General features: G+C 33.7%; 14 protein-coding genes and 2 long non-coding RNA genes across 29 annotated transcripts; 8 read left to right on the top strand and 8 right to left on the bottom strand.

The window, feature by feature from the left end:
* Window positions 1–5605: 5605 nt before the first annotated feature.
* On the top strand, window positions 5606–10428 carry LOC133308790 (uncharacterized). Of its 2 annotated transcripts, XM_061509492.1 has the most exons (11): window positions 5606–5765; window positions 6197–6419; window positions 7032–7157; window positions 7242–7394; window positions 8035–8161; window positions 8348–8389; window positions 8833–8886; window positions 9031–9147; window positions 9252–9294; window positions 9516–9593; window positions 10082–10428. In XM_061509492.1, exons 1-11 carry the CDS (start codon window positions 5689–5691, stop codon window positions 10146–10148), a joined length of 1107 nt encoding a protein of 368 aa, XP_061365476.1. In that variant the 5' UTR covers window positions 5606–5688; the 3' UTR covers window positions 10149–10428. The 2 variants fall into 2 exon arrangements, with proteins under 2 accessions (XP_061365476.1, XP_061365475.1); XM_061509491.1 differs by having other exon boundaries at window positions 5610–5765; window positions 8833–9147.
* A 2016-nt stretch (window positions 10429–12444) lies between these two features.
* On the bottom strand, window positions 12445–14867 carry LOC133308778 (serine/arginine-rich splicing factor SC35-like). The gene is made up of 5 exons (XM_061509479.1): window positions 14513–14867; window positions 14329–14403; window positions 14144–14248; window positions 13925–14051; window positions 12445–13797 (listed from the first exon to the last, which is right to left on the bottom strand). Exons 1-5 carry the CDS (start codon window positions 14812–14814, stop codon window positions 13792–13794), a joined length of 615 nt encoding a protein of 204 aa, XP_061365463.1. The 5' UTR covers window positions 14815–14867; the 3' UTR covers window positions 12445–13791.
* A 1464-nt stretch (window positions 14868–16331) lies between these two features.
* LOC133308761 (potassium transporter 7) lies at window positions 16332–23976 on the top strand. Its single transcript, XM_061509452.1, has 10 exons — window positions 16332–16727; window positions 17627–17855; window positions 17976–18224; window positions 19679–19729; window positions 20048–20308; window positions 20687–20739; window positions 20854–20968; window positions 21053–21307; window positions 22043–22565; window positions 22827–23976. Exons 1-10 carry the CDS (start codon window positions 16464–16466, stop codon window positions 23359–23361), a joined length of 2535 nt encoding a protein of 844 aa, XP_061365436.1. The 5' UTR covers window positions 16332–16463; the 3' UTR covers window positions 23362–23976.
* Window positions 23977–24741: 765 nt separating this feature from the next.
* On the bottom strand, window positions 24742–27603 carry LOC133308796 (uncharacterized). 2 transcript variants are annotated; one of them, XM_061509501.1, is made up of 5 exons: window positions 27353–27603; window positions 27183–27236; window positions 26745–26898; window positions 25305–25379; window positions 24742–24978 (listed from the first exon to the last, which is right to left on the bottom strand). In XM_061509501.1, the coding sequence occupies exons 1-4, from the start codon at window positions 27587–27589 to the stop codon at window positions 25360–25362; spliced, it is 465 nt and encodes a 154-aa protein (XP_061365485.1). In that variant the 5' UTR covers window positions 27590–27603; the 3' UTR covers window positions 24742–24978; window positions 25305–25359. The 2 variants fall into 2 exon arrangements, with proteins under 2 accessions (XP_061365485.1, XP_061365484.1); XM_061509500.1 differs by having other exon boundaries at window positions 24745–25152.
* A 1886-nt stretch (window positions 27604–29489) lies between these two features.
* On the top strand, window positions 29490–39635 carry LOC133308767 (calmodulin-binding transcription activator 2-like). 3 transcript variants are annotated; one of them, XM_061509464.1, is made up of 14 exons: window positions 29490–29654; window positions 31075–31194; window positions 31793–31908; window positions 32074–32162; window positions 32737–32779; window positions 34090–34267; window positions 34436–34564; window positions 34702–35015; window positions 35465–35983; window positions 36504–37195; window positions 37691–38273; window positions 38623–38946; window positions 39035–39180; window positions 39351–39635. In XM_061509464.1, exons 1-13 carry the CDS (start codon window positions 29615–29617, stop codon window positions 39146–39148), a joined length of 3261 nt encoding a protein of 1086 aa, XP_061365448.1. In that variant the 5' UTR covers window positions 29490–29614; the 3' UTR covers window positions 39149–39180; window positions 39351–39635. The 3 variants fall into 3 exon arrangements, with proteins under 3 accessions (XP_061365448.1, XP_061365447.1, XP_061365449.1); XM_061509463.1 differs by having other exon boundaries at window positions 39035–39634; XM_061509465.1 differs by lacking the exons at window positions 29490–29654; window positions 31075–31194 and having other exon boundaries at window positions 31858–31908; window positions 32065–32162; window positions 39035–39634.
* Window positions 39636–43331: 3696 nt separating this feature from the next.
* On the top strand, window positions 43332–48033 carry LOC133308751 (probable protein phosphatase 2C 10). Of its 5 annotated transcripts, none has more exons than XM_061509437.1 (7): window positions 43332–43600; window positions 43864–43965; window positions 44240–44398; window positions 44905–45126; window positions 45461–45737; window positions 47251–47405; window positions 47491–48033. In XM_061509437.1, the coding sequence occupies exons 4-7, from the start codon at window positions 44935–44937 to the stop codon at window positions 47629–47631; spliced, it is 765 nt and encodes a 254-aa protein (XP_061365421.1). In that variant the 5' UTR covers window positions 43332–43600; window positions 43864–43965; window positions 44240–44398; window positions 44905–44934; the 3' UTR covers window positions 47632–48033. The 5 variants fall into 5 exon arrangements, with proteins under 5 accessions (XP_061365421.1, XP_061365424.1, XP_061365420.1 ...); XM_061509440.1 differs by having other exon boundaries at window positions 43332–43583; XM_061509436.1 differs by lacking the exon at window positions 44240–44398 and having other exon boundaries at window positions 43332–43684.
* A 5838-nt stretch (window positions 48034–53871) lies between these two features.
* LOC133308773 (outer envelope protein 64, mitochondrial) lies at window positions 53872–60905 on the top strand. The gene is made up of 13 exons (XM_061509472.1): window positions 53872–54219; window positions 54319–54471; window positions 54570–54694; window positions 55564–55689; window positions 56103–56285; window positions 56470–56614; window positions 56841–57009; window positions 57424–57558; window positions 57667–57867; window positions 58954–59081; window positions 59163–59214; window positions 59599–59668; window positions 60303–60905. Exons 1-13 carry the CDS (start codon window positions 53969–53971, stop codon window positions 60383–60385), a joined length of 1821 nt encoding a protein of 606 aa, XP_061365456.1. The 5' UTR covers window positions 53872–53968; the 3' UTR covers window positions 60386–60905.
* Window positions 60906–70020: 9115 nt separating this feature from the next.
* LOC133308782 (uncharacterized) lies at window positions 70021–71628 on the top strand. The gene is made up of 4 exons (XM_061509482.1): window positions 70021–70656; window positions 70985–71077; window positions 71257–71324; window positions 71439–71628. Exons 1-4 carry the CDS (start codon window positions 70021–70023, stop codon window positions 71626–71628), a joined length of 987 nt encoding a protein of 328 aa, XP_061365466.1.
* A 1931-nt stretch (window positions 71629–73559) lies between these two features.
* Window positions 73560–76407, top strand: LOC133308787 (uncharacterized). Of its 2 annotated transcripts, none has more exons than XM_061509487.1 (2): window positions 73560–74393; window positions 75671–76407. In XM_061509487.1, the coding sequence occupies exons 1-2, from the start codon at window positions 73637–73639 to the stop codon at window positions 76015–76017; spliced, it is 1104 nt and encodes a 367-aa protein (XP_061365471.1). In that variant the 5' UTR covers window positions 73560–73636; the 3' UTR covers window positions 76018–76407. The 2 variants fall into 2 exon arrangements, with proteins under 2 accessions (XP_061365471.1, XP_061365472.1); XM_061509488.1 differs by having other exon boundaries at window positions 75674–76354.
* Window positions 76408–76970: 563 nt separating this feature from the next.
* LOC133308789 (metacaspase-1-like) lies at window positions 76971–79013 on the bottom strand. The gene is made up of 5 exons (XM_061509490.1): window positions 78599–79013; window positions 77864–78200; window positions 77633–77753; window positions 77349–77540; window positions 76971–77243 (listed from the first exon to the last, which is right to left on the bottom strand). Exons 1-5 carry the CDS (start codon window positions 78987–78989, stop codon window positions 77184–77186), a joined length of 1101 nt encoding a protein of 366 aa, XP_061365474.1. The 5' UTR covers window positions 78990–79013; the 3' UTR covers window positions 76971–77183.
* A 4956-nt stretch (window positions 79014–83969) lies between these two features.
* On the bottom strand, window positions 83970–89341 carry LOC133308766 (uncharacterized). Of its 4 annotated transcripts, none has more exons than XM_061509460.1 (5): window positions 88480–89341; window positions 88252–88390; window positions 87011–88177; window positions 85910–85988; window positions 83970–85828 (listed from the first exon to the last, which is right to left on the bottom strand). In XM_061509460.1, exons 1-5 carry the CDS (start codon window positions 89277–89279, stop codon window positions 85587–85589), a joined length of 2427 nt encoding a protein of 808 aa, XP_061365444.1. In that variant the 5' UTR covers window positions 89280–89341; the 3' UTR covers window positions 83970–85586. The 4 variants fall into 4 exon arrangements, with proteins under 4 accessions (XP_061365444.1, XP_061365443.1, XP_061365442.1 ...); XM_061509459.1 differs by having other exon boundaries at window positions 83970–85040; window positions 85583–85988; XM_061509458.1 differs by having other exon boundaries at window positions 83970–85988.
* A 1221-nt stretch (window positions 89342–90562) lies between these two features.
* LOC133308797 (serine carboxypeptidase-like 18) lies at window positions 90563–94871 on the bottom strand. Its single transcript, XM_061509502.1, has 14 exons — window positions 94701–94871; window positions 94388–94524; window positions 93737–93813; window positions 93520–93642; window positions 93325–93427; window positions 92940–92977; window positions 92741–92842; window positions 91824–91910; window positions 91587–91742; window positions 91436–91505; window positions 91223–91307; window positions 90979–91092; window positions 90736–90790; window positions 90563–90646 (listed from the first exon to the last, which is right to left on the bottom strand). The coding sequence occupies exons 1-14, from the start codon at window positions 94850–94852 to the stop codon at window positions 90563–90565; spliced, it is 1383 nt and encodes a 460-aa protein (XP_061365486.1). The 5' UTR covers window positions 94853–94871.
* A 12023-nt stretch (window positions 94872–106894) lies between these two features.
* Window positions 106895–110432, top strand: LOC133308774 (7-deoxyloganetin glucosyltransferase-like). The gene is made up of 3 exons (XM_061509473.1): window positions 106895–106910; window positions 108878–109387; window positions 109504–110432. The coding sequence occupies exons 1-3, from the start codon at window positions 106895–106897 to the stop codon at window positions 110430–110432; spliced, it is 1455 nt and encodes a 484-aa protein (XP_061365457.1).
* Window positions 110433–113354: 2922 nt separating this feature from the next.
* LOC133308759 (uncharacterized) lies at window positions 113355–114633 on the bottom strand. The gene is made up of 3 exons (XR_009751220.1): window positions 114605–114633; window positions 114247–114320; window positions 113355–113527 (listed from the first exon to the last, which is right to left on the bottom strand). It is a non-coding gene; the product is annotated as an uncharacterized LOC133308759 (long non-coding RNA).
* Window positions 114634–118442: 3809 nt separating this feature from the next.
* LOC133308754 (uncharacterized) lies at window positions 118443–119968 on the bottom strand. Its single transcript, XR_009751219.1, has 3 exons — window positions 119694–119968; window positions 119336–119409; window positions 118443–118615 (listed from the first exon to the last, which is right to left on the bottom strand). It is a non-coding gene; the product is annotated as an uncharacterized LOC133308754 (long non-coding RNA).
* Window positions 119969–123272: 3304 nt separating this feature from the next.
* On the bottom strand, window positions 123273–127258 carry LOC133308771 (uncharacterized). 2 transcript variants are annotated; one of them, XM_061509470.1, is made up of 6 exons: window positions 126898–127258; window positions 126448–126657; window positions 125842–125937; window positions 124633–124778; window positions 123679–123898; window positions 123273–123571 (listed from the first exon to the last, which is right to left on the bottom strand). In XM_061509470.1, exons 1-6 carry the CDS (start codon window positions 127030–127032, stop codon window positions 123389–123391), a joined length of 990 nt encoding a protein of 329 aa, XP_061365454.1. In that variant the 5' UTR covers window positions 127033–127258; the 3' UTR covers window positions 123273–123388. The 2 variants fall into 2 exon arrangements, with proteins under 2 accessions (XP_061365454.1, XP_061365453.1); XM_061509469.1 differs by having other exon boundaries at window positions 123275–123571; window positions 126448–126660; window positions 126898–127254.
* Window positions 127259–141340: the final 14082 nt, after the last annotated feature.

Consider the following 141340-nt stretch of genomic DNA (forward strand, 5'->3'; position numbering starts at 1 on the left):
ATTTGTGAAGAAAATTTTCAAGTAATAATACCTTTTTATATATAGTATTATGAAAAACCTATACAGTGGAAAAATATTTTCAAGTTTTTTCGACAAAAATACCCCTTCCCCCTCTCTCTCTGCTATAGTTCCCAAATCGCTTCTCCCGGAACACTGACCAAAATGTCACTTTTCACCAACTTTTTTACCTAAATGTCACGCGAACAATGTTATTTCCCAATCTGCCACGGGGGCAAGTTCGCTACAGCGGGTAGCAAACTCGGTTTGCTGACGTGTCACATATCTAGTGGTTAACAAGTACCAAGTAAAAAAAAAAGATATGAAGTTCGCTACTCCGTGTAGCGAACTTGGTGTCCACTAAAAACGTGACACGTCAGCAAACCGAGTTCGCTACACCGGGTAGCGAACTTGCTCCGGTGGCAGATTGGGAAATAACATTATTCGCGTGACATTTAGATAAAAAAGTTGGTGAACAGTGGCATTTTGGTCACTGTTCCCGCTTCCCCCTCCCTCCCTCTCTCTCTCTCTGCTAGTTCCCAAGACGCTTCACCTTCATCCTCCCTCTCTGGCCAAAGCTGTAAAATCGATTGTAGACAAGTTCAATTTGAAGTAAAAGAGGTGAATTTGGAGTTTTAGGAAGGAAAAAAAATAAAAAATGGTGTATGCTGGTACAGGTCCTGTTGGTGGTTCGATTTGGCATCAGCAATAAAAATGGTTCCTGTTAATAGTTTTTTAATAAAGTTTCCATCCGCACAATGTGGTTTTTGGTTGCCTGTTGCCGGCGTTTTCTGGACTGTGAGCGAGAGACAGTTGGAAGTGATAAAGGTTATTTTTGTAAAATCAACTCACAATCCCAGTAATATTTGACAATTAACCAAAAATCAGTAATTCGGGGCCAATATTTTCGGTAATATTTTGATCTACCAAACAACTTTTGGTCACATTCCTTGAAAACTCACTTTCCTATCATATTCCTGAGAATTATGATTTCCAGACATAAAAAAATTTCTCCTTTACCAAACATCCCCTAAATGTAAACGGGACAAGATATACTTACTATCAAAAAAGTTTACCACTTTTACGACCAACCTAATCACCGTTGATTTCCGTTAATCTAACGGTTATAATTTATTGAATTTATTGGGAATTAATAATTAATTAATAAATGCGATTCCATAATTTTTAATAAATTATAACCGTTAGATTGACGGAAATCAACGGTGATTAGTTAAGTTGTAAATGTGATAATTTTTTTTTGATAGTAAGTGTATCTTTCCCCATAGCATCATGCTTTATAAATTTTTACAAAATAACGCTGCTAAGAGGATATGGGATATATAGGATAAATCTTGCAAACATGACACGTCAAAATAAACAAAAAGGACATTCTACCATAGCAATAAATAAATAAAGAAGAGGCTAAAGAGCAATGGGCAGTTACTTATCGCTAGAGTCAGGAATTATAATTGACATATTAGTTTTTTTTTTTTTTTTTGTATAAAGACATATTAGTTATTTAACACAAGAAGATTTGCTAACATATGCAAAATAAAATACTAATAATCAAGCAGAGAGTGTGTATTGGAAAAGTATTGTAATTTGTCTTTACGAATTGAAACAGTCAAATATTATGTATCAAAAACAAAAAAAGTGAAATATTTTGTGTTGGGATTCGGCTGCCATTTGAATGAAGAAAAGAAGAAGAATGTACTAAAAAACAAGAAAGAAGAAGAGATTTTAGCATCGTTAGCAATTAGTACTGTGGACAGTCGTGGTTTAGTAGACTTGAATATTATTCTCCCAAAATTTTTTTTTTTTGAAGGCAAAAGTATTTATTCTTTTATCGCATAAATATTTTGTCCGCCACAAAACATATATTTAGTTGGATCTGGAATCTTACAAAAAAAAATTCAATGTGCAAATAGGAATTCACAATTAGACTAAATTAAGAGTTTAGTCAGTACGATAATTAGACTAAATTATTTTATTATCTAAATTAATTGAAATAAATATAATAACATGGTATTCACATATTTAATTTTTTTAATTTATTAGTTTTTTTTCAAATTAAATAATTGCACAAACTAATTACTGGCATACACTGGCAAGCCACAACACAATTTTTCCTTTTAAATTTTTGGACAAACTACATAATATCACCTTATACTCATATGCTTTTTCAAAAAGTCACCATGTACTTTTAATTAAAATAATTACCCACCTTATACTATAATATTTAAACATTGAATCAAATAGATCAGAATCAAATAGATCAGTTATGGGTTAAAGACATAATTCTAAATAAAAATAGGTTCTAAGTATAATCTTACTCTTAAATTTTAAGTCAAATTGAAAATTTCCTACACTTTCGAAGATGCTCCATCGTTCCCTTTTTGTCTTTCTGATGGTGATCACCATTTTTTTTCATTTAACAAGGGATGGATGGGCATTTAAAAATGATGGTTGGTGAGGGAGGCTTAGAGTCAGAGTTATAGGTGAGATGATTGAGCATATGATTAATTTTATCTTAAAATTAATAAATATGTTTAATTGATTAAATATTATAGTAAGGTGTATTGGGCATGAGTCGCATGACTCATATTTCTCATTCACATAGAAATTCTTGTTGGCGGGGTCAGCAGGAAGTCAATTGGGGTTCACTCTGACTCTGAGTCATTGTATTTATCCTTTTTTCAGTAGTTTGAGCTTGGACTTATAAATAACTGCTGTTAGGATTTTTTAAATTCTATTTATATTCTCTTGTAAACTTAGTGACTAGTAACAAGTAGAGCCGGCAAAACGGACTCGGCTCGGCGGGCCAACCCGCCAAATGAGGTGCGGCGGACTGAGTTTTTCAACCCATCCCAAAAGCGGGGCGGACTCATTTTTTGGCGGGCATAAACGGGTCAGTGTAAAATAGGCTCGGACTGACGGGCCAACCCGCCAAACGGGGCGAGGCGGATAGAGTTTTTCAACCCACTTTCAAAAGCGGAGCGTGACAGACTGACTCATTTTTTGACAGGTCGATGGCGGGGTGGGGCGGGCCGCCCACTTTGTCGCCTCTAGTAACAAGTGTCAATGAGATGAATAGATTACAAAGAAATTGAACATAATTTGTGTTGAATGAATCACAGTAAACTATTGTATCGATTTTCTCTTCCCTTTTTCTTTTCTGGTTTTTTTGATTTATGTGTTGTGTTGTATGAAACAATTGATTATGGGTAATTGTTTTAACTGAAAGTTCATGGTGGATTTTTGAAAAACACCTAAATACAAGCTGGTGGTATTATGTAATCTGTCTTAAATTTTTAGGTTGCGCAGAAATTATGTGCATTCCTTATATCCATATACACATAATTAGTGATATTATCTATTTTTTTACAGAAATATTAATGCAATTTTTTGGGAACCAAAACTTATTTACTCCATTTTGTATTTTTTTAAATCTTAATGTAACTTATGCTTTGGTTAAAAAATAAAAATGACGTTACAATTTTATTATCCTTCAGTTAATATTGATATACGAAATTGTTATTATTAATCATATTAATCTTTAAGAAAATTTACCGGAATATATATATAAATATAGGTGGTATAAATTAAGGGAAAAAAGTATCTAATGTTACTTTAGATAACTTTGTCTAATGTTCATTAAAACGACGTCGTTTTAGAGTTTAAAAATAAAAAAATTAGAATGATAAAGACTATTATAACCCTGAAATAAATTAAAATTACAAAAATACCATGATTTCTGCCCCAAAATGACGTCGTTTCGGTGAACATTAGATAAAATTATCTGAAGTAACTTTAGAAAAAACAAACCCATAAATTAATGGGGTGTATTTGATGGAGATTTCAAATGATTTTAATGGATTGTTTTTGGACAAAAAAATCCGTTGGTATTCGATTAAGATTTTAATGGATTGAAAAAAAGTCACGTGATATTCAATTAGAATTTTAAAGGATTATTTTAGAATCTGTCCAAATCCGTAGGTATTCAATCAGGATTTTAAAAATGGAATCACAAATTTCGTGGTATTCAAAAATTTGACGATTTTAATGAATTTTCTATTGGTATGGATTTCGTGCGACTTTTTAATGAAAAATATAAATACGATGTCTTTCTCACAATCTCACCCTAACCCTAGGATTTCTTGAGATTCTCCTATTACAGTATTTTCTTCTTCCTTTGACAGGTTGACGGCTCGAAATTGGGTTCTGTCATTCGTCAAAACTAAAAAAAACAAACATATTTTTGAGCGATTTTTATCACAAAACAACTCAGAAATAACAAACCAACGAGATTTTAATATAATCTATCTCAAAAATAACATATTTTTGAGCCATTTTTTGAGAAATTTTAGAAGTTTAAAAAAATTATTTTTCAAACTATAGGTTGTGGTTTTTCTTGGCACAAAAACGTGAGGTTTTTTATAAAACAGTGAAAAAATAATAGGGAAACTAAAACCCTAAAACCAATTTTCATTTTACATCAATGAAACAATATCAAATTAAAGTAAGATTGAAACTTTCATAATATGAACCCTATATTTCGTAACAATACATTCATAAACGAAATTCCTTTACTATAGGAAACAATTTTAAACAATTTTTGTGTCAATAGATAACTAAAAACTTGTTTCTCAAAAGCCCCAAAGCAATTTATGGTTTCAATGTATCGTTTGAAAAAAATTTGAGAAATTTTCTAAGCTTTCATGTAATTAAACCCATAATTTTAGATTCGAAATTTTTTTAGAATATTCAATGAAAATATGCATATGATATATAGTTAGAAAACTCTCATCACGTAAAATAAAACCCCAAGATTTTCAAGATCAATTGCAAAAAATTTCAAACGAAATTTTATCATGAACTTTGATACTAAATGAAGAAGATAATTTTCAACCCATTTCATATGTGAATAGCTGTTGTTTAGTAGTTTTGAATGTTTGTTAGAAATTATATTATGTTTTACTGATTGAGAAAATTATATTAGGTTTTACTTTTTCTTTATTAATTTCATTGCATTTCTTTGTTATTTTTTTACGGGGAAGATTATATTCACAACCTATTTTTGTTTATAACATTTTACAACCATATCTTAATCATTGATTTCCGTCAATCAACGGTTATTATTTTCGCAAATCAAATTCATAATTAATATTTAATTTGCAATGAATGATAACCGTTGATTGACGGAAATTAACAATTAAGATATGATTATAAAATATTGTAAACAAAAATAGGTTGTAAGTATAATCTTTTTCTTTTTTATTAACTCTTATAATTTTGAATGTTTATTAAAAATTCATATGATTTTTTAACATCTTATAAATTCATATTGTCCTTTGAAATATTATAAGTTCTTTTAAAATACAATTTTACGAAATCTCGTTAATTCTTGATTGTAAATTTTTTTTTTAAAAAAAAGTCTTTACATTTTCTCCTAATTTTAATAGTCTTTTAAAATATATAAGATTTTTTAATTCTAAAAATCTTTTAAAATCTTAATCCAATAAATCAGTGAATTGAACGATCTAAATCCGATTTTGTAGGAATTAATTATATGAAAATAAAGAGAAGAACAGATATAAAGAGAAAGAGAACAGTTTCCCCCCTTCTCTCTCTGTTTCTCTTTATCTGTGTTGAAGCTGATACTGTTGAACTGCTTCTTCTTAGGCAGCATCAATGGTGGGAGAATCATCTCGCGGTACCGCTAAACGCCCCTTTGTGGAAGACGATGACGAATCCAACAAAAAGCCACCGTAATTTCTCTTCCCTATCATGCTGACTCCCAAACCCTAATCTGATTTATTACTATTGAGAAAATTGCATTAATCGGTATAATTGATTTTCAGACCCTAAGCTTTTAGATATTGATTGCTTTGTTCTTTTGATTCGGGGAATATTAGCCACTTGGTTGCCTCCGACTTCCATCAAGTTCAAGTATTTGGCCCCAAAACTTTGTATTGTTTGAAGAGAGTTTACTTTAATCACATAATGCTTGTTTTGTATGTGATAAATTTTATATTTTGTATTACAGTTGCAGGACCTATGCTGCTTTTTCACCATTCCCACTAGTTGTGATGTATTGTGTGTGTCCCCCCTTGTGCGGGTTTTTGCTTTTGAGATTGTTATAATGAGTTTGTGGAGCTGAGTTTTATGATACTTGCTTTAAACTTATGAATTTATGCAGAGCAAAAAGGGTTAGGTTTCCAAAGGGTAAGAAAGTGAAGCCAGAAGATGAAGTAGTGGCGAAAGCAAATGTTGTTGGGGAGGAGAATGCAATCGACTTGACGAATCCCCATGTTGCTGCCAAAGAGCGGGAAAAATACAGGAATCAATTTACTGCTGAACTCTTTAGTGAGGGCACTGGAGGTGTCTCAAATGAGTTATCGGCTGCTGAAGCGACATACGAGGTTTCTTTTCCCTTTTTTAGTTTCTTCTTGACTTTTTTTTTTGGTGGACAGTTTCTTCTTGATTTATTATGTTGACTGGTTACACTGTTTTTCAGCAAAAATGGGCATTAAAGAAGTTAAACTAACATGATCTAGAGTGACTACTACTTTTATCCAATAAAATAAAAGATAAAAATTAGAGTGACTAATAAATTAACCAATGCTTGGCCTGTTTTTGGTCTATGGAATTAAAAATGATCAAAGTTGGATGTTTGTTGATTGATTACAGCTTATGATGTATGAATGTTGATGAAATTTTTTTTTTGCATTTCTGCTCTCTGCTGATACTTTAAAATTTGAATTTAACCTATTGTATACAGCATGTTGATAAATTCCAATTTTCAACACTTTAGTTTTATTAGTTTGCAATATTCAGGATAAATTTTTTTCTGAAATAATCTTTATTCGTTCTATGGAGTTTTTTTTTTTTTTTTTTCTTTTCATGGACTCGAGTTGAGCATAAATTATATGCCTGTGAAGTTTGTTGAATGTAGGCTGTTGTTCGTATGTATTTTTATAGAGTGATTTTTTCCTGAATTGGCAGCAATTTTTATAGTTGATATGTTTTGGCAGGACAATGAGAATTTTGTTGATGATGGGATTCAAATTGAGCCTTTCAACCTAAATAAAGAAAGAGAAGAAGGTTATTTTGATGAAGCAGGAAATTTCGTTGAATATGTAAGAGATAATGAGATCAAGGTGAGACATTTATGCTGTTTTTCATTTGTGATTTGTGACTATTTCATTTTGATTCTATCAATAAATTATTAAGGACTTTTGCAGGATGCATGGCTTGATAATATTGAAGTTGATCCAAGATATTCTGCATTAAGCTCTGTAGCAACAAATGATGAGGAGGAGGTTGAAGACCTTTCTTCTAAAGATGTTGGAATCATGAAGAGGCGCATTGCAAATGTTCTCGAACCAGGGGAAACGGTAATTTTGATGTCTTTTGTTCTACTGAAGTATCATTGTAAAATTCAACATATTTATTTGCCAACTCACTCAGTGTAGAGCATCTATTTATTTAGGCAAACATTAATTTGCTTTATGGCCATGGAGTTGTGAAATTTCTCAAGTTTGAGTCCTTTAAATACATAGTAATTTAAAATTTTATCCTCTAAATGTGTAAAGAATGTGCAATTTTGACCATATAATTTTAAAGTTGACACAAAGAAATGTAGAAAACAAGAAAAGTTGAGTATGCTGCTAACTCCGCAGTAGGTTATGCAGCTTTACTTTTAACTTGACTTGTTACTGTTTTACCTCTCTCTCCTTCATTGTTGGCAGCGAAAAACTAGATAATTCCCAATTTACCACAAAAAAGGGTTATTATTGTTTGTAAGAATAAAAGAAGTCAAGGTATTGTTACAGTACAGAAAGTTATATCTACCTGGTAACTAACTGCCACTATTAATTTTGTATCCTGTTCAATTACTTATTCTCTTTAAATCTTGCAATTGTAAATCGTTATACTTGAGCAGGATAGAATTTATATACAATATATTTATTGTGTTATGGGGTGGTGTTTGAGTGTCATTTGATGGGTTCTATTAACTGATACTTCTTCCATTAGGTTTTACAAGCCTTGAGAAGGTTGAAAGGTAACAGTGACAGAAAGGCAAAAATGTCTGCTGAGACTAAAATTGTATTTGACCAGCTAACTGAGGATGCTATGAAGCTGATGGAGAATGGTGAATTCAGTTAAGTTATTGTCATTGGGCCATTGTAGATATTAGGCATGGTTGAAACATTTCCTCATTATGATGGTCTGATGAGACTCTTTATGTTGTGCAACTTTTCTTGCTTCATTGTTTTTTTTAAAGGGATGTGTTTTTCTGCGTGATGCTTAATTTTGATTCCTTTATTATTATTAATTTTTTTTACAGATGTTTATCATGAAAAGAAAGAGGTTTTTGAGCGTGAAGCAGGTCAGTGTTATAATGTCTTTATTCTATTGCTATTATGTTCTATTATTGTGTTGACACCTTTACTTTAAGTTTTATCATAGGAGTTACATGATTAATAACACGAGGGAATATGATGCTTGATTTGCTAATTTAATTGGATTTAATTATTGATTGTTCTTCTATGCTCATGACTAATATAATGCTTTCCAACTTACATTTTTATTATGGTTAGTTATGTTTTTATTATTAACAACATTTTTTGAACCTCCATATTAAGCTTTATATTTTGGGAAATTGGTCCTCAACAGTATTTAATCTCAACATTTTCCTTGTCCCTTCTCCATTCCTTCAATGGTGATATTGACATTTGACATATAGGTTTATGAGGAGCAAGGAAGGGTATCTGTTTCCATAGTAGCACTAACTGGCTAATGCTTATGCCTTTTATGATCTCCTTATTTCAGAAGGATATGAAAAGTTAGCCCTGGCAAAAGGAGAAGGCACATCTCTGCACTCAGGTGAAGGGAATTCTTATCTAAATGGGGACGAAAAGTTACTCTCTGATGAACTGGATTCTGGTGTGGCCTCTGCAATGTTCCACGGCACAGCCATTGGCACTTCAAATCCACATTTGGCTAGTGCAGAAGTTTCTAATGGTGCAGATGAGTTCGATATGTTTGCAGATGATGATGAGCATGCTACTACCACCAAGTCCTCTACTGATGAAAATAATGCAGTTAGTCAACCATTATCAGATGCCATAAATTCTGGTACAGAGGGTAAATACATTGCCTCAATAAGTTTGGCATCTGAAATGGAAATTCTTGCTGCTGATTTTATCTTATAAGTTTTTTACTTGACATGGTTCTACCTATCTTACCAGGTGGAGCAGTGCAAAATGATTATGTGTATGACGAATCTTCTGGGTAAGACTATTCTCTTCCCTCTACATTTTGGGAATTAATCAGACAAATACGGCATTAGTCACCTCTGTTGCAATGCCATAAAAATTCATTTAGAATAGCATAAAGAATGTGGCAAAATAAGTTGATATTTGTACCATTTTCTACATTCTCTTAATGGATTTTTTTTTAATCAAAAAATTCTGTTAAAACTTGATCTGATATCAATTTACTTGATGGTCCAGATACTATTACAGCAGCAGTTTGGGCTATTATTATGATCCAAATACAGGGCTTTATTACTCTGCAGCGTCGGGACAATGGTATTGCACATTTATAATTCATCCTAGTGTGTGTTGCGTGCCAGTTTTTATTTTGATATCTGTAGCCTCTTTGTTTACTAGTGAGGGTCCTAAACATGGCTTTCCATATGGCTTCTTTGCCTTTTTGTTTAAATTCTATTCTCGTTTGATAGATATTTCTTATTGTAAAATATATTATGATACTCGTACTTTTAATCTTCATCTTGGGTTAAAAAAAGCACATATTCTTGGTGATGGGTAGACACTAGACACTTTTATCATTCAAGAAACAAAAGAACCCAAGGAAAGAGAGAGGAGGGTGGGGGGCGGTTTGGATTTAATAATATCTATCTATAATTTAGACTTCTTACAATTTGTGGGATGCCATGTTGGATGGACCTTGCAGAAGTAGCTGCATTGTGTACTGCAGCCAATGCAGTGACCCATTGTTGGTCTTACTGCCAAGTATGTTTCTAGCTCACTGGGAATGTTTTTTTGTTTACACACAGGTACTCATTTAATGAGGAGAGTAACACTTACGATGAAGTTCACGAGGTTGCATCTGATGTGAGTTGAGGGACCCGTTCCAGGGGAGTATACACTATAACAATCCACAATCATTGTCTATCAGTGGCATATGTACAGACAGAAGCACTCATACTTTTTTGCGAGACTTTCTTCTTACTTAGTTGCTACTGCTAGTTGCTAAGTTATACAGTCGTTTCTCCTTGTTAATGCAAATTTTCGTGTAAATTTTACACAGGATAAGGGCGTGTATTTGTTTTTGCGAAAAAAACAAAACATTGTTCTAATGTTATGCAACCCATTTCACCCAAAGGTCCACACTAGGTTTTTCTGGAATTATTTTGCTTAATACGATAATTTAGTAATTGTGTGATCGATTACTAGGATTTGGCTTAAAGTTTTTTCATCCTTATGCAAGTGTAAATTGATTTTATATCAATGTAATAAAAAAATTATATTCATTCTTGGTTCATAATTTAAATATTATATTGACCTAAATAGTATAGGGTAATACTTTTTTCATTTAACATGAGAGAAGTTTTTTTTTCTTACAATAACAAAAAATATGAAGGCCACAAGTTAAAGAAACAAAAGAGAAAAAATTGCAAACATCTATTTATATTTCTATGACATAAGATAATTCTTTGCTACAGTTGAAGAAAACAATTTTCCAATAATATAACAATTGTTACTGATATCATCATAACTTAGATCATAACATAATAGATTAATAAAAAATTGAAAAATAGCCGTGCTTATCGTACTCAACCTACCAAATGTCATCCTTATGAGAATTAATGCTGCTATTTCGTACAAATCACCTAACCCAGAAAAAAAACTACCATGTTCTAATAATTTTAGAATTTAATTTCGATGCACCTAAAAATAAAATATTTCCTTCTAAAATATTTATGAGAGAAATTCAACCTCCTTAACTATTGATATTCTTCTCCTAAACTCAATTAGCAATCGTTCAAGATTGTATGAGATTATAGGTTATTATTAAAAAAAATACTCTTCAGTAAAATCAATGATTAAACCTACATTAAACAGATAGATATGCTGAATTTCATATAGAGCTATTCATCACATCATGCAAAAGGCATCCCTAAAGTAAGATCGTTACGAAAAACTTCTAAAATATCTTAGGTAAGCGTTTATATCTACAGTGGGTAAATGAATACGCATTCATCCACTCAATTAAGTATATCGTTATCTTTATCTCCAAAAAAAAAAGAAGGTATATCGTAATCTTTAGCACACTAAAATTTAAGGGTAGACACGCCTTTACTTGCCTATTTACTATACAGAAAAACTTAATTTTCAAGAGCTTTTTCACAAAAGATCAATCCCTAAAATTACTTGGCTCCAGCAAGGGTATAGGACTAATGCTACAATATAATTTCATGATAAGATTAAGCCTTGTTTCTCAATTATGCTAGGCATAGTACTATAGTAGCATTCTTTTTAAACAGTTTTTTGACAAATAACAAACTGCTCTCAAACAAGACATGGCCAATAAAGCAACAGGGATAAAAAATCTGGCTTCAAACACAACAGTCAAAATACAGGTGTGCCTTTCCTGATGAACAGCACTGTCATGATCGCAAAAGTTAAAACAATATAACTTTCAAATGCAAATCAGTTCTGACATCAGAAGATCTGTATTGCAACAGTAGATCTCCCATCCTTTAGACAACAAAACAATCAATGAACACAGATTTATGAGGCAATACAAAATCAGCTATATATAAAATCATAACAGACATTTTGAATCTAATCCTTAAGCTTATCTTAATGCAAGCATAGATTCAACTAATTTACGCATAAGGGGGAATTGCTATGGTAACTTGATGGGTAAGGTGCGCAAGATAAATTATCAAGCATTTATTGAGTGCGAATTTCATGATAAACGTTTATAATTATGTTATATATAACCACCAGCCAATGAAATAATTGATGAGTACCATACCCTAGCAAAAAAAAATAAGAGTATCAGCGTAATGCCCATAAGAAAAAAAACTTCTGCAAGGACTTCCGACAAGGACAACAAATTGTAATGGTTCATGAACTATACTAGGAAACTTCAAGTTTAGAAGAAAAACATCTCTAAAAAATAAATTGATCATTATCCAGTTGCAGAACAGTGATCATGCTCACAATATCTGAAGGAACAATTGACTAAGTATATATATATATATATATATATATATATATATATATATATATATATATATATATATGGGGCTGGATATTCTTACACTAGTGTAAGAGTTAGAAGTCTTACACTCAATCTTGGTCATTGATCCACTTATATCTAATGGCTCACATTACTAAAAAAATTAGAGCCCTTAGATATAAGTAAGATCAATGGTCAAGATTAAGAGTGTAACTTACACTGGTGTAAAATGATCCTGACCCTATATATATATATCTTCTAAGTCAATGAAAATTTTAAAAATGAATTGAGACAAATGAGATAGAAGCTACATAAACTAACGGCTGCTTTATAGTGAAAATTTGTGTGTCAAGCAGTTTTGGATTCAACAGAATTCGGCAGGACAGCTAGACAGCCATAATCAGTGCCAGCCGCTAATAACATTGCCAACCTGACCCCAGCATAAAGGACAGCAACAGAGCTACATGCAGTTATTGGTTAGTTCTCCAAATTATTCCCTAACACAAGCTAATCACACAAAAGAAGATGCATAAATCATAATCTCAAAAAGTCAATGTTAAATGAGGCAGTATCCAGAAAAATACCCTAAAAATTTAATCATGAATGTGTTACCATATCATCCCCGCATCATTGTGATTGGAAATACCACACCAGCAAATTAGCATTCATATTTAGGCCACAGTTTAGGTTTAGTATATGCATCTGAATTTACATATGAACAGGTTCAACTCCTATGAGGCATCAGCTACATGTCAAACTACGTTCAACTTGTGTCCATCTCCGCACCAAGAAACCCTTTCAGAACATTTTATTTATTTCAGTGAAAGACCAGACACAGATTTTCAGATCAAAATCAGAATTCTCAGTTGTTGAGGTTTTTCAGAAGAAATAACAAAGTAAACCAAATATCTTACCAATAATCACAACATTCAGAAAAAAGAAAAGAAAAGTCAACTAAGTCCACCAAACCAGCATACCGGTAAATCAATCATACTTCTAAAACCAGCATACTCTTGCAACCAGCACCAAAATCACGACCATGACATAGAAACAGCATCAATAGCAACGATGTCAACATGCACCTATCAGGGCCCATCACTTTTCCCTTTCATAACTATAAAGACCAATAAGTTGTTCATCATAAATTAGGAAGTCTATGAACTGAGCTTTAACTCAATCACGACCATGCCTTCGTAGGAAGTAGGAAAAATAACGAGAAAAATAAAAAAACCTAAATGAAACAATAATGACAATCCATCATAGACTGAGATATTAATCAATCGACCACAAGGTGCAATAGTTACCAAATTCCCAAGTAGAAGACACATTAGCTCAAAATACAGTAGCATCAAAACATCAAGGAAGTCAGATCCTACCAAACCAGCACATAGTTCATAAAATCCTCCATTGAATCCTATAAGACCATTCACAATGATTTAAAGATCCAACATTAGCAAAAATCGCCACAGGAATACTACTCAATACGTCTCCAGAATTTTACAAGGAAAACAGAGCTCATTCCTGCAAATAAATAAATTTGAAAAAAAAAAACACAAGTCAGAATTGATATAAAAAAAACAACTCGTTGAAAACAAATATGGTAATTTTTTCACCGTAAAGTTTTAAGATGAATGTATATGTTACTCACATCACCACCAGAATTTGGAGGGGATATCCTCGGGGAAGCATCATCAGGTCGAGGGCGTGGAGAGACACTGGCAGGTGTAGGTGACCGTCCATGACGGCTCTTCTTCCTCGGAGAAGTACTTTTTCGACTACAATATCAACAATAGAAAAAAGCGAATAAAATAAAGCACACGATTCAATATCAGCAAAAATCACAGACAGTGAATGAGAGAAGACCTACCTATCCGGTGAGTGACTCCGGCTTCGACGACGATAATCTCTGTCGTTTCTTGAACGGTACCTGTCACGTTCATGACTCCTATTATCCCTGTGATCATCGCGATACCTGCACAGAATCGAAACTTGTAGAATAGAATAAACAACGGTAGCTTAGTTTCAAAGCAAAGTGAGTAAGTAACAGCTTACCTTCTCCTTGGAGGACTGCGGCTCCTTGACCTGTTACTAGATCTCGGCAATGGTTCAACAACCCTTCCTTTTGAACTGCAAAAAAGAGAGTAAACCTAGGTCAGTCATTCGATTCGATTCGATTCGATTCAATAGAATAAATGAATGAATGAATGAAAAATTGTTATGTTAAACGGTTACAAACATTCTCTCAGCATTAGGGCCATATTTAGCGAACTGGACAGTTATTTCCCGGCCATCGACGACTCTGCCGTCGAGCCTGTCGACGGCTTTCTGAGCCTCGTCGGCGTACTTGTAACGGACGAAAGCGAAGCCCCTGGAATCGCCGGTCCTTCGATCTCTGGGGATGAAGATATCGACGACCTTACCATACTTATCAAAGAGAGGGAAAAGGTCGTCGGCGGTTGTACGAAAGGCGATGTTGAGAACCAGCAGAGAGTATGTGTCGCTGATATCCGGTGGACCCCACCTTCCGAAGTGAGACATCCTATCCTATCCTCTCACTCTCACGCTAATGCTTATGTGTTAGTGTTACCATTAAATCATCATTCATATATGAAATGAATATCTTCAGTAAAGTATAAAAGTTGAGTATTACATCCATTTGTTTTTTAACCCACCCAGCACGCGGATTAATTATTAAGAAATTATTTCAGTTTAATCAATAAACTAATAGAATAATTGATAAATCAATGAATTATATTTAAAAAAAATTAAATATTACGTAAATTTAAAATTAAGAATACAATGTTTAAAATTACAACTATTAATATTAATAATAGAGAAAAGTTATACTTACAACTTTTTTTTACAACCATATTTTAATGCCGTTGATTTTCGGCAATCAACGATCATCATTTATTGTGAATTAATAATTAATTAATGAGTTTAATTTGAAAAAATCATAACTGTTGATTGACGAAAATCAACGATATTAAGATATGGTTGTAAGAGGTTGTAAAAAAAAATTATAAGTATAACATTTCTTTTAATAATATTATAAATAATTAATTCAACATAAAAGCACGAATGGTTAAATAAAAATATATTTATATTATATTTTTTTAATATATCTTATCACACGAGAATTCATTAAATTTATGATGAATAATGTAAAGGTTTATTGTTAATATTTTTATAATATTTAATTATTTATTCATAAATTAAGATAGAAAAAAAAATCTAGATTATTTGATTATTTTTTTTGGTAAGCAGATTATTTGATTATTAAATTTCTAATACATAATAAAATTAAAAAAAAATTATTAGATAAAGATACATTAGTAATTTTAGGGTCTCTAACTTTTCATGGAAAAGAGTTTTTTTGCATCAATCAAAAATAATTATGTTTTATTTGTAAGACATAATTATAATATTAAAGTAATTTTTGTCTTTCCGCCATATCAGTCCACAACTTTATGAGAAAAAAGGAAAAAATTACTTTTAAAATTGTAATTATATTTTACTTATTTTTTATTGTTGTAAAAAATTTCTTCTCCTTTAAAAGGAAGAAGTGCATTTCCCATAATTTTATATCGTATTTTTTAAATTGATGTTAAAAGTTGTAAGAAAATAAAAATGTCACCAAAAAGTTCGCATATAAATGTTTATTACAGTTAAAAGCTTTATTTGCATTCAAATAGTGCCTGGGGCCTGCGAGCCACCCTTTCATGAAGAAGGGTTATCGCAAAGATACAACTCTTTTTCAAAGACGGGCTACGTACTAAAGACGATTGGAACGAATAAAACCGAAGCAATTATTTTATTTGTCCAAGGAAGGGCTAATTATTTCTCGCATTGTTGTTTAGATAATTAGAAATAAAAATAAAATAAAATAAAATAAAATAAAAATTTTATTCAGTAATTTGAGAATTGATTCGATAGAATGATAAAGATTAACAATTTTATTAAAGCAATTTTATTTTATATTTTAAATTTAAAGAAAAAAAGTTAGAATATTAATTCCTTCTGGTTTTAAAAAATTCAAACAATTAAGGCTGTGATGTGAGGTGAGGCACGCTTGAAGTTGAAAGAGCAGAGATGGCGTTTTCCTTCTGAAATGGAAGCTTCGATTGCTTGCTACTGTGTGTAAGCCAAACACAGTTCGTGAAACTCAACACTAAGGTTTGGATTTGATGGCGGAGGAGAGAGGGGAGATCAATGGCGGATTCTCGATGGAATCCACCGAATCGAGGTGGGTTATACAGGAGGACGATGAGGATGCGTCCGATATAGAGGAGGATTTCGACGCTGATTTGAGATTGAGACGCCACCCTAGTATGCTTGATTCCGATGATGAGGATAATGCCGAGCAGAGACTCATTCGTACTGGTCCTCGAATCGATTCCTTCGATGTCGATGCTCTTGATGTCCCCGGTGCTACCAGAAATCACTATGAGGTCTTCCCTTTCTCTCTCTCTCTTTTCTCTATTATCTCTCCTAAAATGGATTGGAATGGAATTTAATACTTCAATACCTTGATTTCCTTTTTAGCTTCTCTCTTTCCACATTGGCTTTTTTTACAAGGAGGGAAATATAGTGTATAGCTTGTATTACTAGTATTTTGCTACTCCAGGGGAATTGTTGTGTTGTAGAGTTTTGACGTAGCAAGTTATGTTCGTTTAGTTGTAGTGGCCACTGGCCACGTTAGTTCTCAATTGTGTGGTTTTAGAATCTCATGAGCTTCAATTTTGTGAATTTTGTTATCATAGTTTGAATTTAAACTAGGAAAACATTTAAGTTAACCTGAAAGTTTCGTGTTTATTCTCTCTCTATATATACATGTGTGTGTGTGTGGGACCTCATGAATTATGATGATTTATTGAGTGATATATAACCTGGTGCACAAATGGAAACTAATAGACATGGAATTTAACATGGTTCAACTCACATCCTACATTCATGAGCAAGACAGAGAGACAATTTTCTATGATCAGTGAAGATTAAAAGAAGTAGCTACTCAATGCTCTAAACCGTAATCCTAGTACACTCAAATTCTCATACATTTTACGACCTAACTGTTGATTTTGCAATCCAAGCCATTTTATAAATACTGTCCAGGGATGCTATTTTTATTGTTGCTTTGTTTTTGTTCTTCTTCTTCTATGGCTTTTGGGTGTTGCTCCTTTTGTAGAGTTTATGGGTTCTGTGAATTTTTGTCTGTAATTCACTTGTGTAATTCTATTTATATAGGGCTTGTGCTCTGTCCATCCCTTATGTAGCTGTAAACTTTAGGGAACATCAACAATCTATATATTAATATTTTTTTGCTTGTTGTCTTCCTTATATTTTATTGCAGGATATCAGTGTGGGAAAGCAAATTGTGTTGGCTTTTCAGACTCTTGGTGTTGTCTTTGGCGATGTTGGAACGAGTCCATTATATACCTTCAGTGTTATGTTTAGAAAGGCCCCTATTAATGGAAATGAAGACATTCTTGGAGCATTATCACTTGTCTTGTACACTTTAATTTTGATTCCTTTAGTGAAGTATGTGCTGGTTGTTCTGTGGGCCAATGATGATGGTGAAGGTAAATTAAGTTAGATATTCTAAAATAAACCTTCAGTACTCTTTGCTTTTCTCTTTCTGTTAATCATAATGTTCAGACAGTTTTTTCCTCAAAATCATAGTTCTTTTCAATCCACTGCAGGTGGTACTTTTGCCTTGTACTCCTTGATCTGTCGTCATGCTAAGGTGAGTCTTCTCCCTAATCAGTTACCATCAGATGCCCGTATATCAAGCTTTAGGCTAAAGGTGCCATCCCCTGAGCTGGAAAGGTCATTAAAAATCAAGGAAAGACTTGAGACTTCTTTGACTCTGAAGAAGATTTTACTTATATTAGTGCTTGCTGGTACTTCTATGGTGATTGCTAACGGTGTTGTTACACCAGCAATGTCAGGTTATTAACTGCTGTTACTTCATGTATTTTTGTAATTTCATTAGACTTGCTTTGGTCATAATGTGTTCGGGATGATACCAATACCGTACCTTTAATCATGGTAGTTGAAATAAAGATCCTACACAGGATTGGAAGAGGGAGGGGAATGCATAAATCTTGTGATTGTAACACGGATTGTAAGATCCTATTTGGAATACAAAATTATATTCAAACACACATATATATATATATATATAGGGGCAGAATATTCTTACACCGGTGTAAGAGTTAGAAGTCTTACACTCAATCTTGACCATTGATCCACGTGTATCCAATGGCTCACATTACTAAAAAATTAGAGCCCTTATATATAAGTGGGATCAAAGGACGAGATTGAGAGTGTAACTTACACTGGTGTAAAATGATCCTGAACCATATATATATATATATATATATATACAAAGTTATCAAATGTGGATTCGCTACAAGTCGCGGCCAACCCCGAGAAACGCTATAGCGTTATAGCGGGTTGCGGTTGCGAAAATAGCGGAATAGATATGACAGAAATAATGACAAAAAGAAACATTTTTTAAAGGTAGAGATAGCATAAGTGACAGAGAGAGACGAAGATAGACTAAAAAACCCTTAAAATTTTTCTATTACACATTTAAATTTAGGACAACATTGACATTTTTCCTTATGACAACAATATGGCCGCGATTTGGCCGCAAATGCGATCACAATGGCCGCTATTGCGTTCAAGTGCGACGCGGCGCGGTTTCTTGCCGCGAGGCACTGCAACGCCCATACGACGCGGCTCGCGGTGCTATTGCGGCGCTATTAACTACTATGTGTATATATATATATATATATATATATATATATATATATATATATAAGAAAAAATAACCTTTAAATCACTCCTAAAATTTAATTGAACTTAAATTGAACCAGCAATACTGCAGTAGAGCCCAACCCAGCTGAACCAGAGTAGTGGCCCGAACCAGCCTAAACAGCTGCTGCAGAAGAGAAGAGGGATTCAAACACTCTTCTGAAGAGAAGAAGGCAGCATCAGTAGCACAATGGAGCAGTTTGGGTTAGGGCTTCAAAACAGAAAAAAAAAGAAAGGGGGGGGGGGGGGTGGTTCACAACTGGTCTTAAAATGGGATGGGTGTTGGGTCTTCAGATTCAGATTTTTGCTGCATGGTGGGATCATACAATGCCTCCAATCCCATGCTCTCACTCAACCATCCCTCGTGATCTCACCAAAACAAGTTTCTGAGTGTGAATAGGATTGCTGGTGGGGAAAAGAATGTAGGGTTGTATGATTTCACTGGAAAGATTGCAAATTTGACTACCATGCCTGTAATGATATCTTGTTGCTTGTGTTCATGGCCAACTGCTGTTTTCATCAACTATTTCTACTGTCTAATTCTTTATAATATTTCTCACTTTCTATCTATGTCTTGTTGCAGTACTGTCATCTGTTGGTGGATTAAAAGTTGGGGTAGATGCAATCAAGCAAGGTATTATGTTAATCTATTAATGAACTCTATTATCTGTAATAGTTACTGATACCTATATTTGATGTTGTTATCCAAGGATACATCCAGAGAATTCAGTTTAGACTTTTATCTTTTCCTTCTTCTTTAGCTAAATGTTGTAATTTTAATATCGCTACTACAATCTACTGACTTGGTCTGAAAGAATAGAAAACCTTTCTGTTTTTGGTTTTGTTTCTGAGGGGGGTAGGGAGGTGGGCATATTAATAAGCTGAGTTGTATCCTTATGTTGTGGTTGTTTGTATAGTTCTAATAATCTTTTCTTCATTTTCGACTATGCAGATGAAGTGGTGATGATTTCGGTTGCCTGCCTTGTCATTTTGTTCAGTGTACAGAAGTATGGAACAAGTAAAGTGGGACTTGCAGTAGGACCTGCTTTGTTCATATGGTTTTGTTCTCTTGCTGGTATCGGGGTATACAATCTTCTCAAATATGACAGTAGTGTCTTGAGGGCATTTAATCCAATTCACATCTACTATTTCTTCAAGAGGAACTCAACTAAAGCATGGTATTCTCTTGGGGGTTGTCTTCTGTGTGCGACTGGTAAACACATATGCATGATCTTGACACTGAGGATGCAATAATACTATATATGTTTTGCCTTGTCATTTATGTAGATTTAGTTCTATTGATGAGTCTGTTTTTACTTGTTTTAAAGACAATGCATTCCTAGCAATCATGATGGTCAATGTCTGAGTTTTAATCGTCTTTGCCTCTATCTGAGGTAGAATAGTCAGAATTGAGGTTCATTGATAATGGGAATTCAAATGTTGAATGTTCTATCACTGCAATTGCCCTGCCCACCCAGCCCACAATAACGATATTATAATGCGGTGAATGATAAATATAAATGTGACTATTGCTGGCATGTATACAACTTCTTCAACCATTGATTAACAATGTTACTGGATCATGTTGCAGGTTCGGAGGCCATGTTTGCAGACCTTTGCTACTTTCCTGTACGATCAGTTCAGGTAATAAATTATGTCTTTGTTATATTTATTAAACTATCATGCTTCTTTCATTTCTTTTATTTCCTTTGTCATGTTGTTAACTAATATGTTGATAAAAGTGGTGTTAATTTGCAGCTTTCATTTGTCTTTCTTGTTTTGCCATGCCTACTACTGGGTTATTTGGGTCAAGCGGCATACCTTATGGAAAACCATGATGATGCTGGTCAAGCCTTTTTTTCTTCTGTTCCAAGTAAGTCTTGATTATATCATTCTTTACAATGGGCTGTCTTTGCAATTTACCGCATATTCAAGTAATACTATTCTCTGTCTACAGGTGGAGCATTCTGGCCAACTTTCCTCATTGCCAACATTGCTGCACTGATTGCAAGTCGGGCTATGACAACAGCAACATTTTCATGTATTAAACAATCGACTGCACTTGGTTGTTTTCCTCGTCTGAAAATCATTCACACCTCTCGGAAATTTATGGGCCAGATCTATATCCCTGTCATAAACTGGTTTCTGTTGGCTGTTTCTTTGGTGTTTGTCTGCTCTATATCCAGCATTGATGAGATTGGAAATGCTTATGGTAATGATTGTGTTTACGTTTCTTTATTTTAATATCTGTAGATGGTTTGTAAAATTTATCAGCCACATTTACATAGCTTTGTCAAATTTTAACTTGGTAATAATGTTAATTTTTGATGGGGTCAACTTTCACAATATAATTGGTTGCATCAGAAGCTTATGTTACTGTAATTATTTGGAAAAGCATTGAACTCCTCTCCTAATATTTCTTTCGCATGTCCTCAACTATTTGAGAAATGATAATACAACTGGAGCCTTGTCTAAGAAGACCCAATTTGCTTAGAGAAAGTAGTTCATACTGAGACCCTAAACCCTATCATTTCCCTGCTCTTTAAACACTGGCTGTAAGTGTATATATGTTTCCATCAGCAAGAATTCTAAGAGGTAGTGGTTATCATTTCATTACAAATGGATGTGATCACATGTGTTGAATTTCAGGAAATAGCTTTCATCTTGAAGTTTGAATTTATAAAATGAATAGATCCTGATCGATACTAATTTGATTTGGGAAGCTAGATCCACGGGGGTATTCATCTTGAAGTTTGAATTTATAAAATGAATAGATCCTGATCGATAATAATTTGATTTGGGAAGCTAGATCCCGGGGGGGGGGGGGGACTTGATAGTTTAGCTTTCTTTAGCTATTCTGCTCTGCACTGAACTCAGTTCATTATTACTATATTATTATATAATATTATAACATTTGTATTCAGCTTGTTCCTTTGTCCTCTTTCAGGCATTGCTGAGGTGGGGGTGATGATGATGACCACTATTTTAGTAACCCTTGTTATGCTTCTTATATGGCAGATACACATCATCATAGTACTGTGTTTCATGGTAGTCTTCTTGGGATTGGAATTGACTTTCTTTTCATCTGTTTTGTGGAGTGTGGCGGATGGAAGTTGGATTATATTGGTCTTTGCCGCTATAATGTTTCTTATAATGTATGTATGGAATTATGGAAGCAATCTCAAGTATGAAACTGAAGTCAAGCAAAAACTTTCAATGGATTTGATGCGAGAATTAGGTAGTAATCTTGGGACAATACGAGCTCCTGGGATTGGTCTACTCTATAATGAGTTGGTCAAAGGAATACCGGCAATTTTTGGCCATTTTCTGACAACACTTCCTGCAATCCATTCCATGATTATATTTGTGAGTATTAAATATGTTCCGGTTCCTATGGTACCTCAAAGTGAAAGGTTCCTTTTCCGACGAGTCTGCCCAAAAAGTTATCATATATTTCGTTGTATTGCCAGGTAACTAGGTCCATTTTTTCACAATTAGGGATGTGTGTAGTATTAGATCAGTGGAGATGTGAATTTTTACACCCAGGCTAAGTGGTACAACCTTGGAAAAATTGAGTGGATTGTGAAAACGAGGTCTTATATATTACTTTTAGAAACAACATGAGCAATAGCTTCATGTGAACTTCTCTTTAAGGGGTTAATTAGTGAAATAATATATCCTATCCTCATAATAAAAATGTCTTTTTGTCTGAACTTTTATATGTTAAACAGGTATGGTTACAAAGATGTTCGTAAAGAAAATCATCAGACTTTTGAGCAGCTGTTGATTGAGAGCCTAGAGAAGTTTATACGTCGAGAGACCCAGGAGAGGTCATTGGAGAGTGATGGGGATGATGATATGGATTTAGAGGATGATTACTCTGGTTCTAGGGTTCTCATAGCTCCCAACGGGAGTGTTTACTCACTTAATGTTCCTCTTCTCGCTGATTTTAAGGATACAAGCAATCCCGTTTTAGAAGCAAGCACATCAGAGGTGGTAAGCCCAACATCCTCTATTCCCCCGGTGTTTGATGCTGAGCAGAGTCTTGAGAGGGAGTTATCTTTTATTCGCAAGGCTAGAGAATCTGGAGTTGTTTATCTTCTTGGTCATGGGAATATAAGGGCAAGGAAGGACTCATGGTTTATCAAAAAGCTAGTTATAAATTATTTTTATGCCTTTTTGAGAAAGAATTGCAGGAGGGGGATCACGAATTTAAGCGTACCCCACTCACATCTGATGCAAGTTGGCATGACTTACATGGTTTGAAAATAATTTTGCAGCCCAAATAAAACACATGACAATTTACTTGGAAGCTGCAGTTTGATAACAGTGAGCAGGGCCCTGGAAAGCTCTTCTTTTGGAATGCACAGTTCCAAATGTTTGCTCGATCGCATCTAGTTGTTTGGATACCCAAATTATATAATATCTTTCCAACTCATCATCCAGAAGTTGTACTAATGTTCGTTGTGGTTTTGGGCTTGCCATCTGCATACATGGAATTGGAATAGGCTGATAACAAAAAGAAAAAGATATGCTAAAACACTATACATCATTGCATAGACATATATGTAAATGAGTCAAGTTCCACTTCAATGTAAAAAAAAGGGTGTACGCAGGGTATTGTATAGTGGCATGTGATTGCCCTTAATTTTATTCTTCTATCTGCTTTAGTTCGCATAAATTTGTTGTCTGCCTTATTATCTCTTAGAAACATTTTCTTGATTGAAACTCAAAAGAGATTGAACTGGTCTAGGAGCCGAACTAGCCGTATGGTCTTGTCTGAGCATCGGAGTCTTCTGTGAACGGTGGTTACTGTGGCGAAAAACGGTGATTACTGAGGATCGGGGTACACCATATTTATCTTTTATTAGAAATATTTTCATGTTGTGCCTTACGCTTTTTGGTTTTTAATTTACTAAATCTACCAGTTGGAATCTAAACACTTCTTAGCAGTTCTAAAAGTGTTACTGATTCAGAAATTCTGTTTGTCCCCCGCTCCCCCTTGCTATCAACCTTCTATTCTTAATTAAAAGCCTTTTAAGCATAGAATGCCTTAAACAAATTCGTTATCACTAAAATCTTGTAAAAGAAAACAGTTGGCTGACACCGAAGTCATCATATGCTCATGTTGCTCCGAATTTTGAACCTTTTTTTTTTAAGAAAAAAAAAAAAACTTTTCTTAAATATGTTTTATTTACAATTAATAATTTTCTTCTGCTTTTGATTCCTAAAAATTATATTAATTTTTTTTAATAACCGATTCTCTACTTGCATCTACTGTCAATTAAAGTATTTTTATATTTACTTTAAATTTAAAAATAAAAAAATTAAATCACTTTAATTAGTCTTATAAAACCCTGACAAACAATCAATTCAAGATGCCTCTGTTAATTATCTTAACTTTTATAAGGGAAAAGCACCTGAAAATTAATTTTGCAATTAAGCGACCACTTTTCTCTTACAAACAATGGAACCTAAATTGTATTTATGTTGCTAAAATTAATATTATTAACTAGCAAAATAACCTTAGTCCATAACCTAGTTATTTATTATAAATTTTGATTATTTTTATCAAATTTTGAAATAAATATTTTGTTATAACACTTTTACTTAAGGACAGTAAAGCTCTGTTCAGATCATCATCCTAACTAAATTAAGAGAGCCAAAAGATAGAGGCAACACAAATTGTTCTATCAATCATTCTTCATCCACAACTCTGGTACTTTGATTTTTGGATCCAAGTTGGTTTAATCCAATTCGAGCGACCCATATTGGCTGATAATTTGATTTTAATTCTCAAGTATGCTATGAACATCTTCATATTGGCATGTTTATTATCAACATTTTGAAGCAACCAGCTGGTACGGAAATCACCAAGATGTCCTGTGTATCATACACACAAAACCCAACCAACTTCACATGAATGAGTTCACAAAATTCTTGATAGCTACATGTTTGCTAATTTTAGATTGAACATCAGCAAATTCTACAACATGCAGGGCCACCTGAGCACAACATGACTCTCCAATAAACACCAGAAGCGGCGCAGAGACTTACCTATTGAAGAGAATAGAAAAAATATAATATCAATAGTTGATTGTAAACCTATCCTATAAATCTAAGAATGGAGGATATAAAATTTGAGATCAGTTTAGTCATTTAAATGGTGTCGTTTTTCAAACTTAGAACTTCGTGAAATGAGGACATACCATTGACTCCAGATGACCACTCTTTTGTATTTTATATGCTGAGATAGTAATTCCTTCAGTCGCTATCTTCCTGACCTGCCACTCAACCCACCAAGCTTCATGTAAATCAAATAAACTCTACAACATACATATACTTTCTTAGAGGTAATGGCTGTTAAGTGAACAACAAGAAGACTTAGCAGAGTAAATCTTCACCATCATATTTTAGTATTTTAAGCACGTGTATTCAACAATTCAAAGGTATAACTATAGACAACAATCGAGCAATTAGTTAACAATTCTAAGAGTAACATAAAGTTGAGTTTTACGACATCGATATATACAGACTCAAACTGTCCTCTAACATTTTAATTATTTCTTATATTGAGAGGTAAGAGACATGGCAAGGATGCTACTAAGAAGGGATGGTCAGAGGTATATATGAATAAACTTTTAAAAAAACAAAATTAGAAAGAAGAATAACCAACCAAGCCTACAATTTCATGAAAAATAGACCAGTAATAATTTAATAAAGGTAAAAGCCACTAAATATAGAAGGACTTTCACATTTTCATATATAAACCATGAGAAAAGTTTTATCATTTTAAATGACATAAAGTTATGTCATTTTAAGAGAGAGATAGACACAAGAAAATATTTTTTTATTTAAAATTTAAATTAAAAAAAAAACCATCCACTTTCTCTCTCATGATTTTCATTCCTTGTGTCTATCTTTCATTTAAAATGACATAACTTATGTCATTTAAAATGACAAACACCAAACCCATAAACCATATATGATACCACTTATTTTGTAAATATCAATAAAGGAGGTCTATCGAGGGTATATTAAGGAGAAGAGAATGCAAGCATTATACATGAAAAAGGAATCAAATGACTAGAAAACTAAAAAAGGTTCTTTATTGGCAAATACTTCTTCCGTGCCACAAATTGTCCCCACAATATTGGAAAATTCTTTAGTGCTACGGGACTATGGGAGTACCGAACTCGGTACTCCATTTTACTAAAAAGGGAAGAAAAATTCCATCTTTAACCATGCTTTCTTTTATAATTCCTTTTAAGTCCAAAAAACTTTCCTCTTTTAGCATGGATGTACCTAACTACCTATGGCTGTTGCACCGAAAGTTTTCTCCACAATATTCAGGCAGCTCCCCCACGCCTTCCCAACAATCTTTATTAGTTTTGTGGAGGAGAGAGCAGGGAGTTCATATTCATTCTATTGGATTGCATGCGGTTGTATGGGACAATTTTAGTATAACTCCGAGGAATGTGTCAAAAAAGTATTATTATGACATGCTTCGTGATCTCTATATAGTAGTATATACTCCATTTCTTTTCTTCTATATTACATAATAAAGTAGCATTTACAACAGGGATCAGATGAATGCCGTATGAAAAATTAATGAAATAATAAACGTGATGATGATGTTAAAACAATACCTCGAAGGCTAGAACTGAAACCACAGCTAGTTAAATGCTGTGCAAGTGCCTCCCCTAATCGGTTCTGCCAATTTGGTGCAGTTTTTTCTTCAGATACAGGCGAAACTATTGCTATCTCGGATGTTAGATTCACAGTAGCAGATGACACTTGTGGCTGTCCATTAATAATTGAACATAAACATAAAAGAACACAAATTTATATTGCAATAAGAGTGTAGTTTAAAAAAAGATAGAGCATTTATTTGTTACATACCTTAATATGATCAAGGATATAAATATACATCTTTGAATACCAATTTTACCCTTTCACCCAACACCAAAATAGGTTTAAGAGAGAGTGACTAGGAAATTATAAATTGGTGCTTAATCCTCAGTTGAACTAGCCCTACCCCTATTGAAAAAAAAAAAATTGAAATTTAGAACAACATATATACTTACTCGACTTTCTAGAATTCTTTTGACGTTAGCTGCACATCCCTCGCACATCATTCCCTGGCACACACACACACACACACAGAGAGAGAGAGAGAGAGATGGATTTTTATTCCGTTTCTTTCAAAATTGACATAAAGGGTTGAAATTGAAAAAGAGGAGTAGGTCAAAGATACCCCAACATGGAGAATAATAATGGAATCGTCGCCGCCGCCGCCGGAAGAAGCAGCTGAGCACCGCAAAGGCATAATAGAAGGGCAGGAGTTAAGGCGGCGACGGAGCTGGAGGAGTGGCCTGGTTCTGACTATGGCGTAATGGTTGTTGAGAGGTTTGAAAAGCGCCATCGTCGCTGTGACAGAAAAAGCAGAATCCATTGCAATTCCAATCGGAACTGGAATTGGAGAAGAAGACATAACTACAAAGCTCACAAACTCGCTACAAAGCAAAACCGAGAGTTTTGGCCAGTGTTGTTAAACCCCACGTCCGCATCGACCCGGTCAGGGTACTGGGTCACTGGTCAGACCGGTTGACCCAGATATATAAAAATATGAACATATAAATTTAATTATATCTTTCATATCTAAAATAAATTAAACAAGATTCACTAAATAAGTTAAAAAAATGAAGCATAAATAAATAAAAGCGCATGCTATTACTATGTCAATTTAAATGGCAACTCATAATCCCCATAAACATACCTTTCAATGACATTGAACTTATATTTTTCAAATTCAACTACATTAAAATGACATATGTAACATTCTCTAATTTATTATTTTACAAATTGCTTTAGTATTGGAAACTAAGACGTCATTGTAGAAGAGTATACTTGCAAATAAAATTATAAAAAGTTGTTAAAATGAGTTTTACATTTTTTTATAAGATGAAACAATTTTGGTTTTTTTTTTTTAAATGCATGACCCGACCGGGTCACCGGGTTTGGCCGGGTTTGTCCGGGTTTTGACCGGGTTTGACCGGGTCGATGCATGACCGGTCCAATGCTTAACCCGAACCAGTCTAATAACCGGTTCACCGGGTTCCGGGTCAACCCGGCCGGGTCGGGCCGGGTTTGACAACACTGTTTTAGCACAAATTAATAATTGACCTTTTTTTTTGGGATTTTTATTTTATCCTTTAACATAACACAATAAATTTTTCTACACTCACAACATTTTGTGGGGCTCACACTTTTTAAAACAAAAAAATAAATAAAAAATTAAGGCACGCAAAACGAATCTCTATAACATTATACAATCACTTCTCCTATAACATAACTCTTATAAAACCCTTTTTTTTCTCATGTCATATATGATTTAGTATCTCTCATGTCATTATACAGACACAATAAATGAAGCCCATCATTTGTTAAAAAACAAAAAGAATAACACAAATTTTAATATCTCAACAACATGAGAAAGCTATTTTCTATTACAGAAAAAAATGATTTTGCTTAATAATTATGGAAGAATATATTAAAATAAAGGATAAAAAAACAACTATTGATTTATATTTTAAAATATAAAAATGAGATGATCCATATTCTTGTGCATAATAAAACTATGTGATGTTTATGATAACGTTGTTATTTTAAGATTAAAAAATTAAAAAATAAAGATTATTATAATTTTAAATAAATTAAAATTATAAATATATTATGATTTTTGTGTCAAAATGATATCATTTCAATTAACGTTAGACAATATTATTTAAAGAAATTTTAAAAAAAATAGAACCCATGAAATAATATAATCTGCCATCAAAATTTTAGAAGGGTTCAGTAATCACTTTTAGGTATTAAATTAAAATTGTTTTCAATCAACAAAACTAGAACGAACTAGTTAGTAGCTCTTAAATTTTTCCGCAAGTGAAATTTGTCAAGTAATCGATAGAGTGTATATTACCTTAATAAAATTATCTTTTCAGTTATAATAATGATTTATGAATGTGTAAAAATCATTTTTATCCACTTAAGTAAGAGAGAGATTCACATGGATTCCAAGATGGACCCGTCCGTGAAATTGGATATTCATCTACATAACCTCAACGTGTCACAAATATATTGGTCTCATTCTCATTTTGCAAAACAAAAAGATTGATGATGTTACGGGTACATTCTTTTTAGTTTTTACTATATTTTTTTATTAATGACAAGTAAGTTTAAATTATTTAATAAATCTTATACTAAAAGTGTGTCATAAAAATGCGTTTTGAGCGTTTTTCACGACAAAATATTAAAAAGTTTCTCGTAAACTTATATAAATTCCAAAAATACAGCATCAGTTTTTCACTTTGTCACGTCACTTGAGAGTTGAGGGAAAAAAGAAAAAAAAACAAACAAAAACAAACAAAAAGTCTCTCTCTCTCTCTCTCTCTCTCTCTCTCTCTGTGTGTGTGTCTCGTCGTTCGCCGTTCCGTTGATCTCAGATTCAGTCTTCACCATGGCGGAGCGTGCTTCTTACGAATTGGGTCCTCGATTAGGTTAGTTTTCTAATTGCTTTTTTTTTTTTCATTTCTTAATTTTTAATTGGTCGTGGAATGCTTGGATCCTGTAATTTAATTTGTTTTTTGGGAGCGATTTCGTGTGATGGAGCTTCGTAGAACTTCAATTCTCAGCTCTGGAATTCTGTTTTCTTTGTTGAATGGGTTCCTGTTGTTGGGACCAAGTGTCAGTCTCTGAAAATGGTTTCGCTAAGGGACCTAAGGCTTGGTTTTTCTGAGGTTGAGAAAAACTGAGAGCAATCGATTCGGGGTTCGAAACTATTTCGTAAATAATCATTTTGAGTTTTTTTCAATATGAGATTTTGATGACGCTTTTAGTCCAAGGTAGACTTTTTATTAAGTGATTCTCCGACTACCATTTCATTTGCAGTGAGAGGAACTGGATCAGGTGCATATATCAAAAACATTTTTGTTTTAGGTATGGAGAAAGGGTTGATTAGATTCACCTTTACAAATAGGACAATGAAGTTCTGATGGCTGAGGTGTCATATTTTTATGGTTGAATGCCTTGGTGAAATTGTTGGATTTTCTTGAATTTACATGGAAAGTTGCTTGGTTGCTACGGGTTACCCAATCACAAGAAAGTTAGCTAGTTTGCAAGATGCCCTGCTAGGACATCTGATGACGTGGTCTGCAGGGTTATTTAAAAGAAAGGGGTTAGGAACACTGACTGAACATGGGTATGAGGATATGTTACGACACTATATGCAGATATGACATTCAAAAAATATAGGATAATAACATGGTTAAAATAAAACATACCAAATTAACATAAAGATATAAATCCTAACAGGAGCAGTTGTAACCATTATTACATAGTCATTCCTAGTAGAAAATCTAAGTCGAAATTAATAGGCATCAATTTTTCAAAAGTCAGCATTTGTTAATATAGACAAAATAAAAGATTATTATTTATCAAATTCTTATGACATCCCACCCTTATCGGTACAAAAAATCAAAAGTAAAAATCATGACTCAGACCAGCAGAATTTGATAATATCTTACCAAAAACAGTTTATCAGCTAAAAACTATCTCTACAGCGTTTCCATTTTAAACTGTTCTGATCTGAATACAAAATAAGCTCATCCAAACACTCACTTAAAAGGGATCAAATCAAACAGATTAGGTAGAAAAGAATATATTTGGTAGATGGAGTGTTTTTTGGGGACAAATAGCATGCTAAAGTTGTGTACTGGACACTTTGACCCCAATAATCAGCTCTTGGCTGACAGCATCAGTGTTCTTTTCATTTGTCAGTAACAACCAATTTTCTTATTGATGTCTGTGATTTTGTGGCCATAGTTTGATTCTTTAAACTTGCATGAATAATTGTATTTGTGTATGTGAAAAAATACAGAAATCAAGTATTTGACTGAATGGGATAATATCAATATGCAGATTTTCAGCAGTTACAAGTTGAAGCCCAGCATCGGTGGTTGCGACCTGCAGAAATTTGTGAAATTCTTCGTAATTATCGGATGTTTCATATCGCAACAGAACCTCATAACAGGCCACCAAGTATGTGTTACTACTGCAGCATATGTTACTGATAAATTAATTGGCACCTGTATATACTTACTATATAATGCTTACATATGTGGGTAGTAGAATAAATTACCCTAGAAGCTTAAACTTAGAAGCTCTAATCTTCCATGAATTTGTTTGTTGCGTCTGGATGTTAACCATTGTTTGGAGGAATTAATAACAGCCTTCTGGGCGCCAAATGTTGTGGTTGGAGTTGGACATGGCAGTATTGCCCTCCGTAGGTCCATTTAGCTGAATTGAGCTCCTTTTAATGCTGTATAGAGTTTTTTAATTGTTCATTATCTGAACTTAAGGTGTTCCGGTTCCAATAGATCCTTTATAGTTTAGTTCAAGGAATACAGGCACATCGGGTAATATGGTAAATAATTTTTTCATGAAATTTGATAGCAATAGATCTCCTTATATGCTTATTACATAATCTTTATATTTCAGTAATTTTAAGGATATTATTAGTAGTATTTTGTTGTTCCGGCTAAAATCATGCTTTGTAGTTAACTTCGATCCATCCTTTAACTCCTATTGTTACTTCTTGCTCATAAAGACGCCACTTAATAACTTGTATTGATTGCAGGTGGTTCACTTTTTCTTTTTGATCGGAAGGTGTTGAGATACTTTAGAAAAGATGGGCATAATTGGAGAAAGAAAAAAGATGGAAAAACTGTGAAAGAAGCTCATGAAAAGTTGAAGGTAAGCTTAAAATTTTCTTGAGTTTTGAGTTTGTAGCTAATCTAGTCTTTGTAAGACTGGCATATATGTAAGGCGATTCAAATAGTCTTCTCTAACTGGAAAACAAGTCTTTCTACTGGTAAATAATTAATTGCTAAGGTTGTAACATCCTTCAAGCATATTTAGGTGGGAAGTGTTGATGTGTTACACTGCTACTATGCACATGGAGAAGAAAATGAAAATTTTCAGAGGCGAAGCTATTGGATGCTTGAACCGTGAGTATGAACTGATTTACTTCAAGATTTTGTGTAGTGATATATCTTGGAAATTCAAGTAAGGTCATATTTCCCATGTTTGTTGACTTGTAAGCTTCTTAGTAAGTACTGCATCAGTGCATTTGCAATCATATCTCATGTGAATTTGTAGATAAAAGTTTTTTAGGATGTTTCTTTGTCCCCAAACTTAGTGGAGAGCTACATTTTTTACTTTTCTCTGGTGTTTTACTTGTGGATGCTTTGAAGGAGTTGCTAACTTAGATATGCTGATTTTTGGCAGCTTTACTGCATTCTCAGGCTTCCCTGTTGTCCTTTATTTTTACATTTTCTGTTTTTGAGGATTTCTTATCCTCCCTTTGGTTGTAATTCACTAATCCACCTATTTCTCCCTAATAAAGTTTCTTTTTCTATCTAAGAAAATTGCAGATAATAGTTTTTAATGCTATTGGGGTTGTAACTATTTGTTTCCATGTTAGCTAATTTTTAAGTTTTCAATATACATCTACCAAAATATTTTATTTCTTCTTATACTTAATCATGATATGTTTTTCTTGTTAATTTTTTTTTACTGCAGGGATATGATGCACATAGTTTTTGTTCACTACTTGGAAGTTAAGGTATTTTGATCGTTTTTATTTTTTTTTTCTGTTATTCTTTTTGTTATTACCAGTGGTTGTTTTTATTCTCTTTTGTTATTATCTGTGGTTGTTTTGATCCATTTTCACTGTAAAATTTTAACACTATCACCTAATGACGTGTTGAGCGTTGACACATCATTAAAAGAGTTTGTGTTCCTCTGTAGTTGTTGTGATTGTTAAACTTTTTTAATGATTTGGCAATATATGATTTGATGATAGCATAAAGAAGTTTTACATTGACAAATAATTGAAAGTAAGTCCATCCAGATTATGGTCAGTAAATCCATCTGGATTATGGTCAAGTATTTAAATTAGGATGTTGTATGTAAGTATGTGTAATGTATAAGTTGTACCTTTTGTAGGACTACTTGCTAATCATAATTTGCAAGTAGTTTTATTGTTGAGGGGTGAGGGTGGGGGAATTTCATTCTGTCATACTCATGGAATGATATGGTGGTTGTGTCAGTTTGCGATTAGACAAAAACATATAGTTATGTTCTAGCATATTAATTTATCTTTATGAAATAGGAAATCTTATCTGGGCTCACTTTACGATGAGTGAGTGCAGGAAAGTCTAAAAGGTTAGCATTGCTAAATAGGAAGGATAAGTTTTATGGCATCTAATGGCTCAAGCGAGAATTGTTCTGATCTGTTTCATATTTAAGTGTCCATGTAAACTAGAAGGAGGGAACACAAATGCTCATTTTTTTCTTATCCAACCGTCAACTATAATGCGGAGGCTAATCCAGCTGCTATTTTAGTTCCTTCTGAATTTCTTGCCATGAGGATTGTGGAATATGGTTTCTTAGTATTGTTGATAAATGAGTGCAGCTAAGTGTTGTAAATATTTGTAATTATTGCATTTTCTTTATTAGCTAGATTAGTGTATCCTTGCTATAAGATTTAGGTTTATTCCTCTCGCCCCATCAGTCTCTATATTATAATGTAATAATATTTCAGTTTTCTCCTTTCAAGTCTAAGCTTAAGCATTTTACCAACTATTAAATGTTGAAATGTAATAGTTGCTCTTTAGCTGATATGCTATTTTTTTTTAACTGCCATGGGCAGGCCCCTATCAATAAAAAATCTCAATTGATGATACTAAAGAAGATGCATAATCCTTTTTGAAAAGATCCTGAAATCTATTTCTGTCATATTATTTCTTGTAATCAGGCAGAAAAAATTGAAGCTGTTCGATATAAAAGTATCCTTGTCTTGTAGTTCTGGTCTTGATACTTGTGTGCTCGGTGACTTATTAATGGATGTTTTGTGGATTCTTCATCACTCAGGGTAACAAGACAAATATTGGAGGAGTTACCGATAGTGATGAGGTCACATCAGATTCCCAAAAGGTTACCTCTCCATCGTATGGCTTTCCCTCAAATTATAGCAGTGTACCTTCACCGAGTACCGATTCCATGAGCCCAACTAGCAGTTTGACATCTTTACGTGAAGATGCTGATTCTGGTATTTCTGCCTAAATTTATTTCATGGGTTTCAAAATTTTATGTAATCCTTGTGAGCCGAATTATGCTAAGGCTTTAAATATCTTGGTGTACTGTTACAACACATATTTGTTTACGAGTTTGTCCCATTTGGTCACACTTAAGATGGTTTTATCAAACTTCTTTCCAGAGGATATTCACCAAACAAGTTCTGGATTACGCCCATTACTTGAGTCGCAACAAATGGGGAATGGTCGTCCTCTGGCGGAAAAGGTTGATTCTGGTCCAAACAGTTCATATCTTATGCATCCCTTTTCAGGTTACCTTGCCTTCTTTTGTTTCTTTTTTGTTGCCTTACATGATTATTTTTGTAACTTATATTAGGCAACCTCTCAACTCAAGCTTTTCTGAGAATTGGCCTTTTTCTCCCCCTTGTACTTCTTAAAATATTTTCAGGTAATCATGGACATTCATCAATTTCTGGAACGGATTATATCCCACCTGTTCACAGGGATAAATTTAGAGGAAATGATGCTACTTATATTGATCGCCAGAAAGCACATGGCATGACATCCTGGGACACTGTCTTGGAGCAATGCTCTGCAGAATTGCATAGCGATCCTTCTGTTGTATCATTTCCTTCCATGCCATCTAGTTCAATGAGAAATATCCTTGAACAAGAGCATACCATTTTGGGTGGTCTTTTAGAGAGCAAAAGTGGTCTCACTGAGGAAGCAGGGAGCTCTCAGTCTCTCCAATCAAATTGGCAGGTACTTAGTGTTACTGCATGCTATGTCTACCAGTAGCATCATCTGGGACTATTATTTTTTAGGATGGAACAGTTATCATCTGAGAGTCTTAGAGACTAAGGCCGGTGCCAGAGCCACTTGAACTACAATCTTCATTAGTAATTTTTGTTAAACTCAAGGAAGAACTGTGTTTTAAACTGTCTGGTATTGAGCTGCATGTGTACATTTAATGGTTTTTAATTGTTTCTGAAATTTTAAAAATATGATACACGATTGGGTTTCTTTTCTTTTCTTTTATATTACAATTTTTTTGTTGACTTGAGCCTTCTTCAGATGTATCCGTATCCAACCTTTTGCTAAGATTAGTATTTATTAGGTTGAACTCTTCCTAAATACCTTATTGGGAAGCCATGGCTTTGTATTGAAACTCTATATCTTTAACCTTGAGTTTGTTTGTTTGATTGATGCAGATTCCTTTTGAAGACAATTCAGGACATATGCTGACCTTAACCCAATCATTGGGTTTGGAATTTGGATCTGATTATGTCCCTAGTTTACTGGGGAATGAAACTCATAATGCCAGTTCTGAAATTGCTCCTGTCCTATTTAGTTTTTCTGGTGAGCCAAAAGAGCAGCTTGTGCAGCAAAACTATCCAGAACAGCATGCTGATGGACATTCTCAGGATGCACTATCTGCAAATAAAGTTCCTGGTGAAGAAAGTATCAGCTATGCCTTAACTATGAAGCGCACATTATTGGATAGAGATGGTAGCTTGAAGAAGGTTGATAGCTTCTCTCGGTGGATTACTAAAGAACTCGGAGATGTGGATGATTTGAATATGCAGTCCTCATCTGGTATTTCGTGGAGTACAGATGAATGTGGACATGTGATAGATGATACCTCATTGAGCCCATCTCTCTCTCAGGACCAACTGTTTAGCATTATTGATTTTTCGCCTAAATGGGCTTTTGCTGAATCGGAAATTGAGGTACTGATCTCATGGATAATACTTTCAATAATAAAGAAAGACAACAATGGTGAAAAGAAAAGAGAGAAAATTTAGACTTATACTTTGATGTCTGACTCCATTACAATTAAAACATAATTTTTTTCAGCTAACCATGTACTGGTTGTGTGGTTTCCTTCTTTTCCCCTATCCTATACTGGGAATAAGCGATTAGATATGTATTACACATGGTGTTTTCATTGATCATATAAGAGCTTTTTATTTTTAACCTCAGACATCCAATGCTCATCCTGGTAAGATGCATCAGTTTTTGCTCTCTTAATTTTAAATGTTTTCCATTTTGTATTTTATTTGTGTTATTTTTACATCTTGGTATTTCATAATGCACCTTGACAATTTTCCTTCTTCCCTCCCCCCTTTAGTATGCCATATATGATTATTGGTTTTACTCCTTTTTCTATTTGGGTCTCTGTTGCAAGATGAAATGAGAAAGAACTAGGGGTAGTTTGATTGACATCTTTTCCTGTTTAAAACTATACAGGTGTTAATTATTGGATCATTTTTGAAGAGTGAACCGGAGGTGACAACCTGTAACTGGTCCTGTATGTTTGGGGAATTGGAGGTTCCTGCTGAGGTTTTAGCTAATGGAATTCTGTGCTGTCAAGCTCCGCCTCATAAGGTTGGACGGGTCCCTTTCTATGTAACATGTTCCAATAGGTTAGCTTGTAGTGAAGTGCGGGAATTCGATTACAGAGAGGGCTTTTCTGGAAATGTAGATTTTGCAGATTTTTGTAACAGTTCAACTGAAATGCTGCTTCATTCTCGGCTGGAGGAGTTGCTTTCTTTAAAACCAGTGAACCCTTCAAATCAAAACTTTGAGGGTTATATGGAGAAAGGAAAGTTAATTTTTAAGCTTATTTCCCTGAGGGAGGAAGAAGAATATACGAGTAAGGAAGGAGAGCTTATAGAGATGGATATATCGCAACAAAAGGTGAAGGAGCATCTGTTTCACAGGCAGGTTAAGGAGAGGCTGTACTCATGGCTTCTTCACAAAATAACTGAGAGTGATAAAGGGCCAAATGTATTAGATAAGAATGGGCAAGGTGTCCTACATTTAGCAGCTGTTCTTGGTTATGATTGGGCCATAAAACCAATTTTATCCGCTGGAGTTAATATCAACTTCCGTGATGTGAATGGATGGACAGCTCTACATTGGGCGGCATCCTGTGGCAGGTAATAATCCTTGAGATTTTTTTCTCTCTTTATTGCATTTAGTTGATTGAGCATAAATTATGTCTACTAATCTGGTTGAACCTTCCTTCACTATCCTGATATTCTTGATATTTTTAGACTTTCTGAAATAGGGATTTGTTTATGAATTTAGTTTGTCCTAGAATATGAAGCTTATTTAAGTTTCTTCCTGCAAAGGGTAGTAAGAAAATACCAGCGTTTTGCATTACTGGAGTTTTTTTTATTCCCCTTTTTATATTTAAACTGTTTTTTGGTTCAACATCACAGCAATTTTTTTCCTTATGCATGTAAATTAGCTCACTTATCATTAAAGCAATTGCTTTGGTCAGTTAAAGGCAGATCACTGAAGGGTCTATATAATTTATTCTGCTTTCAGCATTAGTTAAAATTGTTATTTTTTGAACTGTTCTCCAATATATTATCATCAGCATAACATAAAGTGTATCCTTATGCTATTCATTGTCCTCCTTTGCTCAGGGAGCGGACAGTTGCTGTCCTTGTCTCCATGGGTGCAGATTCTGGAGCATTGACGGATCCATCTCCAGCATTTCCTTCAGGTAGAACACCTGCAGATCTTGCCTCTAACAATGGGCACAAAGGAATCTCTGGTTTTCTTGCTGAGTCTTCATTAACTAGCCACCTCGAATTCCTCACAATGGATGATCAACATAACGGTGGTAGGGAAGAAATTTCAGGAATAAAAGCAGTGCAGACAGTTTCAGAACGAACTGCAACACCTGTACTCTATGGTGATATGCCAGATGCCCTCTGCCTTAAGGATTCTCTTACTGCTGTCCGCAATGCTACACAAGCTGCTGATCGTATACATCAAGTATTCAGAATGCAGTCATTTCAGAGGAAGCAGTTAACTCAATATGAAGATGATGAGTTTGGATTGTCAGATCAGCTAGCTCTTTCCCTTCTAGCTTCTAAGGCGCATAAATCTGGACAAGGAGACGGTTTAGCCAATGCTGCAGCTGTACAAATACAGAAAAAGTTTCGTGGTTGGAAGAAGAGAAAAGAATTCTTGATCATTCGTCAAAGAATTGTTAAAATCCAGGTTCAATGATCTTCTGTATTTACTTGTGTTTTCATATTTAATATTATGGACCTGGATTGCTGTTAGATGTTCTTAATTTCTCAGCATATCATCCTTTCAAATATTCTGCTACTTTTGAAATTTTGATGGTGCAAAATTGATTATATTGTAGAGTTTGATTGATAAAAACTCAGGGTATGAATGCAAAAATGATTCTGTAAATACATGAGCGTGTACGTGTGGATCACACATTGGATCAGAGACCTTCCCTTTTTCCTGCTTGTTTCTTTGCTCTCTCATTTTTTCTTATCTTATGTCCATGTGCATTTGACAAATGCTTCTACTGACTGTTGAATTTTGTGGTGTTAAGGCCCATGTAAGAGGTCACCAGGTAAGGAAGCAGTATAAAACGATAATCTGGTCTGTGGGAATCCTGGAGAAGGTAATATTACGCTGGAGACGTAAGGGTAGTGGTTTACGTGGATTTCGACCAGAAGCCCTTAATAAGGTCCCCAGTCAAGAAAATGATCCTCCGAAAGAGGATGACTATGATTATCTTAAGGAAGGACGGAAACAAAGTGAGGAAAAGATCCAAAAGGCCCTTTCAAGGGTGAAGTCCATGGTTCAGTATCCAGAGGCACGGGCTCAGTACCGGCGGCTGCTAAATGTTGTCGAGGACTTCCGTCAAACCAAGGTATGGTATTTTCCTAGCATCTGGCAGATGTCTAAACTCATTAATATTTGGCTTAATGATATGCTCATAGTCATTTGTTTTCTGGCAGGCATGTAATATGGGTTTGATTAGTTCTGAAGAGACAGTTGATGGCGTGGAGGATTTGATTGATATTGATATGCTTTTAGATGATGATAATTTCATTCCTATAGCATTTGATTGATTCTCTGCGGGGTTGGCTTTATGTGGCACTGGGTAAGTCCTAACATCGCCTTGATGTATATATTTCTAATCAAAATTACTTGGATCTAAGGCTGATTATAAATAGATTATGATAGCTAGCATGCATTCTGGTTTGACAGTTAAGATATTGTAATCTAATGAGACATGGTTCCATTTTATTTATGGTGATTTTTATATGCCAGGATGATTCTGTTTATAATTGGTTAGGGGTTATAGCATAATGGTGTACTGTGTAACTGCAATTTGTACAAAAGTCGACTCTGGCGAGAGGAATTATAAACAAGTGCAAATTATGATATCGAGCTTTTTGTACCGCTTACATTTGATTTCTTTTTTTTTCTTTTTTTAGTTCTTCTGCAACTTTGTATGTCAGCTTAGTCATAGCTTCCCCATTTATCTTGAAGTTCTCCATTTTAGATTCTGTACTATTGCGTTGTAGAGGATGCTACCGTATGTTTATCATGAATTTCCTTCTACCCATCATGTATGTATATTCATTATTCACATTGTCTCGGACTATCTCCTTTGCTCTTTCTCCTGCACGGTTGCAACGTACTAGGTTTTGTTCGTGATCATCGCATAACTTGTGAGAATTTAACAGTTTCAATTAGAAAGACTTTATAATACAGTCCACTTGGGAAATTTCTCAGTAATACTAATTATGGAACTTATTATTGTTTCATTCTTTTGTATATCCAACACTTGTCTTTGGCCTGTTGGTCAAGAGTGCGTTAAATGATCATAAACCTACCAAATGAAAGATGTTGATGTATACGAACTACGTAGGATGGTGCCATCGTGAAATAAATTCATAAATAAGAAATTTGTTCGTACTTAGGATTGACAAAATATTAAACAAAAATCTATATTTATCACGATAATTACCATACAAAAATTATCACGATAATTTACATAAAAATTAAAGACATATCATATCAATATAATGAACATGCAAAAAAGAAAATAAACAATTAAATAATACATGTACGATATTTATCACATATATGTTATTAAACACAAATACGATAATTCTAAATTACAAAATTCTAAATTTTCTTAAATATAAATTATAATATATATATATATATATAGGGATAGGATTAGGATCATCCGTTGATTTTCGTCAATCAACAGTTATCATTTATTGGGAATTACACTTATTAATTAATTATTAATTTCAATAAATGATAACCGTTGATTGACGGAAATCAACGATTGGAATTTAGTGTCAAATTTCAAAATTTGACACCGGTGTCAAATGATCCTGCCCCATATATATATATATATATATATATATATATATATATATATATATATATATAACAACATAATTTGCAGCAAAGTAAACTACTGAAATATAAATTGTTGTTTCTAAAGCACCGAATATCATGCCTGACCAAATTAGAAATTGAGGACTGTCATGAATTTTACGGACAGATAAAAAGGAACACTTCATTACTAGTTTGAGCAAATTAAACTAGTTTTACCACACAATCCATTTTGCTAGCTATTCCTTCCACCAAACACTGCATAGATAATTAATCCATATATATATATATATATATATAGTGCCAAGGGGAGTTGACCCCTTTCATGTTTATAATAATACACACATGCCAAGGGGAGTTGACCCCTTTCATGTTTATAATAATACACACATCAACTATAATATATTTATGTCTTAGTTGCTTCTTCTTTTTTGAATTGGAAGTCTTATTCATTATCCATTTTCTAATGTTTATTGTAAAAAATCATCAACTAAGTTAAGTGTATAACATTATATGTCATATACTCATGCGAGGTGATGTTATCCAACATGTAACGTGCCGGTCGGTGCCGTTTTATTATGAAAATGGAACCTGTTACAGTCGGTGCGTTTTATTATGACAATAGTTATCCTACATACATGTAAATTTCACTGGTTATTTAAATTAACGTATATTTTTTATTGTACCAAAAAGAAAAAAAAGAAAATTTGGTTGAGCTGCATTTGATTGTCTTTTTGTTCATCTTTGATCTTTCTTCTGGCTTAAAAGTTTAAACTTAAACTGAAATTCCATAACTTTGGGTGAGATGCTTGTTGGGGGACCAAGGTCCAAGGGTGAGTGCTGCAGGGCCACATGGTTGATCAAATACCTCTACTATTGTCTATTGTTAATTTGACCATTCAGCTTTTACTGTTGTATACACTTACTGGTGGACCTGTCTTAGAATTTAGAACAAAAAACAAAACAAAAATAAATAATTTCTGACTTTGTCAGATATTGTCAGCAGTGTCTATTATCTATTCCTTACAATTTAACTTCATCCTCCAAAGATTCCTTGTACTGTTATTGAAATCGATCACACTAGCCACTCAAACTGGTTTCACTGAGAACTACATTAGTAATCTGAAAACTGTTAATTTGGTTCTAAACTAACTTAAATCGGCAGTAAATTGACATCAGTTCTATGGGTTAAACTAATTGTTGAATTTGTCAAAATTTTGAGAGACAATTTAATATGTAGCATTGAAACATTTTCTATTATTATTATTATTATTATTAAATTTAACTTACATAACTATTAAATTATTAGTTAAGTCAATTATCATTGATTCAATATCAAATTATTATGTTTTATGTTTTACTATTTTATTTTATTTTTAAATTGAAAATTATTAAAAATATAGAATACAAATATGAATATTTATAATATTTCATTTAAATTAGTAATAATAATTTGGCTATTTGTTTAATTCTCACTTTTATACTATCTATTAATTAATATTAATTGTTCAGAACAATTTTACCTACCTCTACAAGTGATTTGATGTAGTTTTAATCTATAAATATTCACTGGAACAAGATAAAAAGTGTACTTGCAAAATATTCCGATATTTAAGTCAATTTTTTTATAAATAAGTTTATTTGTATTGAAGTTTTAGCACAATTATATATAGTTAAAGGATGATCAGCTTTGAAGAATATACCTTATTGTTGCCAACAAGTGATGAAGCAGCAAAGTCATTCAATTGTTTGTAGTATAGGTGCCTTGAGATAGCTTTTGTAGAAGAGTTGAAAAAGTAATATGGCAAAGATATAGTGCAACTTTTGTTGACTAAAACCCTTCTTGAATATGCTTTCTTCACGGTGAAATCTTTAAATATGGGTTTTAATATAGGGTTTTATAAGAGTTATGTTGTAGGAAAAATGATTGTGTTATGTTATAGAGATTCGTTTTGCGTGCCGAAGTTTTTTTTCTTTTTTTTGCTGCGGGCCCCACAAAATGTTGTGTGTGTAGGAAAATTTTTGTGGTCATGTTAAATGATAGATGATAAACCCTTTAATATATTATTCCAAATCATTAATATAAATATTTATTAATTTATGATGCGTACATAACTATTAATTATAAATATTAATATGTAAAACTATATATAAAAAAAAAAGAATCAAATAACATAATACCCGAATCAAACATAGGGGAATTTAATAACATTTATTCCATGCCTTCAAAGTTGCAGACTTTTGTATTCTTCGTTCTGGCAATTGGCATTTAATGTCTTGTTTGAAGAAAATAAAATAAATAAAAATTTAAAGATTAAACCCATGACACTTTTTTGTCATCAGTCTCTATGCTCAGAGATGCCAAGACAGTTAATGTCCTGTCTGAGAATTCTAACCTGCACGTTGACTTATTTAATGGATATCCAATTGTCTCTTACTATCCTAAAGACAAAAAAAACTATTTAAGTTTAAGCACAAAGCAAAAGTTTTTAATTTTATGGGTTCGATTTTTGTCATGTCATATGACAAGATTATTTTTCTGCACACACAAATTAAGTGTGGGTCCCACGCTTAAAAAAAAAATCAAACCAAAATCAGGATACACGTTGCCAGATCCTTGTTGCAGAAATATAATACTTATATTTCCCTAATTTTATACACTGGCTTAAGCAAGTAAACAGAGCAAAGGTTTTTGTAAATAAACTTGTTTTATTTATTACCTTTTGGTTGAGGAGAGGAGAGGAGAGAATTATAGTAGCAAGCAAGAGAGTTTGTGAGGCTTGAAAGTTATGCTGACTTTTGAAGTCTCACCAATCCATAAGTCCCCACCCATTGGCTGTTTATAGGAACTATGAAACCTCAGAACAGCTGGAATAATCAAAACAAAAGTGTGTCAGCATAGCAAATAAAAAACAAACATAAAACTGCAAAGTCAATAAGGGCAAGCTATGCCTTTTGGCAGCCATTGCATTGCAAACAAGACTTTCTCAACAAACACCAGACGGTTACATTACACCCCATCATCAATTTTATTCTTTCCTTTTAATAACCTCTTTCTATCATAAGAGGCTCTTTTGCTATAAGCTTTCTCTGTTCTCAGTCTCTCTCTTCTTCTTTTTTCATCTCCCACAGAGGACGGCAGAATCGGTGACTACCCACTTCCTGTATTAATCTCTCGTCTCATTTTCTTGGGAAAAGTTGAAATTTTTGGATTGATTAGTGAATTTCTTTGTCAGTTGATCATCTTGGTATTGAAAAAAAATTTCCCTTTCCTTTTTTTTTCGCCCTTTCCTTTTTGGGGAGGGTTGTTCTGGATGTCAGAATTGCTTGCTTGAGTGATCAGAAAATTTTATTGATAATTCACAAATCTTGGAAAGTTGTGGAGTTTCTCTGACGTCAAGTTTTTGTGAAATTTTCGGTTTTGAAGATTAGCAGAAGAGTTAGATGTTGAGTGATATGCGGAAAAGGTAAGGCGGGGTTGAATTATATGGATCGTCTCTGTTGCTTCAAACCTGCCAGTGCCACTCAGGTGAGGATTTCTGGCCTCTTTTATTAAAAAAATTTCTTTGATTTTTGGAATAATCAATCTCCATGCGTATACAATTCCATAATGATTTAGGAGATTTTTGTGTATATTGGAATGGCCTAGGAGGAATATGACCTAGTTAGATGCAGCGGTTATCTATTTAAGTATTGAGTTCTGGTGGTGCAGTGAATGGCTCAGTACTGTCCCAAATTTTAATTTTCTAAGCTTGCTTGATGAAGAAAATTGAAACATAAGGATTATTTTTGTGCTTGTATAGCCAGCAGTAACCTCTGAACAGTGGCAGATACTGACTGAGGGCAACACGGATATGAGTAGAGACTTGGATAATAACTAAACTTGAGCTTGTGCTCTTCCTTTGGTGCTTTAAGGCGGCTTCATTGATGTGATTATCTATGAGATGCCAAGCTAAATACTGGTATTGTTTCTTGACGTGAGTTTGGTACTTTAATATGCTGAAGGTAGTTTGAGCATTCAGCATTGGTCTTTCTGCAGCAAGCTAGTTTTGTGAGATAAGGCTCATATCAAATGGTTGCTTTTAAATACCAAAGCTGTCTAATTATCTGCTTTTGACCCTTGGATGTTTGATGAGTGGGTTTCAGTCTACTTTTATCTCCGTTTGGTGCCCTTTATTTTATTGTGGTTGTTGGTGCTGATAGATAATATTCTAGTGTGGTGCCATTTTAAGTTTTTGACTCCTTAACTAGATGGAATTATCTAGTTGGGAGTGCGTTTCTCTGTTTTATTTCTGTATGTGACTTTTATTTAGACAACTTCATATTTCCTTGCATTACGTTTATGTTATGTGCCCTTTGGTAATCAACCATGTACCTCCCCCTCCCCCCACAACATTTGATATTTCTTTTACTAATATGTTAAACAATAGATTCTTTTGTTATTGTATTTTAACATGCATAATTTTAGGTATCTAACTCTGGCAACGGCAAGAGCCATATGGGCCCAGTTAAGTATGGCTTTAGCCTCGTTAAAGGGAAAGCAAACCACCCGATGGAGGACTATCATGTAGCAAAATTTGTCCAGTTCAGAGGGCAAGAGTTAGGACTTTTTGCTATATATGATGGACACTTGGGAGACACTGTGCCAACCTATTTACAAAGGCATCTCTTTTCTAATATCTTGAAGGAAGTGAGTTGTTGAGCCAAACTAAAGATATCATCTACTGATTCTTACCTTAATCACATTTGATTCCTCAGGAAAAGATTTTCCGTTCTTTTTTGTTATATATTGCATATAGTATGAAAATTTTCTTTTGTTCCCAGCTTCCCATGCTTTATTTTGATCAATATCAACTGAATGTAATGTAATCCAGTTTAACTTTTTGATGTCTTGATAAACTTTGTAAAGCCTCTTTCTTGTCAGAAAAACTTATACTGTGGTCTATTTTGCATTTTTAATCTTTGTGATGCCTTTTGCATAATAATTGGAAATTGCACTCTTAAATTACTGTTGATTATTCCAGGATGACTTCTGGACTGATCCAAACAGTTGCATCGTTAGAGCTTATGAGACAACAGATCAGGCCATTCTTTCTCACAGTCCTGATTTGGGGCGAGGAGGATCGACTGCAGTGACTGCAATTCTTATAAATAATCAGAAGTTATGGATAGCAAATGTTGGAGATTCACGAGCAGTTCTGTCAAGGAGAGGGGTGGCTATACAGATGACTGTTGATCATGAGCCCAATACTGAAAGGGGTATCATAGAGAACAAAGGCGGCTTTGTCTCAAACATGCCAGGTTCTTTTATAAACCTTAATGAGTTAATGTCTATAAGATATTTTTACATGTTCAATGCCAGATGTATCGTTTCATTGTATGAGATTTCAATAATGTCATGAGCTCGGTAAGGGTATTTATGCATCATGAGTCTCATTTGCATTTTCGAAGAGGAATGAAAACGGAGGAGAGACGACACATCTTTCTTTGTTTATAGAAACAATTTTGCTAACATCAGGTTGAAGGCTTATGCTACAATGGAGATTAACTTTCCTTTGTTGATCAAAATTTGTGGATATATTTGTTGAAATTCATTCTTTGTATCTCTTTATGGTCCATGAGGCTTGTATATGATAACTACCAATTATATAACAATCTTGTAAGTAAAATTACCACTTGTGCGCGTGACTTACATTTATTAGAAAAGTGAAGGATAGGTTCAATAAAAGTTGAAAAACCATCCTCTTTGTGTTGTTAAGATTTGCCGGTTATACACTTATAATAGTTAAATAGAAGAGTATTTCTTGCCTTCCCCTTTTGTATCCAAAATATGTAGGAATTGTACATATTTAGTGTCCAATCCTAAGAAAGCTGAAGTTTATTCAAATCAATTATCTATTTTAGTTGTCATAGTGCCACTGCTACCATTTTGATTTAAAATATGATTGAACCCTGTTTTATAGCAAAAGAATATACTGTCCATTAGGTCGCTAAGGGTTTTGCATGTTTGCGTCACTACAATTTCTAGACTTGTGCGTGAGTTAAAAGTTTCAGCAATAAAACCTTTTTAAATGTAAAAAAAGAGATAAAGTGAAGGGGATTAACATGATTTTGGCAAGGTACTTCCCTGACGCCTTTAAGCAAAGCTATAAGCATTGCTTTTTGTGCTTTTCCAAAAACAACTTTTGCTTGTCCTATGCAAAAACAAGCGATGTAGGACAATACAAGAGTACTCTTCTTGGTAGGTTACTCCCATGCTAAATAGAATACTCTTGTAAGTCACAATGTTCCTCTAACTCAAGTTTCAGATACTCTTTAAATGAAAGGAATTCATGGACCAAATAGGAATCCATGTTTGGTTCTAATTTGTAAAATGCTATCAATGGGACATGCTACTCATTTTTACTATAATCACTTTGTGCAATACCTCCGAGCTTCACTTGTATAGAGTATAGTTCTCCAGTGAGTATCTGTTGCATTACCAACCCTAATAAGCAATTACTATATGCTATCACCTACGTTAACATAGGTGTCATTCTGCTTCCTTTTTTTATTTTATTTTATTTAGAGAGTAAAGAAAGAGTTGAATGAATCGTTTTAGAAATTTAAGTAACAATATAATATAACTAACCACAACTTCCTACACTACTTAGGATAAGGTTTACATAGCTGGGATAATAAACCCAACACCAAACCCAAGTTTTGGCATGTTAATATAGAGGTATATTTCCAACATTAATGTGGGTCCTTTTTGTTTTGTTGAGTGTTGTGTATTTTGTAATTAGTTTCTTCACTTGTGCGGATGTTATATCAGGTGATGTAGCAAGAGTGAATGGTCAGCTTGCAGTTGCACGAGCATTCGGAGACAAGAACCTAAAATCACACTTGAGATCTGATCCTGACGTACAACATGATGATATTGACCCTGAGACTGAACTTTTAATACTTGCTAGTGATGGTCTATGGAAGGTTATCCATGAACCTCTCTTTATGTCAATTATTCCTTCAAAACATGTATATTTTTTGCACTTAAATTTCATTGATTCTGTTCCAGGTAATGGCAAACCAAGAGGCTGTTGATATTGCAATAAGGATAAAAGACCCACAAAAAGCAGCCAAACAACTAGCTGCTGAGGCATTGGACAGAGAGAGTAAGGATGATATTTCCTGCATTGTTGTTCGTTTCAAGGGATGAATAAGGGAACATAAGTAACCCCTGAATTTTCTGGATATTCATTCTCTATCATCACTTTGACTATTTTTGGGATGCATGCAAGTCCCTACTACCCTCCCTGCCTTTTGTTTTGATGTCTCATGATATCCATTTTCTGTTTGGAATTTTCTACAACATAGGTTTTGTCCCTTTCCCTCTAAAAATGGAAGCTCTTTAAATTAGGTGTTGCCATTTAGTATTTCTTGATTTCTTTGTGTAGGTCTATACCATCATTTTTCTTTGTAATTTGCATTATGAAAACGGAGCAGTGTGAAGATGAACATAGATTTTACATTCAACATTGGAATTATGCGTTTGTTATAAACACAATGTATGGTTTACTTGAAATGGCCCTAGCTTCAGCGCCTTAATCTCCGGCTATAATTCAACAGATTATAGTAATTGTTCAAGACTTTTTTCTTTTCTTTTTTGTTACTGATGTATATTTGATAGTTATTTTAACTTGATTTCTGTTTATATCATTCAGTTACTTGAACTAAATATACATGACATTTGAACATACTTTCTTTTATTTAGAATTTCACATTTAAAATCTCTTTGAAAATTTAAACTGAATATAATTATTAATTTGTCAACTTTACTTGATTTATTTTATTTTTGATTAGAGACAAATCGAATAACTATCTCACTGTTTGTAACTTACGAAACACAAAATCAAGTTTTTGACTTTGAGATATAATATTCTGAATAGTAGTTATTTCATTGGGGAATGTAAAAAAAATAAAACTGCACGTCTATTTTCATTTTCGGTTTTTCTTGCTGATCTACATGCCTGTCCATTATCATCAAAATATGAAGAAGAAGAAGAAAAAAATGAGCCTTGATAATATGATTTTCTGGGTAACAGTTAAAACATGATATTCTTAGTAACAGTTAATAACATTTTGCTTGTCTGTATTTTGGATGCTTTGAAAGCCTTTTTTAAGTTTAATGAAAAAAAGAAGAAGCTATATTTAATGATTGAGTGCATGCTGAGAATACATTTTTTTCATATGAAAATTTTAGGTAACTTTATCTTTTGTGTGCATCTTTTCATTCAAAATTTGTAAATATAAAAAGGATAAAAAGAAAATTTTATTTTTGACCTCACACATACTAAATAACACTTCTTGTCCCCTTCTTAATTATTTCATTTTGTTCTCACTCTATTATTAATAAAAATAAATTTCATTAATAACTCAATAATATAAATTTTTAATGAAATTTCATTGAAGTTTCGAGTCCGAATCCATCTTTATACTTTTATCTTTTTTAGCTTAATTTATTCTAATTTTTCCTCTAAAAGAGATTAATCTATTATTTGATAGGTTTTATATATGTCATGTTGTAAGATACTTGTAGTGTCATGTTACTCTAATATATTTGTTGTGGGTTTCACTCAAAAAGAAAGAAGAAAAAATAAAACAACGTGGGGCCATCACTTTTTGTGAGAGTAACATGGCACTACAAGTTTCCTACAACATGATATACATAAAACCCTTATTTGATTGGACTCTAATCCTCTACACCCCTTTTAAAGAAATTCAAATCCACCAATTGAGCACAAAAAGTCAAAATCTGATACATATTTTCGCAATTAAAAATTTAGCCAATTATCAATCAATGTGAGACTTATTATACTTGAATATCTCAACAATCTACTTGAATATCTCAACAATCTGCCCCTCAAGTATGAAACTCAACATCGATATACTCTCCTTCAACCGAGTACCCCAAGTCCAAAATACTCAACCCGCCTCCTGGGCGCCAATCTCCAGGAACAGTGACCAAAATGTCATTGTTCATCAAGTTTTTTACCCAAATGTCACGCGAACAGTGGTATTTTCTAATATGCCACATGGGCAAATTCGCTGGGCATTGTAGCGAACTCGGTTTGCTAACGTGTCACGTTTCTAGTGGAGACAAGTACCAAGTTCGCTACTGGGGGTAGCGAACTTGGTTGGAATGTCATGTTTCCCAATTATGCATTCTAACCAAGTTCGCTACCCCTAGTAGCGAACTTGGTACTTGTGTCCACTAAAAACGTGACATGTCAGCAAATTGAGTTCGCTACAGTACCCAACGAACTTGCCCACGTGGCATATTGGGAAATAACACTTTTCGCGTGACATTTGGGAAAAAAGACTTAGTGAACAATGGCATTTTGGTCGGTGTTCCCCAATCTCCATGCTACCTCGAGTCTAACCCGACTTTGATACCACTATCAGGCAGGTCCAAGGAGGAGCTCGTGGCAAGAGACAACCACCAATGGGCTAAGCTAGGCTAACCACACTAAATGGATTCAATACCATGTCACAACCCAAAACCGTAAGGCATTGAGTTCATGGATCCTCCCACTTATATACATTTCAATTAGCCCATTACCAGTCAATGTGAGACTCATCTTACTTGAATATATCAATAATCTCCCCCTCAAGTATGAACCCAACATTGGTATACTCCCCTTCAACCGAGTATCCCAAATCCAAAGTACTCAATCATCCTCCTTAGCGTCAATCACTAGGCTAGCTCGAGCCCAACCCAACTCTGATACCACTATAAGGTGGGTCTAAGAGGAGATCGTGGCGGGGGACAACCACCAATGGGCTAAGTTATGCCAACCACACCAAGTGGGTTCGACACCATGTCACAACCAAAAACCTTAAGGTATTGGTCATGGGTCCTCTCACTTATATTCACTTCACTTAGCCCATTACCAATCAATGTGAAACTCGTCATACTTGAATATCTCAACAATCTCCCCCTCAAGTGTGAAACCCAATATTGATATACTCCCCTTCAACAGAGTACCTCAGGCCCAAAGTACTCAACCCACCTTATAAGTGCCAATCACAAAGCTAGCTCGAGCCCAACTCGACTTTGATACCATTGTCAGGCGGGTCTAGGGAGAAGCCCATGGCGAGGAACCACCACCAATAGGCTACGCTAGACCAACCATACTAAGTGGGTTCGACACCATGCCACAACCTAAAATCTTAAGGCATTGGATTCATAGATCCTCTCACTTATATACACTTGACTTAACCTATTACCAACCAATGTATGATTCATAATACTTGAATATCTCAACAATTTTCCCCTCAAGTGTGAAACCCAATATTGGTATACTTCCCTTCGATCGAGTACCTCAGGCCCAAAGTACTCGACCCGCATCACAAGCGTCAATCACCAAGCTAGCTCGAGCCCAACTCGACTTTGATACCACTCTCAGGCGAGTCTAGGGAGAAGCCATGGTCGGAAACCACCACCAATGGGTTAAGCTAGACCAACCATACCAAGTGGGTTCGACACCATGTCACAACCCAAAACCTTAAGGTATTGGGTTCATGGTCCTTTCACTTATATACACTTGACTTAGCTCATTACCAATCAATGTGAGATTTATCATACTTGAATATCTCAACAATCTTTCCCTTAAGTGTGAAACCCAACATTGTTATACTCCTCTTAAACCGAATACCCTAGGCCCAAAGTACTTAACCCTCCTTCTAGCCAAACACCTGGCTAGTTTGAGCCCAATCTGACTTTGATACCACTGTCAGGTAGTCCAAGAAGAGCCCATGGCGGTGGTTCCCTTCCATGGCAATGCTTACTAAACTTTCCCTTGGATACATTTACGATTCAATACACCATTAGTGTAATGGTTATAGAATACATCAAAGGTTTGCAAAAATAAAGAGTCACATGTTATGAACCATGTGAAAGGTCATCCATAATCTATGCGAAGTGTCATTCATAATATTTTACAATACTCTCCCTTGGATGTATTCTACGATACAACACATCATAAATGTGATGGTCATAGAGTACATCAAAGATCATAAAAAACAAATAGGCACGTGTTATGAACCATACGAAAAGTCATCCATAATTCATGCGAAAGGTCATTCATAATATTTTACAACACTCCCCTTGGATGTATTCTACGATTCAGCACACCATTAGTGTGATGGTTATATAATATATCAAAAGTCTTAAAAACAAAGAGTTACATGTTATGAACCATGTGAAAAGTCATCCATAATCCATGCGAAAGGTCATTCATAATATTTTACAACATTCTCCCTTGGATGTATTCTACGATTCAACACACCATTAGTGTGATGATTATAGAATAATCAAAGGTCATAAAAACAAAGAGTTACATGTTATGAACTATGTGAAAGGTCATCTATAATCCATGCGAAAGGTCATTTATAATATTTTACATCATTCCTCCTTGGATGTATTCTACTATTCAACACACCATTGATGTGATGGTTATAGAATATATCAAAAGTCTTAAAACAAAGAGTTACATGTTATGAACCATGTGAAAGGTCATCCATAATCCATAAGAAAGATCATTCATAATATTTTACAACACTCCCCCTTGGATGTGTTTACGATTCAACACAACATTAGTGTGATGATTATAGAATATATCAAAGGTCATAAAAACAAAGAGTTACATGTTATGAACCGTGTGAAAGGTCATCCATAATCCATGCGAAAGGTCATTTATAATATTTTACAACACGTCCCCTTGGATGTATTCTACGATTCAACACACCATTAGTGTGATGGTTTTAGAATACATCAAAAGGGTCATGAAAAACATAGAGTCACATGTTATGAACCATCTAAAAGGTCATCCATAATCCATGCGAAAGGTCATCCATGATGGTTGTAGAATACATCAAAGGTCATGAAAAATAAAGAGTCACATGTTATGAACCATGTGAAAAGTCATTCATAATCTATGCGAAAGGTCATGCATGATGGTTGTAGAATACATCAAAGGTCATGAAAAACAAAGAGTTACATGTTATGAATCATGTGAAAGGTCATCCATAATTCATGCAAAAGGTCATCCTTTATATGAGTGATTAATTTATATCTTTTAAAAGGATAAATTTTATTCCCTTTAATTTAAAAAGAATTTCCATGCATTGCATTCAAAGAAACGAGTGATTAATTTAATTTTTAAAATATAATTGAGTCCTACTTAAATACATATTGTTCTGCCGAGCTACTTTTATGGTTATTTTCTTTTATATTTCTATTTTTTTTTTGATAAAGATGTACCTACTCTCATTATATCGAAAATTTGTTTCCTCTTTGTCTAAATTCATAACTTAATCTTGTGGTTATTAGGTTCTACATAGCTATGAATAGCTATTTCTCATATTGTTATGGTTATAATTTTCAACAATGACCTCGAACTCATCATTTTATCCCACTATTTTCAGATTTCATACATATTCAAAAGTTGATATTCAAAAAGTTGAAGAGTTCTTCATTTTTCCTGCTAAAAATAAAAAACAACCAAAAAGCTGTTAGAATTGATCTAATGATAAAAAACTTAGGGGAAATAGAAGTATAATGTTATAGGAAAGTGTTTAGGTTAGTGTGTGTAGTGTTTAGTGGGTGTGTGAGTTGCAGTTCTATTCCCTTATAATTCAAAAAAAAAAAAAAATAGAAATTGTGGGACCCACACTTGTTTTCAAAAATAAAAAAAAATAAAAAAATGTGGGTTCACAATCTCTATCTCTATAAGATAACCTAAACACGAATAAATCTTTGGTGCTACTGTTGCACCAAATATTCAGTACATCCCATCAATAGAAATATTACATGCGAGCTAAATTTTTTTTTCTACCAAATTTTTTCTCGCTCCTATGATGTGTAATGCTCCCATTGATGAAATGCACTGAATCTTGGTACAACAGTAACACCAAAGATTTATTCCCTAAACACTTTCCTACAACATTGTACTTGTATTTCCCAAACTTAAATAATTTATATGAGATTGTTGATTCAAATTTCATTACTCTCGTGATGTAAAACAAAAAAAAACTAGTCACGCCTCAAGATGTCATAGACACAAAGTAACACAAACTTGGACTTGGTCATTAAACATTTAACATAAAAGATATTTGAAGAGTTGCGATATAATAAATAAAATATATATAAAAAAAGGAATGCATTTGTCATGTTACATGACAAATGAATAGTTGTTATGTTAAGAAAAAGACAAGATAAATTCATTGAATAATGTGTCCTCTCATTTTTTTAATATTATATAATTTGTCTTTTTCTTAACATAACAACTATTCATTTCTCATGTAACATGATAAATGCTTTTCCCATTAAAAAAAGCCGTATACATTGAATGGGAATTTAGCTAGATTCGCGCGGCTGCTCTTTCACATTCCTGAAAATTCATTTCGGAGCGGCGCACGATAGCATTTATTAACAAGAGGAAGCACTTTCTCTCTCTAAAACCCTGTCCCTTTCTCTCTCCTAGATCGTGATCATGTCTGAAACATTGAAGCGCATCAAGGACAATGCCTCCAACCCTAAACTCTGGTTGCTTATCGGAATTGGAGTCGCCGGCGTGGTCGTTCTGGCGGAGACGCAACGGTTGCGGCGGCGGCGGAGGAAGAAGTGCGTAAAAGAAGACTTTGGTGCTTTTGTTGAGCGTTTTGAGCTGCTTCCCTTCCCTCAGCTTCCGCCACCCAACCAAAAGCAAATGCTCTCTTCTCTAACCTTTGCCATAAAGGACATGTTCGTTTCTTTCTAATTATTATTGTCATTTTGCTTCAATTTTCGATGTAATTGATTTTATGATGATGATGATTAAATTTGTGTTGTTGGGATTATCAGATTTGATGTGAAGGGGTATGTGACTGGGTTTGGGAATCCTGATTGGAAGAGGACGCACGAGGAAGCTGGCAAGACTGCCATTGTACTCACTGCTCTGCTCAGCAATGGCGCTACTTGTGTTGGCAAGACTGTTATGGATGAATTCTCTTTTGGGTAATCAATGCTTTTTTGCTTTCTTGTGTTGTGTTTTCAATTACAGATTTAAAACTGATTTATTTTATACGTGATGTGATGATTGGATGGCATTGCAGGATTTCTGGTGAGAATAAGTATTATGGAACACCAACCAATCCTCAAATGCCCTCGTGTATCCCGGGAGGTTCTTCCAGTGGTTCGGCTGTAGCAGTTGCTGCTGCCCTCGTTGACTTTGCTATTGGTGAGTTTACTTGGTTGTCACTTACATATGATTTCATTCATTCTAAAATGCTACTATGTCAATTTGTTCATGTTTTTGTCACTTATCGGCCTGCCATTTTGACCTCTTTCTTGTGTAGGAAATTACTATTGTTCTTATGTTAAACTGTATTCCTGGAATTTACTTATTTTTGTGTGTATGTTTTTTTTTTTTTTTTTGGGGGGGGGGGGGGGGGTTGTCACTCAGTTTAAGTCATTTTTACTATTAATTAACATATTCACAACTATTCCTTAAAAGTAATATTTCCCTCACGTATAAATCAATTTTCTACAAAAACAGGCTGCATCTGACAATTTTCAAGTGTTTGGATTGAAATTGATGTTTTGAATTTTAATTTAGTTAGTAAGAATTACACGGCTGCTTCATTTGGTTGCTGAGAGAAAGGAGGAGGATGCAAAGATAATTTGAAATCATAACGCTACCTCTTCAACCAAAGCAGCTGTAAGATTCAAATTTTTGAATTCATTTAATCTTCTTAAAGTTGGTTTATATGATTCATGTATTAATATATTTTTTTAACTTTTATTTTAATATCTCATAATAAAAAAAACTATATACAGTCTTCTGCCTTATATCTAATTGTAAATCTTATTCAGTGATGAAATGAATTTTAGTTTGCTGATATTGATTGAAAATTCAGTTCATGCTTGTTGTGATCTATACATTGTGATAGTTGCTTAAATTTCAGGATACCAACTCTTAGTTTATTATTGTGATCTCTTTCATGTATTATTGCAGCATGGCTTGCCATGCCTAGTCTGTTTCTTTCTTATCCGTAATAGGCTCAATGGGCACTTATAAGAATATGAAAAAATATTGTGTTTTTGTAGGTACTGATACCACAGGATGTGTGAGAATTCCAGCAGCATTCTGTGGTATTCTTGGGTTTCGACCATCTCATGGGGTTGTCTCCACCATTGGAGTTATTCCAAACTCACAAAGCTTGGACACTGTTGGTATGATGCGTAATCATGTGATTTTGTTGCTATGCTTTTGATTTTGTCAAATATTATGAGGTTATATTCCTTAGAACTATTCACATATATGTTTAATCTCTTTTTAATCATTGAATTCTGCATCGTCTTTTCCTTGTTACTAGTTTTATATGGAGAAAGTTGAGAAATAGATAAATAGGTTAATAAATTTAACAAAATAAAGTTGGTAGTGCTTTCTACAGTTTGACATGTTTATTTGTTGCACATATGCCCAAGGTTTTGGCCCACCATCCCAGTTTAATATATAATTACCTCAATTAGCTACTACTACTCACTGTTGAATTGGGACTCTATTTTTGCTCTTGTTTTTTGCACAAATTGTTTTAATCTTTTTCTTTGATTGTTTATTTCTTTATTGCATAATAACATTGTAGGATGGTTTGCTCGAGATCCATCTGTCCTACATCGTGTTGGACATGTTTTACTTCAATTGAATTCAGTGGAGCCCAAAAGGACAAGGCGTATTATGTTTGCTGATGATCTTTTTCAATTATCTAAAGTTCCTACACAGAAGACGGTATATGTTATTGGCAAAGCTATTGAGAATTTGTCTGATTGTAAGTTTCCAGTCCTTTGAAGACCAATCTGTGATGCTCTCATACATGTTTAATAAAATTGTGTATGGTTGATTGTTAAGTAAGTGGGTAGAGAAACTCTGAATGTCTAGACTAGAAGAAAAGGAAGTTTGTGTGTATTATTAACTATGAAGTATGAAGTGTTTTGGTCCTTTTGGTTTTGCAGATCAGTCTCCGAAGCATATGAATCTTTGCCAGTATATTGCTTCTAATGTGCCCAGTCTAAAGGGGTTTCGTGAACAATTAACAGACCAACAAAATGGAGCATCTGTATTGAAAGCTCTCACTACAGTTATGTTTTCGCTACAAGGGTATTCTCATATATCCTTTAATGTTTTATCTTCATGTTTTCATATGGTTGATGATCAATCATATCCACCGAACTAGCTAAAGGGAGGCCTTACCTAGTGAACTGCCTTCCTTACCGCTCATGGGGCTTTACAAGGGCTAATTTTATCACATCTCCTTTTAGTTTTCTGTTGAGTGCTTTATATTTATTTTATAACCCTGTATTTGCATTTTGCATCTGTTCTTCAGATATGAATTCAAAACCAATCATGAAGAATGGGTTAAATCTGTCAAACCCAAGTTAGGCCGTGGTGTGTCTGATCGTGTTAGGGCAGCCATTACTACTACACAGGATAATATAAAAGCCTTGTATAAAGTCAGAACTGAAATGATTAGTGCTTTTCATTGTCTATTAAAGGTACTGTAATATCCATAGTTATTTCGTCAGTAATGCTCTAGTGTAATGTTATCAAATTTCAAATGGTGTTAAAGTTACTACAACAAAATGGAAAAAGGAGATGAGAAAAAAGGACTAATAAGCTGTTACTTTCCTTTCCCATTTGGATTGTTTGGTATTGAAATCAACTTTTCTTATCTTTTTATAGAAAAGATTAGGGAAAACTGGAAAATAGAGATTAGTAGTCCAGTGTAGTATTAAGTTTTCATATAAGTAAGAAGTGTTATGTCTAAACTTCTAACATGGAACTTCGTTACCTATACTGGAAGATAACCTAGATCTCTGATTATATTATGAAATGGAAAATAATATTTGTTAAGTTTACTGTATGTGTCCATGCTAGGCTCTTACCTCCTCTGTTTTGATGTCCCACAGGATGATGGAATACTAGTTATTCCCACTGTTGCAGACAATCCATTAAAGCTTCATACAGAAAAAGGGTTTTCTTCTGAGTTCCATGACAGAACTTTTGCATTATCTAGCATTGCTAGTATCTCTGGATGTTGTCAGGTAATTTGATATCTTTTAGGCTCTGGAGATCTTTTTCCTCTTCTCAGTTTCTATTTATTGTTCTGAAACTTTGGTTGATTTTGTTATTGGCTTTCACATCGTTTACAGGTTGCAATTCCGTTAGGATGTCACAATGATTGTTGTGTTTCTGTTTCGTTCATCTCAATGCGTGGAGCTGATAAATTTCTTCTTGATACGGTCTTGGATATGTATACAACTCTTCAAGAGCAAGTTAGTGTTGCTTCCTATGCTTCGCCACTACCGGATACCAATGGTTATTTGGAAACTTCTGAACTTTTGAAGGAGAAGGTTAGTACTCTCTTAACATTTTGTCTGTCAGGATCCATTGTAAAATTTGTTTTGTAAATGTAGTTATCTAGTAAAACTCATAAAGCTTGATTAATAATGAATGTGATCTTGAATGTTGGGCTCTATTACTAATTTGGCCAAGCTAGGGCTTACTGATACTTACTTTGTGGGTTCATGACCCAGCTCTATTTAATATACATACATACATATATATATAATATATACATACATACATATATATGTAGTTTTTGTTATATTTAAACAAAATTATAATTGTAATAAATAATTAACAATAATTTTAATTATAAAGTTTAGTTTTAAAATTTTTTATATCTTTTTTAAATTATAATTTAAATCAATCCCAGGTAATTTTAAATCAATCTTGAGCTTGAGGCTTTCAGATCAGTTTAAAGCTTGGGAAAGATTAGTAATTTTTGTTTAATCCCTCTCCTAGTCCGAAGTTCAGAACAAATAGATTGCTTTAGCATAAAAGGGTTTTAAAAAATCATGTCTGACACTTAATAACTGACTATACTAGGCAATAAAAAATGCTATAGATCTGAGTGGAAAAGTAATGGCTCTGGAAACACTCGTCTTTATGTTTAAATTTAAAGATGCATAATAATCCTTACTATGTTCCAAGTTGTTTGTGCTTGTAATCTGTCACACAGGTAATTTTGAATATATTATTGTGAAGGGTAAGTTTTGTGCTGCTCTTTAGTATCATGGTCGGAGTTCTTTTGAACTTCTTTTTATGAAAATTACAGGTTCTGAAGTTTGTGGTATTATCTTGTCATTTGTATCTGGAAATTCTTATTTGATATTTGTGAAAAAAATTTCTTGAAAAGCAAATGTATTTATATCCCTTTTTTTCAAACTTCTGCCATGAGGAATCCATAAATTATTTTGTCATTATTGGATATATGTGCTTGCATGAGTGCACTTTAAGAGTAGCTTAATCTTGGGTGGATATTTTCATCTAAGCTTCTCAAGAAGGTTGAATAATCAAATATGGGTAGAAGGTGTTGGAATGGTGATAGGTTTTCAGGGTGAGGCATGGATCCACTAAAATAGACATTTCTTCAGGGAAATGCGGCATTTAAAGGAAGGCAGTGGAACAAGGCAGTCAATTACTACACTGAGGCTATCAAGTTGAATGGGATGAATGCAACCTACTACTGCAACCGGGCAGCTGCTTACTTAGAGTTAGGATGGTATGAGGTCTCTCCTGTTTTTCAATAGGTATTCTTACCATTTCTCTGTGTAATTGGTGTATTCCCTGTGAAATTATGCAGCTATCAGCAAGCTGAAGAGGACTGCAATAGGGCCATATTGCATGATAAGAAGGTGAGAAAATGGGCACGTGACAGGGACAGAATCATGAAAAACTTGTATTCTAAAATCTGCATGTGTAATAGTAATTATTTAACTATAATCCCCATCAATTATAGGAATAGGGTCTTCCTAATATTATGCTTAGTGTGTTAAAACTTCAAATATCCTCTAATACATCAAAATGCGGGTCACACCATCTTACTTGATGGGCATCTGTCTTAGGAGCTTATTTAACTGTGTGCTACTAAATTGTCATTGATATTGATAATGTTTATCTACTACATTCCCATATTTTCTTGGAATCGGAGTCCTCTAGATTTTGATATCTGGATCTGTACAAATATCTATAGCACGTATCAATTTCATTCAGAATTGTGTATTATTATTTTAATGCAGAATGTGAAGGCATATCTGAGACGTGGAACTGCTAGAGAATCACTACTACGTAAGGAGGAGGCTCTAAAAGGTGTGTCACAGTTTTTTAAAAACTATGTTGTATGTCATTTGAATCCATTTTGAAATGCTGTAAAGAGTTCTCGACATAGACATATCCCGGTGAACACCCATTACTAGTTAATTTTTATATTCCAGAGGCTGTCCAACAATGTTTTGAGTTTTTGTATGTCCAAGTTTGTTTTTTTTTATTCATTAAGTTGCAGATACTGTATAGCATGCTGATGTAAAAAACATATGAAAAAAAAAAAAAACTGTGACTACAGGAGATGCAGATACGATAATATCATATTTAAATGTACCTGGTTTATACAATTATACTTATTTTGGTCCTTTTAAATCTAGTTTTTATTTCTGAGGAAATGGCATACAATGCAAAGTAATAAAGAAAGGTAAAAAGGTTTTGCGAGGTAAAGCCTCCAGTATTAGATATTTGGACGTTTTAGTTGTCCTCAAATCTTGCATTGATGTAGGATGAGTTCATTGTTATTAATAGCCATTTTTTGCTGTACTTTATGTGCTCTGATTCTTTGCTCATTGTCTTACCCTGGATTTTAATCAGTTTAAGTGGGGCTATTCGAGAGTTTTGTGCTTCTTATATTCTGAATGTTGTTCCCTTTCCTTTGTCATTTTCTCATTCTATGCAGATTTCAAGCATGCTCTCGTTCTTGAACCGCAGAACAAGACCGCTAGTCTGGCTGAGAAAAGACTGAGAAAACTGATGAGTTGATACATGCTGTTGAGTTGATACATGCTGTTCTTTCAACCCTGACCTTCCTCCTCCTGCTTGAGAATTTTAATGGCTGTGGAAATACGATTCTAGCTCCGTTTTTGCGCTTGATACCTTAGAAGAGGTGGTAAATCGAAGAGAATGGAAAGACGAGCCTCTGTTGATGAAATGTTGCATTTTTTAGTCTCATTTGGGCATTTTTGTTGTAATAAATCTTATTCAATAATGTATATAATTTTGGTCCTGCATACATGTTTGCCTTTCTTCCGCACCCCCGCTCTCTCTATCTTTTATATAATATGTTTTGCCTGCATGTGAGCTAGGCCTAACAGCCTCGTGTGTGCATTTTTACCCTTTGTAGTGCTTCACACTTTTGATTGTTCGGAAAGGAACATGGTTTCCATTGATATAAAAATAGGTTTTATAAGAGTTATGTTGTAGGAAAAGTGATTGTGTAATGTTATAGAGATTCGTTTTGCGTATTGTAATTTTCTTTTTTTTCTTTTTTCTTCAGAAAGTGTGGCCCTCACAAAATGTTGTGTGTGTAGGAAAGTTTGTTGTGTCATGTTAAATGACAAATGTAAACTTCTATAAAAATATCCAAAAATGCCTTTACCATACTAGAATTCATACTTTTGCTGTTCGTAGGATTTATCAAATATATGTCGCATAATTAGTGTGGAGCTAATTTCCTTTGGGACATTGGCATTGATTGAGCTACCAGTATAGGACACGACGCAACGAAGAACTCGGTGACGCTATAAAATTTGATATGCTTTTGTGTACATTATAATATGAGAAAAATGTTTATCTTTTTAAATGACACAACTTATATCTTTTCACTCTAAAAAAGAAGTGAGATTCACACCTTTATTTTTTTTGGCAACTCTCTCTCCTCCTTTATCTATCTCTTTCTCTCTCTTAAAATGATACAATTTTACATCCTTTAAAATGACACACACTTTTTCCTTATAATATCATGTCATAAGACATAACTGCAACTCTTTCTCTAAAGTGTTCGCGCATCATGATATGTGCAGTGTATGAATATCTTTTTCATAGGTTTTTTTATAATTAAATTGTTGCTTTTTTAATGATAATGAAAATTTTACTAAACCTATATACATGCTTTTTATTTTTTAAAAATTGAATTTGATCACTAGTTCATTACAGGACAAGAAATTCACGAACATGAAATTGAAATTGAATTATAGCCATTTTTGCTAAACTAAACGTATTTTACATATTGAGTTCACAATATTAATCACAGTGATCAGTCCATAGTCTTCGTTTATCACATCTCCCAAACCATTGAAGGTACACTCCTTAATATATCCTGTGTAAAGTTTGGATTGATAAAACTAAATTCCTGAATCATCAAATAATAATGAAATCAAATGATTGTGCGTATCTTGTTAGGTCATAAAACCGAAGGTAAGGAAGGAACTATATGATAGGATCTTTATCTCAATTATCTATTTCAAAAAAAGACAGCCTTCTTGCGATGCGAGTATGATGGCCTATAAGGCTTAACCCCAATATAAACAAGCTAGAGAGAGAACTTAGCCAGAAATTCTAAAAAGAGTATGTGTCCATTGGGTCCATCCATCATGAAAAGCAGACACAAAAACCTGCATTGCTGCCTAACTAGGTTCAATACCAATAGATGTCAAAAGCCCAATCTATCATGATCACAACTGGCTAAGCGACATAATTAAAATTGAAATATTCATTAACCTGATTAATTTTAAAATATAAAATTAATTAATTAATATTGCCTACAAATAGGAAAATTTCTAACATTCTACCAATTGGGTTATATTTAATTAATTTGATATTATTTTAAAAATTATTTTATTTTGAAAATGACTTTACCAGGTTAGTAAGTAAAACATATATCATTTTACGTGGCCATAACTTTAAAAATCAATATTCCAATTTCAGTATCTCAATCCAATATAACCCTGTCATAGATATATGGAGGTCAAAATGCTAAAAATACTATAACATATAACCTTCCATACTCACATGTCACGTACAATAAGTATTACACTTTCATCACTTCATGAATCATGGGCCAAGTAGTGTAGTAAGTATTAGTGCCAAGATATGATTAACAATGTAACACTAGTTTTTATCGGTCCTCAATATAATTTCTTAGCAATATGAAATTACAATAGTGCAATTTTCAAGCAACATGAAATTACACTCCTTAATATAATTTCTCAACAACATGAAACTGCATTAGTGCAATTTCTAAACAATATGAAATTGCTACTTTCAATCCAATTTATTAACAACATGAAACTGAATTAATGCAATTTTCAAACAACATTAAATTGCAGAGATTAAATAAACCAATATGTCACAATACAACATGAGATCTCAAAATTTGTGACATTCAGTCATCTTTGAGCACACATCATGCTTAAAAATATTATTCCATACATATATTTCTCAATCGACAGCAGAAATAACATAATGATGATCATCAATTATGAAAGTTCAAGAAAATGTCATTAAATCATCATCAGTTTGAATACATAACAGAAAAGTCAACTAAATATAACTCCTCTGAACTAGAAAAAGGTGAGGAATTCAAAATCTTTACAATTAAATCCCTATAAAGTTGCACTTAAACTATGATACCAAGCTCAATTTGGTTCTCTTCTGAACTATTATCCCCGTTACCATGAACCTGAATTTGCTTGTAAATGTACATCTTTGCACAACATAAGTGGTAAATAAAATTAAAGAACTGCACTAGTGTGATGAGCCAGTAAAAGTACTCCAACTTCCCTTTGTTTAGGTTATTATCAGGAAGCCAATTTGACCCATCAGGCCTAGCACTAAACTTGTGGACCAAGGTAACCAAAAGGGTACTCACATAGTTCCCAACAGAAATTGAAGTCCAAAAAAGTGCCATGGTAGTGCCCCTCATACTCTCTGGGGCCTGGTCATAGAAAAACTCTAAATGAACCTGAATTGGCTTGTAAATGTACATCTTTGCACAACATAAGTGGTAAATAAAATTAAAGAACTGCACTGGTGTGATGAGCCAGTAAAAGTACTCCAACTTCCCTTTGTTTAGGTTATTATCAGGAAGCCAATTTGACCTATCAGGCCTAGCACTAAACTTGTGGACCAAGGTAACCAAAAGGGTACTCACATAGTTCCCAACAGAAATTGAAGTCCAAAAAAGTGCCATGGCAGTGCTCCTCATACTCTCTGGGGCCTGGTCATAGAAAAACTCTAGATGCCCAAAGGACATAAAGGCCTCAACCATTCCATAAAGGCTATATTGTGGCACAAGCCAAAATACTGAGATTGGGATTGTGGATTGAGAATGGTCAATAAGCCCATGGGCCATAGCTACCTTCTTTCTCTTCACTTCAATGAACCCAGCAACCAAAGTTGCCAAGGTAGAAATCACAAGCCCAATTCCCATTCTGTGAAGGAAGCTAATACCACGGTCCAACCCAGTGAATCTACGGGCTACACGGATGAATACACGATCATAGAAGGCAGTGGTGATGAGCATAGTGAGGATTGTGAAGACAGACATGGACCCTGCTGGGATTTGGAAGGACTTAATAAGGTGCCTGTCCATGGTTTTGGCTTGTTGGAGTGAGAATGTGTTTTGTTGGGTATAGGTTGTTATCAAAAGGATTCCTGAGGCCCAAATTGGGCCCATCCTTATTAAGGACTTCAATTTCTTCACTCTATGAACTGTGTTTAGCTTCCATAAGTTGGGTGTTTCGTTGTTGTCTTCTTCTGTCACAATTGCTGACTTGTCCAAAAATCTGCATCAATTTTCATGAAATTGACTTAGGTTAGGGGGGAAGGTTCCTTTCAACTTTACTCCGTTAACAATTTATTTCTGGGGATTCAAAGAAGCACTTATATAAATTAAGATTTTTGTCACAAAGTTGTTCAAATTGATAGTGGGAATTTTAAATCTCATTGTTAACAATAACTATGAAATTTTGTTATTAATTTTAATGACACCGTGACAGAAAGATATAAATTACACTCAACAATAAACTACATACAAAATTAAACTACAAATGCTCAATTTAAAGAATTTAATTTATATGTACATTTAGTCTAAAAGAGTTTAATCATGTTATTTAATTATGTGTTATTTTTTTTAATAAATTTAATAACATATGAATTATTAAATGACGTAGCAATATTTAAAATCAAACGAAGCAATCCTAGTCATGAGAAACACTTGTAAAGATGGATTATGGTTCATCTATGCCTAGTTAAAAGCTTACTGGGGCAGCAGAAAAACACGATATTTTACCTACTTTATTTACTTATCTCAAATATACACACTTAGTAAGAAACATGATAAAGGGAGATAAGCAGAGAGAGAAAGACAAGATAGAAGCAAGCCGGGTGATAACAGTGTGCAAGAAATTTCTCTTAGGCAAGAACTTGTGGGTAACCCATCGACTTTTTAACCTATAAATACTTTTAACTTTGTGGCCATTTTAGGTACAAGAGGATGAATAGAGTTTTGAAAAGATGGAGCAAAATGATCACATTCATGCTAGAAGAAGGTAAATGGGAGGGCTGGTCACAATGCCCTTCATCTTTTGATTATCAATCTGATAAGATTATGTAAAAGGAGAAAAGAAAAAGAAAAAACAAAATATAATATAATAAATACAAATATATTGGATAGCATGGGGATATATTGGATAGCGTGGAGATATATTGGATAGCGTGGAGATATATTGGGTATCCAATATTGGTATCCTATCCTGTTGAATCCTAACCCAGCTCTACCTATAGGATAAGAAATCATGTATTAGACAGGATAAAATGAGATAATAACCTAATCATATCCTATTGACCCACCAAACAAGAGATAAAAATAAGATATGATAAGTTATCCTATCATATCTTCTTTATCAGGTGCTCCAAACATGCCCTTAAAGTGCATCTATAATTAGAATACAAAAAATTAATTAATAGCTAACTCCTCCTAGTGCTACTCTAAATGTATGGTTTAATTTTGAATCTTAAACCCTTGGATTTATTTATTTTGTTGCAGCTAATGATGTATGTGAAAAGTTGGTTGTGGTGGGTTTCAATACAAACATGATTAGCTACTTGACAACACAGCTTCATATGCCATTAACCAAAGCCGCTAACACCTCACTAACTTTGGTCGAACTTCAAGCTTAACACCATTGCTAGGTGCTTTCATTGCCGATTCATATGCTGGAAAGTTTTGGACCATCACCGTTGCTTCCATTATATACCAAATAGTAATGTTTCCTCCTAGCTAACTCTGAATATAAATTTTGAACTGAATTGCTAACTATTTTATATCTATTATACAACTCGGATTTTAACCTTTAACCGTTATCGTATTTATGTAGTAACTTAAATAAAAAAAGTATTTACTGTATATATATGATTTTTTTACGCACCAATATAGAGGTTAGAAATTAGTGAAGATCTCACTGGGTACGACTAAATTACAGTATATATTATTATGTATAGATGCTACTTAATGATAATAATTCAAATGGTTAAAGATAGGATAAAAATTTAATATATAGAATTAGGTGTAGATTTAAGCCTTGATTATGATTCATTCATGACTTTTTTAAATAAAATCACTTTAGATTCTTTGATTTTCTTATAAACATGGAATATATACAAAGATTAGGTTATCTTATTATCTCATTGTATCCTGTCCAATACATGAATAGAGCTGGGTTATGATTCAACAGGATAGGATATCAATATTGGATACCCAATATATCTCCACGCTATCCAATATATCCTCATGCTACCCAATATATTTGTATTTATTATATTATATTATATTTTTTCTTTTTCTTTTCTCCTTCTACATAATCTTATCAGATTGATAATCAGAAGATGAAGGGCATTGTGACCAGCCCTCCCATTTTCCTTCTTCTAGCATGAATGTGATCTTTTGCTCTATCTTTTCAAAACTCTATTCGTCCTCTTGTACCTAAAATGGCCACAAAGTTAAAAGTATTTATAGGTTAAAAAGTCGATGGGTTCCCCGCAAGTTCTTGCCTAAGAGAAATTTCTTGCACACTGTTACCACCCGGCTTGCTTCTATCTTGTCTTTCTCTCTCTGCTTGTATCTCCCTTTATCATGTTTCTTACCAAGTGTGTATATTTTTCTCCCTTTAGCATTATTGTATCCTTGGGATATATAAGGACATTAGACCTCGTGTTCTTCTCAATATTATCTTTGGAAGAGGTTTAAAACTTTAATTCTGGATCCATTTATTTTTCGTGAAAGATACATGTGATTTATAAAAAAAAAAGAAGATATTTTTATTTTTCTTGTGCCTTCCTTTGTAATTTTCGAAATCAAATCTTCCCGTATCATTGGAAGAAAATTGGGAAAGAATGTTACATTTCTTTATTTTAATTTTATATATAAAAGCTTATTTTAGGGTACCACAAATCTAATCAAGGATTCATCGTGAATTACATATATATTGCCTACCAAAAAATAAATAAACTAATAATTAAACCCATGTCATGATTAAACATAAATGGAAAATTTGACCAGGTGCAAACCCTATTTAACAGAAATGCTAGATTTCAATCAAATCAAATTAAAAGAGAAAATTTATTTGATTCTCCCCTATGCTTGAAGTGGTACCTAATTCCCATATTTATTGTTAAAAATAAATATTTAGAAAATATGTTTTAATTTTAACCATTAATAAACTTATTTTTGTAATCAATATTATGACAATGTATTAAAATTAGAATGAGAAACGACATAAAAATATTTAGGAAAGAAATATTTATTTAGAAATATAGTTTTAGAATATTTATAAATACTTTTTTTGGAGTTTATTTTTTTAATAAACATATCTCCAAGATATTTTTATTTCTAGAACAACTTATAATAAAAAATGCTAAACAAAATTTTTTTTCTGCTAAAATTTTTACTATCAAAGTGCTTAACAATATTTTTATTTATAAGTCTTTTTTTATCATCATTTCCCAATTTTTTTATTGGAAATTATTTTAAAATTAATTTATAAAAATTCTGATAACAAATATTTTTATCATATTGAATTTTTCGTTAGAAAAAATAATTGTAAGATTATCATTATTATTAATAATTTTTATATTTTTGAATTTGCAGGAATTTTAATAGATACGAGACAAAAGAAGATTATTTATGGTGTTAATTACTATTTTACTCAATGAACTTAATGCAAATTTTTAGAGTAATAATAATCGGGTTATTCATAATTTTGATTATGAGATACTAATTATTATTTATGATTCTAATTAATATTTATTTGTAACCAAGATATTGCCATAAGACACTCTAATCCCGTTAGGTCTATGAAGAGATCCATTGCAATATGTTGAGAAATAATTCTAACAAAATCACAATTAAGTAATTTTTTTAAAGCATAAAGGGTTAAAAAGCCTTGATTTTGAGTAATTCCCGTATTTATTGTTAAAAATTAATATTTTGAAAATTGTCATACTAATTTTAGTAATTTATTCCGTAAAAGTAAATTTTTATACTATCTAAATAAAATATATTATCTTAAAATACTTGTTCAGTTAATATATCAAAGAAGAAACTAGTTTTATCATAATTAATTTCAAGATTGTTGAATCGCAATACATATCGTATATTGTTTCGCGAATTTTTTATATCGTGTATCATGCATCAATTCGAATTGTAAGATATAGAAATATGGTAAAAAATAATTTATATATATATATATATTAAAATATTTATTTAATTATTTTATTTATTAATATAGATTTTTCATATTTATTTTTGAATTTAAATCAAAAATTAAATTTTTCTTTTCTTTTCCTTATTAATAATAATTCTTTAGATTTTTTAATTTAAATAATAAATTAAATTTTTATTTTTTATATTAAAATTTAAAATTTAAATTTTTGATTTAATTTTCTTTTAAGCTTCTCAAGAAGGTTGAATAATCATATATGGGTAGAAGGTGTTGGACGGGTGATAGCTAGGTTTTCAGGGTGAGGCATGGATCCTACTAAAATAGACATTTCTTTAGGGAAATGCGGCATTTAAAGGAAGGCGGTGGAACAAGGCAGTCAATTGCTACACTAAGGCTATCAAGTTGAATGAGATGGAGAAGAATTTTAGTGTTCTCGGATCATTATTGACTCAGTCATCCGAACCAATCAAGATCTTGGAATCGGAGTTTTCTAGATTTTGACATCTGAATCTGTACAAATATCCATAACATGTATCAATTTCTAAGTCCTCATTCTTTACCTTCCAAAAGCTTGTCGCCAACAACCACTTCCAACACCAATATGCGAGTCATCTTATCTTAAGGTAATACAATCCACGAACCATAGCCCCAAAAATGCCAATATGTTTGCAGGCAACATTTGAGTTTGAGTTTCAAAGAAAAAAAAAGACCTTGTATTCATTGTTTTGTAGTGGGTTCGATCTAGCCTTGGACACAAATGATGCCCATTTCGCTAAACCGAGTTCTTCACATACAAATATTTTCACCTCCTCGCAAAATGATCTAAGAATGCATAGATAAACCCAATCCTCCAATTTTACCTTAAACAACAAAACATTCTTTTGAGTATTCAAGTTTTATCAAAAATATTGCAAACATTAGGTGGTGTCTGAGGACAAAGGCTATTGAAGAGAATTAATATCATCTTATATATTTGGAAGAATTATATAAATTCATTATTAAAAAGTATTTTTGTCAAAAATATTTATTTTTATCATATCTAATATTTTACAGTGCACTAAATCCATGGAGGGTTTTTCAGAAAAAAATTATTAATATATTGCGCAATTAATTATGGTTGGAAAGTAAAAAGCAAAAAGCAAAATAATTTTAAAAATAAATGACAAAACTCAACAAATTTTTATTAAGAGTAAATTTTTTTTTTTTTTTTTCGAAGATCATTTCGCAAAAACACGTATTCAGGTTTAACAATTTTTCTTCTCGAATAATTAACTCATAATTTTAAAAACATTAGATCGATGTTATTTTGGTTTTTACCTTTACATGAGTAACCAAAAAAAATAAATAACAATCAAACATCATTGACACAAGTGATAAAAAACTTGTGTTTCTTAATCAGAAGTCTTGATTCGAGTCCTGAAAATTGAAAATATGATTCTGGAAGAGCAACTCCTTTATAGGATCCGATAGTGTTTAAACCGGATTAGTCCAAAAAATGAAAATAAGAATCCGAATGTTTGAGTTGCATGTAACTGTTTGACGAATTGGCAATCCGCATTTCATGCATTCCAATTTGCTGTCGTGTTAGCCTTATCTCGTATTCTCCGCACATCATCTTCAATTTCCATATTCATCCTACGAAAAATGGAAATTAACCTATCTATCTAATCCAAACCAACTTTGTTACCATTAACGGCCAGAAAATACGACAATTATTCAACATCGAAAAGAGATTCATCCTTGTTATCATCATTCATCAAACAATAACATACCCACTTGGATTTCGATTTCTTCGCAACCCATTTCCAATCCTTGATATTAAACATACATTCACATTGTGCCAATTTTTCTTCTTTCCTTTTTATTTCTTCCATTAATTCTGTAACATCGTCTTCCATGTTGCCTAAACTTTCTAAATGCTTCAGCTTCACGGCTTCCAGAGACTGGTTATACCGTCATTCCTTCGTCGTTGCCGGCCTCCGTTCCGTCATCACCGACCTCGGTGACGGAACCACCATGCATTGCTGGGTACCCAAATTGCACAAGCCATGCAAACCCACTCTTGTTCTCGTTCACGGTTTTGGTGCCAATGCAATGTGGCAATACGGTGATCACCTTCGCCACTTCATCACGCGTTTCAATGTGTATGTGCCGGACCTTCTCTTCTTCGGCGAGTCCTTCACGTCACGGCCGGAGAGGACCGAGTCTTTTCAGGCAATGTGCTTGAAGAATCTGATGGAAGCTCATGGGGTGAATAGAATGAGCTTGGTTGGGATCAGCTATGGTGGGTTTGTGGGGTACAGTGTGGCTGCTCAGTTCCCTGAGGTGGTGGAGAGGTTGGTGTTGTGTTGTGCTGGTGTTTGTTTGGAGGAGAGCGACATGAAAAATGGGTTGTTTAAGGTTTCCACTTTGGATGAGGCTTCTAGCATCTTGCTGCCACAAACCCCTGATAAGCTTAGGGAATTGATGAGGTTATCGTTTGTGAGGCCTGCTAGGGGTGTGCCTTCTTGGTTCCTGCAAGATTTCATTCAAGTATATATATATATGGCTCTCTCTCTCTTTCTTAATTAAATGTTTGCTTTGCATTGAATTGAATGAAAATATATAAGTGGTTTAGTTATATAGCACATTTGAGACAAAGGATTTTGACATAAATATTGCTGTGGCCTGTGGATATTAATTTAATTGTTAAACAAGACATGTATATACCTATAATTAATATGTGAATCCTGCATAAGCATTCAACTCTGGTTGGTTGTGTTGTGTTGTTTACCTCTTTCGAATTAATTACTTGAAAATTAATTGACCTCAGCAGCTTTGTGGTTGGTTTGATGATCTGTGTGTTTATTAATTTGGACAGGTGATGTGTACAGATTACATTGAGCAGAAGAGAGAATTGCTTGAGGCAATACTAAAAGGTCGACAACTTTCCAATCTTCCTACGATCAAACAGGTATTTCCCTAATAATTCCCATCTTCTCAATTTTGAGATGCATTGATTTCTAGCTAGTTAGTTATCTCTAGAGAGAAAATATACCAACAAAGAGTAGATTTATTATGTGCTTCACCTTCTTTTGATCAATATTATTGTTATTTGAATATTTACAACATTGTGGGTATCCATTGGAGCAGCCCACTCTAATTGTGTGGGGAGAGCAAGATCAGATATTTCCTCTGGAATTAGGCCACAGGTTAAAAAGGTGCGTGAGATTTCAATTTCAATCCAAAGGAAGTTCATGTTGTTGCTTATAATTTGCATATTCAAGCATAGTCTTTAAACTAGTAAGCATGGATCGATGTCTCTTTTGAAGCAGGCATATAGGGGAAAATGCGGAAATTGAAGTGATTAAGAATGCAGGGCACGCAATGAACCTAGAAAAGCCCAAAGAGTTTGCCAGGCAGTTGAAGTCATTCCTTGTTGATGCAGACTCATGTCCCTCCCCACCACTTTCTTTCAGGGAGCAAATCCAGAAGACATTTTCCTTTGATTTCAGTAAGTCATAGAAATTGTCTATTTCCTAAGGGCATCAAGATGATGAAGATTGCAATGCAATTTTATAAATGTATAGCATCTAGAAGCTGGTGATTTCAGCTTCTTAAATGAGCTTTTGAGATTCAATTTTCAATATATATATATATATATTCCGGGAATTACCTTCTTCTTCTTTTTTGGTAAAAGGAATTACTCTATTTAATTGTTTAGTTTGAGTATGAAGGCAAGCAAAGGCTTGGCCTAGCTAGTTTCTTCCATTTTTTTGGTCATGCTTGGATGGGGACATTGGGGAGAAGCTTCTTTTCTGTTATTTGTTTATTTATTAAACTTTTGTTTCTCAGAAGATATGTATAGTGTGTGACCCAAGAAATCTCAATATAAATCACTCATTTTGCTCTGCAGTTAGGAATTGGCCAGGCTGGGTTGCATTGGCATGGTGTGGTGGTCTAATATTACAGGCAATATTCGATACCAAATTGTTTGTAATGCTGATAATGTTTTGTTATCTTTCTTCTAAATTTCTGTATGTGTTTGCTCTTTCTAATAATTAAGATGAACCAAACACGGTATCATTTGTTTGGAGTCAGAGAGCTCAGGCACCGTTTTCTTTTAAAATGTCAAAATGCGCCGTGTTTTGTTGTATTGATGAGTCTGTACGTTACCAATCTTCAGCACGGTTTTCTGTGGGGCATTTAACGAATCAAATACTGCCATCCTACGCATCTTTTCGTTGGACCAGAGAGTAATAATTAACGTAAAATTACTAGTGCTGTGACCTTCCACTTTACAAAATAAAACTTAATTGTGATGAGCATCGATGACAACAAAGTAAAATTTAAAAAAACAAAACAAAAATCACATATGCCAAATATGTTCCAAACTTGATTTTTTATATATATTTTTTTAAAAATAAATTACTTACACTATACTTGTTTAGTTAAAAAAAAAAAGAGAGAAGAAAATATATATTAAAATTAAAAAAGTATTATATTTACAAATTTTATATTTACAAATACTTAAATATGTATTCTTCAAAATATATAATTTGATTTGTAAAAGTTTAATTTATAAATATAATCCTCCTCCTCTTAAATATATGCTTTCTTATTTTACAATAATATATGAAATGTAGGAACAATGATCAAAATGTCATTTTTTGGCAAATTTTTTACTCAAATATCACGCGAACAGTATTTTTTACTAGACTGTCACGCGACGTAATTCGCTATGATAGATAACGAACTTCGTCGCCTATAATTTTGTGACACGTGACCACATTACGTATCAAATTCGCTATCATTAATAACGAATTTCGTCTAATCAGCTTTTTTCTGTGAAAATGTGTCATATGTCACAAAATCATTAACGAACGTAATTCGTTACTAGTTGTAGCAAATTATATCAGATGATAATCTGATAATAAATACTGTTCATATAGCATTTGGGTACAAAATTTGCCAAAAAAAGAAAAAATGATATTTTGGTGAAAATTGCGTAAACGTAAGTGTTAATTTACAATACAGAGGCAGACAAGTTTAAAGTCAAACCCGTGTTATGGCGACATGACAGGATGAAATTTTAAGCATCATAAGTATACATGATATTTGGAGTTAATTCATAAATGCAGATTGAAATGAACGGTCGAAATGATAGCTCAAAAGTTGTCCCAATCACCATCCCTCTCTCATTCTTTCTTTCTATAAGTATCCCAAACCACTCATATTTTTGACCCTGACCATAACATGAGAAATATTATTATTATTATTATTATTATTTATTATTTATTACAAATAACTTAATTTATTCCAAGAATATCCTTCTCCAAAGAAACAAAAAAGGAAAAACAAAATAAATAAATAAATAAATGTTAAAAAAAACACGGTCGTTAATTTGTTAAAAACACAAGGATACAACTCAGATCAAATGTTTTGCCTAATTCTACCAATACTGAACACATTATAAAGAGAGGAGAGAAAAAAATAAGGAAAACGGAAAAAGAAAAAGAAAAACAGAGAGAAAATGGGGAAGAAAAATATGGAGAGTTGGGAAGGGACGATGCCACGGCCACTGCCACTTCTCCTCCGTAACGTCATAGCTTCCGTTCTCTACAACGCCGACAACTCATTCCTCTTATTCGCCCAAAAATACAAAATCCTTCAAACGCTGCGTTTCATTCTCCTCAACTGCTACCTCTTCTTCGTCCGTTTCCTTTCTTCTTTCATCCTCGACAAATACGACGCCGTCAAGGTCAAGCAGTACCACAAATACGCATACGAAGCGCCGCGAAACGACACCGGCATCGCACGTGCGCTTTCGCAGCTCCTCTCATCCCTGAACGACATCCCCGTCAGTTCGAGGAAGTACGAGGTGGTTCGATCTCTTGCGGAGAGGATCATCGACGACAACCAGAGGGACGGGGTCCACGCGCTGCGCGAGATCAACCGCGTGGTTCTCTCGGCGGCGTTTGCGAGGGCGCTGAGGCAGTTGGAAGCGGCGGTGGCTGAGCGCGGGATAGGGGAAGGTGAAGGAGAGGGTGAATACTACCCGCTGAGGAGGGTTCTGAGGACGGTTGGTTGGAGGGTGAAAGGAGCGGAAGGGAATCTGTCTGGGGTTCCGGCGGAGAAGCTGGCGGCGGAGTTGGTTTGGTTGGCTCAGAAGTTGGCGTTTTGTGAATGTACGGAGGAAGCTGTTCGGCTGTGGGCGGCGGCGTCTAATTTGGGGTACCTCTCTCTCACGGCTGACCCGCGTTTGCAGTCTTCCCTTGTCAAACTTGCAGGTATATCAGTATTACACTTTTTTTTTCAATTATAAGTAATTAATTAAGGGAATAACATTTATCCTGGATATAAACTTATATCCTTTTAGATCCTAACCGTGGATTTTCGTCCATCAATGATTATAATTTATTGGATTAAAATTATTAATTAATTAATAAACTAAATGAGTTTTTTTTTTTTTTTTTTACTTAACAAGAAATAAAACTAAAAAACAATATTTCCTTTTTATATTTATTTATGAAATAAAGAGAGGTTATATATACAATCTTGTAAAATGGTGTAAGCAAAGCGAAAAATCGTGGTTGAAAATATAATCTTTATATGTGAAATGATGGCAAATTATTTGATTTACATTTTTATTGTTTCTTGTAAGATAATGAGTAACTTGGTTCTGTGAACTTATTTTTATTATCCTCATGATTATTAGGGTTCATATGAGAACAAAAATTTAGGTTGGAAATTTTTTGGACGAAAGTTGAAAGATAATGGCCGTGAATTGAGAAAATGTTTTGTGCACCTCTTTTATGTTGAGGTGATTTGTAATTCTAGTGTCAGAAGTTTGTGAGTTGTCCTAACTTTGAATGTGGAGTCTTTTCTAACCATAGACTTTATTTTATATTTAAAAAAAAAAGTGTGTATTTTATATTTCTTTTAAGAAAGATGAACATAAAGAAGTGTAAGTCTCCTTAAAAAAATAAAGATAAAAAATAAATAAAATTGTGGATTCTATTTCTTTATGTCTATCTCTCTTAAAATGACCTAAGTTTGTGTCTTTTAAAAAGAGAGACACTTTTCTCTTTAAAAAAAATATGCAATTTAATTGGGAGACACCATGACCCAAATACTTAAGGTGATACACATTCATTTGTATTGAGGAGAATAAACCCCAAAAACACTTGAGAATTTCTCGAGTTATGTAATAAATATGGTTTACATTCAATTGTATATATAGAGTACTAACTAAGAATTTCTAGTCTAAAGTTTGGTTGAGAATTAGTTATTGTGTTTTCTTGCAATTGCAACTATGGTATCTAGTTGGCTTGTACTCTGAAATTCCGGTGTAGAAACCCATGGAGAATGTCCATCTGTGGTCATGTCTTTTTTCTTTGATATTTACAAACATTCGCAAACTCTGACCCTGTCAACTAATTCAATATAAAACAAGGAGTAAAATATGTTGACCGTGTCACAATAACTTTATAAACATTATACATCAAGATACGATACTTCAGTTCAATCATTTATATTGTCTAACAACTGTCTTGAATTTTCCTAGCAGCGTTCTTGTTCAAGGAAGCCAAAGACATGGGCCTAGACGAAATCGAGGGAAGCAAGATGAAGCTACACATGCAAGTCAAGTTAAAGATGTTACAATCATGGCTGCCATTGTTGTGTAGGGCCAGTAATGGCACCGATGCCCCCGCTTTAAGCATTAGTGAGAAGGCTGAGTTAGAGAGGGTGTTAGAGAACATTATAGAGGGGTTGGAACAAGAGGAGCAGGAGCAGATTCTTTCTCTCTGGCTCCATCATTTTACGCATTGCTCATCGTCTGACTGGCCAAACCTCCATGCATGCTTTGCTCGTTGGTGCACTGTATCTCGCAAGCAGTTGCTGCATGGATGAAAATTGACATTAATACAAAAGCAATTATACTTTGCTATATATGTTAGCCTTAATTTTCAAAGGTTCGATCACCAGGCTATTTAATTTCTTGCATACACTTTTAGTATAAAAAAATGTAAAAAAATAATAATAAAATAAGCATTTTTTGTTATCAGGGCATTAGATAGAGAATGATATTTGTTGAGATATATAGTCCCACATTGGTTGTATGTGCAACTAATGTGGAGTTTATAAGACCTTGGGGTGGTGTATCTCAAGGTTCTTTACAATTTTGTATAATTAAAAATTGGGGACCATCATACTAATAAATATGATATCTGCAGCTTAATTATCGAGCCATTGGTTTGGTTAAATTTTCGCATATGGAATTTTGAACAAGGGTTGTCGTCCCTTGGTGCAAGAAAATCGAGAATGGGATTGATTTGTGGGCTTTTCTATATTAATAATGTTTTTACTTGCTAAAATACACTTATTTGAAAAGAGTTGAAAAATCAATTTATTGGAAGTTGGCTTATCAAGATGAATCTTTTTTTTCTTTTAATATGCATGTTCAGAAATTTAAAGAAAAGTGATTCTCAACTTGTAAACTCGAATAAAAGTTGAGAAGAATTTTTGGTAGGGCCATAGAAACCACTTCTCAACATTAATTTTCAACATTTTTTTTTCTTTTTGGTTGAGTTCAAAATGGTAGGTCTCAGGCAAGAAGCTGCCGCCGCGCTTTGGAATGTGTTTTAACGATACAAATCGAAAGTTCATTGCAGCAGCTGATGTTTGATCACCAAAGTTCCATTTACAAATTTCTCTTTATAGTGTGTTGCTCAAGTGAATATTGATTTTCAAGACACTTTTATTATAAAAAAAAATTCAACATATATGATGAAGTAGAGAATTAGTCTACAGGGTAACTATAAAAAAAAATAGAGAATTAGTCTGCAGGGTAATTATTTTGTGCCACTTTTATTACTTGTAGGGCTTGATACATGAGAGTTTATTGTTATATTGAGGAACAACTAGTGGTTGGCTAGCACATTGAAGCAGTAGTTAGAAGCCAAACCCTCTCCAATAACACTTAATTTATCTCTTACCAACTTGACATAATTTTTTTTTTCTGCCAACAAGACTAACCTTACCTGTTCCTCGTTTTCAGTGCTACTACTAGTTATGTGTCACATTGCAATCGATTTTGAATAAATATCAAACTTCTCAGAAGAGGACAGTTGTGGCTCCTGCAAAAATAAACCATTTAGAATCAACTTCATATAAGCTATGGTATGTTATCAATATATTAGTAAGAGAAAGGTGTAGAGTATATAGAATAAATGATGTAATACATGAGCATACTGCTGCCTAGTTTCCATGGCAAGCTCTTGATTGTTTAGGCCAAAAGTTCCTTCTTTAGCCCCACGTATTGTAGAGCGCATGGCACTTAGCAAGCGGCCATAAGTGATCAATTTAGGTTCATCTTGCATGGCTTGGATGAAACTGTAAGTCAAGGCGCCAGCACTTTCCATGCCACTAAAGGCCTAATCAACAAATCAAAGCCTTGGTTCTCAGAGACATTTCTATTCTAATTCACATCAACCATTGTAACGGAAAAAAAGGATCCATTACTAACCGATGTGTCTGCTGCATTTCCATCATCATCACAAGCTGAAATACAAACTGCTAATCCTCCTCCAGTGCCTTTGTAACCAGCTCTGGGGTTTCTGTGATCCTCCCATCCATAATAACCTTTTCTGCTTCAACTAAAAAAAAATCAGATCCCCGATTTACCAATGAAAAAGATTGAAAGCCTAAAGATGTTTCTTAATGATTGAAGACAACACATAGAGTATTCTTGACTAACCTGTTCATCCTGCACATAAATGGTAAATCAAGAACTGTCCCACTAAAGCATGTATCAAAAAGGGCATGAAGTTTGGCACCATGAGGAAGAGGCCTAATGATTGTAGCATTGATTTCATCGTCGAGTATCTTCCCCTCATGCTCATAATCAACAGGGCATATTGCTTCATCATACCCATCAAGCTCATCCATGTTAAGGTCTGCTTCCCTTGATCCATGTCCAGAGAAATGAAACACCAATGAGTCCCCTCGTTGGCAACCCTCAACCAACCACCTCATTGCCATTCTCATGTTATGTTTTGTTGGGATTCTCAGTGGGTTTTTCTCCACTGGATCATCTGCAGGTCATTTCTGAGTGTTATAACATAGATAGAATGAAAGATATATATGATATCATGCATGGCTCTTCTGGTTTTAGGCCTTATTGTGTAGCCTTGATAAACCATAACATAATCATCATCCCATATATAGGACATTAGCATCCAAATTATAACAAGATTTGCACTTGTCTAAACTATGAAACTTTTAATATGTCTAGTAAATAGAACAATGACAATAAGCATTAGTTATTATGCCATAATAGTTATTATGCTGACAGAGGTTCGATCTCCGGCCGTGTGTATGGAAAAGGCTTTGTTGGGAGAGGTTTACCCATCTCCCGCCTCGAAAGGATTAGTCTCCGGCTGTCGGCTGGAGGATATCTTGGGAAACCAAAAAAAAAAAAAACAGCTAGTACCTGTGAGCATGCGAATTGAATCACTAGAGAAACCCAACTTTTCAATCAAGAAGTATTTCATGCACTGAACATCATTCACGGAACCTTTAATCTTGTTAACCCGATTGCCATAAGTAATGCCAAATAACACAGCCCTCTTGTTACCATATGCAGAAGGAGGAGGTGGTGGTGGTGCCCTCAGTGGCCAAGACTGAGGATAATAGAATTGGTGAGGTCTACCATAGCCAGCATAGTTAATGAAGGGAGGTGCATTATTGACAAAAGGATAATTAGGACGAACTGGGGTTAATAAGCCTTGGCACCCAAAACACATAGTGGAAATGGTATAGGCTTGTAGTGGCACTAGCATAGGCCTTCCACACTGAGTGCATCTTGCTCTTCGAGTTGCCATATTTTGAATGTTTAGTTTAGCCAAAATCAATGAAGAAGGAAAATAGAGATTAAGAATGAAAAGAGTAATCTGTTTATGACCTTCAATTGGAGGTGTCTCCATTAAATTTATAGAATCGCATTCTATTTGTCTTTTTCTAGTGGAAGGCGAATATATATCAGCCCAATGAGGTAATTAACGTCAAAATGTGGATGGATATAATTTTCAATAGAGAATCAAGCATGAGTTGATGGTATGGGGTTTCCTTTGACTTTGAGGATGTGGATCATCTCATCATGTTACATATACAAGGCAAACTCTTATTAAAATTGGCCGTTTGCGAGACAATAAGAAACCTATCAGTGGCGAATATTATAATTGTGTCCAAGATATGATTTATCACTGATTAATCATATCTGCAAGAACCAGATGCTGCAAGCGGTGCATTCTTTGGTTGTGGAAAATCAGGGTAGCTTTTTACCCACTTTTGTAATTCTTTACTAAATATTGCCTGGGAAAATTATAAACGCAACAAAATAAGGCGTATGCGTGACTGTATATAATTGTTTAAGCCGTTGTTTGCTATGTATATGGAAAAGACATATTAATAGGTAAGCAAGTCATTTTGTAAAGGTTCTTGGTGATGAGGGCATGCGGGGCAAAATAATGCAAAAACCGAAACTTCAAAAGCATAAAAAATAAATAAACCAGAAATTCACATTAAAAAAAAAATATCTTGTTACTGTAATTTCTATGTCCACCTATGGAGTTTAAGCACTTTGCATAACTTGAAATAGGAAATGATAAGATCATCATCATTAATTTATCCTTAAATCATTAAAATTCTTTCACATGATATTATAATTATGTTGACTAACACGTGAGAAAATTCACTTTCATTGAATTGAACCCAATCTAACCCAATATAGATGGACCAAGCAAAATCTAGTTTAAAGCATCCATAATGGGCGAGACTCAAAATTAATATCATGTTTTTCCTTTTACTTTGTTTTTGAAAAAGGTGCAAATTATGATGTGAATTGCTATTTTTTTCATTTTTATTTTATTTTTTTGAGTTGAAACACATTTAGAAATTCTAACATTCACCCGTGTTAGATATCCGTTCCGTTCCAATAAAAATCGAGACATAGTTTATTTATGCTCTTTATTATTATTTTTAGGGAGGGGTTATACTTACTACCTTTACTACCAAATTATCCACCGTTAGATGAATTTTGAATCTAATGGCTCATGTTTAACAGTTATAATCCTTATTTTTTCCTCACTCATCCCCCTTTCTCTCTCTCTCTCTAGGTCTCTGGAGACTGCACACACGCTCACCTATCTCTCCAACTTCCTCTCTTCGTCGTTCTTTCTCTTCCGGTTCCAATCATCGTTGCTTTTCTTTCTTTCTTTCTTTCTTTTTAAATTTCTCTTGTCACCACCATCATCCCTTGCGGAACCATTCTGACCTTCCCCTTCTTCATGAACGTGAACCCTAACGTCGTTGCTCTCCACGATTCGAAGTCTTTCTCGCACCTCTTTAATACTTCTACCTTTCAGGATGCTATCATCACAACCATTGACTCTCCAACGCTCCGTCACAACCATGCCGGCGAGCATCACGCCCCAGGTAAGTTTTGTTCCTGATATGTTGTTATGTCCTGTTTCTGCCTTTTAAATTTTGTCAAAGTCTTTAGTTGAAGGCTAGGGTCTTATGCTCATTGAATTTGTTGCTGATTGATGGGGTTTATGCTCCCAATTTCCCAATAGGGTTTACCTTGTCTAAATTATAGTTTAGAATCATTATAAAAACAAAATTTGCTAATATTTTAAATTTGTCTTTTTTTTATAAAATAATCAAATTATTATACATAAAAATACCCTAAAGCAGAAGAGAATAGAAAGCGCTGAGAAGAAATGGATAGGACTCTATGAACTTGATGAATATAAGGCACCTGCCCAGATCAAGGCTGGTTAAAGCTTATTGCTGATAATCAACCAAATAGTGTTTCTATCATGCTGTGGTTGTTGGCCCAAAATAGTTTGAGATCATGAAATATTTTGTGCACTGAAGAGTGGGTTGTATCATTAGCTTGTTCTGGTCATTAGTTTACTTACCCCCTAGTTGACCCATTAGTACCAAACGATTTGAAAGCAGTATTCCCTTTATGCTGTGTTTTTTTCTTTCTTTTTTGGGTTATATCCCATAGGTTTTGACTATGTAATAGTCACTTGTTATTTCAACGAAGATCAATATGGAAGATGATGAGGACTTTATTGTTATGCTTATTGAGATAAATCCTTTTTTTTTTGGGTTATATATGAATCAGATACCATTATCAAATCTGAAAATTCTGGCACTAGTAAACGTCATTTAGAGCAGATGATAGAAGTGTATTTTTCTTTTGGAATTTTTTTTTTTTTTCTTTCCCTCTCTCCCTTTGAAATTAATACATTTTCATTTACCATTCTTGTTTGTTTGTGTCTTCTCCCTCTTCTGAATAGCTGAAAGAATCAATATTGGAAGGCACTCAACAACATACTGATTACTTAAAAGAATGGAGTGAATAATTCCTCCAGAATATGGGTCATACAGGACATGTAAAGAAGGAAACTTTTGAACATATGGTCAATTTGGACTTCCCTTAAAAATGAGTTTAAAAATTCATGGATGCTCTATATGAAAAATCTATTTTTGAAATTACTTGATTAACTCTTTTGAAATTACAGAAACATCCTGATGCTGAGACTATAAAAAGCGGTGGTTAAGGAGCCATGCACAATATTTTCTGAGCCAGCAACTAATGGCAAGCATGAATATTTAGCTGCACTTGAGGGTGAACATGCATCTAGAACTCCTTGTCCAGAACTCTTGAGCACGCACCAAGAGGAATCCTCATCTGGATCCTTTGATTGATCTGATATACTGCTCTTGTTTTAATGTCGAACTTGAATAACCCCACTGGCCTCAACCACAATAAATTTCATTTTTTGTCAAATGAGTTACTCTCGACAAAATGTTGTGCTATGTATGACCATTAAGATTCAATGGAATTAAACTATATTTTTATTTAAGAAAGCATTATATCATTAGACAATAAGATCAATTTGCTAACAAAAAATTTCATAGTTTATTTACAATTTTAGTCTCTTATATTTCTAAATGCACGATTTTGACCTGATGTATGGATTTAAATTGTAATACTTTAGAAACTATAACTGTGACATTGAAGCAATTGAAACCAAGAGATCAAAATGGGGCAGCTTGCAAAATGTAAATAACTAGGTGTAATTTAACAAAAATGACGTAATTCTCAGTTTATTATGCCATTAGGCCTTAGCATACTAGAAAGTGATATATCATAAATGTGATCCAGAGACACACTACAACTCCATAACTTAAAATCTGTTCACTTATATGAGCCGTCATATCATGAATTTTAGTATACATCAAACTAATAAACACAAATTATTCTTATCAATGTAATATTGTGTAAAAATCTGAACAATAGAGCGCCCCCCAATATGATCAAAGCAAGCCCCATTAGAACATGGCTTGTAGCCTTCAAAGCTTTCCTTTCTTCAACTTGGATGTGCTCAGCAACATTGCAATTCCCTGCATGAATGCAATCCCCATTTATCAATAGAAGATAAAAATCTATAAAACATGCATTAATCTCCAATCACTATGTGCAATTAAAATTAAGCCATGTTACCTTTTTCAGGGTCATAACCACATCCAGCTTGAATTGTTTCTTTGATGTCCAGTATGGTTGCCCTATTGTAAAATATGAAGTTGCTGAATATGTTAGCAATGCAGCTGAGGACCAAATTTGTGTTTGACAGACACGATCTTTCACAGAATTCATCAGTTTTGTGTGCAGGCACGTTCAGGTTTGGCAAATACGACTTTCTCACACTCATATATCCAAAAATAAATAGAAGTTAAACAACAAAATCTAGAACTAAAATAGGAAACAGAAACGAAATATTCATCATTGGCTTTGGTTGGGAAACTAAAACAGGTAACAGAAACTAAAACACTCGTATGAAAATTTTGTATTTATCATGATTCTAAACTATAATTTAGACAAGGTAATTTTGTTCTGAAAGGTAGAAGAATCGAAGAGGTGCAAGAAAGACTTCGAATCGTGGAGAGCGATGACGTTAGGGTTCACGTTCATGAAGAAGGGGAAGGTCAGAATGGTTCCGCAAGGGATGATGGTGGTGACAAAAGAAATTTAAAAAGAAAGAAAGAAAGAAAGAAAAGCAACGATGATTGGAACCGGAAGAGAAAGAACGACGAAGAGAGGAAGTTGGAGAGATAGGTGAGCGTGTGTGCAGTTTCCAGAGACCTAGAGAGAGAAAAAGGGGGATGAGTGAGGAAAAAATAAGGATTATAACTGTTAAACATGAGCCATTAGATTCAAAATTCATCTAACGGTGGATAATTTGGTAGTAAAGGTAGTAAACTTAGGAGGTAGTAAGTATAACCCCTCCCTACAAATAATCTAAAAAGTTGTATACTTTTCAACACAAAAAATATCAAAATTAAATCTATATTTTAATTATGAATACAGATGAGATTTGGGCCTGAAGATCTAGAGAACTTGATGGGCTTCTCCTACGACTTCATATTCTAAACCGAACATGTTTTTAACATTCTCACACAAACACATGATCCTATGTTTATAATTGCTACTTCAACCAAAACCCTATTTTCAAAGCAGGTGACTTTTTTTTTCCTTCAAATTTTAGGGAATCCGCCTCTGTTACCACATCGGCGTAGCACAATTGATCTTCCAGAATATTCTTGATCATGCCTTCTATGATACACCATAACGCGTCTTGTCATTTCATTCGTCTTCATTTTAAAAAAACACCTCATTTTTTTTCTTCGTCTCTATTAGAAGAGATCCATTGAAGGAAAGTTCAAGAGAGAAAAAGAGCTGAAGAGAAAACATTTTATTATTAAACCTAAACAAATGAATCGTAATTACAGAGAGAGAAAAGAAGCTAACTCTGTAGAGTTAAGGCTAACTCAATTGATGAGTCAACAAGCTACCAACTACTAAATGGCTAAAAAGCTGTAACAACTTATGGCTAACAGCTGTAACAACTAATACAAGGAAATAATCAGCTATGACTAAAGAATTCTACTACATATAATCAGCAAGCTATGCACATACACTAATAGTCTCCAATGGCAACTAGAAGGATTGCAACCCTGACCAGATCCATTTTCTTCGCCGGAACTGCATCTAGGATCTCTACACCAATGTTCTCCTCGCAACCAACAATGTCGCCAAGTTCCTCTTCACTTGCAACTGCTCTACTGGACCCGATTTTCTGATATTCTTTCATGATTTTAGGTCTTAGAACTTGTTGTTTACTTATGTTTTATTTGTATTTAATCAGATAAGGCAGAATAAGTTCACGAAAATTGAAAAGGTTTTAACAAAGCAGATTACGTCAATAAAAGAGGAGGTTGATAGGTTGAAAAGGTTCTCTCTCAGCAGCAAGTTAAAACCTTTTATTGATGTAATATGCTTCGTTAAAACCTTTTCAATTTCGGTGACCTTTGTCTGCATTATCTAATTAAATACAAATAAAACATAAGTAAACAACAAATTGTGAAACCTAAAATCATGAAAGAATATTAGAAAATCGGAGATACCAGAGAAGTTCTAGTAGAGCGGTTGCGAGTGATGAGGAACTTGGCGACATTGCTGGTTGCGAGAGTGAAGCCAAAGAACATTGGTCCAGAGGTCCTAGACGCAGTTCCGGCAAAGAAAATGGATCTGGTCAGGGTTGCAATCTTTCTAGTTGCCATTGGAAGGCCTAAGACAGTAGGAGTTATAGACTACAGAATACAATATTACATGACAATATTGATTCTCTCACGAATAATCGGGACAAGCTGTGATAATACAACATACAAGGAGAAATTAATCAAAACCACAATGGAATCAATCTATGCAAGCACCATAATTGCATTCCATCAATCCCAAAAGCTGGCTTGTCTCTTCTAGATCATCTCCATCTACTAATCGTTCAAGGATCATTCAGCTGCCAAAGTAAAAAAACCAAGTTTGAAGTTGACACGAAATTTGATACAGGCTTGCCTAGGACTTAAGTTGTGACAAGTATGACGATAACAAGAATACTAGTTAGGGACAAGCACATCATACTCCACTAAAAATAAAAAGATAGGGGATGGAGCCAACTCCAGGTAATAGATTTCTAGTAAAAGGAGAAAATCAAATTGGAATCTCTCTCTCTCTCTCTCTCTCTCTTCAGTGACTGCTTTTTTATTTTCCTTTGCATTAAAATTGTTCTTTTTGCTCATCCCTTGGTTCTTCCAACAAACAATAATTACTCCGACCATTGATGCCATCAGTTTATCATTTCAGACACTTGTCCATATTTTGAGACTTGAGTAACTTCATACAACCAAATTAGAAAGTTTGGTATAATAAAATCTCAGAATAATGCTCTCCCCTCAGAACAAAATAGTGACTACAGTATCTTCCAAGCCAATAATAATTAGGACATATGACAACTGAAACCAGTCTTATCAACCCATTAATCTCGAGAGAATCCGTAATTACCAGTCTAAAGATGGTCAGCATTCGGTGATCCACTGTCCAACACATTGATTTGACCAGAGATTTTTGCCTTACAAGCTGGACACATGAATCCCACAGAATCTGATTGTATTTCAGAATTAACAGCATCATGGTAAAACTCTATTCCGCACCATACACAGACAGTTGTAAGCTGATTTCTGCCATCCATATTTAACATAACTTCTTGTGATTCAAACTGAACTGAGGATGAATACGTCCCTTCCATCACTGTGTTGTTTGCCAATTCAGTTGGCACATCAGGCAGAGAAAGAGAATCTTGAGCACTTGCAAAATCATAATCGAGATTACCTATTTCATCCAACCTCAATTCCCGGAACCCCTTCGCATTATCATGTCCATGGTCACCACTGCAAAATTGTTTTCCTCCCTGTCAATGAGCAATAACAACAATAATTTTTCAAGGTAAGATCAGCACTACCAACCAGTTGAGAGCTGGGTAGTATAGCTAATTGTCGCACAAGAGAATTTGGTTTTAACAATGTCAGATTCCAAGAATCCTAATTAGCTTTTAACAAGAGTTCAAATGAAGAAAGAACATAAAAAATAACAAATGCACTAGAGAAGAGTGTTTTAAGTAAACAAGCACATGTTCATAACCTAGCAATTAGCACTCCTCAAAAATCCAGGACACACTAAATTTAGGAGGAGCAGGAGACATGTGGAAGGGTGATGAAAGAGCAAGTAAGATATCATGAAAGCATTCTTAGCTTAGTGAGACGAAAAACCTATGATTTCTTAGTCTCCAACAAAAACAACCTGCCCAAATAAAGAAATTCTTTCTCTTTCTCTTTGCAAGCAATATAATAAAGAATAACAAAACTTACACGGAAAGCCAGCATTAGATTCGGGAACAATGCACTTGTTACTCAATCAACAAGGAATAAACAAAGGAAGTATGCTTCTATAGTTCTTGTATTCTTAAAAGACATGCATGCTGAATCAGCAGATGACTATGACTGTTGCAAAGAGTAGCAACATAGTAGGTTAAAGTGAAATAGTTATGGATGAAGAAAAACTATTCTCAACATTGCATAGAAGCATTAACAATTATGTGAAAACAACAATAAAGGATTAATTATGGAACAATAAGTGCTCAGACAACAAAACTGGTTCTTGAAACTGCATTGGTTTTTCAAAATTTAGCAATGTGCACCAAGTGCTTTGTGAATAATGAAAATTTACAGCAATGGTTCAATACAAAATAAAACCTGAATACATTTAGGGACACAAAAGAGGCAAGTACAGTAGCCCACATGCCATGCATGTATGTGCATGCACACAATCACTTCCTAAGAGAACCTTGATATAATTGGCGTAGGAATATTCCCCAAATTTTTCAACATATATGAAACCCTGACAACAAAGGCACCCATAGGTTATGCCTTATACCTTATCTGAGCTGAATGCTGCAAAACAATCCAAAGATTGCTCTGTGGATATAGAGGGGTTAGAAACCCTTGAATGGACCACATTTTCTTCAGAAGCTGACATTACTATCTCTTGGACATTAGAGCTAACAGGTACATCCCTGCAGCCATCTAAAACAGTTTTCAACTCACTCTTATTACAATTGTCTTCATGAAGTTCAAATTGCCTAGTATTAGTGTAACCCGATTTCTCATTCTTCTCAGATTCGGGCATTATGTGATTGCCAGATAAAGGAAATAAAGGGCTTTGAGAAACTACTTCCAAATTAATACCAGACTGATCAAACGCCTCAACAGTCAATGCCACATCATCTTTTCCCTTAGAAGTCTCAGATGCATTAACATTTTGCTCATTTACAGATAACAAAACCATGTTATCTAGACAAGTAACCATCCTGGCATCTATAATTCGGTTATCATCATAATTTTCCTCTACTTTTCCATCCACAAGTGAATATGGACTATCTTGCTCATTTAAATCTTGAACCACATCTGTGTCAGTCAAGCTATCCTCACTGACTGGAGACTCAAAGTTTATGTCTTGATCTAAGGCACCAACAGCAATTTCTAAAGCAGGAATCATATTCAGTTTAGCTGAACTATGGGGTTCCATGACAGAATCCTCCATAATAGAGTTTTGAGCAATTTCAATAAGGGCATCCATCTTAGAGATCCTTGAAGGCACGTCCTCCCTGACTGGAGACATGTCTGTCCTTTGGACATTTCCCTGACCTGGGGAATCGTCAACTCTCCTCACATAATTCCTAACATGGATCCCCACATGACCATTGTAGCGACGCCTCTCCAGGAACACCTTATGGCAGAACTGGCACTCAAACTTTCCATCCTTAATTATAACTCCATCTCCAACAGAAGAACCAAGCCGATACCTCCTCGTCGTCCTCTGGTGAAAAGACAACAGGTGCTGCAAGTATGAATCCTTCTCATCAAAGGTCATGCTGCATTTGTGACATTCAAACAGGTCATGTATCTGCACATCTGCAAGATTGTCAATCCCCAACAAGGCCACTTCCCTCACTCGTTCATTCGAAACAGATAAACCAGGCACATCCGAGTTAGTTGCAACAATCTGCCATTGATCTTGATCCTCATGGGTAACACCTGCAGACTGAGGCACATCCCATAAACCTCCGTAATAATACTAATAGCACATAAACACCGGCAATATGTATGCGTACTTACGTTTTCAGCAGTCAAACTATGTTCCTGAAGTATATTTTCACTCCCAGGAACAATTTGTAATTGAGCATCACTGTGACCGTAAAGAGACTGCAAATATGAAGAAACTTCTTTGCAAGTCACAAATTGCTGTCCACTAGGGCTGTAGAAATATCAAATAAGAGAACACATAAGCACCCAGAAAGGAGAAACAACAGTGAAAAGAGTAAAAAAAGAGAAGGAAAAGAGAACCTTATGTATCTGCGGCAATAGATCCATGCACGACCATCTTTTCTCTTCAAACCAAGAAGAAGCTTCCAACCAAGAGGCAACACATCACCGAAATCAGCAGCATCAACAATCCTCCTCTTCTTCCTCCTGCTACCCCATTGTCCCAACAAATCCCTCAAAAACCCTAACAGCTCCTCTTCACTCTGCAAACCCTCCGTCCGTCTCCTCAGCTCCTCCGCGAACGGGTCCTCGGAGTTCGCCAACGCGGAAACATCGATCGGAACGCCGTTCTTGTTCACAATCTCCATTCCTCTGTAACACTCCTCCAAATGCACCTTCACTTTGGGCTTCCTCCCTCTCTTCCTCTTCCTCTCCCCGCTACCAAATCTCACAAGATCCGGTTCAGCTCTCGGCTCAGGCTCGGGAACACAAGGTGGAGGTGGAGGTGGAGGTGGAGCTAGCTCCACCTGATCGAATTTGGGGTCTTCCCTGATCAATTGCTTCAGGTAATCGATTATCACGCGATTCTCGGCGTTTTGCGGGAAGGAAGGGAGAGGGAGAGGGAGAGGGAGCTTAGGGGTGGGAAGAAGGCCGGCGACGCGGCTGCGACGGCGGGGTCGAGAGTAGGTCTGACGGCGTGAACCAGCGCTCTCGTTGAAGAGGGAAGGGTCGATTTTGGGATTGACAAGGTCATGCGTAGAGCGTAGGTCAAAGGAAGAAAGAGAAGAGAGAGATAGTGCATGAAGCTCTGACTGTGACAGAGAGCTTGCATCTATGCACGCAAGTGACTCCAAACTCAACGCACCTTCTGCGTTCGCCATGTTTGGTTTCCAACGCTTCTTCTCCGTTTGCTACTAACAAAAACTCTCTACTAGATAATGATATCCCCCAAAGGCCAAATGTTAATTTTTTATTATAAAATATTTACTTCTCATTCATTACTTTGACTTCAGTCAATGCAAATTTTATTTTATTTTTCTCAAATATTCAATTTTATTCTTAGTAAAGTCTTTTTTTTTCTTCTATTTGACTACAGTCTTTGCAAATATATTTTATTAGTCATTTGAATATTTACATGAAAATATTATCAATATTTTTTAACTTATTATTTTATAATTATAAGTTAAGGCAAAAAAATAAAAAATAAAAACATAATTTTTTTCACACAACTCCGCTTACGCTTAATTATAAGTCAAATGAAACGCAAAACCAAGGCATTATAAAAAAAAGAATCTTATGTATACGAAAGAGGTTACAGTTACTATCTTTTTTTCTTACTACTTGTTACTATCAAATTAATAAGTATGATCCAATAAATTATGACCGCTAAATTAATGAAAATCAACAATTTGTGAAAATCAACGATTAAAATTTAATAGTAAGAAATAGTTAGTAATTATAATCTTTCTCTATGCTTATAAATAGGATAACTGGAAATTTTATATTTCTGCTCGTATTTTGAACTGCCACAGCACTTTGTAAGTTTTGTACTTTTGCAGGCAAAGCTTTCCATCCGTTGCTGCTACTATATGGTACTATTTGCTCTTAAACCAAATCTTATGTTTATTTTAAATAATCTTCACCACAACATTAAACTTTTACCATTCATTTAGAAGGTTAAAAAATATAACACCATTGTCCATTGTGGCTCCTCATATTCTATAATTAGAGGCGATGTTTAAGAGAAATATTACTTTGAACTAGCTTTTGGAGTGGTATATCTCAAGATTCTTTACATAGTATCAGAGTCTTATAAACCCTTATAAACTACATATTAGTCGTTCATACAACTAATGTGTGACTATATATCTCAACATTCTTCCATGTACATTCAACCATTCAAGCTAATAAACTCAAAAGGAACCCATAAAAAAAGTTTTGCCTTGCATCAGAAAGTTTGTTAACATTAACTTTGCACAAGATCCTGTTTGATATCATATAAAATTAGATGAAAGTCAAATGTAACTATGTAAGGTTTGAGGTAATATTACATCGCCATAACAATTAATCTCAGTTCAAGTTCCGCTTCTCACTAAATTACATATAATCAATAGAAGTAGCTAAATAGGCAGAGCTTTATTTTGTGCGAATATCCGAGGACTGTTTACAAGGGATAAAAATGTATCCACCTTTCAAACATCTCAAAGCATCGTTCATGGAAGTATTCTGTAGGAGAGTGACCCGATCCCTGTTCGAGAGATGACAAATTTAATTTCACTCCCATCCAAAGATGATTTGTTCACATAAGAGGTCACAATCAAACACATCATTTCTTACCTTGAGAGTTGCATAGGTCAAGCGGTATCCTGTATTAGAATGTACAACTCGGTACCTACATAAATCAAGCAATAGTTCACTCTGATTTTGGCTTACTGAGGATTTGTTCAACTTAAAAAAAATCCTTCTTTAGTCATGCATTTTAATGCATGACTATGTGTATACAATATTTGGCAGTATAAATAGATTGTTACAACCACTTATTTATTAATAAAAAAATTACAGAAAAACACACATACTTACCCTGCAACTTGACCATCAACGAACCAGGGCATCCAAGGAGCATCTATAGTAAGATTCAGGGATCTCAACCATTCTTCAGTTGATATATGAGGAATAACCATGTCAAGGTCGCCTCTACACAGCAGAAAAACTTAGTGAAGTCAAAATCACTTATGCTGAAACTAAAATTTAAACCCATTATTTATCTTAAACATATTGGCTAAACGGAAGTTAGCAGGTAGAAAAAGACAATTGGGTTACGTACGTGTAAAGTAATACTTGTAAACCTGTCTCAGTCAGATTCTTCTGGTAAGGAATTACATTTTCGATGTCAGCGAGGTATATGTCTTGGAGGGTTAGATTACATCTATACCATCGTTGAACCGTTCCCTGGTTTTCATGAGGAGGGAAAAAGTAGCCTGAATATAAGAGAAAACATATGTAGCATTAATCATGGACTATTAATGTGCGTATACCTCACGAACATAGAGAGCCTCCTGAACGGTCTTGTTGTTTGCCCATATGTCTGAAAGTATATAAACAAAAATCTGCAAAACAAGTTTAAATCTTCTAATAAGAAAATCATCCTAGTAATGTAACATATATTAAGGGCAACTATTTATCGGAACCTTGCACCACCAGTCCTGAGCTTTAAGTTTTAAAGATGGATGATGGAAATATCTGGCTTCTTTGAGAACTCTTCCAGAAAATTCATAATCTGGTTTTGGTGATATTAATGCACAATTAGGTTCCAGAACATTTTCTTCATAGATATCAGCAAGGCACTGCAATTATGAATATCCAAATACATATTATATATACAACATGTCAACTTGAATTTTCACCATATTAATAGCCCTTAGTACCTTAACTATTGGTTGAAGTGCTTCCACACATTTTGCATTTGAGGGATCTACCTCATAGTACCACCCATTGCAATTTTCTTTGGCTGCCTGTGAAAGAGAGTGCGACTGTGAACCATTAAATTTTCCTGTCAATAATAAACTTCACAGAAAGATACTGGATCTTTTCTTTTTGCCTGTAATAGGAAACTTAGTCACTTAAATTGTCACTTACAGTTTAGTCCCTGAATTTATTGATATATATATATATATATATATATGGGCTTAACATTTCTGCAGCAGCCGTAGATAGTGTTATTTACAGCTGACACAGAAAAGTGGGCCCCACGGCTTTTTTTAAAAAAAAAAAAAAAAAAAAAAACTCAGGATCCGTTGCCGTATCCTAGGATCCGGACGCGGATCCTTGCTTGCTGTAGGTACAGCAGCTGCAGAAATCATTTTTATATATATATATATATATATATATATATATATATATATATATATATATATATGAATTGGTCCTTGAATTTATAAAATTAATATCAAGTTTAAAGATTAATGTATGTGATATGACTTATGAGCACTAAAATTGTAAGAATCAACTCGTATACATAAATAAATTTTTGAGAGACTAAAATAGAGTGAGAAATGGACTAAGTTGCTTTTTCACTCTATTATTATACAAAGGTTCGTTTTTTCTACTGGAATAAGGTATCTGTAGTAAGTCTAATACGATGTTGTTTTGGGATGAAAATCATAGTGTTTTTGTAATTTTAATTTATTCCAGGGTTATTATAGTCTTTATAATTATAATTTTTTAATATTTTAATCTCAAAACGATGTCGTTTTGGAAGTAAATACAAATAACTTATCTGCAGAAGAAATATTTTTTTGTTATATAAAAGTTGTTAAAAACACAGCAAAATATACTCAAATACCTCATAAAGCTTGTCTGATATGAGTGCCTTATTGCGAGCATAGGGTATTTTTGAATTATGCTCTAGCGGTATACTAGTATGTGGAGAGCCACTCAGGAATCCCTGGAAAAGCGTTAAAAACAAAAAATTAAAAAGAATGCGATCTCTTAAAGCCCCAAATATGATGCATAGTGTATGTAGAAGTCCATGTTTCACTTACTATCAAGTTTATATACGGCTGAAGTTCAGCTGCATTACCTGCATTTACTATAACTATAAGTCTTCTAAATTGTAAGTCATTGGCTTAATATGGTAGTAATGAATTTTCAAGCCATTAATCGGGAAGAAAGACTAGGATGGCAATATAGCTGAACATTATGTATGATTACATTTTTTTGTTCATGAGTTCCGATGATTAAAATATAATTAAGAAGAAATTTTTCGCAGATTGAATATATTATAGTAAAGGAAACCTATTATTTGACTTGACTTATTGACAATATTTATGATTATTTTGTGTTTGTAAGTTTGTAACCAAATGAACTAACCTTCATTGGCATAATGTTTGCAGTTAGGAGAAGAAAAGCACGATCACTCAAACTTACCATCCAATATATGCTGTGAAATGATTGGCGCAAAGATTCCACTGTATGAATCCGTTGCAATATAGAGCCTATTCGAGATGTATTCAGGGTGATCAATCAGCCACTGCAATTAAATTGAACTTACATGCACATTAGTCATTTTTTTATTTAAGAAAATATGACACAAGTAAGAATTTCCTAGACTATAGATTTTACCTTTCTTAAGAATTTGTAAGTTTGCCTAGCTGATTTACTGTCTGAGATGAGGTAACCTTCTGGGGTTGTAGCATACGAGAAGCCAGTACCGACAGGAACATCAGGAAATATGATGCTAGCAGTCTAGAAAAATTTAGCATAACTGTCAACCAATTATAGTTACAAGTTCATAAGATAATTACGATGGAAGAAAATGAAGTAATGTGAGATTTTTCACCTTTGTCCAGGGGTATGGCCTTAATATTAATTGTGGGAAACCCCCAGAATACTCTGTCCCATTGAAAGCCAATGGACCTTAAAGAGGAGAAACAAACCAGATTAATAATTGAGATGATTGAAGGATTTCTTGTTTCTCCTGAGTGAGGTACTTGATTTTAAGAACTTATTGACACCAAGATTGAAGATTAAACAACCATTAATATATAACACATCAGTTTACTAAAGTGACTATCAAGCCAAGCCCTTCAGGCATCATAAACCTTAATGGGGTATGATTACATCCTGTTATGTAACCCACATCAATTAACCAATGAAAAAAACAACAAAGATTCAGATAATCACACATGACATTAGCTTCCAGTTTCCACACTTTATTTTACTATATTAAATATGGGATTAGTAATGTTTCTCATATTATATAAGATAATTTTATTTTTTACAGACACAATAACAAGGTTCATGTTTTCTTTTTTTCTCTTTTTTTTGTTCACATTAGTCCATAAATGGTCAATATTAGTCACAGCAAAATCATCAAGAATTTCATTTAACTCAACCAACGCAATCCAGAAATCACTTTCTTTCTTTTTTTCTCTCAAGAAATCATGTAATTTAACGCCATCATTGAAAGGAGAAGCGCATTAAAACATACCAGTTTGGTAGAATAGTCCATTTAAACCAGAACATCCAGGACCTCCAACCAAGTAAAGAAGAAGAGGATCAATCCGTGGCTTTCCTGTTGACTCAACAAAATAGTAGAACAGCTCCGATTCCTCCACCAATACATATCTTTTATCATAAGAAATCATATAATTTAGCATATCTTTTACGTTAGGGTATGCTACAAAATATGTGACTTGTCAATGAATATAGTTTTTTAATAGAAAAAAAAAAAAAAAAGGAGTAGCATTAGACATGAATGGAAAAGTAATGACATTTGGTCATGTACTAGAGTTACAACATACCCTGTCTCGAGCTTGAAAGGCAAGGGACCCTGAAAGCCAGGTAAGGTCTTGACAATGTTGGCAGAGTGTGCATTATTAAACACTAACAGTAACAGTAGCAATAGCAACTGAAATTGAAAGCAAGAGAAAGCCCAACACATTAACTTGTTCATGGAACTCACCAGTACCCTCATTCTTTTGTATTAATTTTTATTTGATTTTTCAGCTACAACCACCCAAGTGATTCAAATTAAGGCTAATAAATTTTATTTTATATGACATAATGAATTGGGGACCAGGAAGGTAGCTTGAACCGTAGGTAATCCCTCCATTTCTTTCCAGTAAAGTTCGGTAGCTTGAAGGTTTATATCTCCCGTTCAATTAATTAGTGTCGGATAAAAACAATTAGTCCGTTGAAACATTTGAAATAAAGATCATTAGGTTAGGCTACTAGCAACGTAGTGTAAAAAGTGTTGTTCATATCTCCACATCAGGTTTTAGGGAAAGGCTGAATCAATCTATTTCTTCATTTATTTATTTATTTTGTGAAATTACGAGATGTACTGACGGGTTTGACTCATTTAAACTGTTTATAGGGTTTGTCCCCGTTCAGCTTCGGAAGCACTAGGGTTATGTTATGATGCCTTTCAATGAAAAGCTCCTTCTGTGAATCAATTTATTCTTATATTTCAATTTTGTCATTACTTTGTTTTTGTATATTAAGCTAATTTATTCTGCCCTTGTAGGCGCGCGTAAATGGTAGACCAGAAAATTTTGTTTATGTCTGCATACTTAATGATGAAGTTTCGGACAACGTCTCCAAAAAAAAAAAATTAAAGAAAGTTCTAAAATCGAACCAACCGTAAGTATAATGCTTGACCCAAACCGATTCGATAACCGATTCACCGGATTTCGAGTCGACCGGGCTAAGTCGGGCTGAATTTTACAATAATGAATTTAAAAAAAAAAAATAAAGAAAGTTTATGTCTTTTGCATTTGTGGACAATTGCGCCTATGGGTCCGTCGTTGGACACCCAAGGGCAAGGGCCTATGTCATTTGTTATCTTCTTTTAAAAAAAAAAATTAAGAATAAAACGTTGCTCGAATCTGAATTGGTCGAACATGTTAATAATTGAATACCGAATTATTTATAAAAGGAAAAAATATTACTTTTTTTAATTTTGTGCAAAAATGATAAAAGTGCAATAAAGAAGGTTGAAAAAAATTCTTATACTTCGGAACACTGATATTTAGTCCATCAAGTTTATAAAAATAAATACATCAATCAAGAAAGGGTTTTATAAGAGTTATGTTGTAGGAAAAGTGATTGTGTAATGTTATAGAGATTCGTTTTGCGTACCGTAATTTCTTTTTTTTTTCTTCAACATGTGTGGACCCCACAAAATATTGTGTATGTTGAAAAATTTGTTGTGTCATATTAAATGACAAATGCAAACCTCATCAAAAAAATAGTGTTATTTTGTACAATGTATTTTTTTATTTTTTTTTGTATAAATTGTACAATGTATTTCAAATGGTGTCAAAATCTTCTCTGGGTGGTTTATGGTATTTAACTTCCTATTTTGTGAGTCCGCAGCGTGAAGCCCAGAAGAGAGGGGAAATGTGTTGGGATTGTGGGATGGCCTGCCCAATTAGCTCGCCAAATGAGGGCCCTGATGGGTCAGGATGGGTAATGGGCTCTCTTCAGCATCAATGTTTTAATCCATTCATTATCCGTATGTTTTACAAGCATTTCTTTTATAGTTTTTTCTTTAACAATCTAATTTAAAAATTAAGAGTTTGTTTTGTAAACATTATCAACTATTGACTCCCTTGCGCGTCATATTATGAGAAGTTTTAATAACATGATTTTTAACATTATATTTTAATAAATATTTTACTATTGGGTAAATTTCATTTAGGTGTCACTAAATAGAAAGTGAATGTTACGAGTCCCACATTGGTTGTATAGGAAACTGACGTGGGGTTTATAAAGTCTTAGACACTCCTACCCTTTAAGTTAGTTTTTGAGGTGGTGTAACATTCTCTACAACTGATTAAGATAGAGGATATCACATTAATTCTTAAATCTTATTTTAAATAAGAGAACGAGAATTATAATGAAATTCTAACACAACGGACAAAATACCCTTAAAATATAATTATACAGAAATCAAGTTCACCATTACATCAGAAATACATGATTTTGTATGGGAGCTCACAAGCCATGATAAGTAAAAGATTACATATTACATTAGTATTCATTTAGTACTAAAAAAATTCTTTAATTTCTATACGTCTGAATAGGACAGACGTATGATCATTACGCTTCAACCGAGTTATTCTATTCCACCTCTTAGAAAGAAAAGAACTTAAATAAAAATACTTAATAGCATGGATACATTTATACAAAACTTCTACCCCGAGCACACGCAATGGAACCGTAGACAGTCAAGTGAAGTCCAATCCACGAAATCATTTGATCTATGGACAACATCGTTGTGGTAAAGGCTGTAATGCCAGAGGAATCATTACCGCAGGACATAGAGGGGGAGGTCATAAGCGTCTATACCGTAAAATTGATTTTCGACGGAATGAAAAAGACATATATGATAGAATCATAACCATAGAATACGACCTTAATCGAAATGCATACATTTGTCTCATACACTATGGGATGGTGAGAAAAGATATATTTTACACCCCAGAGGGGCTATCATTGGAGATACCATTGTTTCTGGTACAGAAGTTCCTATAAAAATGGGAAATGCCCTACCTTTGAGTGCGTAACGATGTCTTCACAACTTTTAAAGAAATAACTTTAAAATACCAACTTTAAACACAACATTGATAACAATAGAAAATATCTAAAATTTAACTTTAAAAGTGTTATGGAACTGAGTGAGATCCATACGCTAGGAAGGCCCAGACGACCTAAAGCCCAGAGATAAGTCCTATAAATATGAGCTAAAGACCACAGGTATCTCTTTTAACCCTATTTTATGTAATCACAAAGCACACACACATACCCCTTTGGCTAAAGCCGTTATATCGAGTGTCGTGATATGCTGCCTCCAAGATACCTAATTCATAGGTACCTAGAGAGAAAGCACTAGATCTAACATCAATCATCTAACCTCCGGTTAGACATCTCTGCCTAGGGCAGAATAAAAAGTAAATAAGAGAATGAGTTGTTTACTCTCAATATTACCTTCCCTTTTCTTTTTCTCCTTTCTTTCTCTTCCTCTTCCTCTCTCTTTCTCTCTCTCTCTCTTTCTTTGTCTGTCTTTCTCTCTCTCTTTCCTTCTTTCTTTCTCTCTTTTCTTCTCAAGTTTCTTTAGGTTTATAAAGAATTTCAAAAAGAAATGTAATCATCACTATTTATAAAAATCTAAGAAATCTAATCATTACTTTTATAAACATCTAAAGAATCTTAATCATTACGTTTATAAAATTTTAAGGAATCTAATCATTACTTTTATAAATATCTAAGATATTTTATTCTAATTATCCAATATATTTTATCTAAAAGATTTTATATTTTATTTATTATTATTATTATTATATATTTTTTAAAATATTACAGATGGTGATCTCAAGGTTTGTAACCATTGTTGTCAAAAACTAGTGTAAAAACTTACGTTTTTACTAGAGTGGTGCGTGTTAAAACGCAAGAAAAAACGGTCAGTGGTAAAAACTGGTAAAAACGTCACATAAAAACGTAAAAATAGTAAAAACTTATGTTTTTACCGTTTTTACCATTTTTACTTAAAACGAAAATCTTTTTTTAAAAAAAAGATTTACAAAAAAGGAATTAAAAAAAAAACCCAATTTTCGTTTTTCCCAAATCATATGCACAATATCTTGATATCTTTTTGTTTGGATATATGTCTTTTATAATTATATCTTATAAAGCTGCAATTAGGGGTGCTAAACGAGCCAGGGACCTTACAGGGGCCTTTGGCTCGGCTCATGAAGGCCTGAGCTTATATGTCTAAAATTGATTGTTGGACTCAGCCTTGGACTTGTATAAAAGCTCGTTTAATAAAAAGGTCTCAGGCTCCAATTTAAAAGCTCGGCCTTAGAGCCTCTCAGGCTTGCCTAATATATTAATTTTTAATTTTTTATATTTTTTATACTACTTGTGTTAGTCCTCTCTCTCCTCAATCCATTTCATCCTATTTTATTAATTAAACATACTTTTTGAATGATTTTATTTTATATTATGCTATTTGGATATACATTAAATTTATGAATATTTATGGAATTACTAGTGTTGTTGATTGTATACTTTGTTTGAATAAATTTTTGTTGTCTTATTTTTTTTTAACCAGGCTTTTATTTTTTGTAAATAAGACAGGCCACAGGCTGAAATTATATTCATGACAGGTAACAGGCTTGGCCAGACTGACACATTTAAATACAGGCTTAGCCTTTTAAGACCAAAGTTCAGCTCGGCTCGGCCCGTTAACACCCCTAGCTGCAATTCTATTAAAAGTTATGCTATGAGAATCGTTTTGTGTTTTTGAATCATTGTGTGCGTTGAAAGAAGTGAAATTATATCCTGATGAGCGAAGATCCAAAATAGTGTATGAAGCAGTTAGATCATATTGGTTATTCATTACTTGTTAGTTATCACTATTTATAATTTTTGTTGAGATATTCAAGTGTGATGAGTCCCACATTGGTTGGTAATGAGCTAAGTGAAGAGTATATAAGTGAAAGGACCCATGAACTCAATGCCTTAAGGTTTTGGGTTGAGACATGGTGTCGGATCCACTTGCTACGGTTGGTGTAGCCTTAGCTCATTGGTGGTGGCCCCCGCCACGGGCTCTCCCCTGGACCCGCTTGACATTGGAGTTTGAGGGAACGAATTTCCCAACAGTGGTATCAGAGCCGGATTGGCTCGAGCTAGCCTAGTGATTGACTAGGAGGTGGGTCGAGTACTTTGCGCTTCGGGTACTTGGTTGAGGGGGAGCATACCAATGGTGGGTTTCACACTTGAGGGGGAGATTGTTGAGATATTCAAGTGTGTTGAGTCCCACATTGGTTGGTAATGAGCTAAGTGAAGAGTATATAAGTGAAAGGACCCATGAACCCAATGCCTTAAGGTTTTGGGTTGAGACATGGTGTCGGATCCACTTGCTACGGTTGGTGTAGCCTTAGCTCATTGGTGGTGGCCCCTGCCACGGGCTCTCCCCTGGACCCGCTTGACATTGGAGTTTGAGGGAACGAATTTCCCAACAGTGGTATCAGAGCCAGATTGGGCTCGAGCTAGCCTAGTGATTGGCTAGGAGGTGGGTCGAGTACTTTGCGCTTCGGGTACTTGGTTGAGGGGGAGCTTACCAATGGTGGGTTTCACACTTGAGGGGGAGATTGTTGAGATATTCAAGCGTGATGAGTCCCTCATTGGTTGGTAATGAGCTAAGTGAAGAGTATTTAAGTGAAAGGACCCATGAACCCAATGCCTTAAGGTTTTGGGTTGAGACATGGTGTCGGATCCACTTGCTACGGTTGGTGTAGCCTTAGCTCATTGGTGGTGGCCCCCGCCACGGGCTCTTCCCTGGACCCGCTTGACATTGGAGTTTGAGGGAACGAATTTCCCAACAATTTTGATACTTGGTTATCAAAAATAATTTTCCTTTTTAGATAGATAAGTGGCTTAAGTGCTTAACACATATGTTCATTCATGTGATATTTTTTTTACATACATATATATAATTTTGTGTCGTTTCGTGCCGTTTTTATATTTTACGTTTTTACCATCCCTTTCCGTTTTTACGTAGAAACTCGAGTTTGACAACATTGTCTGTAACAATTGGTGTTTTCATTGAGATCGAGTTGAGGCCACTGAAAGAGCTACTACCTATAGACTGGGTTAAGGTTTTCTCCTTTTACCTTTTTTTTTAAGTATTTAATTCCAAATGCATGAATAAGTTTTTTTTATCAAGTATCAACAATAATTGCCATATTAATTAATAAAATCAAGAGAAAGGAAATAAAATCTAATGATAAAAAAAATATCTTAACGATGTTGGTAATTACCCTAACCTTTATAGGTAGAGAGCATTCCTTCACTTTAAACATTTTTGAAAATAAGAGAGATAAATTTTAAAGAATACGGTGTCAAGTTAAGTTAACACCATAGATTAGAGATTCAACAATTGACGTTATCTTAAAATACATTCACATGTATAATAAATTATAGAGTTGGTGAAATCAATTAATAGTTACAATTTTGCAATTTATTCTTTTAAGTTCATTACGAGTTAAATATATATATATCATATTGCTATTAAGTAAATAATGACGGAGGAAAAATACTTTGCATAAATAAATTTCTAATATATATTTTTCTTTGTAAATTGTAATTATTTATATGATCAAAGAAATTTAAACAGTACTTAGAATAAAAAGGTTTATATAAATTCTAAAGGACAACCACACATTCCACTACGTACAACCGTTTGATCAAGATTTAAAAATTGTATGTACAACTAAATACTTAGATGAACATTTAAAAAAAAAAATACATAGATGAACTTAAAAAAAGGTGATTTTCCACCTGAACCCCTGCTCGTTTTCTGATTAAATATGAGGAGAATATTTTTGCTATAAAAAAATTCATTACCAATTCATTACCTATCTAATCATCATTGAATTAATATTTTTTCTCTCTTCAGGAATTTTTTAGCATTCTTTCTCTCGGCTTCAATGGTGATTAAATAAGTAGTGGGTTTTTTTAGTAAGAATACCCCCTTATTAAATAATATAACACATTTAATAACTATATAAATATAAAGAATGCTAAATTTATGGTGTAAGATCTAATATTCAGGAGACAAATGCTAAAAAATTGTAATTTAACGATACAAAATTTTGCATCGCGAAACTAAGATAAAAATACCAATATAAATATTATATTTAAAAATGTTAAATGTTCATATTTTTACCGTAAAAAATAGATAGAAAATTGTGCATACTTTTATTTTAGGGAAAATTTTATTTTTATCCACTGTGATTTTGCGATTTATCATTTGACCTCTTATAATTTTAAATTTTCACTTAAACTCTTTGTGGTTACAAAAAAATTCACTTAGACCCCTAGTGGTTTAAAAAATAAATATTTAAAATATATTTTCTCTCTTTTTATTTTATATCCTTATGTAATGCGTTTAGGGTTTAAAACAAATTTCAAGTTATTTATTATAAAATTAATTTATATATTATCTTAACTTTTCTAATTTAAAAATATATTTGAAATTAAAAAATATTATTTAATATAAATTAAATATGTATTATCAAAATAAGATATTTAATTTTTTAGATAATTTTATAACGATATTGGGTAAAAATAGATAAAATAAATAATATTTAATTTGAATTTATTTTATTGATAAAAATAAGTGAATTTTTTTTAAAAAAATTATTATTAAACCCTAAATGCATTAGGCGATATAAAATAGAAAAGAGAAAAAATTTATTTTAATATTAAATTTTTAAAATTTTATTTTTGTAACCGCAAGGAGTCTAAGTGAAATTTTTTCTAACCACAATGTATTTAAGTAAAAATTTGAAACCTCGAGGGATTAAATAATAAATTATTTAAGTACTATAGGTATAAGGGATATGTTTAAAACCACAAGGAATCAAATGATAAATTACAAAATCACAATAGGTGAAAATAAAGTTTTCCCTATCTTATCTACTTATTTCTAATAGTGTTATATGAGAATCTCAACTAACATTAACTATTTTTTTCTCTTCTTAAATTGAAAATGAGTAAATAAAATAGGGCATTAAAAAAGTAGACATAATATTATAGGAAAATAATTATCTCACATTGCATGAGATAATTATCTCATACAATAGAGATAAAGTAGTGGACTCCACATTATTTATTTATTTATTTATTTTTACAAATAGTGGACCCTACTATCTTGTTTCTGTTATTATCTCAATGCAACATAAGATTAATAGATCCCAATATTATATTCTTGAAAAAAATATAAAATTTGTAAGAAAACCATTGACGGCTTAACAAAAAACAAAAGACACCAACAAGGTGTTGGCCAAGTGGAAGCATGCTTGGTCCCCGTAAAGTGGAGGACTTTGGTAGGGGGAATTTATTGATCACGAATACCAAGAAAAACCAAACAAAAGACAGATAGAGAGAAAGAATACCAAGATTAAATGGCTAAAACTGAATCTATTGATCACGAATAAAAAGTCCTTGTGTTTGGTATGAGCTTTTATGTGAGGATACCCAAGCATTTGAGATTGAATTTTTGTATTATCCAAGTTTGATAAAAGAGATTACAAAATTTTTCTAACAAACTTAATTAGTTGCCCAGCTTTTGATGATTGTGTGAAAAAATGGATGAAAAATACCGTTCAAGATACCCACTTTGAATATGATATTTGACAATAACCAGCAAAATAGATGACGAAGAACCGAACAAAAATACCATCTCCATATTATTCAGAGCAACTGACATGCCTTCTTAGACTCATTCAAGGTTCCAAACAGAGTACGATCATCCACTCCTTTACTGGTGGTATAGGCTTGTCATCCAATTCGTTTGAAGCAATTTCTGAGTGAAAAACAAAATTAGTTCAAACATAATGAAACATAACTACAGTAAATGAATACATTATGTGAAAATTAAATGGAACTTTTCTTTCACGCTTCAAACAATAACATTTAATGCTCAATGCATTTGTTTCTACCTTCACGCTCAAAATCTACATCAAAATTGTTATAAAAAAAAAAAAAAAAAAACTACATCAAAACATGAAAGGCTGTATCTACCTTCGTATCTGGCATTGTGGTTGAGTTGAAAGACCATATGTGTAAAGAAGATGTTGTTGGGGTTACATGTATGACTCTATATCCAAGGGAAAAATCTATCCAAGGGGTTACATGTATGATTTGTGCCACATTTATTGTTGGCACATGTAGCTGTCATATTAAGGGTTATTTCTTAATTTTAACTCATTTTTTCATCGATATTTTACTTTTAATCAAACACAGGATCAGCAAATTTAATCTAATTTTTTTGGTAAAATTTTGACCTACTAAACAACTTTTTTTTTTAAACTTTCTTACAAAACTCATTTTTCCATTATATTCCTAGTAATTGTATTTTCCTGAAAAAAAAATTTATTCTCTACCCAATGTCCCGATGTTTAACTAAAAAAAAAGTCATCATATGTAAATTCTGAATCTTTCTCTCTCTCTCTCACGCCAATTTCTTTGCTCTCCAAAAATGTCAATCTTAAATGGAGCTTTTATGAACATAGACCTGTCCAAACATACCTCAATCTTTGGTCTTTGGGCTGACAACAGGGTAATTTTGTCCCTGAAAATATACAAAATAGTATCATCGGATAGGATTCTCAAATACCACATGTTGTGGATAGTCATTTACACGTACCCAACCGTTAAGATCAGCCTAAAGAGCCCTCTTCTAGAAGACAACTTAGGGTTCTTCTTCTTCCCAAGGCACAAGGCTGCCCCTACACAAGGACAGAGGTTCAGCATGCCTAGTCTGAAAAGGCTAGGCTGGCTAGGTGGACCAAGTCCAACACTAAATACCCCCTCTCACATTGAGGAAGGGGACTTCTTCTCCTCCACTCGCCTCTACGGCTGTGACTATGGAAAGCCACCTTAGCCACTTCCAGACACACTCTCCCCTTGATCACATACGTGGGAAGTTCCACTAGTGCCTTGGTCTCTACCATGACTACTATGGACACCCCTATATCAACATACTACACTCTCCATAGGAGACATTTATGTACCACTAACAGTACATTGCCCAGATTCGAACGGTCTGCAACGCATTTACCCCGCCCGCCGGTCAAATTAGAAGAAACTCGACGATAAGTTTTCTTTACTCCTCGTTTTGCTTCGAAGTTTCAATATTCCAGTCAAAAGCGTTCAACTTCTTATATCAAGATAAGACCTTTTTCTTTCTCTATTAAATTGTGTGAGGTCCGCCACCTGTTTGCCGAAGAAGTTGGTTTCAAGTTTTGAAATCCCTATACAGAGCCACTTAATTTGGCGTGTTGAAAACGTGGTGGTGGGGTCCATATATACCTTAAAGTTTGATTCATTTCATATGAATTGTTGCAAAAGCAAATACCATCAGAGATCTTTATATTAGAGTGGGTCCCACAAAGAATACAAATGAAATTGAATTCTTCGCCTGAGAATTAAGGGAAAAAAAATTTATTTATTGTAATTTAATTAAATAATTATGTAAATATAACAGTTTGGAGAATATTTACGCATCTATTGTACACTGTGAGGCTCCTTTTGGCGTCACATGTGACGTCTCACTGGGGCGTCTCTCGTGAAGGAGAAGACGCCCAAATGGGGCGTCTCTCATGTGGTGACACGTGTCACTTGTTTTTTCAAAAAAAAATTAATTTAATCATAAAATTTCTAAATGCCATAACTTTTGACTCGAGTATCCAAATCAAGTAATTCTTTTTTTGATTCCACATAACTTTTTGAGATCTACGCAATGAAATCTCATTTGATATATTTTATTTCTCACCAATAATAATTGTTACTTTTAATTTAAATCACAAACAAATTTTTTATAATAAAAATAAAAAAAATTATTTTTTTTAATTTAAATCACACATCAAATCTTGATTTATTTTTTGTATTAAATCACAAACGCAGAACTCAGAGGCTTCTGAGTTTAAAAATGTGACACGTGTCAACACTTGTCAAAACCTAACACATCGCCAATCACGTCTAAATTGGGTTTCAATCAAGAGGAAATCACGCTTAGTTTAGGTAATTTTATTTTTGAAAAACATTCATAAGCCATCATTAATTTCAAACCACGAATAATAACCCAGAAGCTTATAGCATTAATCATTAATTTTAAAAATAATATCCTTCTTCCTTAGAAATTTAGAATATTTATTTAATTATTTTCTTTATTTTTACAGATTTTTCAAATTGATTTTTTAGCTTAAATCACAAATCAAATCTTTATTTTGTTTTCCTTATTAATAATAATTTTTTTATTTTGAATTTAAATCACAAACCAAAATTTTGTTATAATAAAGAAAATTCTTATAAAAAAATTTAAATCACAAATCAAAATTTTTATTTATTTATTTATATTAAATCACAAATCCAGAACTCAGAGGCTTCTGGGTTTAACCGCTCTTATAATACCATTCTTGCAAATTACAATTGTGTTTGTGAGAAATAAAATATGTCAAATGAGATGTCATTGCGTAGATCTCGAAAAGTTATGCGGAATCAAAAATAGAATTACCTGATTTGAATACTCGAGTCAAAAGTTATGGCCTTTAGAAGTTTTATGATTAAATTAATTTTTTTTTGGAAAAACAAGTGACACGTGTCACCACCTCATGAGAGACGCCCCATTTGGGCGTCTTCCTCTTCACGAGAGACACAATGCCCAAAAGGAACGTCACAGTGTGCAATAGATGCATAAATATTTTCCAAACTGTGATATTTGCGTAATTATTTAATTAAATTGCAATAAATAAATTTTTTTGCCCAGAATTAAGAAATGTGTTGCTTAATATGTTCTTGTGGGTCCCACGTTTGCAAACTACGGTAAAACAAAGTGGACTTTTCAATTCTGTGTATATCTTCTCATTCTTGGTTAATCTTTCAAATTTCAAAGATTTGAAGGTATGTGAATCAAGTCTCTGCACTTCTTAAATGCATAATACTTGCATTTTTTAATAGCATGCTTTTAACCCCGGTTACCATGATAATATGTGAAGAGAGGCTTTACTTGATTATTACTTCATGCCGACACCCAACAAATAAGCAACTCATGAAGACCGACGTATTATCAATCGGTTACATTATATCCTACTTAGAACACTACACATTATGAGCAACCGGCTTAAGCTGTCATACATCTTGGCACCCTTGCTTCGCAAAGCTACCAAGCTGGGGGCTTCTGTTCTGGATAGCCCACTTACACAGGTCCAACCATTAGGCCCAGCCTAAAGAGCCCTCTTCTAGAAGGCAACTTAGGGTTCTCCCTCTTCCCAAGGCACAAGGCTGCCCCTGCACAAGGGCAGGGGTTCAGCATGCCTAGCTTGAAAAGGCTAGGCTGGCTAGGTGGACCAAGTCCAACACTAAATACCCCCTCTCACATTGAGGAAGGGGACTTCTCCTCCACTCAGCCTCTACGGCTGTGACTATGGGGAGCCACCTTAGCCACTTCCACACACACTCACCCTTGAGCACATACATGGGAAGCTCCACTAGTGTCTTGGTCTCTACCATGACTACTATGGACACCCCTATATCAACATACTTCACCCTCCATGGGTGACATTTATGTACCACTAACAGTACACCACCTATTTCGTGGGATTTTAAATTGATATTCCTCTTCATAAAAATAAATTCTGAGAATCTAATTTTTTTTAAAAAAATTTATATTCCATATGCAAAATGTGAATAAATTAGAATCCTAATATCAATTTCCCGTAATTTTAAAAAAAAATTCATGGATTCTATTTCTCTTATGTTATTGTAGATAAGTATCTTCTACCATAAATACATGATGTGGTTGGAGTCCATCACCTTTTAAAAAAATAATAATAATGACACAGTTTTTTATGTGAGAGTAACATGAAATAATTATCTAATTTTCCAAAATTCATTTACCATACACCCCCTCAGATCATCCTTTTTGGGGAAAGCACTTGTTACCCTTCCTGACAAGCTGCTGGCTGAGAGGGTGCAACGTCCCTTACTGCACAAAAGTAGAGTCCAGATGCACATTACCACACACTTCTAATTGCTATAAGCCTATAACTACTCAAATCAAACCAAACAGAAACACCACTCAACTTGCTTTGAGAAAATGGAGATATAGAGCTAGGGACAAAATACACACGAGCATGGAATCTGGTATGCTACTCAACCTCTCATTGGTCTTCTGCCTCCGCTCTTTCACCTCTTCCTATGTTATTGTTGTGGCCTTTTTCACACAACTTGAGTAGAGGAATTTTGGTTCTAATTGGCGTTTCATTTTTGTTTCCGATAATTACTTAATATAAAAAATGAAAAATGAGTTTTTTTTTTTCCAGCATGGGTTTTTCTTAGTGAATTTAGTTTTATTCTTGTGGTTGGTCAATTTTTCTTAGTGAAATTAGACTTATTTGTGCAGATTTGATTAGAGTTTTGTCGGTCAATGTAGTTTTTTTTGTTTAATAATTTTGTAATTTCTTTAGTTTCTAAAAGTTTATCATCTTCAAAAATATGAATTTCTATAAATAAAATTTTTTACAGTGCACATCTAACACAGATATTATAAAGAACTAATTCAACCCAAAAATTTAAGCTATTAGGTGAGACTATATTAATGATTTTATATATCTCAACACGTCCCCTCACCCAAAAAATTTTTGTTGTGATGGTTTTATATATACTCAACCTCTCATTGGTTTTATATATTAAGTTTTGTCTGCAAAGTTAACCATGGTTGATATTTTTGTGTGTTAAGTGTATGAAAGAAGTTGAACTCTAAAGTGTCATCCTTTTTTTTTATATAAAGTGATTCTACAAATTTTTCTATTATAATTTCCGGTCCAAATAATTAATAATTATTTTTCAAAGTAAACTCTGCACTTTTTCCAAAATGCATGTGCTCTGTGCCCGAATTCTATGCAGTCACGTAAGGTTCTGCATGTGTTTATAATGTTAAAGTATGAAATAAAACTACAAGTATGCATATTAGAATATATAAAAAGGGACAGATCACCGTCAAATTTTGAAATTTAATATTAAATTTTAATAATTTATTAAGAATCAAATTTATTAATAAACTTTTAATTTTCAATAAATGATAATTATTAATTGATGAAAATCAACTACTAAGATTGGAGCAATCTTATCTCGTATAAAAATAGAAAAATTGAGTTTGACTCACCTTCCAAATTAAAAATACTAAAATAGCATCAAATTTTGCGTCTGATTGAATAATAGTTTATTGCAGAGCAGTGATTGAAAATATTTAATCCAGTGAAGTGAGGTATGGCTTTACGTCATTATAGTAAGATGTAGAGGCTTATCCCCTGATCTTATAACTGAGCAAGTTTTGTTTGGATTTTAGAGTTCAACTTCTTTCATACACTTAAACACAGAAAAATATCGACCATGGTTAACTTTGCAGACATAAAGCCGCATGTTGTGTTGACTCCATGTCCAATTCAAGGCCATATCAATCCACTGTTGAAACTAGCGAAGCTGCTTCATCTCAGAGGTTTTCACATAACTTTTGTCCACACTGAGTACAACAAAAAACGCTTGCTCAAATCAAGGGGTCCCAATGCCCTTGATGGTCTTCCAGACTTTCGGTTTGAGACAATCCCAGATGGTCTTCCACCCATTGATGGTGATGGTGATGTTACTCAAGACATACCCTCTCTTTGTGACTCTATCAGAAAGAACTTCTTCATCCCCTTTTGTGAACTTCTTCATAGACTTAACGACTCTGCCACTGCTGGTCTTATCCCACCAGTTACTTGCTTGGTTTCTGATGCTACCATGACCTGCTTCACTGTTCAAGCTGCTGAAGAATTTGGAGTACCTAGCGTTCTCCTTTGGCCTGCCAGTGCGTGTTCATTCTTGTCTGTTATGCACTTCCGCACTCTGGTGGATGAAGGTCTTATGCCACTCAAAGGTATCAATTTATTTTCTTTCACCATGTAGCACTGTATCTGTACTCTATGTTTGTATTCATATATATATATACATATGGAACTTCAAGCTATTGGCTTTTGTAATTATGATATGCAGATGAAACTTATCTTACAAATGGGTATTTGGACACCAAATTAGACAGGATTCCAGGTTTGCAAAAATTTCGACTGAAGGACCTTCCTAGCTTTATAAGGACAACAGATCCAAATGATTTTATGGTTGAGTTTTTGATTGAAGTGGCTGATAGAGTTGACAGAGCCTCTGCTATTGTTCTGAATACTTCTGATGATCTTGAGGGTAATGTGATCAATGCTCTCTCCTCTATGTTCCCTTCACTTTACACTATTGGCCCTTTCCCTTCATTTTTGAATCAGAGTCCAAATGACCACTTGGAATCTTTGGGTTCCAATCTTTGGAAAGATGACACTGTTTGTTATGAATGGCTTGAATCCAAGGAACCCGGGTCTGTTGTTTATGTGAATTTTGGCAGCATCACAGTTATGTCTCCGGAGCAACTCTTAGAGTTTGCTTGGGGTTTGGCTAATAGCAAGAAACCCTTTTTGTGGATCATTAGGCCTGACCTTGTCATTGGTGGCTCAGTGATTTTGTCATCTGAGTTTGTGAATGAAACTAGAGATAGAGGCCTAATAGCAAGCTGGTGTCCACAAGAGAAAGTGCTGAACCATGCTTCAATTGGTGGATTCTTGACTCATTGTGGATGGAACTCAACCACTGAAAGCATATGTGCAGGAGTGCCAATGGTTTGTTGGCCATTTTTTGCTGATCAGCCAACAAACTGTGCACATATTTGCAATGAATTGGGCATTGGGTTTGAAATTGATACCAATGTGAAGAGAGAGGAAGTGGAGAAGCTGGTGAATGAATTGATGGTGGGAGAGAAGGGAAAGAAGATGAGACAAAAGAGCTTGGAGTTCAAGAAAAAGGCTGAGGAGGACACCAGGCCCGGTGGTTGTTCATACTTGAACTTGGACAAAGTGATTAAGGTCTTGCTTAAACAAGATTAGATTAAAGTGTTTTTCGTTTTCTGCAATGCAGGATTTAATAATTGATTGATCTTCTCTTCTCTTCTCTTCTTTAATTTGTTGCATTGTGAAGCACAAATGATGCATCGGTTAGAAGTGCTAGTTTGTGCCTTCCTCTGTAATGTGATATGTAATTTCCTCATCCTGGATTCTCAATGTGATTCGTTCCTTTCTGGGAGTATTCGATGAATAATAACATTTCGGTTATTTTCTATTAATTGACTTAATTGTTAGAGGCTTGATATTAATGATGAGTTTGTATTACTACAACTTGCATGCATGTTATAAGTTGTGGGTAGTAATTACAATTTATACCATTGGAATAACAATCATCTATTTAATTATTATCCTAACTTATTTTCAACAGTGTAAATTATACTAGCAACTTAACTATGTATACATATATTACAATTTATATAATACTGTAGGATGATCTATTAATTATTTGCAATCCCCTCCCATGCGTTCCACAAGAATAATAGAAAAATATTTTATTATATTATATTATAATATAAGAAAAAATATTTGTCCTTTTAAAAGATATAACTTTGTGTCATTTTAGATCTTAGCCGTTGATTTTCATCAATCAACGGTTAGGATTTATTAGGTTGAACTCATTAATTAATTAGTAATTTACAATAAAATCAAATAAATCTCAACCGTTGATTGATGGAAATCAATTATTAGAATCTAAAATGACACAAAATTATATACTTTAAAAGGACAAATATTTTCTTATATTATAATATAATAAAATAAAATATTTTTCTATTATTCTTGTGGAACGCATGGGAGGGGATTGCAAATAATTAATAGATCATCCTATACAGTATTATATAAATTGTAATATAAGTATACATATTTAAGTTGCTAGTATAATTTACACTGTTGAAAATAAGTTAGGATAATAATTAAATAGGGTTTGCATTTGTCATTTAACATGACACAACAAACTTTCCTACACACACAACATTTTGTAAGGCCCACACTTTTTGAAGAAAAAAGACAAAAAAAAATTATAGCACGTAAAATGAATCTCTATAACATTACACAATCATTTTTCCTAGAACGTAACTTTTATAAAATCCTAATTAAATAGATGATTGTTATTCCAATGGTATAAATTGTAATTACTACCTACAACTTATAACATGCATGCAAGTTGTAGCTCTTTGTATTAAAAAAAAGGGACAAAATTATTTGGCCGATGACTTGGATGCTAGTAGCTGTTTGTATAATTATTATTGTTTCTGGTGCCAAGCATTCATTGAAGGAAGAATCTTTTTGGATGCAACAAGTGGATTTATTTTGGGAAAAAATGTTTATCTTTTTAAATGACACAAGTTATGTCATTTCACTCTCACAAAGAAGTGTGATTCACACCTTTATTTTTTTTGTCAACTCTCTTTCCTCCTTTATATATCTTTTTCTCTCTCTTAAAATGACACAACTTTACATTCTTTAAAATAAGATACATTTTCCCCTTTATTTTGTTATCGATTCCTTACACACATTTTCGATTTCGGGTAAAAGATTGACAGCCGGTGTACCTATGATTGTGATGTGTGTACGGGAAGAAAGAAATTTTTTAAAAATAAAAAATAAAATTCACGTGTCAATTTTTGAATGGAAATAATAGGTATCCGTACATCAATTATACTGAAAATGTTCTTCTTCAGAGGGACATTTGGTACAAAGATTTTTTTAATTCCTGGAAAAATGATATTATGAATCCTATTTATTAATGTTTGGTACAAGAATTGTGAACTTTTTTCTAAGAATATGATTTTCCCATGATTTTGATTTGTCAATATTTTTTAAGGCAAAATGTGATTCAAGACCACTAGGGGTACCTTCTTGGATTCCCGAGAAGTGGAAAAATACTTTGGCATCCACGTTACTAGTGATGTGATTGTAACACCCCGTTCTAGAACCGGTTTGTTAACATCGCATTATGATATTAAGCGCAGTTACAATCACATGGGTTCAATTAAAATCCGGTTAAATTTTTCATTTTAAAACATGCCAAATTTATAATGCTCAATTGCGTGATCATAACCATATTACTTTGCGGAATCAGATAAACCAAGCTTAACATCATGTTCTTATTCCATTTTTAAACCATTAATTTACTTCTTATTTATTTCCCAACTTCTACTATATTGTAGATTTCTTCGTTAGCTACGCGTGGTTTCAAACCGCTCCTCATTTGGAGCTCTGTAGCTCAAGTTATGACAATTTTACTAACTCAGGCGTATGCTGAAAAACTACGCGGGCAGGGCGCTTAAGCGCGCTCCAGGGCGCTTAAGCGCCCACAGACAGAGGGAATTTACATTTTTTAGCCACCAAGGGCGCTTAAGCTCGCTCCAGGGCGCTTAAGCGCGCTACCTGGGCGCTTAAGCCCCCATTTTGGGCGCTAAAGCCCCAGGCGGCAGAAAGCTTTTGGTCTTCACAGGTGCATCAGGGCGCTTAAGCCCCCTCATGGGCGCTTAAGCCCCCTGAGCAGGCTTAAGCCTCCATTTGCAGGCTTAAGCCCCCTCTTCTGGGCAATTTCCTAAACTCATATTTTTCATGTATCTTTCTTGGGGAATCAATCCTACACATTTTACAACCTATTTAACAAGCTTGCAATATCCCTATATCATTGCTTAACTCTCATCCTCTCATCATTGATTTAACGGAAATTGGGCAGCATAACCTTTGTTTTCTCAACGTTTCCCAATCTAACAGCTTAGCTCCTAATAGACAATTCAGCTCAACATTTCCAATATTCATCATGCATTCATAACCTTGAAGTAAATAACATTACACAAGTTTAATTACATAACTGGGAACTTAGCTACAAAAGGCTATGACCATCCCTTGGCTCTCATCAACAAAAGAGATATCCAATGGCACGATCATAGGCTAAGTCCATCAAATATAACGAGATATACATACGTCAATGCTATCAATGATCAATCCTATACATGTAAATCTACAAAATAACATGTATGATCTCAAAACATCATTTTCTTCATGCATGATCTACTGCAAATAAGGCCACTTGCCATCAGAGTCTCCTGCAGCTTCCTTACCTGAAAGGGGTCCCCATAACACGGGGTGAGATATACGAATATATCACAGTAAACCAGAGGTCCTTGGAGATCACTCCACCCTAAGGTTCACTTTGATGTACACATAATCATAATAGCTTAACACATTCTTATCCACAAGCATCACATGGACTTCCAAGAGAGATCCACTATGGGCTGTTTCTCTTAGGCTCTTACCACATGGAGATCCACATAGGGCTGTTTCCAAGGGAAGTCCTTTCCTCAATCTATTCCAAGAGAGATCCTCAAAGGGCTGTTTCTCTTAGGCTCTTACCACATGGAGATCCACCTAGGGCTGTTTCCAAGGGAAGTCCTTTCCTCAATCTAGGAACCTCCAAGAGGGATCCACATAGGGTTGTTCCTCTTAGGCTCTAACCACATGGAGATCCATATAGGGCTGTTTCCAAGGGAAGTTCCTACCAATCATCCTCATCATAATACTATCACTCATAACCTCAATCACAATCCTCAACCATTACCTCATTCATTATTGCTACTTCTATAATCATTCCCCAATTACTCTTAAACAATCAAACATCAACCAATAATCATCAATCAATCATAACATGTATCAAAGCATGAATCAATGCATGAGCATACAATTACAATCATAATTACATATCACATCTCATAAACCATTTCTCCTCAACGGAGTATGGTGGAACACTCAATGGGATCAACCACAAGGTCCAAAGGTTTACCTTGCTCTTGAGCTTTCCTCAATTGCACACAACCCCAAGGGTTGGTCACTCCACTTGGTCCTCTTGCCTCAATCCTATCAACACAAGGAATACAATCAAACAATGCTAACAATGCAAGGAAATCCATAGTTCCAAGCCTAGATTTCTCAAAACATCAAAGCATACTAAAATAACACTATAAACTCATTTCTACCGATTAAATGTCATTCCTAGCATTTTTCACAACATACTCTAAGCCTCATTCTTCCTTGAACATAGCCAATCTACTCAACATTTCATAAAAACCCTAAAACATTATTCATTAAACCCTAACCATGAAATTTTCCAAGAAAACAAGGTTCAAGGGTTAGAATCTTACCACCAATGGTCACACAACCAAGGATTGATGGCACCTCACTTCAATGAAGGTTGAAGCTCTCAAACACCTCAATTTCTCCAAAGGGCCGAATTTTTGAGGGGCAATATCTCACCACACAAAGCTCCCCACTAAGAACTAAGCTAGGATTAATGATGAGGGCGAGATTCTAAGTGATTTAGGCTTTTGAATCGCTCCAATCGGTTGAGAATAGCTCTCTCTCTTCCTCCCTTCCTTCTCCCTCCTTTCTCCTTCTTCTCCTTTCCCCTTCTTTTCTTTCTGTCGACGGTTTCTTGGGGGGGGGGGGTTGGGTTTCTTTCTTGTTTTATCACTTAACATAAGTTAAGTGGTAACATGTGGGTATTAGTTCATCTATCTATTCAACTCCATTAATTACCAAACTTTACCCAAAAGTCTGGAATATTATTCTAGGAATATTTATATTTATATTTTTATATTTTGGGCATTTTCGCCAGTACCCATTTATACCCCTTAATTTCAACTGAGTACATTTTTTAACTCCAAAGTGACTCAAATTCATTTAATTAAGCCCTATACTTAATTTTACTCACTAAAACATGCTTAATTATTTAATTAAAATTAATCAATTAAATGCTTAAGTTTGGGGTATTATACTCACCCCACCTTTTTAACGATTTTGTCCTCAAAATCGACAAAACCACTCATTCAATCATCTATGGATTTATCGGAGAACTCTTCTTGTGTTCCCGAAGTTACCCTATTAATCAGTTCCTCTTTTCCTCATCATCTTATCATAAGATGAAATGTTTCATTCATGATTCAATCTATGTTTTATAATTAGGTGATACTAATATGTTCCAGCACTTTTATCTTTCATTTTCCTTAAGGGTCATACCTATTCACTTGATATTTAACCCTGACCTTCTGCGGTCCTACTAATAACCTCATAAATAAAATCTCATCTGATGGAACTTCCAAGAGAGATCCGCTATGGGCTGTTTCTCTTAGGTATCTGACCACAAGGAGGTCCCGAAGGCTAACTCCAAGGGAAGTTCCCCTCATTCTAGACCTTTAATGAGAATTCTCTATCTCATAGGATACTATCCTCATGGAGGTAATACTACCACTACATCCATGGAAAGGTCATTGCATACAACTTACCATCTTTTAGCAATCAATACATAGTCTAGTCTTTAATTACTAGACATAACGAATCACACAATCATAATTGAGTCCATAGTCTAAGCATGTGTGGCTCCAACCTCAATAAACTATGCATATCATATTAATCTACATGCGTCATACCTCCCGTCAAGTGTGGGAACCTCTCTAGCTGGGGTTGGGTCGAAGTGCTAACATGTGCCGCTGCTGAAGGGTCATAGACCACTTGCACATGAGCAACCCGTCCCACAATCTGGGGACAATCCCTCGCATAGTGACCAGGTCTAGCACACTTGAAACATACGTTTTGACCCATCAAACAAACACCCTTGTGATGCCTGCCACAATTGTCACACTTTGGCACAATAGGTCTTTCATTGTCCCAACTCTGTTGACTCCCGCTTCTTTTAAACTTTTCTTCAGACTGTCTAGCTTGTAATTTTTCTTTAATATTCCTGTCATCCATCTTCTTACCCTTTTCTGAAGTAGAGCCAGTTGCTCCACTAGCACCAGATGCTTGTGCCTCGGAAGACTTCTTACTTTTCGGCACACCATAAACTTCTTCAACCTTCCGGCATTGGTTCACAAATTTACTAAACTCTCGGATGTCACAATTTGACATCTTTCGAGACATCTTCTCATTTAGACCCCATTGAAATTTAGAGGTCATCTCGGCCGGAATGAGTAAGGCTCTCCCATAGTTAGCATAAGGCTCTCCCATAGTTAGCATATTTCACCAATTCATTGAACTTGGCGAAATATTGGTCAATTGTCATCGACCCTTGCTTGCGATCGTTATACTCATTCTGTTTCTGTTCCCTAGCCTCCCTAGGGAAGTAGTTATCCAAGAACAACGTCTCAAACAACCGCCAGGTGATTTCCCGGCCTTCAGCTTCTAATGGCTGCACGGTATTGGTCCACCAATCTTCCGCTTCCTCTTCCAGCATATAAACAGAGTAGGCCAACTTCATTGCATCAGGGCATCTCATCACCCTGAATATCTTCTCCATAGCTTGGAGCCATTCCGCAGCCGCCATTGGCTCATAACCTCCCTTAAAAGAAGGAGGTTTGTGTTTTCGGAAAGCCATCAATCTTCTTTCTTCAGCTTCATGCTCGTCAACACGCTCAACACGTGGTTGACGGACCTCAGTGTGATGGCTATGACTATCAGAATGGTGGCTAGCCTCACCTTCATTGTTACCCGCTACACCCTCTTCCTGTGAAGGAGGTGGAGAAGGCGTAGCAGTGTGAGGAGGAGGAGTGGGTTGCCGGTTCACGGGCCTAGGACCCCTCAACGTCCTCAACTCGGTCATCATCGCGGCCATAGCAGTCCGCGAGTCTTCATTTGTCTTTAACAAATTTGCATTGGCTTGCCTGCTAGCAGCCAACTCTCTCTGAACGGCTGCAAGAGCTTCAGCCACGGGATCAGGCGGTACGCCCGTTGCCCCACGGCCACTTCTGGGTCTCACAAGAGCAGCCAAGACAGGTTCTGGCTGAGCATTGGTGTTTGATGGTCCGGGGTTGTTTCGGTGCCTCGTCATGTCACTACACATGTTACACAAAGAAGTGAGTTGATCAGGCCCACACTTAGTGATCACAAATGCAATAATCATCAAGAGTACTAAAACAACTATAAAGCATCAAACACTAAGCATACTCAACAATAGCTAACAGTTATTCCCGACGAAACTGCTCTGATACCATAAAATGTAACACCCCGTTCTAGAACCGGTTTGTTAACATCGCATTATGATATTAAGCGCAGTTACAATCACATGGGTTCAATTAAAATCCGGTTAAATTTTTCATTTTAAAACATGCCAAATTTATAATGCTCAATTGCGTGATCATAACCATATTACTTTGCGGAATCAGATAAACCAAGCTTAACATCATGTTCTTATTCCATTTTTAAACCATTAATTTACTTCTTATTTATTTCCCAACTTCTACTATATTGTAGATTTCTTCGTTAGCTACGCGTGGTTTCAAACCGCTCCTCATTTGGAGCTCTGTAGCTCAAGTTATGACAATTTTACTAACTCAGGCGTATGCTGAAAAACTACGCGGGCAGGGCGCTTAAGCGCGCTCCAGGGCGCTTAAGCGCGCACAGACAGAGGGAATTTACATTTTTTAGCCACCAAGGGCGCTTAAGCTCGCTCCAGGGCGCTTAAGCGCGCTACCTGGGCGCTTAAGCCCCCATTTTGGGCGCTAAAGCCCAGGCGGCAGAAAGCTTTTGGTCTTCACAGGTGCATCAGGGCGCTTAAGCCCCCTCATGGGCGCTTAAGCCCCCTGAGCAGGCTTAAGCCTCCATTTGCAGGCTTAAGCCCCCTCTTCTGGGCAATTTCCTAAACTCATATTTTTCATGTATCTTTCTTGGGGAATCAATCCTACACATTTTACAACCTATTTAACAAGCTTGCGATATCCCTATATCATTGCTTAACTCTCATCCTCTCATCATTGATTTAACGGAAATTGGGCAGCATAACCTTTGTTTTTTCAACGTTTCCCAATCTAACAGCTTAGCTCCTAATAGACAATTCAGCTCAACATTTCCAATATTCATCATGCATTCATAACCTTGAAGTAAATAACATTACACAAGTTTAATTACATAACTGGGAACTTAGCTACAAAAGGCTATGACCATCCCTTGGCTCTCATCAACAAAAGAGATATCCAATGGCACGATCATAGGCTAAGTCCATCAAATATAACGAGATATACATACGTCAATGCTATCAATGATCAATCCTATACATGTAAATCTACAAAATAACATGTATGATCTCAAAACATCATTTTCTTCATGCATGATCTACTGCAAATAAGGCCACTTGCCATCAGAGTCTCCTGCAGCTTCCTTACCTGAAAGGGGGTCCCCATAACACGGGGTGAGATATACGAATATATCACAGTAAACCAGAGGTCCTTGGAGATCACTCCACCCTAAGGTTCACTTTGATGTACACATAATCATAATAGCTTAACACATTCTTATCCACAAGCATCACATGGACTTCCAAGAGAGATCCACTATGGGTTGTTTCTCTTAGGCTCTTACCACATGGAGATCCACATAGGGCTGTTTCCAAGGGAAGTCCTTTCCTCAATCTATTCCAAGAGAGATCCTCAAAGGGCTGTTTCTCTTAGGCTCTTACCACATGGAGATCCACCTAGGGCTGTTTCCAAGGGAAGTCCTTTCCTCAATCTAGGAACCTCCAAGAGGGATCCACATAGGGTTGTTCCTCTTAGGCTCTAACCACATGGAGATCCATATAGGGCTGTTTCCAAGGGAAGTTCCTACCAATCATCCTCATCATAATACTATCACTCATAACCTCAATCACAATCCTCAACCATTACCTCATTCATTATTGCTACTTCTATAATCATTCCTCAATTACTCTTAAACAATCAAACATCAACCAATAATCATCAATCAATCATAACATGTATCAAAGCATGAATCAATGCATGAGCATACAATTACAATCATAATTACATATCACATCTCATAAACCATTTCTCCTCAACGGAGTATGGTGGAACACTCAATGGGATCAACCACAAGGTCCAAAGGTTTACCTTGCTCTTGAGCTTTCCTCAATTGCACACAACCCCAAGGGTTGGTCACTCCACTTGGTCCTCTTGCCTCAATCCTATCAACACAAGGAATACAATCAAACAATGCTAACAATGCAAGGAAATCCATAGTTCCAAGCCTAGATTTCTCAAAACATCAAAGCATACTAAAATAACACTATAAACTCATTTCTACCGATTAAATGTCATTCCTAGCATTTTTCACAACATACTCTAAGCCTCATTCTTCCTTAAACATAGCCAATCTACTCAACATTTCATAAAAACCCTAAAACATTATTCATTAAACCCTAACCATGAAATTTTCCAAGAAAACAAGGTTCAAGGGTTAGAATCTTACCACCAATGGTCACACAACCAAGGATTGATGGCACCTCAAGCTTCAATGAAGGTTGAAGCTCTCAAACACCTCAATTTCTCCAAAGGGCCGAATTTTTGAGGGGCAATATCTCACCACACAAAGCTCCCCACTAAGAACTAAGCTAGGATTAATGATGAGGGCGAGATTCTAAGTGATTTAGGCTTTTGAATCGCTCCAATCGGTTGAGAATAGCTCTCTCTCTTCCTCCCTTCCTTCTCCCTCCTTTCTCCTTCTTCTCCTTTCCCCTTCTTTTCTTTCTGTCGACGGTTTCTTGGGGGGGGGGGTTGGGTTTCTTTCTTTTTTTATCACTTAACATAAGTTAAGTGGTAACATGTGGGTATTAGTTCATCTATCTATTCAACTCCATTAATTACCAAACTTTACCCAAAAGTCTGGAATATTATTCTAGGAATATTTATATTTATATTTTTATATTTTGGGCATTTTCGCCAGTACCCATTTATACCCCTTAATTTCCACTGAGTACATTTTTTAACTCCAAAGTGACTCAAATTCATTTAATTAAGCCCTATACTTAATTTTACTCACTAAAACATGCTTAATTATTTAATTAAAATTAATCAATTAAATGCTTAAGTTTGGGGTATTATAGTGATGGTGCTATTAGCGCCAACAATATTTTCTCCTTGCGCCACTAGTGCAGTGATGACGCCACTAGCATCAAATCTTCAAGCATATTTTCTTCCAACGACACTAGAGCAGTGCAGTTTTTAAAATCTCCCTACGTTTTCATTAATATTTGATAATAAAATCAGGATACTTAAACCAAATTTTTTGATAATATTTTAATCTATCAAATAATGTTTTGATCATATTTTCAGTATATTCCTAATAATTCTCAGTGATAAAAATATTTATCTTCTGCCATTTTGCAAATCTTTCCATAAAATTGACAGTTACTAGCTCCTATTTATTTATTTGTTTGAGACGTCACTGAGTAAATGACAAGACTTAAAAAGCTGAGCAAAGACTTCTGAATCTTCTTCCTTTCACTTTTCGTCATAGTTTTTGTTTAAATTTTGGAACAATTTTCAAAAAAAAAAATTGTCGAAATGACACGTGAATAATAAAATTTTCCAAAGTGTCGGGCGTACAAGTTTGTTACAGCAGATAGTGAACTTTATTTGCTAAAGTAACATGTTTTTGGACTTAATTCGCTACTAATAATAGCAAACTATGTGAAATGTCAGTTTGAAGAAAAACAAAACACCTAGTTGCTATGCATCATAGCGAACTATGTGTGTTCATAATAGTACCATTATACAAAGGGTAATATTACTCTCATGTAACATGAGAGTAGTTCTTTCATGTTACAGAGATAATTCAAGTAGGGCCCGCTATTTAAAAGCAAAAAAGAAAAAGAAAAAAGAAGAGGCACGATTTTTGAAGTGAGAGAAAAAGAGATAACTATCTCATGTAAAATGAGAGTAGTATTTCCCTTATACAAATTGAGGTGGATGTGTGTTGCTACTTTCATTACATTTTCTCTCTCTTTATTTTCAAAAGCTTTTTTTCTTTCAACTTTTATGACTTCCAACTTTTTGTTTCTGACTCTCACCTAGTTTGCTAGCTAGCATAGCAAATTTATACCACATTGATACGTGTCCTAACAATACTCAGAACAGACTGACATTTTACGTAGTTCTCTATTATTAGTAGTAAACTAGGTCCAGAAACATGCCACATCAGCAAACAAAGTTTGCTACTTGCTATAGCGAACTTGTCCGTGTGGCATTTTGAAAAATTTTACTATTCCCGTGACATTTCGACAATTTTATTTTAAAAAGTGGCAAAGTAGTCATTGTTGCTTAAATCTCTGTAGTCATAGTATTTCGCCAAAGAAAATTGAGTTACTTGCTCTGTTATTTCACTCTTGCTTACCAATATTTGATCTCAAAAGAGAAAAAGTTGAGCAAAGCTAAGTTCAAAGGGTTCTGAAACTATTTTCTCAAACATCCTATTCAAGAGTTTTAGAACATTTTTCCATATATTTCAAACACATCTTTATTCTGGCCCAAAGTCCTTCCTCTTTTAGGTTGGGATCAAATTTCTTTATTGAAACTTGGCCCAGTCCTCTAATCAGCATGGCAATAATACCATTTGTAAACATGAAATAACAACACGGGAACTGGAAGAGTCCTAGTGGGCTTCACTTTCAACAACAGATTCTGCTGGTGAGATATATTCATTTCAACTTAATCTGAGTGTTCAAAAAAAAAAAAAACTTAATCTGGATACCATTAATGTTAACTAATTTTGGGCTTTGTTATTTTTTTAATATATTAATACTTCTACGGAGTGTTTACAGAACCACTAGGTTATATTTAGTTATTGATAAATATACACTATTTAATATATTTATTATATAATTATTTAAAAATTAGAATTATTTCAAAAATTGCAACAAGTGGGGATCAAACTCTTGTTTGGAGAATATAAATTATAGTACTTACCATCAGGCTATATTGAGTTATTGGTTAAATTACACACTTTAAAATATTTATTATATAACTAAGTATAAATCATAAATTTACATATATTTATCTGAGTCATGCGGTTGAACCAGTGTCCCATTAACCGGTACACCGACCGAGTCAATAACCGGTCACAGTTTAATAACATTGGATAAAACTGTTTTGAGAATTTATATAAGTAATTTTCATACATTAGTACTTTTTAATTTTATCAATAATAACTCTTTTTAATTTATCAATAATATATAGTATTGATTCATAAAATACATTTTTATCCACTAACTATCTTTCTTTTTTTTTTGGAAATATACACTAACTATTTTTCTAACCAATGTTATCTAAGACAAAACAATTTTAGAATACGAAATTAAATAGTCTTGTATGAAAAGTTTTATTTAAAGAGATGTAAATGAATATGTTATGTTAGCAGATAATTTATCTCGTACATTGCACCCGTAGAAATCGTTATATAGAATTTCTTATTTTTAAAATGGAAAATTATAAAATATTATTATATGTTCTTTGAGTAAAGAAATATTTCCAATATAATTTTTTATAATTTTTAATAAAAATATTAAATATATATTATTTATTAGGTAATGAAATGTGAAAATTAATCTTTTGTTGAATGTAAAAAAATTAAAATTAAAAAGTAAACAACATTTTTTACTTACATTAATGGATTTTAAAATATTACATTTAGAAATCTAAAAAGTTACAAATTCTTTAACGAGTTATTTGCAAAAGTAAATGTTAATACCATGGACGGAAATTTTACACAGAGACCGGATTAATACCTAAATTACGGTGTAAATATTTACATTGCACGAAATTGAAACTTTACATTAAAACATATCAATTTTAAATTATAAAAGTAAATATTTATGTCGCGCGTGTGGATAGAGTATTATATAAAAGCATATTAAAATCTAAATCATATATATGAACTCGGACAAAGTCATTTAAGTAAGTGTTGCTAAAGCTATATTAAATTAATTAGTTAATTTCTCTTCTGTAATGCATAATGGTGAAGCAATCTTTTAAGTAAATTTATTCACTTCTTGTTTTCATTCTTCATTTATTTTTCCTGTATTAATGCAAAAATATTACATATTAATCCAGGATGAAGCATTATTCTACAGAGAGTTTAAAGCCTACTATCACTTGACATTAGACAATCTAATTAAAATTTTGATGCATTATAAGCTGAGCCCCTTCAACATGTCTCTTTACCACTTCACCAGCAGATAGGATTTCCTTGATGAGACCAACACCTTGGCCAGCATACATAACCATGCTCTCAAGATCTCCTGTAGTTGTCATGTTTGGGACAGTACCTGCAAAACGACGTATCTCTTTCTCCTGTTGTTGGATGCCAAATGTATAATCAAACACAAAATGTTGTGATACATTAGTATATAAAGATGCTGCATCATCACAATTAAAATACATGCAAACTGAAACCATACCATTCCATTAATTATTGCATGGCCAATGACAGGCTGGTTGGCTTCATTTTCATGGCCCGGAAGGGATCTCCAATCTTTGTAGAAGGGAGTCTGTAGGACACGTTGTGGTGCACCAGGCCATCTTGCCCTCCCAAATACATCCGTGTACTCAGTTTCATCAAGTTCAACTATCTTCCTCTTGTATGTAGGATGAGCATAGCTTTCCTCAGTTGCCAGAAACCTGCATACAAGACCCATGTCATGAAAAGGTTAAATTGTATGACAGTGTCAGAAATAAGTCAAGTTTAAATCGAGTTGAGTTAGACATTGTAATAATGTTGGGAACTGTAGTATGTGTGGTTCTAATCAAGTGAATCAAATCTTAATTTCAAAATAAATATGTGAAAACTCTCGTGTCACATTTCATCAGTTCATCAATTACTCGACCAGCCTGATTCGAGCTGGATAGGACCGCATGAGCGGCAAAACTCTCCCTACTAAGTTTTAACACAACTCGTGTCATTCTTGATCAGTAGACTAGATAAAAAAAAATTGACAACACAATCACAAACCTTCAGGATACGTTTCAAGAGGAAGATTGTGTTTGTAACCCAATGTAAACTTCGAAAGGGCTTTCAAAGTTTGAGAAAAGAATTTCAAAACAGATGGTAAATAATTCAAGTGAGCTACTCGTTCAATCACTGGAAGATATGGGAATCAATTTAAAACCACTTTCTTTCCACCACAATTGTCCCCGTACAACCTATTAATCATTGTTGAAATATGCAAAATATGAATCAATTATCGGATCTGACAAAGAATATATTGTGTAATTTATTAGCTTGAAGGTAGGCTTCTTTGGAGGAAGCAACTAAACTTATGTTGAACAAAAACCATACATGCTAAGGTATTCCTGCAAGAATATGAGAACAATTTCTTTAAATATGATTAGTTTAAAGTTAAATATTTGAAAACCTAGTGCCTAGACAGACGCCTTGAGCCCCAAGTGCTAGAGCAGCAACGTAGCCTCGAGCGTCCACAATCCCTCCAGCTGCAATAACAGGTATCTCTCGGTCACCAACAAGATCGACCACCCTCGGCACCAATGAAATTAAACCATCCTGCAATTAAATGCAGGGGTAAGGGAAAGCAAAATCATCTCTGAGATGCAGAAATGGAAAGTACTAGTGTAGTACACAATTGAAAGTATGATTAGCTATCATTCACATCAGCTACTAAAGATCAATAAAGCAATGACAATTGACAGGTGATAAAAAGATGGAAATCTCTCAAAGGATGAGAGCATTGCATGTGCAAGTGAGCAGTGACTATCTTCCACTGAAAACAAATAAGAATATAAACCAGTAAATACTGAAAAGATGGAACAAGCTTTATTTCAACAATACTTGTAACTAGATTGTACACTAATTATTTATGATAGAAAAACAGACATTTCTCTTTTTAATTCATTATTTCCTCAAATTAAGTCTTCTCATGAATTTTATAGAGTTAAAATCACAAGCAAATGACCCAAAATTTTTAGGTGAATATTTGAACCTGATGAACCTGAAAGGCAGGATGCTGAACAGATCGTGAAGGTTTTGTGGAAAATTTTCTCAAGGAAAAAGAATGTAATGCTACTTACTCAACTCCTACAATGATAACTGCATAGGTGTCTCCATATAGCTACAACTTGCCCCCACTTAATCTTTTCCTATCAAACATGGATATGACAGTTATACACCTATGTTGTTGTAGTCAATTGTGAATATATGTATTGCGTAAGGCATTAGCCACATTACTCAAGCTAAAAATTCTAAGAGCTGCTGAAAAGTAAGAAGTGGTATCAACATTGTTATCTACCATCTTATTCTTGAATTAATCAACATTAAGATAAGCTATCACGTGACAACAAGCTGGCCACATATACAATCTCAATCTCTCTGTTCATTTTTTTGTTTCTATCATATTTTACATGTGCGATACATTCTTTTTTCAGTTTTGCAGTGGTTAGATTTGTTATTTTTTCTTTGGCGCTTTTTGTGCCTGCAAACAGTTGATATAAAATCAACACTCTGTATCTGTTTCGACTTAAGTTTCAATGAAATATTTTTCCTCTAATCGTAAGACTACTTATACTACAAAAACATAAGCCTACATCAAAATTATGACAAGCATGCACACCTGACCAATGACATGACCACCAGCTTCACGTCCTTGCACAATTATTCCATCGACACCTGCATCAATTGCCTGTTTTGCACCTTCGACATTCCCGACCTATATAGGATTACAAATACAAGTAATACCAATGATAGACAGTAAAATGAAAATAACCTCATGGTATGCAACAGTAACCTACAATTAACTACCAACATGTAAGGAAACACTTAAAGTCAAACGACCGAACTACTACCAATCATCCAATTGCTTTCTTGAAAAAACTTAATAAGGAAGAAGGATCACGAGTTCTAAACTCAGCAATGCTAGACTTTTGATCTGAACTCAGTATGTGCAACAACAAAGAATAAAAGGGCCCAGCAATGTTAATTTTGTTTTATCTAAACTGAGTTTCACTTTTTTTAAAACAAACTTCGTGTTTAATTATCTTGAATTTATGAGTAAAAGGGCCAAGTATAATTTTAGCAACGAGCAGATAAACATAAATACAGAATAATTATTTTGCAGAGAAAATAAAAGGAATACCAAAGTTGAGTTGAAATATCATTGTCTCTTAGGTTTGCATATAATTAGTAACTTATATTATTAAAAAATGGGTATAAAACTCACTTGTGGAACAACTTTGACCCCAGCGGAATGAGCCTTAATAACCAATTCCCTTGTACAATTGCCCCAGTAAACTTGCAAGACTGCCACTTTTTCATCCAGAATAACTTTCAAGTTCTCCTCAAAAGGAAAGGCTAGAACGACACCAACCCCAAAAGGTTTATCAGTTAAGGCCCTAGTCTTCTTTATGAGTTCCCTCAAGTAATCCGGTGACTCCTGATAGAAAAAAATTATTCCAGATTAACAAATAATACTTACAATTACATAATAACGAACTTTACAAATTCATACATTTTACACTGTATGTGGTGATACTCCTAGAAGACAAAACAATGAATTGATAGTGATACACAAAAACATATTCAGTTTGATTCAAGGATCCTAGAAGAATATAAAAAAGGAGAAAATTATTGAAAGTAAAGAGAAAATGAAAAAGGGAAAAAGGGAACATACCCAGTCAGGGGCCCTGAGTAGTCCAAGAGCACCAGCATTGGCTACTGCAGCAACAAGATGAGGACCAGAGATATCAGGGCCTAACGGCGCCTGAACTATACCATATTCAAAACCCAGTATCCCTCTCCACCCCATGTCACTATTTGAAGTTGGTGAATCCTTTTCTTCCTTCAACAATGGCTGACACACTAAGCAAATGGATTAATACGAGGTAGGAAACACAGTGCACGTGTCGGGTACAACAACACGTGCCTTTTTGTAGCCGTCGTTGGTAGTCCTTGTCAACTTAAACGTAAGCAACCACGGTTGCGTCCTAGTTCTTGTACTCTGAACCTGGACATTGAATCAATGAATCAGATAAGAATAACTAATTTTTTAAGAATTTTCAACACTTTGTAATATCATAAGCAGAAATCAAACAATTCATATCATATATATTATATTGTTCATAACATATTATATATATATAATTATATCACTTTTTCTCCCAGATTGTTCCTTCTTTTTCTAATAGCTTTCGAATATAAAAATTATAGGAAAAAATGTGTATCATTTTAAGATTGTGTCATTTTAAGAGAGAGAAAGAGATAGATAAAAAAAAAAGTTAACAAAAAAAAGTAAATATGTGAATCGAATCAAATAATATAGATTATATCATTTAAAAAGAAAAATATTTTTCACTTTAATAATAACAAAAGGAAAGCCTAAGATGTATAAACATGATGTGTGAGACCATCATAATTTGGTAATTTTTTTTTAAAGAAACAAGTTCAATTAGCCTGTATAATTGCCTCCCTTTAAATTCTTACGAGAGTTTTATTTCATTCTAACAAGTTTATATTATAGTTTTATTTTGTTTTATTCATGAAATTAGATTTAAATTTAATTTATTCAAAATAATCATTTTCATTTCTAATAGAGACCCGAATGATTTCAGAGGTTAAAAATAGTAGCCTTTTTATTAAAAAAAAATAAAAAGATATATAATCAAATTGCTTTTTTCGAAAATCTTAAACAAAAAACCCTAATTTAAGTTTTTAACAAAAGTAATTACCATCTGTATGCAGTACTCGTCAATGACATTATGACAGTTATGTTCTACATCTACTACAATGTATTAGAGTTAGTTGGCCACGCACAAGTCCAAGTAAATTGTTATCATAGTACTTTCTGCAGAGGCTTAGCTCTCTTTTTTATTTTTTTTATTTTTTTAAAATAAAAAATTTAAATGAAGTTAGATATCATTATCTCTCTATAATCGGGATAGACCCTCTAATCTTTTTGAGAATTTTTGAAAGAGAAGAGAGATTACAGAGCCAACCTCTTTTATATTCTGTTTTTATTCTTGCTTACCAAGATTGGATCTTAGAAAAAAGTTGAGGGAGAGCTAAGTTCAAAGGGTTATGAAACTTGTAACCAAAAAAAAAAAAAAAGTTATGAAACTATTTAATCGTTGTATTCAACAGTTTTTGAACATTTGTCCATATATTCCAAACATCTTTATTGCGGGCCGAAGTCCTTCCTCTTTAGGTTGGGCCCAAATATCTTTATTTAAACTTGGCCCAGTCTTCTAATTTGAGTGGCACTAATACCATTTGTAAATATGAAAGAAATAACTTACCACGGAAAAAGTCTTAGTGGGCTTCACTGTCAACAAAAGGATTCCGTGATGAGATATATTAATATCAACTTAATCTGGTACCATTAATGTTAACTATTTTTGGGCTTTATTACTTTTTTAATATATTAATATTTATACAGAGTGTTTACAAGAAAAATATAATAAAGCAGTTCAAACTGTTTTTGAGAATTTACATAAGTAATTTTCATACCTTAGTACTTCTTAATTTTATCTAGTAATAACTATTTTTGATTTATCAATAATATCTAGTATTTATTCATAAAATAATTTTTTATCCAATAACTAGCTTTATAATATATGATATCTAAGATAAAATAATTTTAGCATATGAAGTTAAATAGTTTTGTGTGAAAAAAAATGATTTAAAGAGATGTAAATGTAAATGTTATGTTAGCAGATAATTTATCCCGTACATTGCACCTGTAAAAATTGTTATATAGAATTTCTAATTTTTTAAATGGTAAATTATAAGATATTAATATATTTTATTTGAGTAAAGAAATATTTTTTGTATAACTTTTTATATTTTTAATAAAAATCATAAATATTATTTATTAGGTATTGAAGTGTGAAAATTAATCTTTTGTTGAATGTAAAAAAAAATGAAATTAAAAAGTAAACAATATTTTTTAACTTACATTAAGGAATTTTAAAATGACACATTTAGGAATTAAAAAAGTTAGAAATTATTTAATGAGATATTTGCAAAAGTAAATATTTACACAAAAACTGGATTAATACCTATATTACGGTGTAAAAATATTTACATTACACGAAATTGAAACTTTCCATTAAAACGTATTAATTTTTAATTATAAAAAATAATAATATAATTTTACAAGAAAATATATAATATTTCAAATATTAAAAGCATATTTACAATATCATAAAATTTACATACAAATAAATTAATATCTAAATTATGAAATATATATTTACATCACAAGAGATTAAAAGATATTACGTACCTTTATATTTATTAATATTAGGTTAAAGGAATAAATATTAACGTCACATATCAACAAAGACTTTGGGTAAAAACGTATTATTTTATTCAATATCTTTGTTATACAAAAGTTGTTTCTTTTATATCTTACCACATATAAATTTCATAGATAGTATCATTTGATATTGTTGTTAAAAAGAAAGATTCACAACACTTAATCTAAGGGTTGTTGATCTTGTCATGATCTAACAAGTCTGGTTTGTAAATATGTGACACCGTTGATCTGCCTTGATCTAACGACTTTTAGATGAGATATCAAAATTTTTTCTTTGACACCGATATTAAAGGATTCTGTCTCAAATTTCATACGTAATGACTAATTACTAGTTCTATTATTTATTCATATACATTTATTCAACTTCCATTCAAATTCATTTCCCTTCGTACATATTGTGAATCTAATTCTATATTGAATTCCAACATTCGATAAAAAGAAAAAAGTAACTTAATCTTTCGTATTTTTTTTAATCATTTTTTGAATAATTTATTTTAAATGTGTATTATTTTCTTAATATTTCTATTATCAGTCACTCAAAACAATAAATTATATAAATCTATACCATAACTATAAACTGTGCGTTACACGGGCCACAACACTAAGATAATATGACATGAACAAACTAAATAAAATATGAAATATAAATGAGATATATTATTTTACCTATATTTTTTCAATGTCTATTTTATCTATCACTTTTCAATATGATTAGATCATCCGAATATCTTTAACGCATTTGCAACCGGCTGAAAGACACACAACGATGGCGCAAGCTATTTTCCATTGTGTATGGGAGCAACTAAACAAACATCAATATTGATACTTGAAGATAAGGTCAATTTATTCTACTAATAACTCGAATCTCCACAAATACATTAGCAACTAAAATAAATGTTTGCATTAATTATGTTGTTCTGGCCAGCTCATTTAGCTAGCCCAAAAATAGAGGAGTAGCACCGTTGGCCCATACAACTATTGCTATATTAGTGCTGCTATATTAGTACTATCATACCAATGCTGACCCAACAGGTCAACAGACATTTCAACGTAAGACATACAACGTCTTATATTGGAATATCCACCCTCACTTTTCTCTTGCACAAGAGTCATTGGACGCTGACAATGGCTGCAAGATGCTTTGCCCCAATAAGGCCAGGCTAGGCTATAGTGGCTGAGGCCAATCTCCGTTGACTTGGCTTCCTCTCCTACATTTGGAGCTTGTTTGCTATGGCCCCGGCACACAACTCCTTTTCTAAATATAGAATGAAAAAAGGATGGAGGGGGAATATAGGAAGAAGAGAAGGATATAAATGAGATAAAATTTTACCCAAAATGATAAAGGACCACAAAATAGTGATATGGGCCTCGATCACTCTAAAAAAAATCCCTACATTTGAGGAGTTCAACCCTATGTATAAATACTCTTTTCACCATCAACGAAAACACACTATTCATTTACTGCATTAACTGTTGTGTTGCTAATATAGAGAGCCATTATACATCATCCCCCCTCTTCATAGCACCTGGAAAGCTCTCGTAGAGCATTGGTTTATACCACTCCCGCTAAAAGCACCTCTTGAGTGATACATTTGTGGTTTTGCCAATCGCAAACAGTTCATATACCTTGGTCAGCGAATTGATCATGATAATCAACGCTCAGTAAAATCATTTTAAGTTTCTAGTCAAAATGAGAAGCACAAGAGATTGAAGAAGAGGAGGTATTATACATGATATTTTAAAGATGTTTGTTCGAACTACGAAAGATTCGTGAATCACGGACTATTATACATGCAATTAAATAATTACGCAAGTTGGTTAGTTTAAAGAAAAAAAAGGGACTAGTTCTGTTTGTTCGGCATTTCGATGCTTAAAATTTCTGTTAATTGTTGATATGGTGCGTGCAACTTAGATATCACATTCAATTCGTGTTGGATTTTAATCCTTTACTGTGTTCTCATCCACAGAGATACTTGGAACAGAAGTCTATGGCCTTTTCTGAAAACAGAGAAAAGTGCCGTCTTTTGAAGACTTTGATTTAAATTATTTTGCACGGAATGGCAAGAAGCCAAATTGGAAGTCAAATGGGTCCTAAATAATTGATTTCTGTTTGAACTTATCCTCAATTTTCTAATGCTCAAATTTCATTTTTGTTAAGGCCTAAAAGATTCTTCCTAGAAAGAACCCGGTCCTCAAAATGACAAGTGAATGTATCTAGGATATTGTGTCTTAATGAATATCTACTTGGGGATATTTTGGTTTTGAAAGACAACTTCATAATTCATATAGATTGAATAAAATATTAATTTTATTAAATTATAAAGTAGCCATCAAAACAAGCCGGAGTGATGGTCTCTGGTTCACATTGGAAGCTGTATAAGACCAAAACAGGGACTGTGTCAAATTTGATGCTTCATTATCAAGACAAAGTTTATTTAACCAATCAATAATTGCATTGATACAATACAATGGACTTTGAGAGGAAGCAAATGGATAAGTGATCAATCTAATCCGTGGTCTAGTCTCCTCTATCATTTAAATATTGGCTTAATAAAGATTCATCCTATCAAATAGTGATAGCTCGATCGGTAACAAGTGAGTTGAGTAAGTGGAAAGGAAAAAATTTCAGTTTGATTCTCACATGTTATTTTTAAAAAGAGTTTAAATATCTTCATCCCTTTGTATCAATAAAAGAAAATGTATCTACATCTCTGATCTGTCCGGTATTCTATATTAATCTCATAGCCGACTCAAAAAAAACTTATGAAGATATCGGGAGAGCCAACTCACCTTAAAGAGAGTTCATTCGGGTTGGGTTAAAAAAAAATAAAAAAAAAAAATTAAGATCGACCCCTTTCCCTTACAGTTTCATGTTATTGATGGGTCATTAACATGTTCTTGCAATTAGAGTAATTAAGATGAACCCTCCCTCCTATCATCCTGTATCGGTCCCTTTATATTTTCGAAGTTGAGCAATTCAAACTCAAAATCAAAATGACAAACCCCTTTAGGTAGGGCTTATCTATATTTTTCGTCAAAAGCACAGTGGAATGTTTCAAATTATCAAATCACAATAATCAATGAAAGTTGGACGACTTTATTATTTTTGTCCCCAAACTTTTTTTGAAGTTCCAACCTTTATTCAAATCTTGTCCATAAATTTCTTAATTACTATTTTAAAAACCTAAATGAATAATAACCTATAACCTCAAAATATGTAATCATGTTTGAACTCGTGTGATGAATTTGTAAAAATGAACACAACTTACGTGATCAAAGTGGATAAAAATCTAAATAGAGATTGTATGTTTAATTTATATATAACATAATAATAACGATTGTTTGAAATATAAAATAAGGATTTGTATCGTTGGTCAATCAAGAAGCTTGATAACTTGGGGTTGCGTGGGCGAATTGCTTTCTTTCAATTAAGAAGCTCGTAATGTTATTGTCGGTCGTCAATGCATGGCAAGATAGGTGCCAAATTGCTGGCTTTAGAGGACTACATACACTTTTAGTCTCTTCATTATTTGGCTAAAACTGTTCACCACTGTTTCGCGGTGTCTTCATTCCCTCTCAAATGGCTTTCATTGCATAATTACATATACATCGAGACGACGGATTCCCTACATTATACATAGGGGCAGGTTATATTTACAAACTTTTTTGTTTACAAACTCTTACAAACTACACTATGTAGGACCGGTTCTACATCAGTGTAATTGCAAAAAAAGTTTGTAAACGGATCTTGTCCCTTATACATATACTAATTATCATAATTCCTGATTTTGATTGAGGCAAAGTCATGCTCACATATGCGATGCATCAAACTCCAGACAATTTAGATGTTATGCGACCCCATATATACTACGTACCACATATCTTCTTCTTCTTTTATCCATACTTGGTAGTTTGTTTGGCCTCGCATTATTTTTAGCTTAAAATTTAAATTAAAAATGAGAACTTAAAAAAAAGTTATAATGGTTATTTAATTAATTTAGTTTGAAAATTATTTCAAAACTCAAGCTATAAATAAACATTTCAGTAAAAGAATTTATATAAACTCCAATTTTAATTAAAATTATCATAATGAGTATTTAATTACAAGTCTGCGTATTATTAAGGAAACTTCATATAAATACAAACATATTTTAAAAATAAAGCAATTATTTTACTTTCACTCATCATGGTTATATCATGTACGTACCCCTTAGATTTTTTGAGCTTATTGCGTCAGAAGTGTATTAGTTAATTCTTATGTTTCAAATCACAACTATTGAAATTAATTTTGAATTAATTATATTTATGAATAAGAAGTTTGATATGAAAAATGTGTGTTATTTCGTCGGCGAACATAAGTGTTGTTTCATTGTTGAATAGATATCATTTAGATCATCAACCCTTTTTTATAAATAAATAGGGATCATAATTTAAATAAATGAGTTTTTCCTTATTAATTTTTTTTCGTTTTTACATTCTTTCCATTTACATTCTTCTTCCATGGTGAGATTAGTCAAGTATAGGTTGAATTCCACGAGACTATCATACGTGAAAGTATCCCCACAAGAATAGAGATCATCCATGAATATTGGGCACCATAAAGAGTGTAAAATTATTTCAAGGACACAATGTCTAATACTGGACTCGGATTTTTTCTTATTGTGTTTATATATTTTCATAAAATATGTTTTAATTTTATGTTATTTCATATTTTAAATTTTTATATGTATTTTATGGAACCGTATATATTGTTGAAGTGATTTCTGGAATACATATTATCCTATCATAATTACTTTAACAACATTTTTCTAACAATAACTTCAACCCGTGGCGATTACATAATGTAACACGGAGGCCCCTCATGATATTATACAAGTATAATTTTAAAATTTTAATTTATATCGTATATGATTAAAATTATAGTACAATTAAATATTGAAGATTAAATTTAAATTATTAAAAGGGTTATAGAGCCTTTGACTCTTGCGAGAAGTGTTTTTGAAAAGATACTATGTTTTCGACGTGAGAAAAGTCTTGAGAGAGCGTTACGGAGTAAGGATACGAATTAAAAATAAAAATGTTATGTTTTTGAGAAAGGGCTCGGCTTTTTTTTTAAAAATAAAATAAAATAAAATCAGAAGCCAAAAGCTGAAATTTCCTTCTGGGTGGGAGCTTCTTCTAAAAAATTACTTTGATTATTTTCTTAATTATAGAAAGGATATTTTTTATTTTTTTTTAAAAAATGGTTGGTTTGGTTCGATTCCGACTTCTCCCGAATAAAAACTAAAAAGAAGTCCGGACAAATGAAACACTTATATTGTAAAACAATTTTCTTTTATAATTTCTTAGCCTCAACTTTAATCATGTGGTCAGTGTGTAGTTAAAAGCCAGTTTCCAACAATGCTATTCTCCCTAAAATGATGAAGAAGCTAGTTATAAAAATAGAGGTTGATTTGTGTATCAAATTTCTATAACTTACAGAAATAGCTGTTCGTATTATTTTATCCACGTGAATAATGAAACGAGTTAATTTTACTTAAGGGAGATTACCAGCTTTCAAATAGAGTACTAGAAGAAAATGCCAATAGCAAATATATAGTAACCCTTCAAAGCAAATTAAATTGACTACAGACAAACAAATCATGCCCTTTGAAGCATGGAAGTGTTGAATACGATATTTATTTAACTTTTTCACAGATACACTGCCAATTAAGCACTGGTTCATTGAGAAAGACTAGAAAGAAAATATACTCAATTTGGTGAGATATTCAAGTGTGATGAGTCCCACATTAGTTGGTAATAGACTAAGTGTAGAGTATGTAAGTGGAAGGACCCATGAACTCAATGCCTTAAGATTTTTGGTTGAGACATGGTGTCAAATCTACTTGCTACGGTTAGCATAGCTTAGCCCATTGATGGTGTCCCCCCGCCACGGGCTTTTCCATGGACCCACCTAACAGAATTTAGGTGTTATATGCTGACTTTCTACTAATACATGCACTATGACCAACCTAAATACAGCTACGGGCTATCCTACAGTTTAGGAAAAGGAAAGGTTTTAATATGTCAAATTGTCAATGCATGCATAATTGTTCAAGAATCTTAATTAAGCCACAATTATTGTATTGGAATGTTAGCTGAGAAATCGTAGCATATGTATGTGACTGGATGCCGCTTCTAAATTTTATTATCCAAAGGGTGCAGTGGAGGTCCAAGTTAAATTTATAATGATGTCCTCACTAAAATAAAAATAAAAATTATAATGATGTGATTATTTAATTAGCTAATGAAATATGAAGTAGCTTTCATCACGCATTCAGTAAGCATGTTCGGTTCAGACTTTATAATCATAGCTCTTGACTCAGTTGAGGCATTATTAGCTAATTACTTTGTTTAAATCCGATGATTTTTCAGATAAACGAGAACGGTGAAAAAGAAAGAGATAGTTACATGATCATCTGATGTAGTAAATAAAAAATCGAACTGATGTAGTAAATAAAAAGTCGAAGAAATACTTTTAGAAACCAAGGACTTGTTTGAAATTTGTTCTAGAAAATAATATTTTGATTTTGAGGGAAAAAAAAAACCCATTGAATAAGGTTTGTTTTGTAAAAGAAAAATTTAACAACTAAAATTATTTTTTTGTTTTTAAAATTAAATTTAGAAAATATATCTGTGTTGTTTTTGTTTTCTATTTTGGTTTTTAACTTTCAAAACAAAAACAAAAAATCATAAAAAACACTTGTTTCCATAACTATTCTATAAAATAGTTTTAAGAACAAAAAAAATACAATTAAACAGACCCTTTCGGCTATAACAAATATATTTATTTCTATAAATTAAATTTAAGTTTACTTTAATTTCTTAATCTACACTCACTCTCGTTAAAAATGACACATGTTATTCTTAATTTTTCTTATTAAAAAATTTTAATTAGTTATGCATAATTTTTTTTAAATTCCCGGACATTTTTGAATTTTAAATTTTTAAATTCTACCTTAACTAATTACAATCATGTTCTTCACATTCTTTGCTTCCAATTTAAATTGAACAAAATATATAGTTAAAAAGTGGCATTTTATGCATGTATTTTTCCCACTTCTATTAATTTATTTTCCTTCTCCTCTTAATTTACTCTGAATAAAGAAAAAATGACAATGACATTGGTCGAATTCATTGTTGTTAAAATCTCGATTTATCAATACGATTTTACGTTTTTACGATTTTTTTACGTTACGATTTTACATTTTATGATTTTTTAATCTTCTTCCAATTTTACTTAAGATCTTGATTTTAACAACCTTGGATCGAATTGATTACAATGCATTGAAGAACTAAACCGTAAAATTTGGATCCTGTCAGAAGTGAATGATGAAGTTAGGGTAGCAATAAATTTGTCATCGATCCGAATTTAATTCAAATAGGTGATGGTAAATTGGTAATTAAAGTTACGAAGGAATTATGGTTAAATAGCTATGCCAATTTTTAATGTAAAAGTTTTAATAAAACCTGTTAATTGAATTGAGATTGGGAATTTCAAAAAATGTGTACAAAATCACAATTATGTTCATTATTCTATTTCTATAATTAGCGATTAACCAGTTGTTGCATGGAAGAAAGAACAAGCCAATAATAACATATAACAAGTCTTCACAACCATGAAGATCACTTTTTTTATTTTTTTGAAGCAGATTTGACTTACTACTACCACCATCCAAACAACTTTGTGCAACTTAATTGGAAGAGTGGACAAATAGAGAAAACAACGCATGGTGATGGAGGTGCTTTGGGTAGGTGACGCCCAAAGCTTTTATTTGATCGCCTCTTCTTTTTCCTGCGAAAAGATGCCATGGTCCCCCAAGACTTGCACTTATAACACGGGTCAAATGTGAGTCCTATAACCTTTGCAAGGGAAGAAAAATGCACACCAAAAATGCCCCAATTTCTAAGACAGCTGTAGCTGCACCATTATGCACTCATGAGCTTTACTTTTTCAGTTCAGTGCTTTTTTTCTTCTTCTTCTTGTCACAATATGTGCCAATTCTATCTTGGTGGGGCTCGGTCTCATAAATGCTCTCACTTGCTACCAATGATTGGCATGTTGAATAATATACTAATTTTATATCTTCCTAATAAACAATTAACTCAATAATTATTTTCGTTTTAAAAGATATTAAATATTTTCAAGATATTTAAATATGTTAAGATAATTTGTTAAAGAGATATAGCATTATTCATAAAATTTTAACATACATTTTTGTTCGGTCCTAAAAAATCGTATAATAATATCGTAAGATATGTGCTCAGGGATATTTTATATAGATAGATATTTTAGTTGGCTTATAGTCAATATCTCAATCACTGCGCACAATTAAACAATAGACTTATAGCCGAGATGTGAGTGCGTGCACAATATTGACAGTAGTAGTAAATGAGTTCAGAATGTGTACCTAGAGGTCTTAAGCCTTATATTTATAGGAATTATCTCTTGGGCCGTGTAGATCTCCCAGTTATAGTAGGATTCAACTTTTTATTTATAGGGATGAAGATTCTATCCTTATTATCTTTATTGTTTCATGCTATTAAGATAATTGAATCATTATCCTTTAATAGATTTTTGAATAGATAATTAAGATATGTATATATTCTGTAACAATTTTGATGACCCTTTTCTCTAATGCGGGCCGTATGGGACATGAGGTCCTCGGGAAGAAACGTTGAGATACACACATCTCACACGGCACGCCAGACCACAACAAACCAGGTGACGATAGCACAAATTTGGATTTAAAATAGGGGAAAATTAATAAGGACGATAATCAAATAATAAAACAGATGACCTAAAATAATTGAATGGATAGATAAAACTCATCCCGTAATATTTATTTTGATATTTAAAATATTTAGCATCCTATAAAATATTATTATTTTTTCAATTAAAAATTAAGACACACGTAAGATGCAAGTAATTAATCTTATTATCGGAATTAGTATTGTAAAAAGGGAGATATCGATGAGATAAGTAAATTATAAAATTAGAACAACCAATGTGATTTTTATAAGATATTTGACACTCTTACCCTTTAAGTTATCTTTTAGAATGATGACCTCAAGATTCGTAATAATTGATATTTTCATTAAGAGTTTGCCACGAAAAGGGTTACCTAGCTATAGGCTAGATGATTAAAGTAGTGATAGATTGGTGAAGCCACCAAAAGAAAAATAATTATTATTGGATCAGGGTCGCTAGAGTGAAAGATACCGTAGACGCCGGCCCTTAAAAAGAATGACAATGTTACGAGTCTTACATTTGTCTATACAACTAATATGAAGTTTATAAAATCTTGTGCATTCTCATTCTTTAAGTTAAATTTTGGAATAGTGACTTCAAAATCCGTAACATGGGATGGTATGATACATGCATTTATGAAGAGTTTTGGCATCTAATTTTCCTTTCTCGAGTTTCACCCATAAAAGTGCAATCGAATACTAACCAATCGTGTTTGCTTAATGATATAGATACAACGACAACAAATGAAAAGTCATTGTCTCCATAACGCATTATAATTGGTTGCATGGTAGAAAAATACCCGCGTAGAACCGCTATGTGAGACTCTTGCGTCGTCAATCGTAAGGAAGCGGACTAGTTTAGATCCAAACAACGGTCATTGATGGTCATACAAGAGACGGATAATTTCATAGTAGTAAAGGGGATAATGCTTTTTAGAGTGTTCATTTACATTAACAACCCACTAAATCTAAAAAGGAATTAATGTAATAACTTAACGAGTTAAGTTACAATAAACTCAGATTTATAGTTAGAGATATCATAATTGCTATTTAACTGCTAAAAAAAACAGAGTTAGAGGTAACCTGTTTTCTTTAGTTGAGTCATATTTAACGAGTCCTGCGTAAACTTGCAAGTCGAGATTGGTTGCTGATTGGTCAAGTTTAATTTTAAAAAAATATTATAAATTGTTGGTTGATAATAAAGTTGTTCATGCGTTGAATTGTGCTAAATTGTGCCCAAGTTTAACTTGACATCTCAACCCGATTCGATTTTTTAATTGGAACAATTTTTTAAAGCTCAAGCCAAACTCAGATATGCCTTAATGATTGAGATTGGACTAACCATATATTTTGATAAAATATATAAATTTAGACATTATAATATTTAATCATAAAATTTTAAAAGAAACAGATGCTTTATAATATATATTTTGAAAGAAATTGTAAAGAATCAATCCAATCCAAAATCTTAAGGTGTTGGGTGAGAGTCTTTTTAATGGTTTATATTATTCTGTAAGACTTGGGTTGGATTGGTTCTTTAGAGGTCACGAGTTTGATCTTCAGTGGCCTCACTTTCAGGTGGAATTAAAAAAAAGCATAAGGTAAATCAAAAAATGAGCCCGGGCAGCACAAGGAAAACAAAAAAAAATGGATCTTTGTCATATCTACTTTTTAAGCCCAAATGGCTCTTGCGCAAGGGAGCGCGTACTAGAAATATATAAAATCATTAATATAATCTCACTCAATTACTAAACTTTTGGGTTAGATTAGTTCTTTACAGAAATTATATCAACACAAAAATATTAATTTAAGTCAAATGTTAGAATTTATCATTAATTTTAAATAGTATATGACGTGAGATCAGGTTAGACAAGTAAAGCGAAGCTCAAACCTGATTCAATAACAAATCTTATTTTAAAATCCAAAACATCATATTCATTTATCTTTATTTCGACATGAGTTATGTTAGAGAGATATAATATCAAAATTATTGATCGGTCTTCACTTTAAGGCTTAAGTTTTTTTTTTTGAACTGACCTTTTAATATGATATTAGAGTCATGTGACCACAGGTTACTGGTTTGATACTTACTGCTTCCACTTTCTAACGGAATTAAATAAACAAAAGGTAAAACAAAAAATGGGTCTATGTAATAACCATACTTTAAGCGTAAAAGGCTGTTGATTGATGAGATATGTTAGATAGATATAATATAAAAAAAAACCATTGATGAGCCTTCACTTACAAATGTAAAAGGCCATTTCATCCAAAAACTTAAACTGTTGGGTGAAGTTACATTAATAGTTTTTTATTTTCCCTAACGCATGCCTTATACAGAAGCCTATTAGGCCCGAAGAGTGAATAATGTATCAGGGTCAGCCTACCTGTACGAAGAAACTCCAAAATATTTAATTATTTTTATTAATAGAATGGGGGGCAAGGATCGAACTCATGACCATTTAGTTATGTTGGCTTTAATATTATGTAAAGAACTAATTCAACCCTAAACCTTAAGCTACTAAGTTTAAAAGTGAAGGTCCATCAATGATTTTTATATTATATCTCTCTAATAAATTAATGGGTGGAACTAGGCTTTAAGCACCCTAGTTGATGGCTTAGGTGATGTCAGGGGTGGGCATTTCTAATATGACCCATTGATATGAAAAGAGAAATTCGTGTTCTGGTATATTCCCTTTTAAATTTGTGTCATATTCCATTAGAGATATATAATATAAAAATCATTGATTGACCTTCACTTCTAAGCTTAAGCTTTTGGGTTGAATTGATTGCTTAACATGGTCGGCGATCACGAGGTCACCAGTTTTATCCTTATCGCCCCTCACTTTCTAATGGAACTAAGTCACCACACGATAGAATAAAAAAATGGGTCTGTGCAATATACATGCTTCTAACTCATAGGACTCTTGTGCGATGGGTTAAATTGGCACTTTACATATTCATGTTGGCAAAAATTGATACGAAAAATTTGGTATTGTATTGGGTGTCAACC

The sequence above is a fragment of the Gastrolobium bilobum genome, unplaced genomic scaffold, assembly GCF_033153095.1.
Source record: "Gastrolobium bilobum isolate Gb01-03AN ecotype WA unplaced genomic scaffold, APGP_CSIRO_Gbil_v1 utg5107, whole genome shotgun sequence".
Taxonomy (NCBI): Eukaryota; Viridiplantae; Streptophyta; class Magnoliopsida; order Fabales; family Fabaceae; genus Gastrolobium; species Gastrolobium bilobum.

What these genes read in the sequence shown, in the direction of transcription:
- LOC133308790 (XM_061509491.1), top strand. Translation starts at nt 5,689, where the DNA reads ATGGTGGGAGAATCATCTCGCGGTACCGCTAAACGCCCCTTTGTGGAA. An exon ending in CTGCTGAAGCGACATACGAG is followed by an intron (nt 6,420 to 7,031) that starts GTTTCTTTTCCC and finishes ATGTTTTGGCAG; the next exon opens with GACAATGAGAATTTTGTTGA. An exon ending in CATAAATTCTGGTACAGAGG is followed by an intron (nt 9,148 to 9,251) that starts GTAAATACATTG and finishes CTATCTTACCAG; the next exon opens with GTGGAGCAGTGCAAAATGAT.
- LOC133308778 (XM_061509479.1), bottom strand. Translation starts at nt 14,814, where the DNA reads ATGTCTCACTTCGGAAGGTGGGGTCCACCGGATATCAGCGACACATAC. An exon ending in CGCAGTCCTCCAAGGAGAAG is followed by an intron (nt 14,249 to 14,328) that starts GTAAGCTGTTAC and finishes GATTCTGTGCAG; the next exon opens with GTATCGCGATGATCACAGGG. An exon ending in CGGAGTCACTCACCGGATAG is followed by an intron (nt 14,052 to 14,143) that starts GTAGGTCTTCTC and finishes TTGATATTGTAG; the next exon opens with TCGAAAAAGTACTTCTCCGA.
- LOC133308761 (XM_061509452.1), top strand. Translation starts at nt 16,464, where the DNA reads ATGGCGGAGGAGAGAGGGGAGATCAATGGCGGATTCTCGATGGAATCC. An exon ending in TGTTACACCAGCAATGTCAG is followed by an intron (nt 18,225 to 19,678) that starts GTTATTAACTGC and finishes GTCTTGTTGCAG; the next exon opens with TACTGTCATCTGTTGGTGGA. An exon ending in GGTAGATGCAATCAAGCAAG is followed by an intron (nt 19,730 to 20,047) that starts GTATTATGTTAA and finishes TCGACTATGCAG; the next exon opens with ATGAAGTGGTGATGATTTCG.
- LOC133308796 (XM_061509501.1), bottom strand. Translation starts at nt 27,589, where the DNA reads ATGTCTTCTTCTCCAATTCCAGTTCCGATTGGAATTGCAATGGATTCT. An exon ending in AAAGAATTCTAGAAAGTCGA is followed by an intron (nt 26,899 to 27,182) that starts GTAAGTATATAT and finishes ATTAATGGACAG; the next exon opens with CCACAAGTGTCATCTGCTAC. An exon ending in TTTCAGTTCTAGCCTTCGAG is followed by an intron (nt 25,380 to 26,744) that starts GTATTGTTTTAA and finishes GTTGAGTGGCAG; the next exon opens with GTCAGGAAGATAGCGACTGA.
- LOC133308767 (XM_061509464.1), top strand. Translation starts at nt 29,615, where the DNA reads ATGGCGGAGCGTGCTTCTTACGAATTGGGTCCTCGATTAG. An exon ending in TTCACTACTTGGAAGTTAAG is followed by an intron (nt 32,780 to 34,089) that starts GTATTTTGATCG and finishes TTCATCACTCAG; the next exon opens with GGTAACAAGACAAATATTGG. An exon ending in ACGTGAAGATGCTGATTCTG is followed by an intron (nt 34,268 to 34,435) that starts GTATTTCTGCCT and finishes ACTTCTTTCCAG; the next exon opens with AGGATATTCACCAAACAAGT.
- LOC133308751 (XM_061509436.1), top strand. Translation starts at nt 43,924, where the DNA reads ATGGATCGTCTCTGTTGCTTCAAACCTGCCAGTGCCACTCAG. An exon ending in TTTCTAATATCTTGAAGGAA is followed by an intron (nt 45,127 to 45,460) that starts GTGAGTTGTTGA and finishes TGATTATTCCAG; the next exon opens with GATGACTTCTGGACTGATCC. An exon ending in CTTTGTCTCAAACATGCCAG is followed by an intron (nt 45,738 to 47,250) that starts GTTCTTTTATAA and finishes ATGTTATATCAG; the next exon opens with GTGATGTAGCAAGAGTGAAT.
- LOC133308773 (XM_061509472.1), top strand. Translation starts at nt 53,969, where the DNA reads ATGTCTGAAACATTGAAGCGCATCAAGGACAATGCCTCCAACCCTAAA. An exon ending in ACAAAGCTTGGACACTGTTG is followed by an intron (nt 55,690 to 56,102) that starts GTATGATGCGTA and finishes ATAACATTGTAG; the next exon opens with GATGGTTTGCTCGAGATCCA. An exon ending in CTGAACTTTTGAAGGAGAAG is followed by an intron (nt 57,868 to 58,953) that starts GTTAGTACTCTC and finishes ACATTTCTTCAG; the next exon opens with GGAAATGCGGCATTTAAAGG.
- LOC133308782 (XM_061509482.1), top strand. Translation starts at nt 70,021, where the DNA reads ATGTTGCCTAAACTTTCTAAATGCTTCAGCTTCACGGCTTCCAGAGAC. An exon ending in TCCTGCAAGATTTCATTCAA is followed by an intron (nt 70,657 to 70,984) that starts GTATATATATAT and finishes TAATTTGGACAG; the next exon opens with GTGATGTGTACAGATTACAT. An exon ending in TTAGGCCACAGGTTAAAAAG is followed by an intron (nt 71,325 to 71,438) that starts GTGCGTGAGATT and finishes CTTTTGAAGCAG; the next exon opens with GCATATAGGGGAAAATGCGG.
- LOC133308787 (XM_061509487.1), top strand. Translation starts at nt 73,637, where the DNA reads ATGGGGAAGAAAAATATGGAGAGTTGGGAAGGGACGATGCCACGGCCA. An exon ending in TTCCCTTGTCAAACTTGCAG is followed by an intron (nt 74,394 to 75,670) that starts GTATATCAGTAT and finishes GAATTTTCCTAG; the next exon opens with CAGCGTTCTTGTTCAAGGAA.
- LOC133308789 (XM_061509490.1), bottom strand. Translation starts at nt 78,989, where the DNA reads ATGGCAACTCGAAGAGCAAGATGCACTCAGTGTGGAAGGCCTATGCTA. An exon ending in TTCAATTCGCATGCTCACAG is followed by an intron (nt 78,201 to 78,598) that starts GTACTAGCTGTT and finishes AATGACCTGCAG; the next exon opens with ATGATCCAGTGGAGAAAAAC. An exon ending in TTTATGTGCAGGATGAACAG is followed by an intron (nt 77,754 to 77,863) that starts GTTAGTCAAGAA and finishes TAGTTGAAGCAG; the next exon opens with AAAAGGTTATTATGGATGGG.
- LOC133308766 (XM_061509459.1), bottom strand. Translation starts at nt 89,279, where the DNA reads ATGGCGAACGCAGAAGGTGCGTTGAGTTTGGAGTCACTTGCGTGCATA. An exon ending in ATAGTTTGACTGCTGAAAAC is followed by an intron (nt 88,178 to 88,251) that starts GTAAGTACGCAT and finishes GATGTGCCTCAG; the next exon opens with TCTGCAGGTGTTACCCATGA. An exon ending in CAGCATTCAGCTCAGATAAG is followed by an intron (nt 85,989 to 87,010) that starts GTATAAGGCATA and finishes GCTCATTGACAG; the next exon opens with GGAGGAAAACAATTTTGCAG.
- LOC133308797 (XM_061509502.1), bottom strand. Translation starts at nt 94,852, where the DNA reads ATGAACAAGTTAATGTGTTGGGCTTTCTCTTGCTTTCAATTTCAGTTG. An exon ending in TTACAAGTATTACTTTACAC is followed by an intron (nt 91,093 to 91,222) that starts GTACGTAACCCA and finishes TCTGCTGTGTAG; the next exon opens with AGGCGACCTTGACATGGTTA. An exon ending in GTTGATGGTCAAGTTGCAGG is followed by an intron (nt 90,791 to 90,978) that starts GTAAGTATGTGT and finishes TGATTTATGTAG; the next exon opens with GTACCGAGTTGTACATTCTA.
- LOC133308774 (XM_061509473.1), top strand. An exon ending in AGGTCTTATGCCACTCAAAG is followed by an intron (nt 109,388 to 109,503) that starts GTATCAATTTAT and finishes TATGATATGCAG; the next exon opens with ATGAAACTTATCTTACAAAT.
- LOC133308771 (XM_061509469.1), bottom strand. Translation starts at nt 127,032, where the DNA reads ATGGGGTGGAGAGGGATACTGGGTTTTGAATATGGTATAGTTCAGGCG. An exon ending in GGGTCAAAGTTGTTCCACAA is followed by an intron (nt 125,938 to 126,447) that starts GTGAGTTTTATA and finishes AATCCTATATAG; the next exon opens with GTCGGGAATGTCGAAGGTGC. An exon ending in GTGGTCATGTCATTGGTCAG is followed by an intron (nt 124,779 to 125,841) that starts GTGTGCATGCTT and finishes ATTTAATTGCAG; the next exon opens with GATGGTTTAATTTCATTGGT.